We start from the raw sequence: 144,179 nt of genomic DNA on the forward strand, positions 1-144,179 counted from the left end.
ACTGACTGTTTCGCTCCCGTCACCGGCCATCCACCCCCCCCCACCCCTCGTACGCTCTTCTCCCCAACCACAGTAAATATTGGTGACTCCATCACCAGAGATTTAACGTTTCATAATGCTGTCACACACTGCTTTCCTGGAGCCAAAGTTGCAGACATCCTGGCTAAAGTTGTGGATCTGACACCCTCATTCCCGACCTCTATTAAACGCATCGTGGTCCACTGTGGACACAACGACATGTCCTATCAGGAATACGAGCGCATAAAGAAAGAGTTTACCACTCTCAATGAGGCTTTAAAAAGCACTGGGAAGTCAGTTTTTATTTCGGGTCCACTTCCATCTCTAGGTCGCGGATCATGCCTTTTTAGCAGGCTACTGTTGTGGTTTCTGAGTTTATGCCTTGCATTCTGTTATGGTTTCTGTATTTTGCCTTGTGTTTTTTGCCATTTCTTTTGCTTCCGATTAGTTTTCTGTATGTTTCCTGTTTTTGTTGGTTATTCTGAATTGTGTATGTTTTGGTTAATTCCTGTGTTCTCTGTTCTCCCTTGTGTTGTCTAGTGTTGTGACAAGTTTCTGTGTTTAGTTGATTTCATGTTTCCCTGTTTATGTTCTGCTTCCTGTTTTATTTTGAAAGCCTATTTTCCGTCTTGTCATGTCTAGTTTTGCTTTCTGTGTTTTCCCGCCTATGTTGATTGCCCTGCCCCGCCCTGATGTGTTTCACCTGCTGTATCACCTGTCGCTCATTTGTTAATTACCTCATGTATTTAGCCTCTGTGTTCCCTTTGCGTCTTGTCAGATCGTCTTGTGTTGCTTCCCTGTGCCCTGTGCCGTTTCCTGCATGTGTCAGCGTATTTCTGCCTGTGTTTTGCCCTTCAGTTTGTTGTTTTGTACTGCTGTTTTTTGTTACAGTAAATCAACCATCTCCTGCCTGCCTCTCTCTGCGTTTGGGTCCACATTCCCTGCTTCCACATCACAGCTACTCTCTCTTAACATCTGGCTCCAGCTTACATGCAGCATTCACAAGTTAGGTTTCATTGACAATTTTAATCTGTTTTGAAAACGTGGCTCCCTGTTCAGCAGAGATGGGATCCATCCCAATACACGTGGAAACCAGGTGCTCCGTGAGAATTTGCACCACGCTGTGCACACTCAGAGCTATGATTGACGCTGCCCAGACACACTCTCCCAAAAGCTAAAGCTCACTCCCCTATAAATAACTCTGCTAACACACAGACCAGCTATGTCATTCCAGTTATAATCAATAATACCAGTAATCAGAGATACAGCGCTACACGCTCCTCTGTGCTTGCTCCTTTGGAACAACCACCCATTTGTAATCCCATAACCACGGTGTCTGTTCCCCGACTGAGATTGATTAAATTAAACATAAATAAAAGAGGTGCTATACTCAACAACCTAATTGGAATTAAAACAACCACTGCACTGATAGAACAGAATAGGAAAATGAATGAATGAATGAAAATGTGGACTATTAAACATTAGGTCTCTGTCTTCTAAAGCAATATTGGTAAACAAATTGATATCAGATAACCAAATTGATTTATTTTGTCTCACCGAAACACGGCTGGGCCATGATGAATATGCTAGTCTAAATAAAGCCACTCCTCCCAGTCATAATACTCAAATCCCACGACGCTCAGGCCGAGGAGGGGGAGTTGCAGCCATCTTCGACTCAAGCCTGTTAGTTAATGCTAAACCTAAACTAAATTATAACTCGTTCGAAAGCCTTGTCCTTAATCTTCAACACCCAATGTGGAAAACGGTAAAGCCAATTATATTTGTTGTTGTTTACCGCGCACCAGGGGCCCATTCTTCGTATATCGCTAACTCACTTAGCTGGATTTGATTGTTGACGATTTGGCATGATCTTGGATTGTTTAGTTCTTCGACGCTCATCCTGGACTTGCTGTCACAGCAACAGGTGCGCAATCTTAAACCTGCTCGCAAGCAGGCTTATTTCATGTCAACAGGATTAGATCCTGGCTATATAAACGGAGGTGATATGGGAAGTCTGTCGCAGCCATGTCTTGTCCGTTTTTACGTCAGGAACCTGTTGCTGAAGGTGCAAGAATAATTCAAAGAGCTTTTCGAATCAATCGCGTTTTGCGAGATCGACAGGATCCTTTAGCGCAGCGCGACAATCTATTGATTGAGAGATATCGGTTTTTCTCGGGAGGGTCTCATCTACATTATCAACTTGTTGGAGCCACACGTTAAAAGTTTGACTCGTCGGAGTCGGGCTTTAACAACTGCACAAACAGTTTGTATTGCTCTGCGATTCTTTGCGAGTGGCACTTTCCTTTACACCATTGGAGATGCCGAAAACTTGTGTAAAAGTGCTGTATGTCGTGCCATTCGCAAAGTTTATCTGGCACTCAAACAGTTTTTAGGGGGTTTTGTCGTATTTCCAAGCCACTTAAGACCACAGGCTGTGAAGCAAAAATTTTTTGCCATTGCAGGTACATAATTGTTAATGAAGATCATGCAACCATGATCATGCCAAAAAGTAGCCTGAGATTTACAGTATTTGTTCCTCAGGCTTCCCTAACGTGATTGGTGCCATAGACTGCACACACGTCCCCATCAAAGCCCCACCTGGCCCCAATGAAGGGGATTTTGTGAACAGAAAGGGATTTCACAGTGTAAATGTGCAGGTAAATTACTATTACAATTGTTAATATGCCAGATTAGAAATATATATATATATATTATATATATATATATATATATATATATATATATATATATATATATATATATAATCTGGCATATTAACAATTGTAATAGTAATTTATACATGGAATCACACACCATCTAAAATATTGGTAATCAGTCAACTGCATACTTTGATTACATTTTTATATATATATATATATCTATATATATATATATAATATATATATATATATATATATATATATATATATATATATATATATATATATATATATATCACATCACAAATGTGGAACCCAAATGGCCTGGTTCTGTGCATGACTCCAGGATTTTCAGAGAGTCACATTTATGCACATTATTTGAACGTGGTAAGGAAAAGATTATATTTCAAGCTCACTGTATTACATAATTTTATTCTGAGCCTAACAAAACTGCATTTTTCAGGTGCTTACGACAGGATCCTGCTTGGTGACAGGGGCTATGCCTGCAGGCAGTACTTCATGACGCCATTCCCTGACCCAAACCCTGGACCACAAACCAGTTTCAATACAGCTCTAACCAGGACAAGGGCACGCATTGAAATGACCTTTGGGCAACTAAAGGGAAGATTTCAGTGTCTGAAGGGTCTGAGGATTGCACCTGACAGGGCCTGTGACATTATTGTTGCATGTGCCATCCTCCACAATATTGCCACCATCAGAAAGGAGAGTACCCCTGTGTTGGAGGTGCAGCCTGATGATGACCTCCAGCCAGTGCACTTGGACCAACCTAGTGGCAGAGCTGCACGGGACAGAATTGTGGAACACCATTTTTGAGTTTTTTTTTTTTTTTTTATTAAACACACAAAACCTTAATTAAGTGAATAATAGAAGACAAGACAACATGCTTAGTTCATTGAGTTTTATTTCAATTATTGTTTGTCTTGATCAGCCAATGATGTCATCTTTTGCCTGCAATAAGATATATTGTTATCCAAGGTTAGCAATAGTACTCTTTGTGAAAAATAGTGTTTTAGCACTTACTCTGAAGTTCCTTTTGAAGCAATTCAATCTCTAGTGCCAGTTTTGTCTTCTTTAAGGCGTTGAGCTCCATTTCTCCCCTTAATTTTTGTTTTTTAAGGTCATAATACTCCATTTTCTGTTGGAGATGCCGTTTATATAGGGTACGGACATCACCCTGTGCCATTCAGAAAAAAGAAAAATTAACACAAGCCTCATGCAACAGAAATAAAAAGGAAAAGTAGACTGCTCACCTCTGGATCACTTCATGCTGTAGGCCTGTCTGTAGGCGTTTCCTCCTGCAACTCATATTGCAGTCAGACATAATATGCACACAACTAGAAATAAAATAAAGTTATTTATGCACTTACAAGTACGTCCTCCAAAGGACAGTCATCTGAGAGGGTTTCTTCACTGTCCTGTGCAAAATAAAAATGGGTATTACAAAGTGTTGCACTCTTTCCTTTTGATGTAAAGTTAAAAAAGTCCACTTACTGCACATATTTCAGCCACCACTTCCTTGGGAACAGGTAAAAGTGTTGGTGTATTATGTAAAACTACACAAAAGAGGAGAACACAATTTCATTACAATGAACTACACTAGGGGAAAGCAAGATGATTTAAAACTCATTTACCTGTAATTAAGGTGTTGCTGTTACTGGTCCCTGGCTGTAGGTCTAAGGAAGAGCTGCCCCCAGGGATGCCCTCCAAAATGGGTCGGTTTGCATTTAGCCCAAGGGCCAGCTCTTCTGCCGGGGTATAATGTGGGGGTGCAGGACCACCACCTGTTTTGATATGCTCCGCCTTTTTCTTGGTTGCTGTTATAAACAGACAAACATCAGACTAAACAGTAGAAGTCGAAAAGCTTACCAGTTTGAAGAATATTCTTGTACTTCACTTTTACTTGTTCCCATGTTCTAGTGGGTCCCGAGCTGGCTCTGACATTAAGCAATTATGAAATTATTAAAATACAAGAATATAAACTGTAATAAGTGATATAACCATAACATGGAACACTTACGCATTTAATTTGTCTGCTACTTATTGCCAGCCATCTCTCCTGGCTTTTGCAGACTTTGAGGTGTTCCCTGGCGTTTTAATTATTGTTTCGAACTCAGCATACCCCTCCAGTAATAGTTCTTGCTCTGCTGCGGTGAAAAACTGAGCGCGCTCTTTGGCCATGGTGAGCAGATAGCAGCGTTGCTGATCAAAGTTTCAGCTATCGATACATATCCCCTTTTAAACAAGCGCATGAACGCGCAATTATCTCACTAACTCAATCCAGCTATACTAATCATCAACGGCAGGTGTGTTTGAAGAACCTAATTAGCCAGATCATGATTAGCACGATGATATCATCTAGGATGTGTCATTTGATCTCGGATGTTTTAAGCAACGTACGAAGAATGGGCCCCAGGTCCGTATTCTGAATTTTTATCTGAATTCTCTGAGTTCTTATCATGTGTAGTCCTTCAATCAGACAAAGTACTTATTGTAGGTGACTTTAATATCTATGTGGACATTGACAGCAATAGCCTTAGTACTGCTTTCAATTCACTACTAGATTCAATTGGTTTCAGTCAGAGTGTGCATGAGGCCACGCACTGTTTTAACCACACCCTCGACCTTGTGCTAGAATATGGCATCAAAATTGAAGATTTAATAGTATTTTCGCAGAATCCTTTATTATCAGACCATTTAATAACTTTCGAATTCCTATTATCAGACCATAAGAAATTAAATAAAAGTTTCAACACTAGATGCCTATCTGACAGTGCTATAGCTAAATTTAAGGAAGGTATTCCAACAGCATTTAACTCAATGTCATGCCTTAATATAACAGAGGACCTTTATGTTAACTTTAGTCTCTGCCAAATTGATAATTTCGTAGACGCTGCTGCGGACAACTTTGGACTCTGTCGCTCCTGTCAAAAAAAAAATGATGAAGCAAAGGAAATTAGCACCTTGGTATAACTCCCAAACTCGCAAATTAAAACAAATCTCACGAAAACTTGAAGTAAATGGCGTTTCACCAAACTGGAAGAATCTTGTGTAGATTGGCAAGATAGTCTGAAAAATTATAGGAAGGCACTCAGAATTGCCAGATCAGACTATTACTCAACACTAATAGAAGAAAATAAGAACAACCCAAGGTTTCTTTTCAGCACTGTAGCCAGGCTGACAGATAGTCACAGCTCTACTGAGCCTTCTATTCCTGTGGCTCTGAGCAGTGATGACTTCATGACCTTCTTTAATGATAAAATTATAACAATTAGAGATAAAATTCATCACCTTTTGGGCGCAGGAGGGCTGGAGAGAACGATAAGACCTGATACATACTTAAGCTGCTTTTATCCTATAGACCTTCAACAATTAATGTTAAAGGTCTCTTCAGCTAAGCCAACTACCTGACTCTTAGACCCCATTCCAACGAGGCTACTTAAAGAAGCACTACCCGTGGTTAACACAATACTAGACACGATCTATATGTCTTTATTAACAGGTCATGTACCGCAGTCATTTAAAGTAGCTGTGATAAAACCTATTCTGAAAAAACCCACCCTCGATCCTGAAGTCTTAGCCAACTATAGACCTATATCCAGGCCCGCCGATAGGGGGGGAAAAACGGGTCTGTTGTCCCGGGCCCACAGTAGGGGGGGGGGCCCAGAACTGGGCCCTCATTAAATTATGGAAGAATTAAAAATCTTTTTTTTAAATAGGCCTATTTGTGGAAAAAAATATGTAGCATAATATTTGAATTACATAAAAGCGTTTTATTTGTTTTCTTCCTAATTGTCCTGGAAATGGTGGTCAAGAACCCCCCCACCCCCAACATAAAAATGGTTTGGCCTCTGATCAAAATTTGATATTGTCACTTGATTTGAAGTTCATTACGCTCAAAATGTCCGGTTAGCACAAGTCCGGAGCTCGGAAAAGGAAAGAAAAGAGAAGAAGAAAATAGAGGCCTTAGAGATTTTCTAAACAAATATTTAAAAAAGTGGTGGCGGTGAAGCTGGAACTGTCAACGTAGAGCAAGGTAAGAAACAAGCGCGCCAACGTTTCCGAGCCATGTAACGTAACGTAACAGGCCAGCTCTCATGTTAACGTCCATTAGCTTGTATAAAAGCCTGACACAACACGTTAACTTTGACAGAAACAGTTGAGTTTGGTAGCTCCGTCAGTAAGGATGAGACAGAGAGAGATCCAGCTGCAGTCAGGTGACAGAGAGAGTGATGCGGGAGGGGCCCGCTGCCCGCCCGGGAGGGACAGAGTCAGGCTACCGGTGAGAGAGAGAAGAGAGAGAGAGTGATGCGGGGGGGCTCGCTGCCCTGTCGGAGAGTCTGAGCAGGATGGATCAGAGACTGATTACACACTTAATTTCAGTGAGAGATGTGAGGAGAGGAAGAGCAAGGGAAAAGGAGAGATCTGGCCGCGAGGGGGGGGCCCATCTAAGATCTCGTCCCGGGCCCAGGCAAGACTGTCAGCTGGCCTGCCTATATCTAACCTTCCCTTTCTCTCCAAAATCCTTGAGAAGGTAGTCGCTAACAAATTGTGTGACTTTCTACATAGGAATAGTCAATTTGGAGACTTCCAGTCAGGATTTAGAATGGATCATAGCACAGAGACAGCACTGGTGAAAATTACTAACGACCTATTAACTGCAGTTGACAAGGGACTTGTCTCCATACTGGTTTTATTAGATCTTAGTGCTGCATTTGACACTATTGACCATACAATGCTGTTACAGAGACAGGAACACTTAGTTGGCATTAAAGGAATCGCACTAAGTTGGTTTAAATCCTATTTCTCTGAGCGATCCCAATTTGTTAACATTAACGATAAACCCTCCAAGTACGCTCAAGTTAGTACTTAGTACTTACTTTTTTCGATACCATATGTTTTAAAATCCATTTCAACATCAACAAAAATACATTAAACGCAAAGCTTTTATTTTCCACCTTAATTGTGAATCAAAACAGTTATCAAAATTAAAAAAAAGTTTTTGTCGTTCACCAGCATGGCCCGTCGTTTGACTCTAGAAATGAAGCTGCATCAGATTATCGTCAGCGGCGCACGCAATATCCCAGAACAAGAGCAAGACGGTCACGACGGCGACGACAACGAAGGAGAAGACAACGAGAAAGTTGTTGTTGTTGTTGAAGAAGAAGAAGAAGAGCACGAGCAGGACGAGGAGGAGAGCGAAAGGTTTGTTGGGAAATGGCGAAATAGAGTTGTCCTCGACGACGTATCATCCCCGTCGCCCTCAACGTCATCGCCGTGTCACAGCACAAGAACGAGACGAAGAACGAGACAAAGAACAAGACGAGGAACAAGACCATGGACGCGCCACTCCTCCACAGAGCCCGGGGCCCACACGTGTCCGCGACATACTCTCCACGTTCGACGTGTTGGTCACGCGGCGCATACTAGAGATCGTGGTGACCGCTACGAACCTCGAGGGCCTCAGGAGGTGCGACATCGACTGGAAAACGATGGACGTCACGGAGCAACGCGGCTACCTCGGGCTGCTGCTCTTCACCGGCGTGTACAGGTCCCGAAACAAGGCCCTGGAGAGCCTGTGGCACGAGAAGAGCGGCAGCGGCATTTTCTGCGCCACGATGCCGTTCAAGTGGTTCCATGCGTTCTTGCGACTGCTGTGATTCGACGACCGCGAGACGAGAGGCGCCAGACGAACCTCGGACAAACTGGCGGCCATAAGAGACGTGTGGGATGCCTGGGTGCGGCGGCTGCCTCGCCTCTACAACCTGGACCCCGACGTGACCGTGGACGAGCAGCTGGTTCCGTGTGTGTGTGTGTGTGTGTGTGTGTGTGTGTGTGTGTGTGTGTGTGTGTGTGTGTGTGTGTGTGTGTGTGTGTGTTCTCCTCCTTGCCCGTCACGTCCACCGAGATTGATGCTCCTTCCGCCAGTACATGCCCAGCAAGCCTGCCAGGTACGGACTCAAGTCGTGGGTGGCCTGTGACGCCGGCTCCAGATACGCATGGAACATGCAGATGTACACGGGCAAGTCAGTGGCCGGCGAGCCCGAGAGGAATCAGGGCGCCCGCGTGGTGCCCACATGACAGAGGGCCTGCGGGGTCCGCGCAACGTGACGTGCGACAACTTTTTCACCTCCTACGAGCTGGCCCGGCGGCTGCTCATCGAGAGGTGCCTCACAGTGGTGGGCATGATGCGCAAAAACAAACCCGAGCTGCCGCGTGCCTTGCTCGACACCAAGGGCCGCGCGGTCTTTTCGTCCAGGTTTGCCTTCACGCTCACCGTCACTCTGGTGTCCTACGTGGCCAAGAGGAACAGGAACGTGGTGCTGCTGAGCACGTTGCACACACACAGGGGACGCGCGGGTCCGCGCCACCAGGGGCGCCAAGCCCGACATCATCCTGCACTACAACAGCACCAGGGGCGGCGTGGACAACCTGGACAAGCTCGTCGGCGTGTACAGCTGCCGCAGGAAGACGGCGCGCTGGCCCCTCGCCGTGTTCCACAACATCCTCGACATGTTCACCTATAACGCCTTTGTGCTCTGGAGAGAGCTCAGGCCCAAGTGGCTGCGCGGCAAGCTCAACAGGCGCAGGGCCTTCCTCGAGCAGCAAAGTTCAACACAGTTTATTGCTGAATCAGACCAGGTAGTAGAATGAAGGTGGGAAAATCCTCTCAGGCGACAGAGCAGGTTGTGGACACAGGCAGGGAGACAAAGCATGCAGAACTGGTGACAGCAGGTGGAGAGAGGCGTCAGCAGGCATGGTTCTCCTTCAAACACAAAGAACAGCATTCAGGTTTACAGGCACAAACAGCAGGTAACAAAAGTACTGCGACAGAATAAAACTGGAGGTTCACCTACGTGACTAGACTTAACTATCCAGCGCCGAACAGAGAGCAGCCACAGCTTAGGAAGCTGTGCTGATGAGCCACGGAAAACAGGTGGTTGATTGGAGATTGCCTGCAGCTGCAAGTAATCAGGGAGTGGCCAGTCACACACACTGCACTGTGAGAGAGAGAGAGAGAGAGAGAGAGAGAGAGAGAGAGAGAGAGAGGCCCAGCTTGTCACTTCCCCACTAGTGGATTTGTGACAGTACCCCCCCTCCGACGGCCGCCACCCGGCTTGTCTGGGTGCAGGCGATGGAAATCCTTGACCAGGGATGCATCCAGCAGCCGGTTAACCGTGTAAGCGGGAGCATCGTCTATCTTCCGAGGGGGAGGAGGCAGCAGAGGGCAGATGGCAACAGGCTTGATGCGAGAGACGTGGAATGAAGGGTGTATCTTCAATGGAAACAAGGGAGGCAGGTAACCATAAACACACTGGAAAGGTGACATACCAGTAGGAGAGGTGGGCAGAGTGTTGTGGGCGTATTCAACCCACGGCAACTGGGCGGCCCAGGACAAGGGATTGGTGGCAACCATACAGCGAAGAGTAGACTCCATCTTTTGGTTGGCCCTTTCGGCCTGCCCGTTGGATGGTATCCCGAAGAAAGGCTGACGGTGGCCCCCAAAGCCCGACAGAAATCCCTCCAAACAGCCAACACAAACTGAGGGTCACGGTCCGACACAACATCCATAAGAAGCCCATGGAGACGGAAAACCTCCTTTACCAGTAGGTCAGCGGTTTCCCTGGCAGATGGTAATTTGGGCAGAGGTAACAGGTGAACGAATTTACTGAAACGGTCAACAACAGTAAGGATGACCGTCTTACCCTCAGAAGGTGGGAGTCCCGTCACAAAATCCAGTGCTAGGTGAGACCATGGACGGCAGGGAATGGACAGAGGGTGGAGCAAGCCAGAACTAGGCCGTTTAGGACTCTTGTTCTGGGTGCACACAGGACAAGCAGCGATGTAGGCCTTGGTATCGTCCTCCAAGGCAGGCCACCAGAATCTCCTGCGGAGAAAGGCGACAGTACGGGACACTCCCGGATGGCCCGTAAACTTTGATGTGTGAGCCCACTGCAAAACCTCAGGTTTGATAGATGCAGGAACAAAAAGACGATCCGGGGGACAGTTACCTGGATCTGGGTCGTTCTCCTGTGCTTTACAGATCCTGTCCTCAATGCTCCAAGTAAGAGATCCCACCACGCAGGTGCTGGGCACCACAGTGTCAGGTGCAGATGGTGACTCATGCTTACAGAAAACCCGGGAAAGGGCGTCGGGTTTGATGTTACGGGAGCCAGGTCTGTAGGTGATGGTAAAGAAGAAGTGACCAAAAAACAGAGCCCACCTAGCCTGCCGGGGATTTAGGAGTTGGCAGAACGAATGTACTCCAGGTTCTTATGATCTGTCCATACCATAAATGGCTGAGCTGCACCCTCCAACCAGTGGCGCCACTCCATCAGAGCCGTCTTGATGGCTAAGAGCTCCCGGTCCCCCACAGCATAGTTCCTTTCTGCAGGAGAGAGACGGTGAGAGAGATAGGCACAGGGATGCATCTTTCCATCTACCACTGACCGTTGAGAGAGAACAGCCCTGACTCCCACATCCGAAGCCTCCACCTCCACAACAAATTGTCTGCTCAGATGAAGTTGGACAAGGATCGGTGCCTCAGTGAAGCATCTCTTGAGTTCTAAGAATGCTCTCTCTGCTTCTGGGGACCACAAAAAAGCTCTAGGAGGTGGAAGTGAGGTTAGAGGTGCAGCGATTTGGCTATGAACCGTCTATAGAAGTTGGTGAAACCCAGAAACCTCTGCAACTGTTTCCGATTCTCAGGCCTGGGTAATTCCTGTACAGCCTTCTCCTTAACAGGATCCATCTTCAGCTCACACTGAGAGATGATGTATCCAAGAAAGGAGGTGGTAGAGGTGTGAAACTCACATTTTTCAGCCTTGACAAAAAGACTGTTCTCCGGCATTGTAGGACTTGGCGAACGTGTTGCACATGTTCAGCAGGGTTTCTGGAAAAAATCTGAATGTCATCCAGATAAACAAAAACAAAGCGATCTAGCAGGTCTCTCAGTATGTCATTGACAAGACTGTGGAAAACAGCAGGGGCGTTGGTTAAACCAAATGGCATTACTAAATATTTTGGAAATGGCCAAGTGGGGTGTTAAATGCTGTTTTCCACTCATCTCCCTCTCTTATGCGAACAAGGTGATAGGCGTTACGCAGGTCGAGTTTGGTGAAGATGGTGGATCCCTGGAGAGAGTCAAAGGCAGAGTTCGTTAGAGGCAGTGGATATTTATTCTTAACAGTAATATTGTTAAGGCCCCTGTAATCAATACACTGTCTAAATGTCCCATCTTTTTTTCCCACAAAGAAGAACCCAGCCCCCACAGGAGATGAGGAGGGGCGGATTATGCCAGCATCCAGTGAAGTCTTTATGTAAGCCTCCATGGCCTCACGTTCTGGTTTTGCTAGGTTATAGAGGCGACTACTGGGGTGAGAGACATCAGACAAGAGCTCAATGGTACAATCATAAGGACGGTGAGGTGGCAGGGAGAATGCTTGATCCTTACTAAAAACCACCTGGAGATCTAGGTATTCAGAGGGGACTTTGGATAGGTCAGGACCAGAGCAACTGACCAGTTGAGAAGAACTGGACCGGGGTTGAGCTGAACGGAGACAACTGGAATGGCAGGTAGTGCTCCAACCGACTATCTTTGCAGAAGGCCAGTCAATATTGGGATTGTGTTTGATTAACCAGGGATGCCCCAAAATCAGTGGAACAAGCTGGGTGTTGATTATGAGAAAGCTGATCTCCTCAATATGATTACCGGAGAGTTGAAGGCGGATAGGACAGGTTTGAGAGGTAACACAAGCTAGGTTTGGGGAGCGCAACAGTAGGGATACAAAGCTGCTTAACCACCTCAAGATCTAAAATACTCATCAGCACCAGAGTCAACAAGGGCTAACAGTTCATGGGACTGACCTTGGGTGGAGATTGTGTCATGTAGCTTGGTGCGAGGGCGAGTAGACAGGGGAATAGAAGTTGGACTCGCTAGAACACTCCTCCCATCTAAGGAGTCCTCCTTAGCAATGTGGTACCGTCCTTGCAGACTCTATTGTTTATAGCTGTATTCGCATTGTCCTGTTTCCAAAACACCACACACAATCACAAGTGTTCAATGTGAAATGCTCATTCGTTGGCACAAGTGTCTAATGTCAACTAAGCATTTATTATTGAGTCGAAAACACTCCTAAACCAGAGGGTGGTTAAAACTATAGTCTGCTAATACTAAATGCTTTGGATCGCATGACCATGTTTTTAGAAGACTAAGAATCCATTGCCACAAGATTGTCCAAAGTGAAATGTCCCCACTAAGTATTGCGTTAATAGACTCCTTCAACATTCTTGGAGGTAATCAGGAAAATCACAAAAAAGATTGTTGCACGGTCTACCAAAAGCTTAACTTTGCAAATCATAAGCTGCTGGAACCTTGGTTGCCATAGGTTCCCAAAAATTCCCACAATGTTTGGTCGATGGATCGAAAACCATCTTCTGCTAAATGCAATGCTTTGGAGCAGCGTGAAGTTTATATCCTGTCTAATGCTATAGCCACTTGACAAACTATCTGTTGCCACAAGTGTCTAAAGTGAAATGTCTCCACCTGCTAAAGGCTCCACCCTTAATGACATGACTTCACTCATTCTGACAATCACTTGAAGTGATTTGTTATGTACCAATCACAAACACTTTCACCTGCTCCATTGTTTTTGGACTGTTCATTTGCAATCAAAAAATGTATGTCCTATTGTTTTGGGAACAATTGTTGGCAGTGGGAAGTGTAATGGCTCTTTACAGTGAATATGCAAAAGGAGATGTTCACAAGTTCAGCCCAGGTAAATGCTCAGCCCATATTCACTTCACATTTATTATTGAGTCGAAAACACTCCTGAACCAGAGGGTGGTTAAAACTATAGTCTGCTAATACTAAATGCTTTGGATCGCATGATCATGTTTTTAGAAGACTAAGAATCCATTGCCACAAGATTGTCCAAAGTGAAATGTCCCCGCTAAGTATTGCTTTAGAAGACTCAAGAAAATCACAAAAAGATTGTTGCGCGGTCTACCAAAAGCTTAACTTTGCAACCCATAAGCTGTTGGAACCTTGGTTGACGTAGTTTCCCAAACATTCCCACAATGTTTGAACCACAGATTTTTCCAACCCTTGCATCTAAAAAGAAGAGCAGAGTGGCACAGCGGAAGCATGCTGGGCCCATAACCCAGAGGGAGGGGTAATGCTCTTTACAGTGAATATGCAAAAGGAGATGTTCACAAATTCAGCCCAGGTAAATGCTCAGCCCATATTGACAGACCTAAACTTACTCACTTGCTGCTGGTTACAATCTTCTAAAATAAATGATGCTAGAGAAATAAGACATAGAGTGAAGGGTGTTGATTTTCCAGCCGTTGTGTATGAAAAGGAGAGCAGAGTGGAGCAGCGGAAGCGTGCTGGGCCCATAACCCAGAGGTCGATGGATCGAAACCATCCTCTGCTAAATGGGATTCATTCATGGACGCCAGATGTAGAGACGGACGTGCCGACGTGTAAGGTGAGCGTATTGTGTCACTTCCGGTGTTCCCGTGTTGCAAACGCTAGTTTGCTGCTCCGGCAAAAACTTACTGAACTCTGCTTCACTGTTTAAATTAGCGGCTATTTGCCTGGATTGCATTTGAATTACAATTGTTTTACTCAAGCACTTATACTTAGCCTCACTTACAGTGACTGACTCGCTGAATTTACAATTGTTAAAACACTGTTAGCTACTGTTAGAATATCACTAAATGACGTGTTCTTAGATTTCTGAGGACGAAGGAGAGGCTAGGTTCGAATTGGAAGTCAAGCAAAAGGGTTTAATAAAAACAACATGAAAACGACAGTCAGGACACAATTAAACATAAAACATGAAAACACAAATGTTACACTGCAGCTGACAGCGGACTGCTCTCATGCTTCTCTTGTGGAGTCACAGAAGAACAGTCCTGAGATCGTCTCAGGAGCCCCCAATTTATCTGTCGTCCCGGGGGATAAGGACACACCTGAATTTAGGTTTACTCCAGGTCACAGACTAAGGTTGATTATCATGGAAGTGTGGATTATATTCAAGTTTACAGAGTTTGCATTTCCTTTGTTCTAATCACGTCTGGGGATGGCTCCCCTAAGGGAGACAAAAGTTACCTTTCCTGTGGGGACAATGAGTCTCCTACATTATGCTAAATAACAGCCATGACCTAATCAATTCTTTAGAAGCTACAGACGGTGTGAGCCAGAATAATGCTAATTAGTGTAGTTATTTGATTAGATCTAGCAAGTACATTGTTTAAACTTTTTAACTTCAACAATCCCTCATTTTTCACACCTTTGGTGTGAAAACACTATGAATGTTAAATGAAAACAATGTCATTACATAAACATAAAAATCGAACAAAAATGTATACATTAGAAAAGTTGTAAGAACTAAATCATAATTTATAAAAGAAATTCATGTCCTTCTCTGACCTCATTATCTGACTCCTCATCTTGTATCAAGAAGGTTATTTTCTCTTAACAAAATATGTTTAGTTGGTTTTACTCACAGTGATTAGTGACTAGCATTCCATTTGAAACAAAAACAGATACACTCAATTAAATCAGAAGATATTAAAGCTGTTGACCAGGTAAAAACAATCTTAAAAATCTTAGAAATCAAAGAAAAAACGGATAAAACCAAATTCTACATTCCACACTGCACTTCAAATACTGCACAAGTTATAACTGGTGGTCTCAAATCTGTAATGCAATCAGGTGGGTATTAGGTTTGATCTTTGTGATCCTAATCACAAAAGAGCTAAAAACTAATACACACATACTTCAATATATATTGTCAGTTCAGATGGAGCGAGCACAGAAAAACATTCTTCATCATTGTCCATTCTGTAGTGAAAGATGCACATGGGGAAAAAAGTCTGAAATCAAGATTTTGAAAGTTCCTTGTTGTCCAATCTGAAAATTGGGAGAAAATCTCGGATCACTGGTTCATTCTCATGCAGCCAGCACCAGGTGGCAACGTCACCAAAAACCTTAGCAGGCTATGGCGCACTCTTGACGTCACATTTGTGCGCCTAGCTTGGCTGCAGCTGCTGTAAAGAATTTTCTTATCCTTTCTGTCCGAAGAATTGGCCCTTTAACATTTGACTGGAAGGTGACAGATCAGAGGGGAGCCCACGGTCTCCTTGTGGATTTACCGCTGGCCCAATTCTCATCACTCCCCTTGTTGGCGTTGGTGTCCTTTGCACGCCCTCTCAGAGACCTTTAGAGCAGCCACAGTTTCTCTCTCCCTCCTTTTCAGAAACATGAAGATGGACCGGCTGTGTGTGCTGCCTGCTCCAGCACCTGTAGGAAAAAGCCATCCTTAGCTTTTTGGTGTGTCAGCAGGCCCAGGGTCAGGGAGTGGGATCCAGTCTCCTTGCTCTGTCAGGAAACCACCGCAGGAAGTCAGCAGAAGTCAGCATTGCTGGTTCTCTCCGTTGGCGTCTGAACCCGGGCTCCCCTTGACACTCTGCTGGACTGTTGTTGAAGTGCGAACATGGATCCTTGTTATGCGTCTCTCCCACTCCACTGCAGCTGCGGTGTCCTGCAGCACCTTGCATGAATCTGACCTGGATTCCTTGATCTCCTCGAACAGATGACATCATCAGGCTGAATGACTTCATCAGCAGGAATCTGGAGGTTGCTTTCACCTGTAAATAAAATGGCTGTGATATGCCAACACACTGCCTTGCGAAAAGTCATATTATTGATAGTTTGTCCTTGATTTGTCCATTAAATTTCTCATAGAGGAGAAATTTCCTTTGTCATCTGTGTTTTCCAAAGTCCTTAAGACAATGGGCAAAAAGCTTCAGTCCATAACACAATAAATGATCCCAAAAAGTCATGAGTCCATTGTAAACATACAGTACAGATCATCAATTACAAAAACACAAAAAACAAAAAATAAAAACTTCACAATTTTCTTTCTCAATGGGGGAAATGGGCTGCTTGATTCATCTTTTACTATTACTTCAGACAATTTTGACAAACTTGATCAGCAAGTTGCTATTTTTGAGCAAATCAATTTCTATATAAGTCATGTGTCATTCTTTGTGCCCCATTCAACACTGAGAAGAAGAAGATATGTGTAGTATTCTATGTGGCCTGCACAGAAAACTATCCAAATCCTCAACTCTCCCCCCATTTTTTATTTTTAACAAAATATTTATAACTAGGGAATATAAAAAATAAAAAATAAATAAAATCAACAAACCATAATGAAATATCTATGGAAAAACTACTACCTTGACTCTGAAATTATTTTTTCCCTTTTCAGAGAACTCCCTGGAATGCTCTGACTTGCAATGGGCTTCATCAATCACTCCGACACAGTCCTACTCAAAAGCAACAAGCCAAAAAGTAAAAGAAAAGAAAGAGATAACAGAAGGATCAAAGTAAAATGTATTAAAAATGTAGTAGAAGAAAAACAAACTCAAAATCCAGTAACCTACTTAGAATATAATGATTAATCCCTTATTTCAATTACAAAATATTCTGGCATGGGGAACATATCTAATAGTTCAGACAATGATTCAATCCTTCACTCAGGAAATCTGCATCTATTGCATTGAATGAGGTGTGAAAACCCCCCTGTGTCTCCTACACAGTCCTTCATTAACACAGGAGACAATACTCTAAGAGTTTGCTTGTTGGAAGAATAACTGAAACTTAGTCAAGGAACAGAAAAATGGATTTAAAGTTAAACAAGACTAAAACTAAGGTATTCCCAAGATTGTCCCTATAAGACAACACTAATCATGAACAAAAAAAATTTTAATCAAATTAAACCAATCATTTCCAATATTCAACATTTTAGCAGGCATCTTTGCCCCCTTGCAACAGAGGGACTGAATGTTCAAAGCCGACACATATTCATACATTTTCTGCTCATTCATGCATTCATTGAGGAACTCCATTCAAACTTTAAAACATTCCACATTTTTCATACAGGGTCGGCGCCCAACTCTTCAAAAGACATTCATACCGATTAATCCATTTCCACTTTTTCCAGCCATTCTCACTGCTTGAGCTCGCACGCTTTTTCACAAAATTCTAACCAGTCATCCAGTCAGTTTTTCAATCATACAGCATTTACACCGCAATCTCTTCAGAAATTTCATTTCTCTAGTTTACCGTATTTTCCATAGTCTGACCCTTAGCTTTTTAACAGTAGACGCTCTGTTGTAATGATTTACCAACCAGATGGAGTCGCTGTTCGTTATACCACTCAGGAAATGGGATTTCCAATGCAAAACTCAACACAAATGAACATACACAACCAAACTGCGTCTGTAACCTCAACACGTCCACAAACCCCACCGCTGAGCTGCACGCTCTCAATTTAAACAAAACAATCTTATTTACAATTTTTCACAAAACACACACAGCGCGCGCGAGTCGCTGCCGCAGACTCAAATCCCAACACCACAATTCTATTTCTAAAAATATTTACAGTAGGCCTCTGTACAATTTCCTAAGTGTTTTCACACAATTCGACTATACCTATTTAATTGATTTTCCTATTTCCATGCTATGGTCACGAGAAAAAACTGGGGGGTCCTCCACTGACGCCTTTCTTCCGCCGCCGCGAAAGTAGCTTCTCCAGGGCCTACGTCCCCACAGCTGTTTAAGCTGGCTTTGAAAAAGTCTTAATCTTTCCTCAGTGCCTTACAGAGACTTACTCTGTTGCCGCCCTCGCGGTCTTTTATTTAAAAATTTTCAGAGTCTAACTCGGGCCGGCTGTTTACGGACTTGTACTTATTCTTTTCAAAGTCTAATACTCCGGCCGACTTCACGGGCATTTTAATATTTTTTTCAGGGGCTCCACCCCGGCCGACTGTACGGACCTCTATAGACTATGCACACGGTACCAACACTTTCAAAGGCTTCACCTTCGGCCGACTTCTACGGGCTTATTGTGTGTGCATTAGCCTAATAATACCATGGATTTCACAGGCCATTTAAGCTTCCCATCACCACATAAATCACACACAAATACAATTACTTTTGACTTAGCGCTTTCAACGTATGGGCATTAGGCTACTTTTATCAATTACGTTTACAGATTTTAATAGACTTACGAGTTTATGCTGCTGATCTCTCCCACCTAAATCTTTCTAAATTAACTATTGCAGATTTTCGATAAAAACAGGTTCTGGCTCACCTTTCAATTCCGGGCCCTGTGTGAGAGATCAGCAGACATTAGCTCCTTCTATCAGTTTGCCTTTTTCCTTTTGTCCTCCAAAAAATCCACGTCGAGGGTCACCAATTGTCAGAATATCACTAAATGACGTGTTCTTAGATTTCTGAGGACGAAGGAGAGGCTAGGTTCGAATTGGAAGTCAAGCAAAAGGGTTTAATAAAAACAACATGAAAACGACAGTCAGGACACAATTAAACATAAAACATGAAAACACAAATGTTACACTGCAGCTGACAGCGGACTGCTCTCATGCTTCTCTTGTGGAGTCACAGAAGAACAGTCCTGAGATCGTCTCAGGAGCCCCCATTTATCCTGTCCCTCGGGATAAGGACACACCTGAATTTAGGTTTACTCCAGGTCACAGACTAAGGTTGATTATCATGGAAGTGTGGATTATATTCAAGTTTACAGAGTTTGCATTTCCTTTGTTCTAATCACGTCTGGGGATGGCTCCCCTAAGGGAGACAAAAGTTACCTTTCCTGTGGGGACAATGAGTCTCCTACATTATGCTAAATAACAGCCATGACCTAATCAATTCTTTAGAAGCTACAGACGGTGTGAGCCAGAACAATGCTAATTAGTGTAGTTATTTGATTAGATCTAGCAAGTACATTGTGTTTAAACTTTTTAACTTCAACACTACTTTAGCTTAGCCATTAGCAATGGCTAATTCCTCTCCCTCTCCTGCTCTTTCTTGCTCTGTGTGTCAAATGTTTAGCTATTCCTCTGCCTCCTTTAGTGAAAACGATACATGTAATAAATGTAGTATATTCGCTGTTTTGGAGGCAAGGCTTAGTGAATTTGAGTCACGGCTCCGCACCATGGAATCAGAATCGTATGCTTCCGTAGCTAGCCAGCACCATGTAGTTAATGCGGGCCAACATACTGTAGCTTCTGTAGCTTCTGCTAGCTGTCCCCCGGCAGACCCCGAAGCAGCCGGGCGAGTGGCGTTGACGTCCGAAGCGTTAGCGTTAGATCTAGACCAGGGAGTGCACATGATGACGGTCGCTCTAAAACGGGCGTTCGCCTCTCTAACAGTTTCTCCCTACTCAGCGATACACCCGCTGAGAAGCCAGTTCTGGTTATTGGGAGCTCTATACTGCGATATGTGAAGCCAGCGGCCCGGCGGCTACAGTAGGCCTACCTACGGTCATATGTGTCCCCGGGGCTGGAGCGGGCGATATAGAAACCCATCTAAAGCTGCTGGCAAAAAAGAACCGTAAATACAGTAAGATCATACTACGTAGGTGGTAATGGTCGTAAACCGGAGATCACTGAAATGAATGTTGAGTCACTTTGTGCATACGCAAAGACAATGTCGGACTCAGTAGTTTTTCTCTGGACCCCTGCCAAACCCTGACCAATGATGAAATGTAAGCACGTAGCGTCATCCTTCCACCGCTGGTTTGTCGGGTGGTGCCCAGCTAATGATGTGGGCTATGTGAATAACTGGAGGGCGTTCTGGGGAAAGCCTGGTTTGATTGAGAGAGACGGCATTCATCCCACCTGGGACGGTGCCGCTCTCATATCAAAAAATCTGAACGAATTTATCAGACATAAACCATGACAACCCAAGTTTGATATTAGTAATCAGAGGTGCAGTGCTACGCGCCCCTCTGTTCTTCCGTTGGAGCAGTCGCCCACTCATAGTCTAATAAGCACGGTGTCTGTCCCCCGGCTCAGATCGGTTAAATCAAAGGTAAACAAAAGATGCGCTATACTTAACAACCTAATTGGAATTAAAACGACTGCAACAGAACAAAATAGGAAAATTAGATGTGGACTATTAAATATTAGATCTCTGTCTTCTAAAGCAGTATTGGTAAACGAGTTGATATCAGATAATAAAATTGATTTACTTACTGAAACCTGGCTGGGCCATGAAGACTATGTTAGTCTAAATGAAGCCACTCCTCCCAGCCATATTAATACTCAAATTCCTAGAGGCTCAGGCCGAGGAGGGGGAGTTGCAGCCATCTTTGATGCAAGCCTGTTAATTACTCCTAAACCTAAATTACATTATAACTCATTTGAAAGTCTTGTTCTTAATCTTCAACATCCAAAATGGAAAACATTACAGCCATATTATATTTCGTTATTTACAGGGCTCCAGGTCCGTATTCTGAATTTTTATCTGAATTCTCAGAGTTTTTATCATGTTTAGTCTTTAAATCAGACCAAGTACTTCTTGTAGGTGATTTTAATATCCATGTGGACGTTGACAATGACAGCCTTAGTACTGCTTTCAACTCATTACTGGATTCAATCGGTTTCAGTCAGAGTGTGCACAAGGCAACGCACTGTTTTAACCACACCCTCGACCTTGTGCTGGCATATGGTATTGAAATTGAGGATTTAATAATATTTTCGCAGAATTCGGTATTCTCAGATCATTCTTTAATTACTTTCGAATTCTTACTACCTGATTATATTAGATAAAAGCTCCTACACCAGATGCTTATCTGACAGTGCTATAGCTAAATTTAAAGAAGATATTCCAACAGCATTCGACTCTATGTCATGCCTTAACATAACAGAGGACCTGTATGTTAACCTCAGTCCCTCTCAAATTGATGCATTTGTAGACGGTGTTACGACATGCCTACGGACGACCTTAGACTCCGTCGCTCCCCTGAAAAAGAAGATGATGAAACAAAGGAAACTAGCACCTTGGTATAACTCCCAAACTCGCAAATTAAAACAAATCTCGCGAAACCTCGAATGTAAGTGGCGTTCCACCAAGGTGGAAGAATCTCGTTTGGATTGGCAAGAAAGTGATAAAATTGATAAAATTACAACAATTAGAGATAAAATTCATCACCTTTTACACTCAACTTCTAACGGTTCACCTTTAAACGCAGAGTCGTTAGAAATAAAGACTAGTCTCGACATATACTTAGACTGCTTTTATCCTATAGACCTTCAACAATTAATGTTAAAGATATCCTCAGCTAAGCCATCTACCTGTCTCTTGGACCCCATCCCAACGAGACTACTCAAAGAAGCATTACCTGTGGTTAACACCTCATTACTAGATATGATCAATATGTCTCTATTAACAGGTTATGTACCACAGTCATTTAAAGTAGCTGTGATAAAACCTCTTCTGAAAAAACCCACCCTGGATCCTGAGGTCTTAGCAAACTATAGACCTATATCTAACCTTCCCTTTCTATCCAAGATCCTTGAGAAGGTGGTTGCTAATCAGTTATGTGATTTTCTACATAGCAATAGTTTATTTGATGACTTTCGATCAGGATTTAGAAAGAATCATAGCACAGAGACGGCACTGGTGAAAATTACTAACGACCTTTTAACTGCTGCAGACAAAGGTCTTGTCTCCATTCTTGTTTTACTAGATCTTAGTGCTGCATTTGACACTATTGACCATTCAATCCTGTTACAGAGATTGGAACACTTGGTTGGCATTAAAGGAATTGCTCAGAGTTGGTTTAGGTCCTATTTCTCTGATCGATCTCAATTTGTGAATGTTAATGATAAATCCTCCAAGTACGCTAAAGTTAGCCATGGGGTTCCTCAAAGCTCAGTGCTTGGACCAATTCTATTCTCCTTATATATGCTTCCTCTAGGCAATATTATTAGAAAACACTCAATTAACTTTCACTGTTATGCGGATGACACCCAATTATACTTGTCAATCAAACCAGACGAAACCAGTCAGCTAGCTAAATTTCAAGCGTGCATTAAGGATATAAAATCCTGGATGACCTATAATTTTCTGATGTTAAACCCTAACAAAACTGAAGTTATTGTGCTGGGCCCTAAACACCTCCGAACTTCATTATCTAGAGATATAGCTACTCTGGATGGTGTTGCCCTGGCCTCCAGCACCACTGTTAGAAATTTAGGAGTTATCTTTGATCAGGATATATCCTTTAATGCCAATCTAAAACAAACCTCAAGAACAGCCTTTTTTCATCTTCGTAACATTGCCAAAATTAGGAATATCCTGTCTCAAAACGACGCTGAAAAACTAGTCCATGCATTTGTTACTTCCAGGCTGGACTATTGTAATTCCCTACTGTCAGGTTGCTCAAATAAGTCTCTTAAGACTCTCCAGCTGATCCAGAATGCTGCAGCGCGTGTTCTCACAAGAACTAAGAAAAGAGATCATATTTCTCCTGTATTAGCTTCTCTGCATTGGCTTCCTGTTCAATCCAGGATTGAGTTTAAAGTCCTTCTCTTGACCTACAAAGCTCTAAATGGTCTAGCACCATCATATCTAGAAGAGCTCCTAATACCCTATTGTCCCACTAGAGCACTGCGCTCCCAGAATGCAGAGTTACTGGTGGTACCTAGAGTCTCTAAAAGTAGAATGGGAGCGAGAGCCTTCAGTTATCAGGCTCCTCTCCTATGGAACCAGCTCCCGATCTGGGTTCGGGGGGCAGAAACTGTCACCTCATTCAAGAATGAACTTAAAACTCTCCTATTTGATAAAGCTTATAGTTAGGGAGTGAGGAGTTGCAGTGTTCACCTAACTGGCCCAACTGCTTCTCTTCATAATTGTTAGATTAATAATACATAACAAAGTAGAGGGAAGCAGGCCAGCCAAGCCAGATCCGGCAGGGGGAGAGTTCTAAGCCCGAAAAAGCTACCTCTCCTTATGACCTGTCTCTCTTAGTTACCTGTTATAGTTACGCTGTTATAGTTCTAGACTGCCGGGGGACTTCCTTCCTTTGACACACTGAGCTGCTCTCTCCTCTCCCTTTCTATTACTGTTACTATTACTATTACTATTTGTGTGCAGCCCGTCCCAGAAATGCTTGTTACTAATCCTTGCTTCTGGGGAGTTTACTCCCCGGAGTCCTTATGCTTTTTTCCCCCAGCGTATTTCCTTGTCGAACGTTGGCACCAAGATCCTGGTTGCAGCTGTCGCCGTTGTCCTGCTGCACTCCCTGCTGAGCTCAGCGATGCCCTGAAATGTCATGCTGCGTCCTGCTGAACCCTGCAGCTTCCCGCTACATCCAGTCACTGTTCCATTATTAATGTGACTACTATCGCCACTGTTCATCACACCCCCAACCGGCTCGTCAGACACCGCCTACCAAGAGCCTGGGTCTGTCCGAGGTTTCTTCCCAAGAGGGAGTTTTTCATCGCCACTGTCGCACTGCTTGCTCTTGAGGGAATTACTGGAATTGTTGGAATTGTTGGGGCTTTGTAAATTATAGAGTGTGGTCTAGACCTACTCTATCTGTAAAGTGTCTCGAGATAACTTATGTTATGATTTGATACTATAAATAAAATTGAATTGAATTGAATTAAATGCAATGCTTTGGATCAGTGTGAAGTCTATATCCTGAAGGCTATATCCACTTGACAAACTATGCGTTGCAATAAGTGTCTAAAGTTAAACGTCTCCACCCTTAATGACATGATTTCACTCATTCTGACAATCACTTGACGTGATTCATAATATACCAAACACGAGCACTTTCAACTCCTCCATTGTTTTTGGACTGTTCATTTGCAATCAAAAAATGTATGTCCTATTGTTTTGGGAACAATTGTTGGCAGTGGGAATTGTAATGGCTCTTTACAGTGAATATGCAAAAGGAGATGTTCACAAGTTCAGCACAGGTAAATGCTCAGCCCATATTCACTTCACATTTATTATTGAGTCGAAAACACTCCTAAACCAGAGGGTGGTTAAAACTATAGTCTGCTAATACTAAATGCTTTGGATCGCATGATCATGTTTTTAGAAGAGTAAGAATCCATTGCCACAAGATTGTCCAAAGTGAAATGTCCCCGCTAAGTATTGCTTTAGAAGACTCAAGAAAATCATAAAAAAGATTGTTGCGCGGTCTACCAAAAGCTTAACTTTGCAACCCATAAGCTGTTGGAACCTTGGTTGCCATAGGTTCCCAAACATTCCCACAATGTTTGAACCACAGATTTCCCAACCCTTGCATCTAAAAAAAGAAGAGCAGAGTGGCACAGCGGAAGCATGCTGGGCCCATAACCCAGAGGAGGGGTAATGCTCTTTACAGTGAATATGCAAAAGGAGATGTTCACAAGTTCAGCCCAGGTAAATGCTCAGCCCATATTGACAGACCTAAACCTACTCACTTGCTGCTGGTTACAATCTTCTAAAATAAATGATGCTAGAGAAATAAGACATAGAGTGAAGGGTGTTGATTTTCCAGCTGTTGTGTATGAAAAGAAGAGCAGAGTGGCGCAGCGGAAGCGTGCTGGGCCCATAACCCAGAGGTCGATGGATCGAAACCATCCTCTGCTAAATGCAATGCTTTGGATCTGTGTGAAGTCTATATCCTGTCTAGTGCTATATCCACTTGACAAACTATGCGTTGCAATAAGTGTCTAAAGTTAAACGTCTCCACCCTTAATGACATGATTTCACTCATTCTGACAATCACTTGAAGTGATTCGTAATATAATATACCAAACACAAGCACTTTCAACTCCTCCATTGTTTTTGGACTGTTCATTTGCAATCAAAAAATGTATGTCCTATTGTTTTAGGAACAATTGTTGGCAGTGGGAAGTGTAATGGCTCTTTACAGTGAATATGCAAAAGGAGATGTTCACAAGTTCAGCACAGGTAAATGCTCAGCCCATATTCACTTCACATTTATTATTGAGTCGAAAACACTCCTAAACCAGAGGGTGGTTAAAACTATAGTCTGCTAATACTAAATGCTTTGGATCGCATGATCATGTTTTTAGAAGAGTAAGAATCCATTGCCACAAGATTGTCCAAAGTGAAATGTCCCCGCTAAGTATTGCTTTAGAAGACTCAAGAAAATCACAAAAAAGATTGTTGCGCGGTCTACCAAAAGCTTAACTTTGCAACCCATAAGCTGTTGGAACCTTGGTTGCCATAGGTTCCCAAACATTCCCACAATGTTTGAACCACAGATTTTCCAACCCTTGCATCTAAACAAAGAAGAGCAGAGTGGCACAGCGGAAGCATGCTGGGCCCATAACCCAGAGGAGGGGTAATGCTCTTTACAGTGAATATGCAAAAGGAGATGTTCACAAGTTCAGCCCAGGTAAATGCTCAGCCCATATTGACAGACCTAAACCTACTCACTTGCTGCTGGTTACAATCTTCTAAAATAAATGATGCTAGAGAAATAAGACATAGAGTGAAGGGTGTTGATTTTCCAGCCGTTGTGTATGAAAAGAAGAGCAGAGTGGCGCAGCGGAAGCGTGCTGGGCCCATAACCCTGAGGTCGATGGATCGAAACAATCCTCTGCTATATACAATGCTTTGGATCAGTGTGAAGTCTATATCCTGTCTAGTGCTATATCCACTTGACAAACTATGTGTTGCAATAAGTGTCTAAAGTTAAACGTCTCCACCCTTAATGACACGATTTCGCTCATTCTGACAATATCTTGAAGTGATTCGTAATATACCAAACACGAGCACTTTCAACTCCTCAATTGTTTTTGGACTGTTCATTTGCAATCAAAAAATGTATGTCCTATTGTTTTGGGAACAATTGTTGGCAGTGGGAGGGGTAATGGCTCTTTACAGTGATTATGCAAAAGGAGATGTTCACAAGTTCAGCCCAGGTAAATGCTCAGCCCATATTCACAGACCTAAACCTACTCACTTGCTGCTGGTTACAATCTTCTAAAATAAATGATGCCGGAGAAATAAGACAAAGACTAAAGGGTGTTGATAACATGTATTAATAAAGTATTGGCTCTTTCCTTGCGAAGGTTTTGTCGCACTGAAATTAACAAGTGTACACACTTTCTACTGGTTACAATATTCTAAAATAAATGATGCCAGAGAAATAAGACAAAGAGTAAAGGGTTTTGATAACATGTATTAATAAAGTATTGGCTCTTTACTTGCGAAGGTTTTGTCGCGACTGAAATTAAATAACAATACCGTTACGGTCCCAGTGTGTGGAGATCTGGTGCACGCAGGTAGTGTGGCCAGTGGTCTAAGGCGCTGGATTTAGGCTCCAGTCTCTCTGGAGGCGTGGGTTCAAATCCCACCACTGCCATTTGCGAATGTCACATCTCTGGTAAAGCAATGCATCTGATGTCCTGACATATACTTATAATTTGCATAGAAGTCTTACAACATAGCTTGGTGAAGGAACTAAAATGATTAGTAGCAATGTGGTACCGTCCTTGCCAAAACACCACACACAATCACAAGTGTTCAATGTGAAATGCTCATTCGTTGGCACAAGTGTCTAATGTCAACTAAGCATTTATTATTGAGTCGAAAACACTCCTAAACCAGAGGGTGGTTAAAACTATAGTCTGCTAATACTAAATGCTTTGGATCGCATGACCATGTTTTTAGAAGACTAAGAATCCATTGCCACAAGATTGTCCAAAGTGAAATGTCCCCGCTAAGTATTGCGTTAATAGACTCCTTCAACATTCTTGGAGGTAATCAGGAAAATCACAAAAAAGATTGTTGCGCGGTCTACCAAAAGCTTAACTTTGCAACCCATAAGCTGTTGGAACCTTGGTTGCCATAGGTTCCCAAACATTCCCACAATGTTTGAACCACAGATTTTCCAACCCTTGCATCTAAAAAAAGAAGAGCAGAGTGGCACAGCGGAAGCATGCTGGGCCCATAACCCAGAGGAGGGGTAATGCTCTTTACAGTGAATATGCAAAAGGAGATGTTCACAAATTCAGCCCAGGTAAATGCTCAGCCCATATTGACAGACCTAAACCTACTCACTTGCTGCTGGTTACAATCTTCTAAAATAACTGATGCTAGAGAAATAAGACATAGAGTGAAGGGTGTTGATTTTCCAGCTGTTGTGTACAAAAATAAGAGTAGAGTGGCGCAGCGGAAGCGTGCTGGGCCCATAACCCAGAGGTCGATGGATCGAAACCATCCTCTGCTAAATGCAATGCTTTGGATCTGTGTGAAGTCTATATCCTGTCTAGTGCTATATCCACTTGACAAACTATGTGTTGCAATAAGTGTCTAAAGTTAAACGTCTCCACCCTTAATGACATGATTTCGCTCATTCTGACAATAACTTGAAGTGATTCGTAATATACCAAACACAAGCACTTTCAACTCCTCCATTGTTTTTGGACTGTTCATTTGCAATCAAAAAATGTATGTCCTATTGTTTTGGGAACAATTGTTGGCAGTGGGAGGGGTAATGGCTCTTTACAGTGATTATGCAAAAGGAGATGTTCACAAGTTCAGCCCAGGTAAATGCTCAGCCCATATTCACAGACCTAAACCTACTCACTTGCTGCTGGTTACAATCTTCTAAAATAAATGATGCCAGAGAAATAAGACAAAGACTAAAGGGTGTTGATAACATGTATTAATAAAGTATTGGCTCTTTACTTGCGAAGGTTTTGTCGCACTGAAATTAACAAGTGTACCGTTAGTTACGGTCCCAGTGTGTGGAGATCTGGTGCACGCAGCTAGTGTGGCCGAGTGGTCTAAGGCGCTGGATTTAGGCTCCAGTCTCTCTGGAGGCGTGGGTTCAAATCCCACCACTGCCATTTGCAAATGTCACATCTCTGGTAAAGCAATGCATCTGATGTCCTGACATATACTTATAATTTGCATAGAAGTCTTACAACATAGCTTGGTGAAGGAACTAAAATGATTAGTAGCTATGTGGTACCGTCCTTGCCAAAACACCACACACAATCACAAGTGTTCAATGTGAAATGCTCATTCGTTGGCACAAGTGTCTAATGTCAACTAAGCATTTATTATTGAGTCGAAAACACTCCTAAACCAGAGGGTGGTTAAAACTATAGTCTGCTAATACTAAATGCTTTGGATCGCATGACCATGTTTTTAGAAGACTAAGAATCCATTGCCACAAGATTGTCCAAAGTGAAATGTCCCCGCTAAGTATTGCGTTAATAGACTCCTTCAACATTCTTGGAGGTAATCAGGAAAATCACAAAAAAGATTGTTGCACGGTCTACCAAAAGCTTAACTTTGCAAATCATAAGCTGCTGGAACCTTGGTTGCCATAGGTTCCCAAAAATTCCCACAATGTTTGGTCGATGGATCGAAAACCATCCTCTGCTAAATGCAATGCTTTGGAGCAGCGTGAAGTTTATATCCTGTCTAATGCTATAGCCACTTGACAAACTATCTGATGCCACAAGTGTCTAAAGTGAAATGTCTCCACCTGCTAAAGGCTCCACCCTTAATGACATGACTTCACTCATTCTGACAATCACTTGAAGTGATTTGTTATGTACCAATCACAAACACTTTCACCTGCTCCATTGTTTTTGGACTGTTCATTTGCAATCAAAAAATGTATGTCCTATTGTTTTGGGAACAATTGTTGGCAGTGGGAAGTGTAATGGCTCTTTACAGTGAATATGCAAAAGGAGATGTTCACAAGTTCAGCCCAGGTAAATGCTCAGCCCATATTCACTTCACATTTATTATTGAGTCGAAAACACTCCTAAACAAGAGGGTGGTTAAAACTATAGTCTGCTAATACTAAATGCTTTGGATCGCATGATCATGTTTTTAGAAGAGTAAGAATCCATTGCCACAAGATTGTCCAAAGTGAAATGTCCCCGTTAAGTATTGCTTTAGAAGACTCAAGAAAATCACAAAAAAGATTGTTGCGCGGTCTACCAAAAGCTTAACTTTGCAACCCATAAGCTGTTGGAACCTTGGTTGCCATAGGTTCCCAAACATTCCCACAATGTTTGAACCACAGATTTTCCAACCCTTGCATCTAAAAAAAGAAGAGCAGAGTGGCACAGCGGAAGCATGCTGGGCCCATAACCCAGAGGAGGGGTAATGCTCTTTACAGTGAATATGCAAAAGGAGATGTTCACAAGTTCAGCCCAGGTAAATGCTCAGCCCATATTGACAGACCTAAACCTACTCACTTGCTGCTGGTTACAATCTTCTAAAATAAATGATGCTAGAGAAATAAGACATAGAGTGAAGGGTGTTGATTTTCCAGCTGTTGTGTACGAAAAGAAGAGCAGAGTGGCGCAGCGGAAGCGTGCTGGGCCCATAACCCAGAGGTCGATGGATCGAAACCATCCTCTGCTCAATGCAATGCTTTGGATCTGTGTGAAGTCTATATCCTGTCTAGTGCTATATCCCCTTGACAAACTATGCTTTGCAATAAGTGTCTAAAGTTAAACATCTCCACCCTTAATGACATGATTTCACTCATTCTGACAATCACTTGAAGTGATTCGTAATATACCAAACACGAGCACTTTCAACTCCTCCATTGTTTTTGGACTGTTCATTTGCAATCAAAAAATGTATGTCCTATTGTTTTGGGAACAATTGTTGGCAGTGGGAAGTGTAATGGCTCTTTACAGTGAATTTGCAAAAGGAGATGTTCACAAGTTCAGCCCAGGTAAATGCTCAGCCCATATTCACTTCACATATATTATTGAGTCGAAAACACTCCTAAACCAGAGGGTGGTTAAAACTATAGTCTGCTAATACTAAATGCTTTGGATCGCATGATCATGTTTTTAGAAGAGTAAGAATCCATTGCCACAAGATTGTCCAAAGTGAAATGTCCCCGCTAAAGTATTGCTTTAGAAGACTCAAGAAAATCACAAAAAGATTGTTGCGCGGTCTACCAAAAGCTTAACTTTGCAACCCATAAGCTGTTGGAACCTTGGTTGCCATAGGTTCCCAAACATTCCCACAATGTTTGAACCACAGATTTTCCAACCCTTGCATCTAAAAAAAGAAGAGCAGAGTGGCACAGCGGAAGCATGCTGGGCCCATAACCCAGAGGAGGGGTAATGCTCTTTACAGTGAATATGCAAAAGGAGATGTTCACAAATTCAGCCCAGGTAAATGCTCAGCCCATATTGACAGACCTAAACCTACTCACTTGCTGCTGGTTACAATCTTCTAAAATAAATGATGCTAGAGAAATAAGACATAGAGTGAAGGGTGTTGATTTTCCAGCTGTTGTGTACGAAAAGAAGAGCAGAGTGGCGCAGCGGAAGCGTGCTGGGCCCATAACCCAGAGGTCGATGGATCGAAACCATCCTCTGCTAAATGCAATGCTTTGGATCTGTGTGAAGGCTATATCCTGTCTAGTGCTATATCCACTTGACAAACTATGCGTTGCAATAAGTGTCTAAAGTTAAACGTCTCCACCCTTAATGACATGATTTCGCTCATTCTGACAATCACTTGAAGTGATTCGTAATATACCAAACACGAGCACTTTCAACTCCTCCATTGTTTTTGGACTGTTCATTTGCAATCAAAAAATGTATGTCCTATTGTTTTGGGAACAATTGTTGGCAGTGGGAAGTGTAATGGCTCTTTACAGTGAATATGCAAAAGGAGATGTTCACAAGTTTAGCACAGATAAATGCTCAGCCCATATTCACTTCACATTTATTATTGAGTCGAAAACACTCCTAAACCAGAGGGTGTTTAAAACTATAGTCTGCTAATACTAAATGCTTTGGATCGCATGATCATGTTTTTAGAAGAGTAAGAATCCATTGCCACAAGATTGTCCAAAGTGAAATGTCCCCGCTAAGTATTGCTTTAGAAGACTCAAGAAAATCACAAAAAAGATTGTCTACCAAAAGCTTAACTTTGCAACCCATAAGCTGTTGGAACCTTGGTTGCCATAGGTTCCCAAACATTCCCACAATGTTTGAACCACAGATTTTCCAACCCTTGCATCTAAAAAAAGAAGAGCAGAGTGGCACAGCGGAAGCATGCTGGGCCCATAACCTAGAGGTCGATGGATCGAAACCATCCTCTGCTGAATGCAATGCTTTGTATCAGTGTGAAGTCTATATCCTGTCTAGTGCTATATCCACTTGACAAACTATGTGTTGCAATAAGTGTCTAAAGTTAAACGTCTCCACCATTAACGACATGATTTCACTCATTCTTACAATCACTTGAAGTGATTCGTAATATACCAAGCACTTTCAACTCCTCCATTGCTTTTGGACTGTTCATTTGCAATCAAAAAATGTATGTCCTATTGTTTTGGGAACAATTGTTGGGAGGGGTAATGGCTCTTTACAGTGATTATGCAAAAGGAGATGTTCACAAGTTCAGCCCAGGTAAATGCTCAGCCCATATTCACAGACCTAAACCTACTCACTTGCTGCTGGTTACAATCTTCTAAAATAAATCATGCCAGAGAAATAAGACAAAGACTAAAGGGTGTTGATAACATGTATTAATAAAGTATTGGCTCTTTACTTGCGAAGGTTTTGTCGCACTGAAATTAACAAGTGTACTCACTTTCTACTGGTTACAATATTCTAAAATAAATGATGCCAGAGAAATAAGACAAAGAGTAAAGGGTTTTGATAACATGTATTAATAAAGTATTGGCTCTTTACTTGCGAAGGTTTTGTCGCACTGAAATTAACAAGTGTACCGTTAGTTACGGTCCCAGTGTGTGGAGATCTGGTGCACGCAGGTAGTGTGGCTTAGTGGTCTAAGGCGCTGCGTTCAAGCTGGGGAACAATCGGCCGTCAAAGATGTTGTGCTGTTTACACAAACTGTCAATAAAATACCGACTTTGGTCTACACCAGTTTTGTTTGTTCTGATTTAATTAAAACACACCATAAAAAGTACAAAAAATGAACACTTCAAATGTAAAAACTATTCACAGCAAGCAGAAATCAATTATCAAATAAACACTATTTTAAACTATTTACAGTATAATTATTACAACTATTATTACAACTACTATTTACAGTACATGTACATGATTATTTGGAGAACTTTTTTCTTATTTCCTCCAGCCACTGAGCTTTTGTAAGAGTCTCCGACTGAGGGCAATACACTCTGCCACGGTAATGACTGTGTCCAGTGTCTGCGGTGCGGAACTGGCCACACTTCTTACATGTATTGGCTTCTACAGTGCGTCTGTATGGCCTTTTTGTAGTGGCTCCAGCATCTGCCGTGGTGGTGGTTCCACTGGTTTGTGGCATGGTGCTCTGAACCACAGACATGGGCATGGCTACTGGTACTAGCCGTACAGTTTGTCCTGCTGGTGTGAGGGTCGGAGGTGTGAGTAAGGGTCCTGGTACTGAGGGCGCTAAAAACACAGGCAACTTTGGCATGATGGGACGTAGGGCTATCTGTCTCTGTTGGGCCTGACCTGCTGTACTCTGCGGCAGCTGGTACTGATGTTCTTGTCTTGCTGGCACAGGTACAGCAGGGAGCACTCTTGCCTCCTGAAGAGGCTCTTCAGACACAGGGAGGGCTGGAGGTAATGATATACCCTGGAGCACCACCGACAGCTCCTGCCTCTTCAGCCTTTTGTTGTGCCATGTAATTAGGGTGTTTTGGTTCATAAAAACCAGCTGAAGTTCTGTCTCCTGCATCACCAGATAGTTGCCAACCACAAGCTGCCTGATCTTGTTGTAGTCTCTTAGAATTATGGACCACCTTGATTTGGCCCTCTTTCCTTTCCCTACTGGGGACTGGTGAATGTTGCAGAGTCTTATAAAAATGTTCTCCACCAACCTACAGCAGCTAGGCCACTGAGCAGGTGCGCTGCTCGCACCTAGCATGCAACGGATGGCGCTCTCCACACCAGCCGTTTTTGAGGGATTCTTGGGTGTTCTGTAGCGACCACTCAAAAGTCTCTCCTGGTGTCGTGCAGAAAAAATCACCCGCTCTTTGTCTCCATCAGACAAGCTGTCCCACAGCATTCGAATTTGCCTTGCCTGCTGGTTGCTGAGACACAGAGAGGTCTGGTTTCGCAGCTCCACCAAGTACTCTCCAAGTTTGTCCACGTGCTGGTACCCCGGAATATTTCTGTCATCAACAGCCTGTGCAAATGATGAAACAGTTTAGAAAATAGCAATGTAAAACCTTTACTTACATAGAGCTGTTATGACATGTTATTGATGCTGCAGATTTAATAAAATATGTGTGCATATATACTAAAAAAAGAGCTAAGCTCATATACATATCTAAATTTATCACACTGACACTTACCATATCTTCATCTTGAGCATCGACTCCAGCCTCAAAGGATGAACTAGAGGGCAGAATTGATGCACCAGAGGCCATTGCAGATGTGCTGGGAGCCAGGGTGGATGTGGCAGAGGAAGGAGCCAGGCTGGATGTGGAAGAGGAAGGAGCCAGGGTGGATGTGGCAGAGGAAGGAGCCAGGCTGGATGTGGAAGAGGAAGGAGCCAGGGTGGATGTGGCAGAGGAAGGAGCCAGGCTGGATGTGGAAGAGGAAGGAGCCAGGCTGGATGTGGCAGAGGAAGGAGCCAGGCTGGATGTGGAAGAGGAAGGAGCCAGGCTGGATGTGGCAGAGGAAGGAGCCAGGCTGGATGTGGCAGAGGAAGGAGCCAGGCTGGATGTGGAAGAGGAAGGAGCCAGGCTTGATGTGGCAGAGGAAGGAGCCAGGCTGGATGTGGCAGAGGAAGGAGCCAGGCTGGATGTGGCAGAGGAAGGAGCCAGGGTGGATGTGGAAGAGGAGGAAGGAGCCAGGCTGGATGTGGCAGAGGAAGGAGCCAGGGTGGATGTGGAAGAGGAGGAAGGAGCCAGGGTGGATGTGGCGGAGGAAGAAGAGGCTGAAGCCTGAACCTCCAGGAGCAGCACTGTGGGGTCATCTGTGACATCAGAGAAGCCCTCATCCTCCTCCAGGTTGTCCTCCATGTTGTGCTCCTCGACTAACTGAGCAGTCTCCTCTGAATCCGGGTGCATATCCTGCAGGGCCTGACCAGTCTGCCGGAACAGATACTGTATCCCAATAAGCTCTCCTGAAACAATAGAGGTAAAGTGCATTATTGTCAGAAGTTCAAACTTAATTTCCGACACATAAGTCCAAATCAGTTAATAAAAAATGAAATAAATACAAACATTTCAGACATACATACCAGTGTAACGGGAAGGTGGGCAGAAATCTGGGACCATCTTCCTGCTGAACAGCTTCTCAAAATGTTGGTTGACGCAGTGAAGCAGGTCACCTGAGTAGCTGCGTAAAGCAGATGGTCCAGTAGACAGGGCAGCACTACCACGGTCCTGGTTCCACCTGTGCAGTCCTTCCAGCAGGTACACTTGGAAATTCAGGCTGTTGGCACTGGTCCCTAGAAATACATTATTAAATGTTAAATCATGAAATATTTTTGGACTATGCGACACATGAATGAACATGTCTGATAGACACAAACCTGGTATGTAAGCGGTAGCGGTGTAGATGGAAAGACTCTACGATGTAGAGCCTCTGGCACATCTGAACATGGGCAACCGCACACCTCCCTTTGTGAGCTCCCCTGTCCTGATGTACAGAGAAATACCTGGTGGATCCTGGATGCACTTGATGTGCTTTCTTTGGACACGCCAGATGTGCTCCGTCCTCTCTCTGTCCAGCAGGGGAACTCCAAGGGAGTCGTTGCCGTTGGTCCCTATGAGCTGCTGCAGCAGCTCCTCCAGCAGCCGAGTGGTGGTCTCCTCACCGCGGGTCCTCCTCCGACAATGGAGAGCCAGCTCCTCCCTGGACAGATGTCTACTGATGTCATCAGTAGGGCTAGTGAGGCCCTGGGAAAGAAGCTGTTGCTTTTTGGCACCGCAGCAGAGCTAAATCAGCTGCATCCCACTCAAAAATGCACGCAGAAATGCGGGACAAAAGATTGGGTACAACGAGCATGACGTCTGTTGTGCATCCCAGGGCAAGCCGGGCATGAAGTGCCATATATCCAGTCTTATGGTGAGGTCTGGCCACCCGCTGAATCTCGCCTGCAGCTTGGTCTCCCCTACCTCAGTACAGCAGCCACAGTCCACATATAAGGCAACAGGGGGATCCACACCAGCCTGCTGGTATCTCTTCACTAGCCCTGCTGTCATCATGTCCAGGCCAGCTCCCTCCTGACGGGTTCAGCACACTGATGAGAATCTGACCGTACTCATTTCCCACAGAGGTGAGCCAGAGTGCTGTCCCCTTGGCTGTTCCAGCAAGCTTCTTAATGATCTGTAGCACACAAAATGTACAGTATAGGGCGTCTGTTAGCATTATTCCGAAATACAGGCAGTAGTTCATAATATCACTAGCCTATTTTAAAAGATAAAAAGATTGTTTAACCTTTTTGGTTGAATCCATTTTTAGAATGGTGCCATAGGTCGATGTTATTCTGGCCTTGATGTCATCCACTCTTGTCAAAATGTCCTGGCTGTAAACAGAGAGGAGCCACTTACAGCTGGGCACCACAGCTGGCTCTGGAGGTTCAGGAAATACCATGGGCAACAGTCCAGGGCGTTGGAGGAAGTCCACACACTGTGTGGTGTACCTCGCTACGCGATGCAGCCACTCCTCTGTGTGGTTCTCTCGCAGCTGCTTTAAAACCCGCGGTGGGCTGTTACCGAGGCCTCTTTCCCGCAGAAGACGGATCACCCGGATGTCACACGCAAACCTTCAACAGCCATAGACAGATATATCAATTACAATGTTTTACACAATTCTGTTTGACAAGGCACAAGAGAAAAGTTACTCACTTTTGTGTCAGGATGACCCGAAATTCAGATCTGTGAGCCAAGTCCAGTTGTTTCAGGACAGTCTGGCTCCACGACACATGGGTGGATCTACATTTGGTGCAGGTTAGAGTCTCTGTCACCATATCTGTAGATCCTGTCCACATCCAGACGTCCTCGTGCCCCTGCCCTCTTGTGCAGCCCGCCTCCTGTGAGCTGATGCTGTCCACAGACAGGGTTGGGACAGACCACCTTCACTTTCCACAACTTGTAGGGCATCCAGACAAGAAGTGGATGCGCAAAAAAGCGGTCGGGAGCAGGAGCCTGGTGGTAGAGAGGGCTTGGTTGTGGGGGAAAGAACCAGAGCTTCAGGTGGTCTTGAAGCTGCAGTTTTCCCTTGGGCCCCACCTTCATTACTGTCTTTAAAATCCATTTGTGGTCTTCAGGGGGCAAGCCCTCTGACCACAAACGGGGCAGCGATGTTACAGCTTCAGGTGTCTCTGTCCTGGAGTCAGCAGTCTTTGCAATAACAAAACAATACACAAACATACTTAACACTAGTAAAATACTAGGCTGATGCTGTACAAAGTATTAAATATAATGTTAGATTACTTACGGACACAGTGGCCACACTTCGATAAGCGAGCTAGTTAAGAATTACATAGTTGAAGCTTAATTTTGCAAAGGAGTGGCTACGGGCGGAAGCGTGGCGTGCGGGCCCATAACCAGAGGTCGATGGATCGAAACCATCCTCTGCTAAATGCAATGCTTTGGATCTGTGTGAAGTCTATATCCTGTCTAGTGCTATATCCACTGACAAACTATGCGTTACAATAAGTGTCTAAAGTTAAACGTCTCCACCCAGACATAATGACTGATTCACTCATTCTGACAATCACTTGAAGTGATTCGTAATATTCCAAACACGAAGCACTTTCAACTCCTCCATTGTTTTTGGACTGTTCATTTGCAATCAAAAATGTATGTCCTATTGTTTTGGGGAACAATTGTTGGCAGTGGGAAGTGTAATGGCTCTTTACAGTGAATATGCAAAGGAGATGTTCACAAGTTCAGCACAGGTAAATGCTCCGCCCATATTCACTTCACATTTATTATTGAGTCGAAAACACTCCTAAACCAGAGGGTGGTTAAAACTATAGTCTGCTAATACTAAATGCTTTGGATCGCATGATCATGTTTTTAGAAGAGTAAGAATCCATTGCCACAAGATTGTCCAAAGTGAAATGTCCCCGCTAAGTATTGCTTTAGAAGACTCAAGAAAATCACAAAAAAGATTGTTGCGCGGTCTACCAAAAGCTTAACTTTGCAACCCATAAGCTGTTGGAACCTTGGTTGCCATAGGTTCCCAAACATTCCCACAATGTTTGAACCACAGATTTTCCAACCCTTGCATCTAAAAAAAGAAGAGCAGAGTGGCACAGCGGAAGCATGCTGGGCCCATAACCCAGAGGAGGGGTAATGCTCTTTACAGTGAATATGCAAAAGGAGATGTTCACAAATTCAGCCCAGGTAAATGCTCAGCCCATATTGACAGACCTAAACCTACTCACTTGCTGCTGGTTACAATCTTCTAAAATAAATGATGCTAGAGAAATAAGACATAGAGTGAAGGGTGTTGATTTTCCAGCTGTTGTGTACGAAAAGAAGAGCAGAGTGGCGCAGCGGAAGCGTGCTGGGCCCATAACCCAGAGGTCGATGGATCGAAACCATCCTCTGCTAAATGCAATGCTTTGGATCTGTGTGAAGTCTATATCCTGTCTAGTGCTATATCCACTTGACAAACTATGCGTTGCAATAAGTGTCTAAAGTTAAACGTCTCCACCCTTAATGACATGATTTCACTCATTCTGACAATCACTTGAAGTGATTCGTAATATACCAAACACGAGCACTTTCAACTCCTCCATTGTTTTTGGACTGTTCATTTGCAATCAAAAAATGTATGTCCTATTGTTTTGGGAACAATTGTTGGCAGTGGGAAGTGTAATGGCTCTTTACAGTGAATATGCAAAAGGAGATGTTCACAAGTTCAGCACAGGTAAATGCTCCGCCCATATTCACTTCACATTTAATATTGAGTCGAAAACACTCCTAAACCAGAGGGTGGTTAAAACTATAGTCTGCTAATACTAAATGCTTTGGATCGCATGATCATGTTTTTAGAAGAGTAAGAATCCATTGCCACAAGATTGTCCAAAGTGAAATGTCCCCGCTAAGTATTGCTTTAGAAGACTCAAGAAAATCACAAAAAAGATTGTTGCGCGGTCTACCAAAAGCTTAACTTTGCAACCCATAAGCTGTTGGCTAGGAACCTTTGGACCATAGGTTCCCAAACATTCCCACAATGTTTGAACCACAGATTTTCCAACCCTTGCATCTAAAAAAAGAAGAGCAGAGTGGCACAGCGGAAGCATGCTGGGCCCATAACCCAGAGGAGGGGTAATGCTCTTTACAGTGAATATGCAAAAGGAGATGTTCACAAGTTCAGCCCAGGTAAATGCTCAGCCCATATTCACAGACCTAAACCTACTCACTTGCTGCTGGTTACAATCTTCTAAAATAAATGATGCCAGAGAAATAAGACAAAGACTAAAGGGTGTTGATAACATGTATTAAAAAAGAGTGGCTTTACTGGCGGTGCTGGCCCTTTACCACATGCGATGGTTCCGGAACAATCCTGTACTATATACAAGTGCTTTTGGATCCAGTGTTGCGGGAAGTGTATATCCGTGTAGTGCTAACCGTGCACTAGTGTGGCCAAGTGTCTAATGTTAAGCGCTCCAGTCTTCCGGAGGCGTGGTTCAAATCCCACCACTGCCATTTGCGGAATGTCACATCTCTGGTAAAGCAATGCATCTGATGTCCTGACATATACTTATAATTTGCATAGAAGTCTTACAACATAGCTTGGTGAAGGAACTAAAATGATTAGTAGCAATGTGGTACCGTCCTTGCCAAAACACCACACACAATCACAAGTGTTCAATGTGAAATGCTCATTCGTTGGCACAAGTGTCTAATGTCAACTAAGCATTTATTATTGAGTCGAAAACACTCCTAAACCAGAGGGTGGTTAAAACTATAGTCTGCTAATACTAAATGCTTTGGATCGCATGACCATGTTTTTAGAAGACTAAGAATCCATTGCCACAAGATTGTCCAAAGTGAAATGTCCCCCGCTAAGTATTGCGTTAATAGACTCCTTCAACATTCTTGGAGGTAATCAGGAAAATCACAAAAAGATTGTTGCACGGTCTACCAAAAAGCTTAACTTTGCAAATCATAAGCTGCTGGAACCTTCGGTTGCCATAGGTTCCCAAAAATTCCCACAATGTTTGGTCGATGGATCGAAAACCATCCTCTGCTAAATGCAATGCTTTGGAGCAGCGTGAAGTTTATATCCTGTCTAATGCTATAGCCACTTGACAAACTATCTGTTGCCACAAGTGTCTAAAGTGAAATGTCTCCACCTGCTAAAGGCTCCACCCTTAATGACATGACTTCACTCATTCTGACAATCACTTGAAGTGATTTGTTATGTACCAATCACAAACACTTTCACCTGCTCCATTGTTTTTGGACTGTTCATTTGCAATCAAAAATGTATGTCCTATAGTTTTGGGAAACAATTGTTGGCAGTGGGAAGTGTAATGGCTCTTTACAGTGAATATGCAAAAGGAGATGTTCACAAGTTCAGCCCAGGTAAATGCTCAGCCCATATTCACTTCACATTTATTATTGAGTCGAAAACACTCCTAAACCAGAGGGTGGTTAAAACTATAGTCTGCTAATACTAAATGCTTTGGATCACATGATCATGTTTTTAGAAGAGTAAGAATCCATTGCCACAAGATTGTCCAAAGTGAAATGTCCCCGCTAAGTATTGCTTTAGAAGACTCAAGAAAATCACAAAAAAGATTGTTGCGCGGTCTACCAAAAAGCTTAACTTTGCAACCCATAAGCTGTTGGAACCTTGGTTTGCCATAGGTTCCCAAACATTCCCACAATGTTTGAACCACAGATTTTCCAACCCTTGCATCTAAAAAGAAGAGCAGAGTGGCACAGTGAGCATGCTGGGCCCATAACCCAGAGGAGGGGTAATGCTCTTTACAGTGAATATGCGCAAAGGAGATGTTCACAAGTTCAGCCCCGGTAAATGCTCAGCCCATATTGACAGACCTAAACCTACTCACTTGCTGCTGGTTTACAATCTTCTAAAAATAAATGATGCTAGAGAAATAAGACATAGAGTGAAGGGTGTTGATTTTTCCAGCTGTTGTGTTACGAAGAAGAGCAGAGTGCGCGCGGAAGCGTGCTGGGCCCATATACCAGAGGTCGATGGATCGAAACCATCCTCTGCTAAATGCAATGCTTTGGATCTGTGTGAAGTCTATATCCTGTCTAGTGCTATATCGGCTTGACAAACTATGCGTTGCAATAAGTGTCTAAAGTTAAACGTCTCCACCCTTAATGACATGATTTCACTCATTCTGACAATCACTTGAAGTGATTCGTAATATACCAAAGCAAAAACGAAGAATTTTTAATCTTCCTTGTTTTTGGACTGTTCATTTGCAATCAAAAAATGTATGTCCTATTGTTTTGGGAACAATTGTTGGCAGTGGGAAGTGTAATGGCTCTTTACAGTGAATTTGCGCAAAGGAGATGTTCACAAGTTCAGCACAGGTAAATGCTCAGCCCATATTCACTTCACATATATTATTGAGTCGAAAACACTCCTAAACCAGAGGGTGGTTAAAACTATAGTCTGCTAATACTAAATGCTTTGGATCGCATGATCATGTTTTTAGAAGAGTAAGAATCCATTGCCACAAGATTGTCCAAAGTGAAATGTCCCCGCTAAGTATTGCTTTAGAAGACTCAAGAAAATCACAAAAAGATTGTTGCGCGCGGTCTACCAAAAAGCTTAACTTTGCAACCCATAAGCTGTTGGAACCTTGGTTGCCATAGGTTCCCAAACATTCCTACAATGTTTGAACCACAGATTTTCCAACCCTTGCATCTAAAAAAGAAGAGCAGAGTGGCACAGCGGAGCATGCTGGGCCCATAACCCAGAGGAGGGGTAATGCTCTTTACAGTGAATATGCAAAAGGAGATGTTCAATTCAGCCCAGGTAGTAAATGCTCAGCCCATATTGACAGACCTAAACCTACTCACTTGCTGCTGGTTACAATCTTCTAAAATAAATGATGCTAGAGAAATAAGACATAGAGTGAAGGGTGTTGATTTTCCAGCTGTTGTGTAACCGAAAAAAAAGAGTGGGCGCTGTGAAGCGTGCTGGGCCCATAATCCAGAGGTCGATGGATCGAAACCATCCTCTGCTAAATACAATGCTTTGGATCTGTGTGAAGGCTATATCCTGTCTAGTGCTATATCCACTTGACAAACTATGCGTTGCAATAAGTGTCTAAAGTTAAACGTCTCCACCCTTAATGACACGATTTTGCTCATTCTGACAATAACTTGAAGTGATTCGTTAATACCAAACACAAGCACTTTCAACTCCTCCATTGTTTTTGGACTGTTCATTTGCAATCAAAAATGTATGTCCTATTGTTTTGGGAACAATTGTTGGCAGTGGGAGGGGATAATGGTTCTTTACAGTGAATATGCAAAGGAGATGTTCACAAGTTCAGCCCAGGTAAATGCTCAGCCCATATTCACAGACCTAAACCTACTCACTTGCTGCTGGTTACAATCTTCTAAAATAAATGATGCGGAGAAATAAGACAAAGACTAAGGGTTGATAACATGTATTAATAAAGTATGTGCTTTCCTTGCGAAGGTTTGTGCCACTGAAATTAACAAGTGTACTCACTTTCTACTGGTTACAATATTCTAAAATAAATGATGCCAGAGAAATAAGACAAAGAGTAAAGGGTGTTGATAACATGTATTAATAAAGTATTGGCTCTTTACTTGCGAAGGTTTTGTCGCACTGAAATTAACAAGTGTACCGTTAGTTACGGTCCCAGTGTGTGGAGTCTGGTGCACGAGGTAGTGTGGCCGAGTGGTCTAAAGACGCTGGATTTAGGCTCCCAGTCTCTCTCTGGAGGCGTGGGTTCAAATCCCACCACTGCCATTTGCAAATTCACATCTCTGGTAAAGCAATGCATCTGATGTCCCGACATATACTTATAATTTGCATAGAAGTCTTACAACATAGCTTGGTGAAGGAACTAAAATGATTAGTAGCAATGTGGTACCGTCCTTGCCAAAACACCACACACAATCACAAGTGTTCAATGTGAAATGCTCATTCGTTGGCACAAGTGTCTAATGTCAACTAAGCATTTATTATTGAGTCGAAAACACTCCTAAACCAGAGGGTGGTTAAAACTATAGTCTGCTAATACTAAATGCTTTGGATCGCATGACCATGTTTTTAGAAGACTAAGAATCCATTGCCACAAGATTGTCCAAAGTGAAATGTCCCCCGCTAAGTATGCGTTAATAGACTCCTTCAACATTCTTGGAGGTAATCAGGAAAATCACAAAAAGATTGTTGCACGGTCTACCAAAAGCTTAACTTTGCAAATCATAAGCTGCTGGAACCTTGGTTGCCATAGGTTCCCAAAATATATTTCGATGGATAGAAAACCATCCTCTGCTAAATGCAATGCTTTGGAGCAGCGTGAAGTTTATATCCTGTCTAATGCTATAGCCACTTGACAAACTATCTGTTGCCACAAAGTGTCCAAAGTGAAATGTCTCCACCTGCTAAAGGCTCCACCCTTAATGACATGACTTCACTCATTCTGACAATCACTTGAAGTGATTTGTTATGTACCAATCACAAACACTTTCACCTGCTCCATTGTTTTTGGACTGTTCATTTGCAATCAAAAAATGTATGTCCTATTGTTTTGGGAACAATTGTTGGCAGTGGGAGGGGTAATGGCTCTTTACAGTGATTATGCAAAAGGAGATGTTCACAAGTTCAGCCCAGGTAAATGCTCAGCCCATATTCACAGACCTAAACCTACTCACTTGCTGCTGGTTACAATCTTCTAAAATAAATGAGAATAAGAGAAATAAGACAAAGACTAAAGGGTGTTGATAACATGTATTAATAAAGTATTGGCTCTTTACTTGCGAAGGTTTTGTCGACTGAAATTAACAAGTGTACCGTTAGTTACGGTCCCAGTGTGTGGAGATCTGGTGCAGCAGGTAGTGTGGCCGAGTGGTCTAAGGCGCTGGATTTAGGCTCCAGTCTCTCTGGAGGCGTGGGTTCAAATCCCACCACTGCCATTTTGCGAATGTCACATCTCTGGTAAAGCAATGCATCTGATGTCCTGACATATACTTATAATTTGCATAGAAGTCTTACAACATAGCTTGGTGAAGGAACTAAAATGATTAGTAGCAATGTGGTACCGTCCTTGCCAAAAACACACACACACAATCACAAGTGTTCAATGTGAAATGCTCATTCGTTGGCACAAGTGTCTATGTAACTAAGCATTTATTATTGAGTCGAAAACACTCCTAAACCAGAGGGTGGTTAAAACTATAGTCTGCTAATACTAAATGCTTTGGATCGCATGACCATGTTTTTAGAAGACTAAGAATCCATTGCCACAAGATTGTCCAAAGTGAAATGTCCCCGCTAAGTATTGCGTTAATAGACTCCTTCAACATTCTTGGAGGTAATCAGGAAAATCACAAAAAGATTGTTGCACGGTCTACCAAAAGCTTAACTTTGCAAATCATAAGCTGCTGGAACCTTGGTTGCCATAGGTTCCCCCAAAAATTCCCACAATGTTTGGTCGATGGATCGAAACCATCCTCTGCTAAATGCAATGCTTTGGAGCAGCGTGAAGTTTATATCCTGTCTAATGCTATAGCCACTTGACAAACTATCTGTTGCCACAAGTGTCTAAAGTGAAATGTCTCCACCTACTAAAGGCTCCACCCTTAATGACATGACTTCACTCATTCTGACAATCACTTGAAGTGATTTGTTATGTACCAATCACAAACACTTTCACCTGCTCCATTGTTTTTGGACTGTTCATTTTGCAATCAAAAATGTATGTCCTATTGTTTTGGGAACAATTGTTGGCAGTGGGAGTGTAATGGCTCTTTACAGTGAATATGCTAAAGGAGATGTTCACAAGTTCAGCCCAGGTAAATGCTCAGCCCATATTCACTTCACATTTATTATTGAGTCGAAAACACTCCTAAAACAGAGGGTGGTTAAAACTATAGTCTGCTAATACTAAATGCTTTGGATCGCATGATCATGTTTTTAGAAGAGTAAGAATCCATTGCCACAAGATTGTCCAAAGTGAAATGTCCCCGCTAAGTATTGCTTTAGAAGACTCAAGAAAATCACAAAAAGATATTGTTGGCGGTCTACCAAAGCTTAACTTTGCAACCCATAAGCTGTTGGAACCTTGGTTGCCATAGGTTCCCAAACATTCCCACAATGTTTGAACCACAGATTTTCCAACCCTTGCATCTAAAAAAAGAAGAGCAGAGTGGCACAGCGAGCATGCTGGGCCCATAACCCAGAGGAGGGGTAATGCTCTTTACAGTGAATATGCAAAAGGAGATGTTCACAAATTCAGCCCAGGTAAATGCTCAGCCCATATTGACAGACCTAAACCTACTCACTTGCTGCTGGTTACAATCTTCTAAAATAAATGATGCTAGAGAAATAAGACATAGAGTGAAGGGTGTTGATTTTCCAGCTGTTGTGTATGTAAAAGAAGAGCAGAGTGGAGCGAAGTGTGCGGGGCCCGTACCGAGGTCGATGGATCGAAACCATCCTCTGCTAAATGCAATGCTTTGGATCTGTGTGAAGTCTATATCCTGTCTAGTGCTATATCCACTTGACAAACTATGCGTTGCAATAAGTGTCTAAAGTTAAACGTCTCCACCCTTAATGACATGATTTCACTCATTCTGACAATCACTTGAAGTGATTCGTAATATACCAAACACAAGCACTTTCAACTCCTCCATTGTTTTTGGACTGTTCATTTGCAATCAAAAATGTATGTCCTATTGTTTTTGGGGAACAATTGTTGGCAGTGGGAAGTGTAATGGCTCTTTACAGTGAATATGCAAAGGAGATGTTCACAAGTTCAGCAGGTAAATGCTCAGCCCATATTCACTTCACATTTATTATTGAGTCGAAAACACTCCTAAACCAGAGGGTGGTTAAAACTATAGTCTGCTAATACTAAATGCTTTGGATCGCATGATCATGTTTTTTAGAAGAGTAAGAATCCATTGCCACAAGATTGTCCAAAGTGAAATGTCCCCGCTAAGTATTGCTTTAGAAGACTCAAGAAAATCACAAAAAAGATTGTTGCGGCGGTTACCAAAAGCTTAACTTTGCAACCCATAAGCTGTTGGAACCTTGGTTGCCATAGGTTCCCAAACATTCCCACAATGTTTGAACCACAGATTTTCCAACCCTTGCATCTAAAAAGAAGAGCAGAGTGCACGCCAAGGAGCATGCTGGGCCCATAACCCAGAGGGAGGGGTAATGCTCTTTACAGTGAATATGCAAAAGGAGATGTTCACAAGTTCAGCCCAGGTAAATGCTCAGCCCATATTGACAGACCTAAACCTACTCACTTGCTGCTGGTTACAATCTTCTAAAATAAATGATGCTAGAGAAATAAGACATAGAGTGAAGGGTGTTGATTTTCCAGCTGATGTGTACGAAAGAAGAGCAGAGTGGCGGGCGAAGCGTGCTGGGCCCATAACCCAGAGGTCGATGGATTAGCGCCATCCTCTGCTAAATGCAATGCTTTGGATCTGTGTGAAGTCTATATCCTGTCTAGTGCTATATCCACTTGACAAACTATGTGTTGCAATAAGTGTCTAAAGTTAAACGTCTCCACCCTTAATGACACGATTTTGCTCATTCTGACAATCACTTGAAGTGATTCGTAATATACCAAACACAAGCACTTTCAACTCCTCAATTGTTTTTGGACTGTTCATTTGCAATCAAAAAATGTATGTCCTATTGTTTTGGGAACAATTGTTGGCAGTGGGAGGGGTAATGGCTCTTTACAGTGATTATGCAAAAGGAGATGTTCACAAGTTCAGCCCAGGTAAATGCTCAGCCCATATTCACAGACCTAAACCTACTCACTTGCTGCTGGTTACAATCTTCTAAAATAAATGATGCCGGAGAAATAAGACAAAGACTAAAGGGTGTTGATAACATGTATTAATAAAGTATTGGCTCTTTACTTGCGAAGGTTTTGTCGCACTGAAATTAACAAGTGTACCGTTAGTTACGATCCCAGTGTGTGGAGATCTGGTGCACGCAGGTAGTGTGGCTGAGTGGTCTAAGGCGCTGGATTTAGGCTCCAGTCTCTCTGGAGGCGTGGGTTCAAATCCCACCACTGCCATTTGCGAATGTCACATCTCTGGTAAAGCAATGCATCTGATGTCCTGACATATACTTATAATTTGCATAGAAGTCTTACAACATAGCTTGGTGAAGGAACTAAAATGATTAGTAGCAATGTGGTACAGTCCTTGCCAAAACACCACACAAAATCACAAGTGTTCAATGTGAAATGCTCATTCGTTGGCACAAGTGTCTAATGTCAACTAAGCATTTATTATTGAGTCGAAAACACTCCTAAACCAGAGGGTGGTTAAAACTATAGTCTGCTAATACTAAATGCTTTGGATCGCATGACCATGTTCTTAGAAGACTAAGAATCCATTGCCACAAGATTGTCCAAAGTGAAATGTCCCCGCTAAGTATTGCGTTAATAGACTCCTTCAACATTCTTGGAGGTAATCAGGAAAATCACAAAAAGATTGTTGCACGGTCTACCAAAAGCTTAACTTTGCAAATCATAAGCTGCTGGAACCTTGGTTGCCATAGGTTCCCAAAAATTCCCACAATGTTTGGTCGATGGATCGAAAACCATCCTCTGCTAAATGCAATGCTTTGGAGCAGCGTGAAGTTTATATCCTGTCTAATGCTATAGCCACTTGACAAACTATCTGTTGCCACAAGTGTCTAAAGTGAAATGTCTCCACCTGCTAAAGGCTCCACCCTTAATGACATGACTTCACTCATTCTGACAATCACTTGAAGTGATTTGTTATGTACCAACAAACACATTTTACCTGCTCCATTGTTTTTGGACTGTTCATTTGCAATCAAAAATGTATGTCCTATTGTTTTGGGAACAATTGTTGGCAGTGGGAAGTGTAATGGCTCTTTACAGTGAATATGCAAAAGGAGATGTTCACAAGTTCAGCACAGGTAAATGCTCAGCCCATATTCACTTCACATTTATTATTGAGTCGAAAACACTCCTAAACCAGAGGGTGGTTAAAACTATAGTCTGCTAATACTAAATGCTTTGGATCGCATGATCATGTTTTTAGAAGAGTAAGAATCCATTGCCACAAGATTGTCCAAAGTGAAATGTCCCCGCTAAGTATGCTTTAGAAGACTCAAGAAAATCACAAAAAAGATTGTTCGCGGTCTACCAAAAGCTTAACTTTGCAACCCATAAGCTGTTGGAACCTTGGTTGCCATAGGTTCCCAAACATTCCCACAATGTTTGAACCACAGATTTTCCAACCCTTGCATCTAAAAAAGAAGAGCAGAGTGGCACAGCGGAAGCATGCTGGGCCCATAACCCAGAGGAGGGGTAATGCTCTTTACAGTGAATATGCAAAAGGAGATGTTCACAAGTTCAGCCCAGGTAAATGCTCAGCCCATATTGACAGACCTAAACCTACTCACTTGCTGCTGGTTACAATCTTCTAAAATAAATGATGCTAGAGAAATAAGACATAGAGTGAAGGGTGTTGATTTTCCAGCTCTTGTGTATGAAAAGAAGAGCAGAGTGGCGCAGCGGAAGCGTGCTGGGCCCCTAAACCAGAGGTCGATGGATCGAAACCATCCTCTGCTAAATGCGATGCTTTGGATCTGTGTGAAGTCTATATCCTGTCTAGTGCTATATCCACTTGACAAACTATGTGTTGCAATAAGTGTCTAAAGTTAAACATCTCCACCCTTAACGACATGATTTCGCTCATTCTGACAATAACTTGAAGTGATTCGTAATATACCAAACACGAGCACTTTCAACTCCTCCATTGTCTTTGGACTGTTCATTTGCAATCAAAAAATGTATGTCCTATTGTTTTGGGAACAATTGTTGGCAGTGGGAGGGGTAATGGCTCTTTACAGTGATTATGCAAAAGGAGATGTTCACAAGTTCAGCCCAGGTAAATGCTCAGCCCATATTCACAGACCTAAACCTACTCACTTGCTGCTGGTTACAATCTTCTAAAATAAATGATGCCGGAGAAATATATGAAGGTAAATATGGTGCAAAACGTGAGAGCTTGTAGAATACAATGTGAGAACTTGCAGAACAAAAAAATTGAACTTGTATGTTAAAATTTGCACTTGTAAAATAAAAATTTTGCACTTGTAAAATAAAAATTTGCACTTGTAAAATAAAAATTTGCACTTGTAAAAATTATTCACATTTGAAGTCACAAAAAGAAAAAAAACATGAGAGCTTGTAAAAAAAATCTGAACTTGTAAATTGAAATTTGCACTTGTAGAAAAAATATTCACAAATGTGTAGATTGATATTTGCATGAACACAATGACAGCTGCAAACTTGTAATGCAACATTTACTCATGTACTTTTTTTTTTTTACTCAGGTTGATTTTCCATCACAACCACAACTCAGTGATTACAACCTCTCGAATCTGTCACTGTATGCTTTTTCGCGCATCACAAAGAGGCGAATCTCGCGCTCGACTTTTGCAACACTTGTTGCGATACATTTGGTGCAAAAATCTAATTTGTACCTGTGGACTTAGGGCTGTGGAGCTCTGATCCAACAGAACGGGGAAAGCAGGGTTTCTATCGCCAGATGAGGGACAACTCTGTCCGGCTTATTTAGCTGTCACATGGAAGCCTGGTTGAATAGCAAGCTAGCGTTAGCTAACTAACCAACCAGCCTGATTCTAAATAAATACCTTTTAATTATCTTAACACTTTTTAACAGTCAAACTGAAACACTGGCGGTGAGCTCCAGGTCCTGCAGCCGCAGACGGACCGTCACCAGCGGGTATCGGCCAGCGGAGCAACATCGCTATTATTGCCAGAAAGCTTCGCTGCCGACCTCGACCTGCAGTCGGAGCTCCAGCGGGACACAGAGAGCCCCGCACCCGGTAGCATCGGCACATCCCCCGGCCATGACCACAGCTTGCTTTGCTGATGTTGTGCCTCACTGCCAATCATTGCACCCGCGCCCAGCAACAATAGCTTCTGCAGAATTACATCCACCTCGCGGGCGCGCAGCAATCATTTTGCCGAATAATGCGTCATCTCTTAACCCTCGTTGCTGCCGAGATTTGCACCCAGGTAGCAAGGAAATGATAGTCTGATAAAACATTGATGTCTCTAAACGTTGTAAAATTATAATCATCATTGATGAACATGACAAAGGAATGTATATAGCCTACATTTTAATTAAACAGTAGCTACTTTGCCTTATAAAATCATTATTTCCCCTTATGGATGGAAGTCTTGGCAGGGATGCAGAACTTGGCATCGTTTTGGCCGCTGATGAGCGGTCCGTCTGGCGGCTGCAGGACCTGGAGCTCACCGCCAGTGTTTCAGTTTGACTGTTAAAGTGTTTAGATAACTAAAAGGTATTTATTTAGAAGCTGGTTAGTTAGCTAACGCTAGCTTGCTATTCCACCAACACTAGCGGTGAGCTGCTACCGGTGCGCGGGCTCTCCGTGTCCGGCTGGAGCTCCGACTGCGGTCGAGGTCGGCAGCGGGCTTTCTGGCAATAAATAGCGTTGTTGCTCCGCTGGCCGAAACCGCTGGTGACCCTTAATGACATGATTTCACTCATTCTGACAATCACTCTGAAGTGATTTGTAATATACCAAACATGAGCACTTTCAACTCCTCCATTGTTTTTGGACTGTTCATTTGCAATCAAAAAATGTATGTCCTATTGTTTTGGGAACAATTGTTGGCAGTGGGAGGGGTAATGGCTCTTTACAGTGATTATGCAAAAGGAGATGTTCACAAGTTCAGCCCAGGTAAATGCTCAGCCCATATTCACAGACCTAAACCTACTCACTTGCTGCTGGTTACAATCTTCTAAAATAAATGATGCTAGAGAAATAAGACATAGAGTGAAGGGTGTTGATTTTCCAGCTGTTGTGTACGAAAAGAAGAGCAGAGTGGCGCAGCGGAAGCGTGCTGGGCCCATAACCCAGAGGTCGATGGATCGAAACCATCCTCTGCTAAATGCAATGCTTTGGATCTGTGTGAAGTCTATATCCTGTCTAGTGCTATATCCACTTGACAAACTATGCGTTGCAATAAGTGTCTAAAGTTAAACGTCTCCACCCTTAATGACATGATTTCACTCATTCTGACAATCACTTGAAGTGATTTGTAATATACCAAACATGAGCACTTTCAACTCCTCCATTGTTTTTGGACTGTTCATTTGCAATCAAAAAATGTATGTCCTATTGTTTTGGGAACAATTGTTGGCAGTGGGAGGGGTAATGGCTCTTTACAGTGATTATGCAAAAGGAGATGTTCACAAGTTCAGCCCAGGTAAATGCTCAGCCCATATTCACAGACCTAAACCTACTCACTTGCTGCTGGTTACAATCTTCTAAAATAAATGATGCCAGAGAAATAAGACAAAGACTAAAGGGTGTTGATAACATGTATTAATAAAGTATTGGCTCTTTACTTGCGAAGGTTTTGTCGCACTGAAATTAACAAGTGTACCGTTAGTTACGGTCCCAGTGTGTGGAGATCTGGTGCACGCAGGTAGTGTGGCCGAGTGGTCTAAGGCGCTGGATTTAGGCTCCAGTCTCTCTGGAGGCGTGGGTTCAAATCCCACCACTGCCATTTGCGAATGTCACATCTCTGGTAAAGCAATGCATCTGATGTCCTGACATATACTTATAATTTGCATAGAAGTCTTACAACATAGCTTGGTGAAGGAACTAAAATGATTAGTAGCAATGTGGTACCGTCCTTGCCAAAACACCACACACAATCACAAGTGTTCAATGTGAAATGCTCATTCGTTGGCACAAGTGTCTAATGTCAACTAAGCATTTATTATTGAGTCGAAAACACTCCTAAACCAGAGGGTGGTTAAAACTATAGTCTGCTAATACTAAATGCTTTGGATCGCATGACCATGTTTTTAGAAGAGTAAGAATCCATTGCCACAAGATTGTCCAAAGTGAAATGTCCCCGCTAAGTATTGCTTTAGAAGACTCAAGAAAATCACAAAAAAGATTGTTGCGCGGTCTACCAAAAGCTTAACTTTGCAACCCATAAGCTGTTGGAACCTTGGTTGCCATAGGTTCCCAAACATTCCCACAATGTTTGAACCACAGATTTTCCAACCCTTGCATCTAAAAAAAGAAGAGCAGAGTGGCACAGCGGAAGCATGCTGGGCCCATAACCCAGAGGAGGGGTAATGCTCTTTACAGTGAATATGCAAAAGGAGATGTTCACAAGTTCAGCCCAGGTAAATGCTCAGCCCATATTGACAGACCTAAACCTACTCACTTGCTGCTGGTTACAATCTTCTAAAATAAATGATGCTAGAGAAATAAGACATAGAGTGAAGGGTGTTGATTTTCCAGCCGTGTTGTATGAAAAGAAGAGCAGAGTGGCGGCGTGGAAGCGGCGGGGCCCATAACCCTGAGGTCGATGGATCGAAACAATCCTCTGCTAAATGCAATGCTTTGGATCTGTGTGAAGTCTATATCCTGTCTAGTGCTATATCCACTTGACAAACTATGCGTTGCAATAAGGGTCTAAAGTTAAACGTCTCCCCCCTTAATGACATGATTTCACTCATTCTGACAATCACTTGAAGTGATTTGTAATATACCAAACATGAGCACTTTCAACTCCTCCATTGTTTTGGGACTGTTCATTTGCAATCAAAAAATGTATGTCCTATTGTTTTGGGGAACAATTGTTGGCAGTGGGAGGTGTAATGGCTCTTAACAGTGATTATGCAAAGGAGATGTTCACAAGTTCAGCCCAGGTAAATGCTCAGCCCATATTCACAACATTCTACACCAAAATAATCGAATAAAAAGAAAGGGTGTTGATGTATAATAAATGTAGTTTGTCCAGTTAAAGTGTAGTATTAGGTTGGAATTGTACATAGTTCGAGTGGTTGCTGGATTAGCTAGTCTCTTGAGGCGTGGTTAACACTGCAAACACACTCTGTAAACAATCATGATCATTATTTTATTTCTAAAATTTATAGCAATTGGTACTGCCAAAACCACACATCACTATGAAATCTATTCGTTGGCAGTCAATGTCAACGCATTTATTATTGAGTCGAAAACACTCCTAAACCAGAGGGTGGTTAAAACTATAGTCTGCTAATACTAAATGCTTTGGATCGCATGATCATGTTTTTAGAAGAGTAAGAATCCATTGCCACAAGATTGTCCAAAGTGAAATGTCCCCGCTAAGTATTGCTTTAGAAGACTCAAGAAAATCACAAAAAGATTGTTGCGCGGGTCTACCAAAAGCTTAACTTTGCAACCCATAAGCTGTTGGAACCTTGGTTGCCATAGGTTCCCAAACATTCCCACAATGTTTGAACCACAGATTTTCCAACCCTTGCATCTAAAAAAGAAGAGCAGAGTGGCACAGCGGAAGCATGCGGCCCTAACCCAGAGGAGGGGGGTAATGCTCTTTACAGTGAATATGCAAAAGGAGATGTTCACAAGTTCAGCCCAGGTAAATGCTCAGCCCATATTGACAGACCTAAACCTACTCACTTGCTGCTGGTTACAATCTTCTAAAATAAATGATGCTAGAGAAATAAGACATGAGTGAAGGTTTGATTTTCCAGCCGTTGTGTATGAAAAGAAGAGCAGAGTGGCGCAGCGGAAGCGTGCTGGGCCCATAACCCTGAGGTCGATGGATCGAAACAATCCTCTGCTATATACAATGCTTTGGATCAGTGTGAAGTCTATATCCTGTCTAGTGCTATATCCACTTGACAAACTATGTGTTGCAATAAGTGTCTAAAGTTAAACGTCTCCACCCTTAATGACACGATTTCGCTCATTCTGACAATATCTTGAAGTGATTCGTAATATACCAAACACAAGCACTTTCAACTCCTCAATTGTTTTTGGACTGTTCATTTGCAATCAAAAATGTATGTCCTATTGTTTTGGGAACAATTGTTGGCGTGGGAGGGGTAATGGCTCTTTACAGTGATTATGCAAAAGGAGATGTTCACAAGTTCAGCCCAGGTAAATGCTCAGCCCATATTCACAGACCTAAACCTACTCACTTGCTGCTGGTTACAATCTTCATAAAAAGAAATAAGAGAAATAAGACAAAGACTAAAGGGTGTTGATAACATGTATTAATAAAGTATTGGCTCTTTACTTGCGGCGGTTTGTCGCACTGAAATTAACAAGTGTACCGTTAGTTACGGTCCCAGTGTGTGGAGATCTGGTGCACGCAGGTAGTGTGGCCGAAGTGGTCTAGGCGCTGGATTTAGGCTCCTAGTCTCTCTGGAGGCGTGGGTTCAATCCCACCACTGCCATTTGCGAATGTCACATCTCTGGTAAAGCAATGCATCTGATGTCCTGACATATACTTATAATTTGCATAGAAGTCTTACAACATAGCTTGGTGAAGGAACTAAAATGATTAGTAGCAATGTGGTACCGTCCTTGCCAAAACACCACACACAATCACAAGTGTTCAATGTGAAATGCTCATTCGTTGGCACAAGTGTCTAATGTCAACTAAGCATTTATTATTGAGTCGAAAAACACTCTAAACCAGAGGGTGGTTAAAACTATAGTCTGCTAATACTAAATGCTTTGGATCGCATGACCATGTTTTTAGAAGACTAAGAATCCATTGCCACAAGATTGTCCAAAGTGAAATGTCCCGCCGCAAGTATTGCGTTAATAGACTCCTTCAACATTCTTGGAGGTAATCAGGAAAATCACAAAAAAGATTGTTGCACGGTCTACCAAAAGCTTAACTTTGCAAATCATAAGCTGCTGGAACCTTGGTTGCCATAGGTTCCCAAAAAATCCCACAATGTTTGTTCGATGGATCGAAAACCATCCTCTGCTAAATGCAATGCTTTGGAGCAGCGTGAAGTTTATATCCTGTCTAATGCTATAGCCACTTGACAAACTATCTGTTGCCACAAGGTGTCTAAAGTGAAATGTCTCCACCTGCTAAAGGCTCCACCCCCCTAATGACATGACTTCACTCATTCTGACAATCACTTGAAGTGATTTGTTATGTACCAATCACAAACACTTTCACCTGCTCCATTGTTTTTGGACTGTTCATTTGCAATCAAAAATGTATGTCCTATTGTTTTGGGAACAATTGTTGGCAGTGGGAAGTGATAATGGCTCTTTACAGTGAATATGCAAAAGGAGATGTTCACAAGTTCAGCACAGGTAAATGCTCAGCCCATATTCACTTCACATTTATTATTGAGTCGAAAACACTCCTAAACCAGAGGGTGGTTAAAACTATAGTCTGCTAATACTAAATGCTTTGGATCGCATGATCATGTTTTTAGAAGAGTAAGAATCCATTGCCACAAGATTGTCCAAAGTGAAATGTCCCCGCTAAGTATTGCTTTAGAAGACTCAAGAAAATCACAAAAAGATTGTTGCGCGCGGTCTACCAAAAGCTTAACTTTGCAACCCATAAGCTGTTGGAACCTTGGTTGCCATAGGTTCCCAAACATTCCCACAATGTTTGAACCACAGATTTTCCAACCCTTGCATCTAAAATAAGAAGAGCAGAGTGGCACAGCGGAAGCATGCTGGGCCCATAACCCAGAGGAGGGGTAATGCTCTTTACAGTGAATATGCAAAAGGAGATGTTCACAAATTCAGCCCAGGTAAATGCTCAGCCCATATTGACAGACCTAAACCTACTCACTTGCTGCTGGTTACAATCTTCTAAAATAAATGATGCTAGAGAAATAAGACATAGAGTGAAGGGTGTTGATTTTCCAGCTGTTGTGTACGAAAAGAAGAGCAGAGTGGCGCAGCGGAAGCGTGCTGGGCCCATAACCCAGAGGTCGATGGATCGAAACCATCCTCTGCTAAATGCAATGCTTTGGATCTGTGTGAAGTCTATATCCTGTCTAGTGCTATATCCACTTGACAAACTATGCGTTGCAATAAGTGTCTAAAGTTAAACGTCTCCACCCTTAATGACATGATTTCACTCATTCTGACAATCACTTGAAGTGATTCGTAATATACCAAGCACTTTCAACTCCTCCATTGTTTTTGGACTGTTCATTTGCAATCAAAAAATGTATGTCCTATTGTTTTGGGAACAATTGTTGGCAGTGGGAAGTGTAATGGCTCTTTACAGTGAATATGCAAAAGGAGATGTTCACAAGTTCAGCACAGGTAAATGCTCAGCCCATATTCACTTCACATTTATTATTGAGTCGAAAACACTCCTAAACCAGAGGGTGGTTAAAACTATAGTCTGCTAATACTAAATGCTTTGGATCGCATGATCATGTTTTTAGAAGAGTAAGAATCCATTGCCACAAGATTGTCCAAAGTGAAATGTCCCCGCTAAGTATTGCTTTAGAAGACTCAAGAAAATCACAAAAAAGATTGTTGCGCGGTCTACCAAAAGCTTAACTTTGCAACCCATAAGCTGTTGGAACCTTGGTTGCCATAGGTTCCCAAACATTCCCACAATGTTTGAACCACAGATTTTCCAACCCTTGCATCTAAAAAAAGAAGAGCAGAGTGGCACAGCCGAAGCATGCTGGGCCCATAACCCAGAGGAGGGGTAATGCTCTTTACAGTGAATATGCAAAAGGAGATGTTCACAAGTTCAGCCCAGGTAAATGCTCAGCCCATATTGACAGACCTAAACCTACTCACTTGCTGCTGGTTACAATCTTCTAAAATAAATGATGCTAGAGAAATAAGACATAGAGTGAAGGGTGTTGATTTTCCAGCCGTTGTGTATGAAAAGAAGAGCAGAGTGGCGCAGCGGAAGCGTGCTGGGCCCATAACCCTGAGGTCGATGGATCGAAACAATCCTCTGCTATATACAATGCTTTGGATCAGTGTGAAGTCTATATCCTGTCTAGTGCTATATCCACTTGACAAACTATGTGTTGCAATAAGTGTCTAATGTTAAACGTCTCCACCCTTAATGACACGATTTCGTTCAAATCCCACCACTGCCATTTGCGAATGTCACATCTCTGGTAAAGCAATGCATCTGATGTCCTGACATATACTTATAATTTGCATAGAAGTCTTACAACATAGCTTGGTGAAGGAAAAAAAAACCACAAGTGTTCAATGTGAAATGCTCATTCGTTGGCACAAGTGTCTAATGTCAACTAAGCATTTATTATTGAGTCGAAAACACTCCTAAACCAGAGGGTGGTTAAAACTATAGTCTGCTAATACTAAATGCTTTGGATCGCATGACCATGTTTTTAGAAGACTAAGAATCCATTGCCACAAGATTGTCCAAAGTGAAATGTCCCCGCTAAGTATTGCGTTAATAGACTCCTTCAACATTCTTGGAGGTAATCAGGAAAATCACAAAAAAGATTGTTGCACGGTCTACCAAAAGCTTAACTTTGCAAATCATAAGCTGCTGGAACCTTGGTTGCCATAGGTTCCCAAAAATTCCCACAATGTTTGGTCGATGGATCGAAAACCATCCTCTGCTAAATGCAATGCTTTGGAGCAGCGTGAAGTTTATATCCTGTCTAATGCTATAGCCACTTGACAAACTATCTGTTGCCACAAGTGTCTAAAGTGAAATGTCTCCACCTGCTAAAGGCTCCACCCTTAATGACATGACTTCACTCATTCTGACAATCACTTGAAGTGATTTGTTATGTACCAATCACAAACACTTTCACCTGCTCCATTGTTTTTGGACTGTTCATTTGCAATCAAAAAATGTATGTCCTATTGTTTTGGGAACAATTGTTGGCAGTGGGAAGTGTAATGGCTCTTTACAGTGAATTGGCAAAGGAGATGTTCACAAGTTCAGCACAGGGAAATGCTCAGCCCATATTCACTTCACATTTATTATTGAGTCGAAAACACTCCTAAACCAGAGGGTGGTTAAAACTATAGTCTGCTAATACTAAATGCTTTGGATCGCATGATCATGTTTTTAGAAGAGTAAGAATCCATTGCCACAAGATTGTCCAAAGTGAAATGTCCCCGCTAAGTATTGCTTTAGAAGACTCAAGAAAATCACAAAAAAGATTGTTGCGCGGTCTACCAAAAGCTTAACTTTGCAACCCATAAGCTGTTGGAACCTTGGTTGCCATAGGTTCCCAAACATTCCCACAATGTTTGAACCACAGATTTTCCAACCCTTGCATCTAAAAAAAGAAGAGCAGAGTGGCACAGCGGAAGCATGCTGGGCCCATAACCCAGAGGAGGGGTAATGCTCTTTACAGTGAATATGCAAAAGGAGATGTTCACAAATTCAGCCCAGGTAAATGCTCAGCCCATATTGACAGACCTAAACCTACTCACTTGCTGCTGGTTACAATCTTCTAAAATAAATGATGCTAGAGAAATAAGACATAGAGTGAAGGGTGTTGATTTTCCAGCTGTTGTGTAAGCGAAAGAAGAGCAGAGTGGCAGCGGAAGCGTGCTGGGCCCATAACCCAGAGGTCGATGGATCGAAACCATCCTCTGCTAAATGCAATGCTTTGGATCTGTGTGAAGTCTATATCCTGTCTAGTGCTATATCCACTTGACTAACTATGTGTTGCAATAAGTGTCTAAAGTTAAACGTCTCCACCCTTAATGACATGATTTCACTCATTCTGACAATCACTTGAAGTGATTCGTAATATACCAAGCACTTTCAACTCCTCCATTGTTTTTGGACTGTTCATTTGCAATCAAAAAATGTATGTCCTATTGTTTTGGGAACAATTGTTGGCAGTGGGAAGTGTAATGGCTCTTTACAGTGAATATGCAAAAGGAGATGTTCACAAGTTCAGCACAGGGAAATGCTCAGCCCATATTCACTTCACATTTATTATTGAGTCGAAAACACTCCTAAACCAGAGGGTGGTTAAAACTATAGTCTGCTAATACTAAATGCTTTGGATCGCATGATCATGTTTTTAGAAGAGTAAGAATCCATTGCCACAAGATTGTCCAAAGTGAAATGTCCCCGCTAAGTATTGCTTTAGAAGACTCAAGAAAATCACAAAAAAGATTGTTGCGCGGTCTACCAAAAGCTTAACTTTGCAACCCATAAGCTGTTGGAACCTTGGTTGCCATAGGTTCCCAAACATTCCCACAATGTTTGAACCACAGATTTTCCAACCCTTGCATCTAAAAAAAGAAGAGCAGAGTGGCACAGCGGAAGCATGCTGGGCCCATAACCCAGAGGAGGGGTAATGCTCTTTACAGTGAATATGCAAAAGGAGATGTTCACAAGTTCAGCCCAGGTAAATGCTCAGCCCATATTGACAGACCTAAACCTACTCACTTGCTGCTGGTTACAATCTTCTAAAATAAATGATGCTAGAGAAATAAGACATAGAGTGAAGGGTGTTGATTTTCCAGCCGTTGTGTATGAAAAGAAGAGCAGAGTGGCGCAGCGGAAGCGTGCTGGGCCCATAACCCTGAGGTCGATGGATCGAAACAATCCTCTGCTATATACAATGCTTTGGATCAGTGTGAAGTCTATATCCTGTCTAGTGCTATATCCACTTGACAAACTATGTGTTGCAATAAGTGTCTAATGTTAAACGTCTCCACCCTTAATGACACGATTTCGCTCATTCTGACAATATCTTGAAGTGATTCGTAATATACCAAACACAAGCACTTTCAACTCCTCAATTGTTTTGGACTGTTCATTTGCAATCAAAAAATGTATGTCCTATTGTTTTGGGAACAATTGTTGGCGTGGGAGGGGTAATGGCTCTTTACAGTGATTATGCAAAAGGAGATGTTCACAAGTTCAGCCCAGGTAAATGCTCAGCCCATATTCACAGACCTAAACCTACTCACTTGCTGCTGGTTACAATCTTCTAAAATAAATGATGCCGAGAAATAAGACAAAGACTAAAGGGTGTTGATAACATGTATTAATAAAGTATTGGCTCTTTCCTTGCGAAGGTTTTGTCGCACTGAAATTAACAAGTGTACTCACTTTCTACTGGTTACAATATTCTAAAATAAATGATGCCAGAGAAATAAGACAAAGAGTAAAGGGTTTTGATAACATGTATTAATAAAGTATTGGCTCTTTACTTGCGAAGGTTTTGTCGCACTGAAATTAACAAGTGTACCGTTAGTTACGGTCCCAGTGTGTGGAGATCTGGTGCGCACGGTAGTGTGGCCGAAGTGGTCTAAGGCGCTGGATTTAGGCTCCAGTCTCTCTGGGGCGTGGGTTCAAATCCCACGACTGCCATTTGCAAATCTCACATCTCTGGTAAAGCAATGCATCTGATGTCCTGACATATACTTATAATTTGCATAGAAGTCTTACAACATAGCTTGGTGAAGGAACTAAAATGATTAGTAGCAATGTGGTACCGTCCTTGCCAAAACACCACACACAATCACAAGTGTTCAATGTGAAATGCTCATTCGTTGGCACAAGTGTCTAATGTCAACTAAGCATTTATTATTGAGTCGAAAACACTCCTAAACCAGAGGGTGGTTAAAACTATAGTCTGCTAATACTAAATGCTTTGGATCGCATGACCATGTTTTTAGAAGACTAAGAATCCATTGCCACAAGATTGTCCAAAGTGAAATGTCCCCGCTAAGTATTGCGTTAATAGACTCCTTCAACATTCTTGGAGGTAATCAGGAAAATCACAAAAAAGATTGTTGCACGGTCTACCAAAAGCTTAACTTTGCAAATCATAAGCTGCTGGAACCTTGGTTGCCATAGGTTCCCAAAAATTCCCACAATGTTTGGTCGATGGATCGAAAACCATCCTCTGCTAAATGCAATGCTTTGGAGCAGCGTGAAGTTTATATCCTGTCTAATGCTATAGCCACTTGACAAACTATCTGTTGCCACAAGTGTCTAAAGTGAAATGTCTCCACCTGCTAAAGGCTCCACCCTTAATGACATGACTTCACTCATTCTGACAATCACTTGAAGTGATTTGTTATGTACCAATCACAAACACTTTCACCTGCTCCATTGTTTTTGGACTGTTCATTTGCAATCAAAAAATGTATGTCCTATTGTTTTGGGAACAATTGTTGGCAGTGGGAGGGGTAATGGCTCTTTACAGTGATTATGCAAAAGGAGATGTTCACAAGTTCAGCCCAGGTAAATGCTCAGCCCATATTCACAGACCTAAACCTACTCACTTGCTGCTGGTTACAATCTTCTAAAATAAATGAGAATAAGAGAAATAAGACAAAGACTAAAGGGTGTTGATAACATGTATTAATAAAGTATTGGCTCTTTACTTGCGAAGGTTTTGTCGCACTGAAATTAACAAGTGTACCGTTATTTCGGTCCCAGTGTGTGGAGATCTGGTGCAGGTAGTGTGGCCGAGTGGTCTAAGGCGCTGGATTTAGGCTCCAGTCTCTCTGGGCGTGGGTTCAAATCCCACCACTGCCATTTGGCGAATGTCACATCTCTGGTAAAGCAATGCATCTGATGTCCTGACATATACTTATAATTTGCATAGAAGTCTTACAACATAGCTTGGTGAAGGAACTAAAATGATTAGTAGCAATGTGGTACCGTCCTTGCCAAAACACCACACACAATCACAAGTGTTCAATGTGAAATGCTCATTCGTTGGCACAAGTGTCTAATGTCAACTAAGCATTTATTATTGAGTCGAAAACACTCCTAAACCAGAGGGTGGTTAAAACTATAGTCTGCTAATACTAAATGCTTTGGATCGCATGACCATGTTTTTAGAAGACTAAGAATCCATTGCCACAAGATTGTCCAAAGTGAAATGTCCCCGCTAAGTATTGCGTTAATAGACTCCTTCAACATTCTTGGAGGTAATCAGGAAAATCACAAAAAAATTGTTGCACGGTCTACCAAAAGCTTAACTTTGCAAATCATAAGCTGCTGGAACCTTGGTTGCCATAGGTTCCCAAAAATTCCCACAATGTTTGGTCGATGGATCGAAAACCATCCTCTGCTAAATGCAATGCTTTGGAGCAGCGTGAAGTTTATATCCTGTCTAATGCTATAGCCACTTGACAAACTATCTGTTGCCACAAGTGTCTAAAGTGAAATGTCTCCACCTGCTAAAGGCTCCACCCTTAATGACATGACTTCACTCATTCTGACAATCACTTGAAGTGATTTGTTATGTACCAATCACAAACACTTTCACCTGCTCCATTGTTTTTGGACTGTTCATTTGCAATCAAAAATGTATGTCCTATTGTTTTGGGAACAATTGTTGGCAGTGGGAAGTGTAATGGCTCTTTACAGTGAATATGCAAAAGGAGATGTTCACAAGTTCAGCCCAGGTAAATGCTCAGCCCATATTCACTTCACATTTATTATTGAGTCGAAAACACTCCTAAACCAGAGGGTGGTTAAAACTATAGTCTGCTAATACTAAATGCTTTGGATCGCATGATCATGTTTTTAGAAGAGTAAGAATCCATTGCCACAAGATTGTCCAAAGTGAAATGTCCCCGCTAAGTATTGCTTTAGAAGACTCAAGAAAATCACAAAAAAATTGTTGGGCGCGGTCTACCAAAAGCTTAACTTTGCAACCCATAAGCTGTTGGAACCTTGGTTGCCATAGGTTCCCAAACATTCCCACAATGTTTGAACCACAGATTTTCCAACCCTTGCATCTAAAAAAGAAGAGCAGAGTGGCACAGCGGAACATGCTGGGCCCATAACCCAGAGGAGGGGTAATGCTCTTTACAGTGAATATGCAAAAGGAGATGTTCACAAATTCAGCCCAGGTAAATGCTCAGCCCATATTGACAGACCTAAACCTACTCACTTGCTGCTGGTTACAATCTTCTAAAATAAATGATGCTAGAGAAATAAGACATAGAGTGAAGGGTGTTGATTTTCCAGCTGTTGTGTACGAAAAGAAGAGCAGAGTGGCGCAGCGGAAGCGTGCTGGGCCCATAACCCAGAGGTCGATGGATCGAAACCATCCTCTGCTAAATGCAATGCTTTGGATCTGTGTGAAGTCTATATCCTGTCTAGTGCTATATCCACTTGACAAACTATGCGTTGCAATAAGTGTCTAAAGTTAAACGTCTCCACCCTTAATGACATGATTTCACTCATTCTGACAATCACTTGAAGTGATTCGTAATATACCCAAGCACTTTCAACTCCTCCATTGTTTTTGGACTGTTCATTTGCAATCAAAAAATGTATGTCCTATTGTTTTGGGAACAATTGTTGGCAGTGGGAAGTGTAATGGCTCTTTACAGTGAATATGCAAAAGGAGATGTTCACAAGTTCAGCACAGGTAAATGCTCAGCCCATATTCACTTCACATTTATTATTGAGTCGAAAACACTCCTAAACCAGAGGGTGGTTAAAACTATAGTCTGCTAATACTAAATGCTTTGGATCGCATGATCATGTTTTTAGAAGAGTAAGAATCCATTGCCACAAGATTGTCCAAAGTGAAATGTCCCCGCTAAGTATTGCTTTAGAAGACTCAAGAAAATCACAAAAAGATTGTTGCGCCGGTCTACCAAAAGCTTAACTTTGCAACCCATAAGCTGTTGGAACCTTGGTTGCCATAGGTTCCCAAACATTCCCACAATGTTTGAACCACAGATTTTCCAACCCTTGCATCTAAAAAGAAGAGCAGAGTGGCACAGCGAGCATGCTGGGCCCATAACCCAGAGGAGGGGTAATGCTCTTTACAGTGAATATGCAAAAGGAGATGTTCACAAGTTCAGCCCATGGTAAATGCTCAGCCCATATTGACAGACCTAAACCTACTCACTTGCTGCTGGTTACAATCTTCTAAAATAAATGATGCTAGAGAAATAAGACATAGAGTGAAGGGTGTTGATTTTCCAGCTGTTGTGTAGCAAAGAAGAGCAGAGTGGCGCGGCCGAAGCGTGCTGGGCCCATAACCCAGAGGTCGATGGATCGAAACCATCCTCTGCTAAATACAATGCTTTGGATCTGTGTGAAGTCTATATCCTGTCTAGTGCTATATCCACTTGACAAACTATGTGTTGCAATAAGTGTCTAAAGTTAAACGTCTCCACCCTTAATGACACGATTTTGCTCATTCTGACAATCACTTGAAGTGATTCGTAATATACCAAACACAAGCACTTTCAACTCCTCAATTGTTTTTGGACTGTTCATTTTGCAATCAAAAATGTATGTCCTATTGTTTTGGGAACAATTGTTGGCAGTGGGAGGGGTAATGGCTCTTTACAGTGATTATGCAAAAGGAGATGTTCACAAGTTCAGCCCAGGTAAATGCTCAGCCCATATTCACAGACCTAAACCTACTCACTTGCTGCTGGTTACAATCTTCTAAAATAAATGATGCCCGGAGAAATAAGACAAAGACTAAAGGGTGTTGATAACATGTATTAATAAAGTATTGGCTCTTTACTTGCGAAGGTTTTGTCGCACTGAAATTAACAAGTGTACCGTTAGTTACGATCCCAGTGTGTGGAGATCTGGTCGCACGCGGTAGTGTGGCCGAGTGGTCTAAGGCGCTGGATTTAGGCTCCAGTCTCTCTGGAGGCGTGGGTTCAAATCCCACCACTGCCATTTGCGAATGTCACATCTCTGGTAAAGCAATGCATCTGATGTCCTGACATATACTTATAATTTGCATAGAAGTCTTACAACATAGCTTGGTGAAGGAACTAAAATGATTAGTAGCAATGTGGTACAGTCCTTGCCAAAACACCACACACAATCACAAGTGTTCAATGTGAAATGCTCATTCGTTGGCACAAGTGTCTAATGTCAACTAAGCATTTATTATTGAGTCGAAAACACTCCTAAACCAGAGGGTGGTTAAAACTATAGTCTGCTAATACTAAATGCTTTGGATCGCATGACCATGTTTTTAGAAGACTAAGAATCCATTGCCACAAGATTGTCCAAAGTGAAATGTCCCCGCTAAGTATTGCGTTAATAGACTCCTTCAACATTCTTGGAGGTAATCAGGAAAATCACAAAAAAGATTGTTGCACGGTCTACCAAAAGCTTAACTTTGCAAATCATAAGCTGCTGGAACCTTGGTTGCCATAGGTTCCCAAAAATTCCCACAATGTTTGGTCGATGGATCGAAAACCATCCTCTGCTAAATGCAATGCTTTGGAGCAGCGTGAAGTTTATATCCTGTCTAATGCTATAGCCACTTGACAAACTATCTGTTGCCACAAGTGTCTAAAGTGAAATGTCTCCACCTGCTAAAGGCTCCACCCTTAATGACATGACTTCACTCATTCTGACAATCACTTGAAGTGATTTGTTATGTACCAATCACAAACACTTTCACCTGCTCCATTGTTTTTGGACTGTTCATTTGCAATCAAAAAATGTATGTCCTATTGTTTTGGGAACAATTGTTGGCAGTGGGAAGTGTAATGGCTCTTTACAGTGAATATGCAAAAGGAGATGTTCACAAGTTCAGCACAGGGAAATGCTCAGCCCATATTCACTTCACATTTATTATTGAGTCGAAAACACTCCTAAACCAGAGGGTGGTTAAAACTATAGTCTGCTAATACTAAATGCTTTGGATCGCATGATCATGTTTTTAGAAGAGTAAGAATCCATTGCCACAAGATTGTCCAAAGTGAAATGTCCCCGCTAAGTATTGCTTTAGAAGACTCAAGAAAATCACAAAAAAGATTGTTGCGCGGTCTACCAAAAGCTTAACTTTGCAACCCATAAGCTGTTGGAACCTTGGTTGCCATAGGTTCCCAAACATTCCCACAATGTTTGAACCACAGATTTTCCAACCCTTGCATCTAAAAAAAGAAGAGCAGAGTGGCACAGCGGAAGCATGCTGGGCCCATAACCCAGAGGAGGGGTAATGCTCTTTACAGTGAATATGCAAAAGGAGATGTTCACAAATTCAGCCCAGGTAAATGCTCAGCCCATATTGACAGACCTAAACCTACTCACTTGCTGCTGGTTACAATCTTCTAAAATAAATGATGCTAGAGAAATAAGACATAGAGTGAAGGGTGTTGATTTTCCAGCTCTTGTGTACGAAAGGAAGAGCAAGAGTTAAGCAGCGCAGGCGTGCTGGGCCCATAACCCAGAGGTCGATGGATCGAAACCATCCTCTGCTAAATGCAATGCTTTGGATCTGTGTGAAGTCTATATCCTGTCTAGTGCTATATCCACTTGACAAACTATGTGTTGCAATAAGTGTCTAAAGTTAAACGTCTCCACCCTTAATGACATGATTTCGCTCATTCTGACAATCACTTGAAGTGATTCGTAATATACCAACGAGCACTTTCAACTCCTCCATTGTCTTTGGACTGTTCATTTGCAATCAAAAATGTATGTCCTATTGTTTTTGGGAACAATTGTTGGCAGTGGGAGGGTAATGGCTCTTTACAGTGATTATGCAAAAGGAGATGTTCACAAGTTCAGCCCAGGTAAATGCTCAGCCCATATTCACAGACCTAAACCTACTCACTTGCTGCTGGTTACAATCTTCTAAAATAAATGATGCCGGAAATATATGAAGGTAAATATGGTGCAAAACGTGAGAGCTTGTAGAATACATTGTGAGAACTTGCAGAACAAAAAATCTGAACTTGTATGTTAAAATTTGCACTTGTAAAATTAAAATTTGCACTTGTAAAATTAAAATTTGCACTTGTAAAACTAAAATTTGCACTTGTAAAAAATATTCACACATGTGATCTGAATTTGAAGTCACAAAAAGAAAAAAAACACGAGAGCTTGTAAAAAAAATCTGAACTTGTAAATTGAAATTTGCACTTGTAGAAAAAATATTCACAAATGTGTAGATTGATATTTGCATGAACACAATGACAGCTGCAAACTTGTAATGCAACATTTACTCGTGTACTTTTTTTACTCATTTTCCATCACAACCACAACTCAGTGATTACAACCTCTCGAACCTGTCACTGTATGGCGCTCTCGCATCACAAAGGAAGCTAAGCGCCTCGACTTTTGCAACACTTGTTGCGATACATTTGGTGCAAAACTAATTTGTACCTGTGGACTTAGGCTGTGGAGCTCTGATCCAACAGAACGGGAAAGCAGGGTTTCTATCGCCAGATGAGGGACAACTCTGTCCGGCTTATTTAGCTGTCACATGGAAGCCTGGTTGAATAGCAAGCTAAGCGTTAGCTAACTAACCAACCAGCCTGATTCTAAATAAATACCTTTTAATTATCTTAACACTTTTTTAACAGTCAAACTGAAACACTGGCGGTGAGCTCCAGGTCCTGCAGCCGCAGGCGGACCGTCACCAGGGTATTTATCGGCCAGCGGGCAACATCATTATTGCCAAGCTGCCGACCTCGACCTGCAGTCGAATCAGCCGAGGACTTTACAGAAGGCCCGCACCGGTAGCATCGGCACATCCCGGCCATGACCACAGCTTGCTGCTGATGTTGTGCCTCACTGCCAATCATTGCACCGGCAGGCAGCAACAATAGCTTCTGCAGAATTACATCCACCTGGCGGGCAGCATAATCATTTTGCGAATAATCGTCATCTCTTAACCCTCGTTGCTGCCGAGATTTGCGCAGGTAGCGAAATGATAGTCTGATAAAACATTGATGTCTCTAAGCGTTGTAAAAATTATAATCATATTGATGAACTGACAAAGGAATGTATATAGCCTACATTTAATTAAACGAGTAGCTACTTTGCCTTATAAAATCATTATTTCCCCTTATGGATGGAAGTCTTGGCAGGGATGCAGAACTTGGCACGTGTTACCCGCTGATGGCGGTCGTCTGCGATACAGGACCTGGAGCTCCACCACCAGTGTTTCATTTGACTGTTAAAGTGTTTAGATAACTAAAAGGTATTTATTTAGAAGCTGGTTAGTTAGCTAGCGGCCCCAACGCTATTCACCAACACTAGCGGTGAAGGCTGCTACCCGGAATGTGGAGCTCTCCGTGTCCCGCTGGAGCTCCGACTGCAGGTGAATTCGGCAGCCGAAGCTTTCTGGCAATATGGCGATGTTGCTCCGGCTGGCGATACCGCTGGTGACCCTTAATGGCATGATTTCACTCATTCTGACAATCACTTGAAGTGATTTGTAATATACCAAAAAAATGTATGTCCTATTGTTTTGGGAAACAATTGTTGGCAGTGGGAGGGGTAATGGCTCTTTACAGTGATTATGCAAAAGGAGATGTTCACAAGTTCAGCCCAGGTAAATGCTCAGCCCATATTCACAGACCTAAACCTACTCACTTGCTGCTGGTTACAATCTTCTAAAATAAATGATGCCAGAGAAATAAGACAAAGACTAAAGGGGTGTTGATAACATGTATTAATAAAGTATTGGCTCTTTACTTGCGAAGGTTTTGTCGCGACTGAAATTAACAAGTGTACCGTTAGTTACGGTCCCAGTGTGTGGAGATCTGGTGCAACAGGGTAGTGTGGCCAGTGGTCTAAGGGCTGGATTTAGGCTCCAGTCTCTCTGGGACGTGGGTTCAAATCCACCACTGCCATTTGCGAATGTCACATCTCTGGTAAAGCAATGCATCTGATGTCCTGACATATACTTATAATTTGCATAGAAGTCTTACAACATAGCTTGGTGAAGGAACTAAAATGATTAGTAGCAATGTGGTACCGTCCTTGCCAAAACACCACACACAATCACAAGTGTTCAATGTGAAATGCTCATTCGTTGGCACAAGTGTCTAATGTCAACTAAGCATTTATTATTGAGTCGAAAACACTCCTAAACCAGAGGGTGGTTAAAACTATAGTCTGCTAATACTAAATGCTTTGGATCGCATGACCATGTTTTTAGAAGAGTAAGAATCCATTGCCACAAGATTGTCCAAAGTGAAATGTCCCCGCTAAGTATTGCTTTAGAAGACTCAAGAAAATCACAAAAAAGATTGTTGCGCGGTCTACCAAAAGCTTAACTTTGCAACCCATAAGCTGTTGGAACCTTGGTTGCCATAGGTTCCCAAACATTCCCACAATGTTTGAACCACAGATTTTCCAACCCTTGCATCCTAAAAAAGAAGAGCAGAGTGGCCGCGAGCATGCTGGGCCCATAACCCAGAGGAGGGGTAATGCTCTTTACAGTGAATATGCAAAAGGAGATGTTCACAAGTTCAGCCCAGGTAAATGCTCAGCCCATATTGACAGACCTAAACCTACTCACTTGCTGCTGGTTACAATCTTCTAAAATAAATGATGCTAGAGAAATAAGACATAGAGTGAAGGGTGTTGATTTTCCAGCCGTTGTGTATGAAAAGAAGAGCAGAGTGGCGCAGCGGAAGCGTGCTGGGCCCATAACCCTGAGGTCGATGGATCGAAACAATCCTCTGCTAAATGCAATGCTTTGGATCTGTGTGAAGTCTATATCCTGTCTAGTGCTATATCCACTTGACAAACTATGCGTTGCAATAAGTGTCTAAAGTTAAACGTCTCCACCCTTAATGACATGATTTCACTCATTCTGACAATCACTTGAAGTGATTTGTAATATACCAAACATGAGCACTTTCAACTCCTCCATTGTTTTTGGACTGTTCATTTGCAATCAAAAAATGTATGTCCTATTGTTTTGGGAACAATTGTTGGCAGTGGGAGGGGTAATGGCTCTTTACAGTGATTATGCAAAAGGAGATGTTCACAAGTTCAGCCCAGGTAAATGCTCAGCCCATATTCACAGACCTAAACCTACTCACTTGCTGCTGGTTACAATCTTCTAAAATAAATGATGCCAGAGAAATAAGACAAAGACTAAAGGGTGTTGATAACATGTATTAATAAAGTATTGGCTCTTTACTTGCGAAGGTTTTGTCGCACTGAAATTAACAAGTGTACCGTTAGTTACGGTCCCAGTGTGTGGAGATCTGGTGCACGCAGGTAGTGTGGCCGAAGTGGTCTAAAGGCGCTGGATTTAGGCTCCAGTCTCTCTGGGCGTGGGTTCAAATCCCACCACTGCCATTTGCGAATGTCACATCTCTGGTAAAGCAATGCATCTGATGTCCTGACATATACTTATAATTTGCATAGAAGTCTTACAACATAGCTTGGTGAAGGAACTAAAATGATTAGTAGCAATGTGGTACCGTCCTTGCCAAAACACCACACACAATCACAAGTGTTCAATGTGAAATGCTCATTCGTTGGCACAAGTGTCTAATGTCAACTAAGCATTTATTATTGAATAAACACCCCTAAACCAGAGGGTGGTTAAAACTATAGTCTGCTAATACTAAATGCTTTGGATCGCATGACCATGTTTTTAGAAGAGTAAGAATCCATTGCCACAAGATTGTCCAAAGTGAAATGTCCCCGCTAAGTATTGCTTTAGAAGACTCAAGAAAATCACAAAAAGATTGTTGCGCGTGGTCTACCAAAAGCTTAACTTTGCAACCCATAAGCTGTTGGAACCTTGGTTGCCATAGGTTCCCAAACATTCCCACAATGTTTGAACCACAGATTTTCCAACCCTTGCATCTAAAAAAGAAGAGCAGAGTGGCACAGCGAGCATGCTGGGCCCATAACCCAGAGGAGGGGTACACTCTTTACAGTGAATATGCAAAGGAGATGTTCACAAGTTCCGCCCAGGTAAATGCTCAGCCCATATTGACAGACCTAAACCTACTCACTTGCTGCTGGTTACAATCTTCTAAAATAAATGATGCTAGAGAAATAAGACATAGAGTGAAGGGTGTTGATTTTCCAGCCGTTGTGTATGAAAAGAAGAGCAGAGTGGCGCGGAGCGCGTGCTGGGCCCATAACCCTGAGGTCGATGGATCGAAACAATCCTCTGCTATATACAATGCTTTGGATCAGTGTGAAGTCTATATCCTGTCTAGTGCTATATCCACTTGACAAACTATGTGTTGCAATAAGTGTCTAAGTTAAAACGCGTTCACCCCCTTATGACACGATTTTCGCTCATTCTGACAATATCTTGAAGTGATTCGTAATATACCAAACACAAGCACTTTCAACTCCTCAATTGTTTTTGGACTGTTCATTTGCAATCAAAAATGTATGTCCTATTGTTTTTGGGAACAATTGTTGGCAGTGGGAGGGGTAATGGCTCTTTACAGTGATTATGCAAAAGGAGATGTTCACAAGTTCAGCCCAGGTAAATGCTCAGCCCATATTCACAGACCTAAACCTACTCACTTGCTGCTGGTTACAATCTTCTAAAATAAATGAGAATAAGAGAAATAAGACAAAGACTAAAGGGTGTTGATAACATGTATTAATAAAGTATTGGCTCTTTACTTGCGAAGGTTTTGTCGCACTGAAATTAACAAGTGTACCGTTAGTTACGGTCCCAGTGTGTGGAGATCTGGTGCGCAGAGTAGTGTGGCCAAGTGTTCTAAAGCGCTGGATTTAGGCTCCAGTCTCTCTGGAGGCGTGGGTTCAAATCCCACCACTGCCATTTGCGCGAATGTCACATCTCTGGTAAAGCAATGCATCTGATGTCCTGACATATACTTATAATTTGCATAGAAGTCTTACAACATAGCTTGGTGAAGGAACTAAAATGATTAGTAGCAATGTGGTACCGTCCTTGCCAAAACACCACACACAATCACAAGTGTTCAATGAGAAATGCTCATTCGTTGGCACAAGTGTCTAATGTCAACTAAGCATTTATTATTGAGTCGGAAAACACACTCCTAAACCAGAGGGTGGTTAAAACTATAGTCTGCTAATACTAAATGCTTTGGATCGCATGACCATGTTTTTAGAAGACTAAGAATCCATTGCCACAAGATTGTCCAAAGTGAAATGTCCCCGCTAAGTATTGCGTTAATAGACTCCTTCAACATTCTTGGAGGTAATCAGGAAAATCACAAAAAAGATTGTTGCCGCGTCTACCAAAAGCTTAACTTTGCAAATCATAAGCTGCTGGAACCTTGGTTGCCATAGTTTCCCAAAAATTCCCACAATGTTTGGTCGATGGATCGAAAACCATCCTCTGCTAAATGCAATGCTTTGGAGCAGCGTGAAGTTTATATCCTGTCTAATGCTATAGCCACTTGACAAACTATCTGTTGCCACAAGTGTCTAAAGTGAAATGTCTCCACCTGCTAAAGGCTCCACCCTTAATGACATGACTTCACTCATTCTGACAATCACTTGAAGTGATTTGTTATGTACCAATCACAAACACTTTCACCTGCTCCATTGTTTTTGGACTGTTCATTTGCAATCAAAAATGTATGTCCTATTGTTTTGGGAACAAGTTGTTGGCAGTGGATAGTGTAATGGCTCTTTACAGGTGGCTGATTGAAGTATACAGCAGGATGATATTAAAAATTATATAAAAAACATATTAAATTTAAATTTTTTTGGAGTCGAAAACACTCCTAAACCAGAGGGTGGTTAAAACTATAGTCTGCTAATACTAAATGCTTTGGATCGCATGATCATGTTTTTAGAAGAGTAAGAATCCATTGCCACAAGATTGTCCAAAGTGAAATGTCCCCGCTAAGTATTGCTTTAGAAGACTCAAGAAAATCACAAAAAGATTGTTCGGGCGGTCTACCAAAAGCTTAACTTTGCAACCCATAAGCTGTTGGAACCTTGGTTTGCCATAGGTTCCCAAACATTCCCACAATGTTTGAACCACAGATTTTCCAACCCTTGCATCTAAAAAAAGAAGAGCAGAGTGGCACAGCGGAAGCATGCTGGGCCCATAACCCAGAGGAGGGGTAATGCTCTTTACAGTGAATATGCAAAAGGAGATGTTCACAAATTCAGCCCAGGTAAATGCTCAGCCCATATTGACAGACCTAAACCTACTCACTTGCTGCTGGTTACAATCTTCTAAAATAAATGATGCTAGAGAAATAAGACATAGAGTGAAGGGTGTTGATTTTCCAGCTGTTGTGTATGAAAAGAAGAGCAGAGTGGCGGCGCGAAGCGTGCTGGGCCCATAACCCAGAGGTCGATGGATCGAAACCATCCTCTGCTAAATGCAATGCTTTGGATCTGTGTGAAGTCTATATCCTGTCTAGTGCTATATCCACTTGACAAACTATGCGTTGCAATAAGTGTCTAAAGTTAAACGTCTCCACCCTTAATGACATGATTTCACTCATTCTGACAATCACTTGAAGTGATTCGTAATATACCAAACACAAGCACTTTCAACTCCTCCATTGTTTTTGGACTGTTCATTTGCAATCAAAAAATGTATGTCCTATTGTTTTGGGAACAATTGTTGGCAGTGGGAAGTGTAATGGCTCTTTACAGTGAATATGCAAAAGGAGATGTTCACAAGTTCAGCACAGGTAAATGCTCAGCCCATATTCACTTCACATTTATTATTGAGTCGAAAACACTCCTAAACCAGAGGGTGGTTAAAACTATAGTCTGCTAATACTAAATGCTTTGGATCGCATGATCATGTTTTTAGAAGAGTAAGAATCCATTGCCACAAGATTGTCCAAAGTGAAATGTCCCGCTAAGTATTGCTTTAGAGAAAGACAAGAAAATCACAAAAAAGATTGTTGCGCGGTCTACCAAAAGCTTAACTTTGCAACCCATAAGCTGTTGGAACCTTGGTTGCCATAGGTTCCCAAACATTCCCACAATGTTTGAACCACAGATTTTCCAACCCTTGCATCTAAAAAAAGAAGAGCAGAGTGGCACAGCGGAAGCATGCTGGGCCCATAACCCAGAGGAGGGGTAATGCTCTTTACAGTGAATATGCAAAAGGAGATGTTCACAAGTTCAGCCCAGGTAAATGCTCAGCCCATATTGACAGACCTAAACCTACTCACTTGCTGCTGGTTACAATCTTCTAAAATAAATGATGCTAGAGAAATAAGACATAGAGTGAAGGGTGTTAATTTTCCAGCTCTTGTGTATGAAAAGAAGAGCAGAGTGGCGCAGCGGAAGCGTGCTGGGCCCCTAAACCAGAGGTCGATGGATCGAAACCATCCTCTGCTAAATGCGATGCTTTGGAACTGTGTGAAGTCTATATCCTGTCTAGTGCTATATCCACTTGACAAACTATGTGTTGCAATAAGTGTCTAAAGTTAAACATCTCCACCCTTAACGACATGATTTCGCTCATTCTGACAATAACTTGAAGTGATTCGTAATATACCAAACACGAGCACTTTCAACTCCTCCATTGTCTTTGGACTGTTCATTTGCAATCAAAAAATGTATGTCCTATTGTTTTGGGAACAATTGTTGGCAGTGGGAGGGGTAATGGCTCTTTACAGTGATTATGCAAAAGGAGATGTTCACAAGTTCAGCCCAGGTAAATGCTCAGCCCATATTCACAGACCTAAACCTACTCACTTGCTGCTGGTTACAATCTTCTAAAATAAATGATGCCAGAGAAATATATGAAGGTAAATATGGTGCAAAACGTGAGAGCTTGTAGAATACAATGTGAGAACTTGCAGAACAAAAAAATTGAACTTGTATGTTAAAATTTGCACTTGTAAAATAAAAATTTGCACTTGTAAAATAAAAATTTGCACTTGTAAAATAAAAATTTGCACTTGTAAAAATTATTCACATTTGAAGTCACAAAAAGAAAAAAAACATGAGAGCTTGTAAAAAAAATCTGAACTTGTAAATTGAAATTTGCACTTGTAGAAAAAATATTCACAAATGTGTAGATTGATATTTGCATGAACACAATGACAGCTGCAAACTTGTAATGCAACATTTACTCATGTACTTTTTTTTTTACTCAGGTTGATTTTCCATCACAACCACAACTCAGTGATTACAACCTCTCGAATCTGTCACTGTATGCGCTCTCTCGCATCACAAAGAGGCGAATCTGCGCCTCGACTTTTGCAACACTTGTTGCGATACATTTGGTGCAAAACTAATTTGTACCTGTGGACTTAGGCTGTGGAGCTCTGATCCAACAGAACGGGGAAAGCAGGGTTTCTTATCGCCAGATGAGGGACAACTCTGTCCGGCTTATATTTAGCTGTACATGGAAGCGCTGGTTGAATAGCTACCAGCCTGATTCTAAATAAATACTTTAACCTTTTAATTATTAAATAAAATAATAAAAACTTAACATTTTTTAACAGTCAAAACTGAAAAACTGTGCGGTGAGCTCCAGGTCCTGCAGCCGCAGACGGACCGTCACCAGCGGGTATCGGCCAGGCGAACCATCGCTATTATTGCCAGAAAGCTTCGCTGCCGACCTCGACCTGCAGTCGGAGCTCCAGCGGGACACAGAGAGCCCCGCACCCGGTAGCATCGGCACATCCCCCGGCCATGACCACAGCTTGCTTTGCTGATGTTGTGCCTCACTGCCAATCATTGCACCCGCTTGGGCAGCAACAATAGCTTCTGCAGAATTACATCCACCTCGCGGGCAGCAGCAATCATTTTTGCCGAATAATGCGTCATCTCTTAACCCTCGTTGCTGCCGAGATTTGCACCCAGGTAGCAAGGAAATGATAGTCTGATAAAACATTGATGTCTCTAAACGTTGTAAAATTATAATCATCATTGATGAACATGACAAAGGAATGTATATAGCCTACATTTTAATTAAACAGTAGCTACTTTGCCTTATAAAATCATTATTTCCCCTTATGGATGGAAGTCTTGGCAGGGATGCAGAACTTGGCACGTGTTACCCGCTGATGACGGTCCGTCTGCGGCTGCAGGACCTGGAGCTCACCGCCAGTGTTTCAGTTTGACTGTTAAAGTGTTTAGATAACTAAAAGGTATTTATTTAGAAGCTGGTTAGTTAGCTAACGCTAGCTTGCTATTCCACCAACACTAGCGGTGAGCTGCTACCGGGTGCGGGGCTCTCCGTGTCCCGCTGGAGCTCCGACTGCAGGTCGAGGTCGGCAGCGAAGCTTTCTGGCAATAATAGCGATGTTGCTCCGCTGGCCGATACCCGCTGGTGACCCTTAATGACATGATTTCACTCATTCTGACAATCACTTGAAGTGATTTGTAATATACCAAACATGAGCACTTTCAACTCCTCCATTGTTTTTGGACTGTTCATTTGCAATCAAAAAATGTATGTCCTATTGTTTTGGGAACAATTGTTGGCAGTGGGAGGGGTAATGGCTCTTTACAGTGATTATGCAAAAGGAGATGTTCACAAGTTCAGCCCAGGTAAATGCTCAGCCCATATTCACAGACCTAAACCTACTCACTTGATGCTGGTTACAATCTTCTAAAATAAATGATGCTAGAGAAATAAGACATAGAGTGAAGGGTGTTGATTTTCCAGCTGTTGTGTACGAAAAGAAGAGCAGAGTGGCGCAGCGTAAGCGTGCTGGGCCCATAACCCAGAGGTCGATGGATCGAAACCATCCTCTGCTAAATGCAATGCTTTGGGTCTGTGTGAAGTCTATATCCTGTCTAGTGCTATATCCACTTGACAAACTATGCGTTGCAATAAGTGTCTAAAGTTAAACGTCTCCACCCTTAATGACATGATTTCACTCATTCTGACAATCACTTGAAGTGATTTGTAATATACCAAACATGAGCACTTTCAACTCCTCCATTGTTTTTGGACTGTTCATTTGCAATCAAAAAATGTATGTCCTATTGTTTTGGGAACAATTGTTGGCAGTGGGAGGGGTAATGGCTCTTTACAGTGATTATGCAAAAGGAGATGTTCACAAGTTCAGCCCAGGTAAATGCTCAGCCCATATTCACAGACCTAAACCTACTCACATGCTGCTGGTTACAATCTTCTAAAATAAATGATGCCAGAGAAATAAGACAAAGACTAAAGGGTGTTGATAACATGTATTAATAAAGTATTGGCTCTTTACTTGCGAAGGTTTTGTCGCACTGAAATTAACAAGTGTACCGTTAGTTACGGTCCCAGTGTGTGGAGATCTGGTGCACGCAGGTAGTGTGGCCGAGTGGTCTAAGGCGCTGGATTTAGGCTCCAGTCTCCCTGGAGGCGGTTGCGTTCAAATCCCACCACTGCCATTTGCGGAGATGTCACATCTCTGGTAAAGCAATGCATCTGATGTCCTGACATATACTTATAATTTGCATAGAAGTCTTACAACATAGCTTGGTGAAGGAACTAAAATGATTAGTAGCAATGTGGTACCGTCCTTGCCAAAACACCACACACAATCACAAGTGTTCAATGTGAAATGCTTATTCGCGTACAAGTGTCTAATGTCAACTAAGCATTTATTATTGAGTCGAAAACACTCCTAAACCAGAGGGTGGTGAAAACTATAGTCTGCTAATACTAAATGCTTTGGATCGCATGACCATGTTTTTAGAAGAGTAAGAATCCATTGCCACAAGATTGTCCAAAGTGAAATGTCCCCCGCTAAGTATTGCTTTAGAAGACTCAAGAAAATCACAAAAAGATTGTTGGGCGGTCTACCAAAAGCTTAACTTTGCAACCCATAAGCTGTTGGAACCTTGGTTGCCATAGGTTCCCAAACATTCCCACAATGTTTGAACCACAGATTTTCCAACCCTTGCATCTAAAAAAAGAAGAGCAGAGTGGCACAGCGGAAGCATGCTGGGCCCATAACCCAGAGGAGGGGTAATGCTCTTTACAGTGAATATGCAAAAGGAGATGTTCACAAGTTCAGCCCAGGTAAATGCTCAGCCCATATTGACAGACCTAAACCTACTCACTTGCTGCTGGTTACAATCTTCTAAAATAAATGATGCTAGAGAAATAAGACATAGAGTGAAGGGTGTTGATTTTCCAGCCGTTGTGTATGAAAAGAAGAGCAGAGTGGCGCAGCGGAAGCGTGCTGGGCCCATAACCCTGAGGTCGATGGATCGAAACAATCCTCTGCTATATACAATGCTTTGGATCAGTGTGAAGTCTATGTCCTGTCTAGTGCTATATCCACTTGACAAACTATGTGTTGCAATAAGTGTCTAAAGTTAAACGTCTCCACCCTTAATGACACGATTTCGCTCATTCTGACAATATCTTGAAGTGATTCGTAATATACCAAACACAAGCACTTTCAACTCCTCAATTGTTTTTGGACTGTTCATTTGCAATCAAAAAATGTATGTCCTATTGTTTTGGGAACAATTGTTGGCAGTGGGAGGGGTAATGGCTCTTTACAGTGATTATGCAAAAGGAGATGTTCACAAGTTCAGCCCAGGTAAATGCTCAGCCCATATTCACAGACCTAAACCTACTCACTTGCTGCTGGTTACAATCTTCTAAAATAAATGATGCCGGAGAAATAAGACAAAGACTAAAGGGTGTTGATAACATGTATTAATAAAGTATTGGCTCTTTCCTTGCGAAGGTTTTGTCGCACTGAAATTAACAAGTGTACTCACTTTCTACTGGTTACAATATTCTAAAATAAATGATGCCAGAGAAATAAGACAAAGAGTAAAGGGTTTTGATAACATGTATTAATAAAGTATTGGCTCTTTACTTGCGAAGGTTTTGTCGCACTGAAATTAACAAGTGTACCGTTAGTTACGGTCCCAGTGTGTGGAGATCTGGTGCACGCAGGTAGTGTGGCCGAGTGGTCTAAGGCGCTGGATTTAGGCTCCAGTCTCTCTGGAGGCGTGGGTTCAAATCCCACCACTGCCATTTGCGAATGTCACATCTCTGGTAAAGCAATGCATCTGATGTCCTGACATATACTTATAATTTGCATAGAAGTCTTACAACATAGCTTGGTGAAGGAACTAAAATGATTAGTAGCAATGTGGTACCGTCCTTGCCAAAACACCACACACAATCACAAGTGTTCAATGTGAAATGCTCATTCGTTGGCACAAGTGTCTAATGTCAACTAAGCATTTATTATTGAGTCGAAAACACTCCTAAACCAGAGGGTGGTTAAAACTATAGTCTGCTAATACTAAATGCTTTGGATCGCATGACCATGTTTTTAGAAGACTAAGAATCCATTGCCACAAGATTGTCCAAAGTGAAATGTCCCCGCTAAGTATTGCGTTAATAGACTCCTTCAACATTCTTGGAGGTAATCAGGAAAATCACAAAAAAGATTGTTGCACGGTCTACCAAAAGCTTAACTTTGCAAATCATAAGCTGCTGGAACCTTGGTTGCCATAGGTTCCCAAAAATTCCCACAATGTTTGGTCGATGGATCGAAAACCATCCTCTGCTAAATGCAATGCTTTGGAGCAGCGTGAAGTTTATATCCTGTCTAATGCTATAGCCACTTGACAAACTATCTGTTGCCACAAGTGTCTAAAGTGAAATGTCTCCACCTGCTAAAGGCTCCACCCTTAATGACATGACTTCACTCATTCTGACAATCACTTGAAGTGATTTGTTATGTACCAATCACAAACACTTTCACCTGCTCCATTGTTATTGGACTGTTCATTTGCAATCAAAAAATGTATGTCCTATTGTTTTGGGAACAATTGTTGGCAGTGGGAAGTGTAATGGCTCTTTACAGTGAATATGCAAAAGGAGATGTTCACAAGTTCAGCCCAGGTAAATGCTCAGCCCATATTCACTTACACATTATTATTGAGTTGAAAACACTCCTAAACCAGAGGGTGGTTAAAACTATAGTCTAGCGGAAGCGTGCTGGGCCCATAACCCAGAGGTCGATGGATCGAAACCATCCTCTGCTAAATGCAATGCTTTGGATCTGTGTGAAGTCTATATCCTGTCTAGTGCTATATCCACTTGACAAACTATGCGTTGCAATAAGTGTCTAAAGTTAAACGTCTCCACCCTTAACGACATGATTTCACTCATTCTGACAATCACTTGAAGTGATTTGTAATATACCAAACACGAGCACTTTCAACTCCTCCATTGTTTTTGGACTGTTCATTTGCAATCAAAAAATGTATGTCCTATTGTTTTGGGAACAATTGTTGGCAGTGGGAGGGGTAATGGCTCTTTACAGTGATTATGCAAAAGGAGATGTTCACAAGTTCAGCCCAGGTAAATGCTCAGCCCATATTCACAGACCTAAACCTACTCACTTGCTGCTGGTTACAATCTTCTAAAATAAATGAGAATAAGAGAAATAAGACAAAGACTAAAGGGTGTTGATAACATGTATTAATAAAGTATTGGCTCTTTACTTGCGAAGGTTTTGTCGCACTGAAATTAACAAGTGTACCGTTAGTTACGGTCCCAGTGTGTGGAGATCTGGTGCACGCAGGTAGTGTGGCCGAGTGTTCTAAGGCGCTGGATTTAGGCTCCAGTCTCTCTGGAGGCGTGGGTTCAAATCCCACCACTGCCATTTGCGAATGTCACATCTCTGGTAAAGCAATGCATCTGATGTCCTGACATATACTTATAATTTGCATAGAAGTCTTACAACATAGCTTGGTGAAGGAACTAAAATGATTAGTAGCAATGTGGTACCGTCCTTGCCAAAACACCACACACAATCACAAGTGTTCAATGAGAAATGCTCATTCGTTGGCACAAGTGTCTAATGTCAACTAAGCATTTATTATTGAGTCGAAAACACTCCTAAACCAGAGGGTGGTTAAAACTATAGTCTGCTAATACTAAATGCTTTGGATCGCATGACCATGTTTTTAGAAGAGTAAGAATCCATTGCCACAAGATTGTCCAAAGTGAAATGTCCCGCCGCAAGTATTGCTTTAGAAGACTCAAGAAAATCACAAAAAAGATTGTTGCGCGGTCTACCAAAAGCTTAACTTTGCAACCCATAAGCTGTTGGAACCTTGGTTGCCATAGGTTCCCAAACATTCCCACAATGTTTGAACCACAGATTTTCCAACCCTTGCATCTAAAAAAAAAGAGCAGAGTGGCACAGCGGAGCATGCTGGGGCCCATAACCCAGAGGAGGGGTAATGCTCTTTACAGTGAATATGCAAAAGGAGATGTTCACAAGTTCAGCCCAGGTAAATGCTCAGCCCATATTGACAGACCTAAACCTACTCACTTGCTGCTGGTTACAATCTTCTAAAATAAATGATGCTAGAGAAATAAGACATAGAGTGAAGGGTGTTGATTTTCCAGCCGTTGTGTATGAAAAGAAGAGCAGAGTGGCGCAGCGGAAGCGTGCTGGGCCCATAACCCTGAGGTCGATGGATCGAAACAATCCTCTGCTATATACAATGCTTTGGATCAGTGTGAAGTCTATATCCTGTCTAGTGCTATATCCACTTGACAAACTATGTGTTGCAATAAGTGTCTAAAGTTAAACGTCTCCACCCTTAATGACACGATTTCGCTCATTCTGACAATATCTTGAAGTGATTCGTAATATACCAAACACAAGCACTTTCAACTCCTCAATTGTTTTTGGACTGTTCATTTGCAATCAAAAAATGTATGTCCTATTGTTTTGGGAACAATTGTTGGCAGTGGGAGGGGTAATGGCTCTTTACAGTGATTATGCAAAAGGAGATGTTCACAAGTTCAGCCCAGGTAAATGCTCAGCCCATATTCACAGACCTAAACCTACTCACTTGCTGCTGGTTACAATCTTCTAAAATAAATGATGCCGGAGAAATAAGACAAAGACTAAAGGGTGTTGATAACATGTATTAATAAAGTATTGGCTCTTTCCTTGCGAAGGTTTTGTCGCACTGAAATTAACAAGTGTACTCACTTTCTACTGGTTACAATATTCTAAAATAAATGATGCCAGAGAAATAAGACAAAGAGTAAAGGGTTTTGATAACATGTATTAATAAAGTATTGGCTCTTTACTTGCGAAGGTTTTGTCGCACTGAAATTAACAAGTGTACCGTTAGTTACGGTCCCAGTGTGTGGAGATCTGGTGCACGCAGGTAGTGTGGCCGAGTGGTCTAAGGCGCTGGATTTAGGCTCCAGTCTCTCTGGAGGCGTGGGTTCAAATCCCACCACTGCCATTTGCGAATGTCACATCTCTGGTAAAGCAATGCATCTGATGTCCTGACATATACTTATAATTTGCATAGAAGTCTTACAACATAGCTTGGTGAAGGAACTAAAATGATTAGTAGCAATGTGGTACAGTCCTTGCCAAAACACCACACACAATCACAAGTGTTCAATGTGAAATGCTCATTCGTTGGCACAAGTGTCTAATGTCAACTAAGCATTTATTATTGAGTCGAAAACACTCCTAAACCAGAGGGTGGTTAAAACTATAGTCTGCTAATACTAAATGCTTTGGATCGCATGACCATGTTTTTGAAGACTAAGAATCCATTGCCACAAGATTGTCCAAAGTGAAATGTCCCCCGCTAAGTATTGCGTTAATAGACTCCTTCAACATTCTTGGAGGTAATCAGGAAAATCACAAAAAAGATTGTTGCACGGTCTACCAAAAGCTTAACTTTGCAAATCATAAGCTGCTGGAACCTTGGTTGCCATAGGTTCCCAAAAATTCCCACAATGTTTGGTCGATGGATCGAAAACCATCCTCTGCTAAATGCAATGCTTTGGAGCAGCGTGAAGTTTATATCCTGTCTAATGCTATAGCCACTTGACAAACTATCTGTTGCCACAAGTGTCTAAAGTGAAATGTCTCCACCTGCTAAAGGCTCCACCCTTAATGACATGACTTCACTCATTCTGACAATCACTTGAAGTGATTTGTTATGTACCAATCACAAACACTTTCACCTGCTCCATTGTTATTGGACTGTTCATTTGCAATCAAAAAATGTATGTCCTATTGTTTTGGGAACAATTGTTGGCAGTGGGAAGTGTAATGGCTCTTTACAGTGAATATGCAAAAGGAGATGTTCACAAGTTCAGCCCAGGTAAATGCTCAGCCCATATTCACTTCACATTTATTATTGAGTTGAAAACACTCCTAAACCAGAGGGTGGTTAAAACTATAGTCTAGCGGAAGCGTGCTGGGCCCATAACCCAGAGGTCGATGGATCGAAACCATCCTCTGCTAAATGCAATGCTTTGGATCTGTGTGAAGTCTATATCCTGTCTAGTGCTATATCCACTTGACAAACTATGCGTTGCAATAAGTGTCTAAAGTTAAACGTCTCCACCCTTAACGACATGATTTCACTCATTCTGACAATCACTTGAAGTGATTTGTAATATACCAAACACGAGCACTTTCAACTCCTCCATTGTTTTTGGACTGTTCATTTGCAATCAAAAAATGTATGTCCTATTGTTTTGGGAACAATTGTTGGCAGTGGGAGGGGTAATGGCTCTTTACAGTGATTATGCAAAAGGAGATGTTCACAAGTTCAGCCCAGGTAAATGCTCAGCCCATATTCACAGACCTAAACCTACTCACTTGCTGCTGGTTACAATCTTCTAAAATAAATGATGCCGGAGAAATAAGACAAAGACTAAAGGGTGTTGATAACATGTATTAATAAAGTATTGGCTCTTTCCTTGCGAAGGTTTTGTCGCACTGAAATTAACAAGTGTACTCACTTTCTACTGGTTACAATATTCTAAAATAAATGATGCCAGAGAAATAAGACAAAGAGTAAAGGGTTTTGATAACATGTATTAATAAAGTATTGGCTCTTTACTTGCGAAGGTTTTGTCGCACTGAAATTAACAAGTGTACCGTTAGTTACGGTCCCAGTGTGTGGAGATCTGGTGCACGCAGGTAGTGTGGCCGAGTGGTCTAAGGCGCTGGATTTAGGCTCCAGTCTCTCTGGAGGCGTGGGTTCAAATCCCACCACTGCCATTTGCGAATGTCACATCTCTGGTAAAGCAATGCATCTGATGTCCTGACATATACTTATAATTTGCATAGAAGTCTTACAACATAGCTTGGTGAAGGAACTAAAATGATTAGTAGCAATGTGGTACAGTCCTTGCCAAAACACCACACACAATCACAAGTGTTCAATGTGAAATGCTCATTCGTTGGCACAAGTGTCTAATGTCAACTAAGCATTTATTATTGAGTCGAAAACACTCCTAAACCAGAGGGTGGTTAAAACTATAGTCTGCTAATACTAAATGCTTTGGATCGCATGACCATGTTTTAGAAGACTAAGAATCCATTGCCACAAGATTGTCCAAAGTGAAATGTCCCCGCTAAGTATTGCGTTAATAGACTCCTTCAACATTCTTGGAGGTAATCAGGAAAATCACAAAAAGATTGTTGCACGGTCTACCAAAAGCTTAACTTTGCAAATCATAAGCTGCTGGAACCTTGGTTGCCATAGGTTCCCAAAAATTCCCACAATGTTTGGTCGATGGATCGAAAACCATCCTCTGCTAAATGCAATGCTTTGGAGCAGCGTGAAGTTTATATCCTGTCTAATGCTATAGCCACTTGACAAACTATCTGTTGCCACAAGTGTCTAAAGTGAAATGTCTCCACCTGCTAAAGGCTCCACCCTTAATGACATGACTTCACTCATTCTGACAATCACTTGAAGTGATTTGTTATGTACCAATCACAAACACTTTCACCTGCTCCATTGTTTTTGGACTGTTCATTTGCAATCAAAAAATGTATGTCCTATTGTTTTGGGAACAATTGTTGGCAGTGGGAAGTGTAATGGCTCTTTACAGTGAATATGCAAAAGGAGATGTTCACAAGTTCAGCCCAGGTAAATGCTCAGCCCATATTCACTTCACATTTATTATTGAGTCGAAAACACTCCTAAACCAGAGGGTGGTTAAAACTATAGTCTGCTAATACTAAATGCTTTGGATCGCATGATCATGTTTTTAGAAGAGTAAGAATCCATTGCCACAAGATTGTCCAAAGTGAAATGTCCCCGCTAAGTATTGCTTTAGAAGACTCAAGAAAATCACAAAAAAGATTGTTGCGCGGTCTACCAAAAGCTTAACTTTGCAACCCATAAGCTGTTGGAACCTTGGTTGCCATAGGTTCCCAAACATTCCCACAATGTTTGAACCACAGATTTTCCAACCCTTGCATCTAAAAAAAGAAGAGCAGAGTGGCACAGCGGAAGCATGCTGGGCCCATAACCCAGAGGAGGGGTAATGCTCTTTACAGTGAATATGCAAAAGGAGATGTTCACAAATTCAGCCCAGGTAAATGCTCAGCCCATATTGACAGACCTAAACCTACTCACTTGCTGCTGGTTACAATCTTCTAAAATAAATGATGCTAGAGAAATAAGACATAGAGTGAAGGGTGTTGATTTTCCAGCTGTTGTGTACGAAAAGAAGAGCAGAGTGGCGCAGCGGAAGCGTGCTGGGCCCATAACCCAGAGGTCGATGGATCGAAACCATCCTCTGCTAAATGCAATGCTTTGGATCTGTGTGAAGTCTATATCCTGTCTAGTGCTATATCCACTTGACAAACTATGTGTTGCAATAAGTGTCTAAAGTTAAACGTCTCCACCCTTAATGACACGATTTCGCTCATTCTGACAATATCTTGAAGTGATTCGTAATATACCAAACACAAGCACTTTCAACTCCTCAATTGTTTTTGGACTGTTCATTTGCAATCAAAAAATGTATGTCCTATTGTTTTGGGAACAATTGTTGGCAGTGGGAGGGGTAATGGCTCTTTACAGTGATTATGCAAAAGGAGATGTTCACAAGTTCAGCCCAGGTAAATGCTCAGCCCATATTCACAGACCTAAACCTACTCACTTGCTGCTGGTTACAATCTTCTAAAATAAATGATGCCGGAGAAATAAGACAAAGACTAAAGGGTGTTGATAACATGTATTAATAAAGTATTGGCTCTTTTCCCTTGCGCGGGGTTTGTCGCACTGAAATTAACAAGTGTACTCACTTTCTACTGGTTACAATATTCTAAAATAAATGATGCCAGAGAAATAAGACAAAGAGTAGAAGGTTTTGATAACATGTATTAATAAAGTATTGGCTCTTTACTTCGATGGTTTGTCGCACTGAAATTAACAAGTGTACCGTTAGTTACGGTCCCAGTGTGTGGAGATCTGGTGCGCGCAGGTAGTGTGGGCCGAGTGGTCTAAGGCGCTGGATTTAGGCTCTAGTCTCTCTGGAGGCGTGGGTTCAAATTCCACCACTGCCATTTGCGAATGTCACATCTCTGGTAAAGCAATGCATCTGATGTCCTGACATATACTTATAATTTGCATAGAAGTCTTACAACATAGCTTGGTGAAGGAACTAAAATGATTAGTAGCAATGTGGTACCGTCCTTGCCAAAACACCACACACAATCACAAGTGTTCAATGTGAAATGCTCATTCGTTGGCACAAGTGTCTAATGTCAACTAAGCATTTATTATTGAGTCGAAAACACTCCTAAACCAGAGGGTGGTTAAAACTATAGTCTGCTAATACTAAATGCTTTGGATCGCATGACCATGTTTTTAGAAGACTAAGAATCCATTGCCACAAGATTGTCCAAAGTGAAATGTCCCCGCTTAAGTATTGCGTTAATAGACTCCTTCAACATTCTTGGAGGTAATCAGGAAAATCACAAAAAAGATTGTTGCACGGTCTACCAAAAGCTTAACTTTGCAAATCATAAGCTGCTGGAACCTTGGTTGCCATAGGTTCCCAAAAATTCCCACAATGTTTGGTCGATGGATCGAAAACCATCCTCTGCTAAATGCAATGCTTTGGAGCAGCGTGAAGTTTATATCCTGTCTAATGCTATAGCCACTTGACAAACTATCTGTTGCCACAAGTGTCTAAAGTGAAATGTCTCCACCTGCTAAAGGCTCCACCCTTAATGACATGACTTCACTCATTCTGACAATCACTTGAAGTGATTTGTTATGTACCAATCACAAACACTTTCACCTGCTCCATTGTTTTGGACTGTTCATTTGCAATCAAAAAATGTATGTCCTATTGTTTTGGGAACAATTGTTGGCAGTGGGAAGTGTAATGGCTCTTTACAGTGAATATGCAAAAGGAGATGTTCACAAGTTCAGCCCAGGTAAATGCTCAGCCCATATTCACTTCACATTTATTATTGAGTCGAAAACACTCCTAAACCAGAGGGTGGTTAAAACTATAGTCTGCTAATACTAAATGCTTTGGATCGCATGATCATGTTTTTAGAAGAGTAAGAATCCATTGCCACAAGATTGTCCAAAGTGAAATGTCCCCCGCTAAGTATTGCTTTAGAAGACTCAAGAAAATCACAAAAAGATTGGGTGAGCGGCTTACCCAAAGCTTAACTTTGCAACCCATAAGCTGTTGGAACCTTGGTTGCCATAGGTTCCCAAACATTCCCACAATGTTTGAACCACAGATTTTCCAACCCTTGCATCTAAAAAAAGAAGAGCAGAGTGGCACAGCGGAAGCATGCTGGGCCCATAACCCAGAGGAGGGGTAATGCTCTTTACAGTGAATATGCAAAAGGAGATGTTCACAAGTTCAGCCCAGGTAAATGCTCAGCCCATATTGACAGACCTAAACCTACTCACTTGCTGCTGGTTACAATCTTCTAAAATAAATGATCCTAGAGAAATAAGACATAGAGTGAAGGGTGTTGATTTTCCAGCTTTTGTGTATGAAAAGAAGAGCAGAGTGGCGCAGCGGAAGCGTGCTGGGCCCATAACCCAGAGGTTGATGGATCGAAACCATCCTCTGCTAAATGCAATGCTTTGGATCAGTGTGAAGTCTATATCCTGTCTAGTGCAAACTATGTGTTGCAATAAGTGTCTAAAGTTAAACATCTCCACCCTTAATGACATGATTTCACTCATTCTGACAATCACTTGAAGTGGTTCGTAATATACCAAGCACTTTCAACTCCTCCATTGCTTTTGGACTTTTCATTTGCAACCAAAAAATGTATGTCCTATTGTTTTGGGAACAATTGCTTTGGGCCCATAACCCAGAGGAGGGGTAATGTTCTTTACAGTGAATATGCAAAAGGAGATGTTCACAAATTCAGCCCAGGTAAATGCTCAGCCCATATTCACAGACCTAAACCTACTCACTTTCTGCTGGTTACAATATTCTAAAATAAATGATGCCAGAGAAATAAGACAAAGAGTTAAGGGTGTTGATAACATGTATTAATAAAGTATTGTCTCTTTACTTGCGAAGGTTTTGTCGCACTGAAATTAACAAGTGTACCGTTAGTTACGGTCCCAGTGTGTGGCTGAGTGGTCTAAGACGCTGGATTTAGACTCCAGTCTCTCTGGAGATGTAGGTTCAAATCCCACCACTGTCATTTGCAGTCGAATCTGATGGCCTGACATACTTATAAGTTAAGAAATGAAAATCCTTGGCCAAGAAACGAGGAGATCGAAAGAAATTAAGGTAATTATTAGTACCACTGCATTTATGACTGTGTACTAACTTTACTAAAATCAAATAATTGCAATTGTATAAATTAATATTAAAGTTTAATTAAAAAAATATCTAGCTACAATATGATAGTCACATACAGTATACAGTAGCATAAAAACAGAATAGCTTACCTATTGTTATTATTATTATTATTTGAGGCACTTTCTTGCAGGATTTCACTGAACAGAGACAACGAGGGTGCATGCCCCTCATCTGGTGCATAGAGACAAGTCTTTTTTTCTGCGCTCTGATCTCCTCCTGCGCTGGGCGCTGCTCCGTGCGCGCTCCGTCTCCACGCGGGTTCTCCGCATCCATGGCGGCCTGGATCCTTTCTCGTGCGCCCTGCTTTATTTCCGCATCCAAGTAATGGTCTTTATAACGCAGATCAAGTACAGTCGCGATGAAGTGCAGAGGATCCGAATAGATCTCACTGAAACATGTGCTGACAGACTCGAAGAGCGTACTTTTCATTGTTTTCACTCCGTGTTCCGTCTCAACCTCTTTGTTTAGGAGACGCTTTGCCGGTGGATCGGGTAGTGACACACGTGCAGGTCGCGGTTTCTGTTTGCGTCATCACAACATTTTCGGCCGTATTGTTTTGGTGATAAAAGTATTTTGGCTGGCCGAATATTCGGTGCATCCCTACTATAAGTTGCACAGATGTCTTATAACATAGCTTGGTGAAGCAACTAAAATGATTATTAGCAATGTGGTACCCCACTTGCAGACTCTATTGTTTATAGCTGTATTCGCATTGCCCTGTTTTAAAAACACCACACACAATTGTTCAATGTGAAATACTGTTAAAAAAATCTCTAAAAGATATGTTCGTTTCATTTCTGAGGAGGATGGAGAGGCTGGGTCGAATTGAAAGATTAAGCAAAAGTTTAAATGAACAACACGATGAAAACGACATGACAAAAATAATCAAACATAAAACATGAAACACTGCCAGCAGTGGACTGAAATGACATGCCTCCTCTTCAGGAATTACATCAATCAGTCCTGAATCATTCTCAGGTTCCGAATTATATTCCTGTCTCTCAGGTTAAGGACACACCTCTGAATTTCAGGTTTACTCCAGGTCACAGACAAAGGTCGTTTATCATGGTAGTGCCGATTCTGTTCAAGTTTACAGAGTTTGCATTTCCTTTGTTCTAATCAAGTCTGGCCCCGCAGGGAGTGGCTCCCCAAAAGTTGTTTAAACAATAAGTCTTCTAGAGCATCTACATTCATGCTAAATAACAGACATGACCTAATTAATTCTTTAGAAACTAGGTTTGGGGTGAGGCAGTCAAATGCTGATTAGGCTTAATCAGTATTGAAACATTCCTTCACTCAGTCACACAACAGTTTACATTTTTAAGTTAAATTTTTTACCTAAAAGTATATTGTACTAAAACATAAGCATGGTTTTACCTTTTTCCATCTTCAACAGTCCACCCATTCACACCTTAAAAAGGTGTGAATATCACTATAACAATGTATAACTATAACAAAGTAATTTACATAAACATAAAAGTATAACAAAAATGTAGACATCAGCAAAATGAAGTTGATTTATACAAGAAATTATTTTCCTTCTCTGACCTCATCTTATCTGACTCCTCATCTTGTATCAAATAGGTTATTTCTCTAACAATACAATGTTTAGCTGGTTTTACTCACAGTGATCCGTGTCTAGGATTATATTGAAGCAAAAGCAAACTCACTTAAAGTGATGGTTCGGAGTAATTTCACCCTAGGGTCCTTTGCACCATGACCTCGAGCCAAACATGCCCCCAGAAGCTTTTTTCAACTCGGTCTAACATTGGGAGAGTTAGCGTAGTGTAGTGTTATCAGCTGAATAGCTTAGCGCAGGGGCTAATGGACCCACGTTTGTATCTCGTAAATGACCCCACTAATAATGCCCGAAATGATACCAAACGTCTACACTAGTACAAATAGGTTATGTACTCATAAATCGATGGATTAGAAAGTTTGTAAGTACACTAGAAGTTTATGAACACTTGCCTGCTGGCTTCTGCTCTCTGTGCTGCTGCTACCTGCAGTTAGACAAGTGCTTAGGGCCTTTTACAAATTACTACACCGAAAAGAGATACAACAAAAATATTTATTAATTTAATGATTAAATAAGGTAATGTCTTCAAACTTACCTCAATTATTACTGGTCTCCTGCTAGTTATACTACAGCACTTACTTTAAAAAAATATATTTTTGTTGCATCTCTTTTCGGTGTTGTAATTTGTAGACGACCCTAAGTACTCGTCTTACAGCAGCAACAACAACAACAACAACAGCAGAGAGCAGAAGCCAGCAGGCAAGTGTTATTTACATAAACTTCTGGTGTACTTACAAACTTTCCAATCCATCGTTTTATGCGTACATAACCTATATGTACTAGTGTAGATGTTTGGTATCATTTCAAAATATTTACAAACTAGGCAATAAAACCAAAAATAAAATAAAAAATAACAGATGATTCAAAATAAAATGCACTTATCTTCAAAAATAAATGCACTTTTCTCAACTACCTGAAACATTGAGCAACAAACATTAATTCACAAAGACTGAGTACATTGACATGCAATCTGTCTGCTTGTGTTAAAATGAGGTGTGAAAACCCCCATTTTCTCCTAGACAGTCCTTCATTAACACAGGAGACAGTAAAAGTTTGTTGGAAGAATAATTGAAACGTAATGTATTTGGACAGAAAAAATGGATTTAAAGTTAAACAAGACTAAAACTGTAAGGTATTCTCCATTTCTGTCCCTATAGAACAACACTAAACATGAACAAAAAATGTAATCAAACAAAACCAATAATTTTAAATATTCAGCATTTTAGCAGCCTTCTTTTCCCCCTCAAAACATAGGGACTGAGTGTTCAAAGCCGACACATTTTCATACATTTTCTGCATTCATTGAGGAACTCCATTCAAACTTTAAAACATGCCACATCTTTCACACAGGGTCGGCGCCCAAACTCTTCCAAAGACATATACCGATTTATCCATTTCCACTTTTTGAGCCAGTCTCACTGCTCCACCCTTTTCCACAAAATCAAACCAGCCATCCGTAGTTTTTAAACATATCGTACAGAAAGTGTACTATCCAGTTCTACCTAATGGAACCGCTGTTCGTTCTGCCACCCAGAGGATGGTATCCCAAATGCTATCCATAATTAATTCACAACACTGGGCTTGCATTAAGTTATAACCACACTGCGCTTTCCATTTCAACACATCTTATTTACAGTTTCACAAAACACACAGCGCGAGTCGCTGCCGCGGACTCAAATTCAAACACAATTCTATTTAAAAAATATTTACATTAGGCCTCTGTACAATTTCCTAAGTGTTTTTACACAATTTGACTATACCTATTTAATTGATTTTTCCTATTTCCATGCTATGGTCACGAGAAAAAACTGGGGGGTCTTCTTTTCCGCCGTCGCCGCAAAATCAGCGTTACCAAATCCTACATCCCCACAGCTGTTTAAACTGGCTTTGAATAAGTCTTAATCTTTCCTCCGTGCCCCACAGAGACTAATTCTCTGCCGCCGTCCCCCGGTCTTTCTATTTAAAATTTATCAGAGTCTAACTCGGGCGGCTGTTACGGACTTTTTAAAATTTAAATGGCGTAACAAGGTCTGCTTTTTCAAGAACTCATAAATTTAAAATGTATAGCCTACAGGCTTTACTAGGTCGACTTTTTCACGAACTCATAAATTCAACATTTATACAAGTAAAACCAGGTTGACTCATACATTATAAAATCTACACATGTACCCATTTATCAGCGTATAACTCGGCCGGCTGTTTATAGACTTTTTTTTTTTTAATTTAACAAGCGTAACAAGGTCGACTTTTTCACGAACTCATAAATTCAACATTTATACAAGTAAAACCAGGTTGACTTTTTTCACGAACTCATACATTTTAAAATGTACACATGTACCCTGGTCGACTTTTTCATGAACTTTCTAATATGCACACGGCTCAAACTCTTATTCTACGGGTCTCCCGTCCTGGTCGGCTACTGTGCACTTAATACCATATGGACCCTCTTTCAGGCTTTTTAAGCTTAACACATACAAATCACACAAAATCACATACATTGCCTTTGACTTATCGGTTTCGACGTAGTTCTCAATTGGGCATTACTTTATCATTACTTTTACAGATTTTAATAGACTTACCAGTTGATACTGCTGAATTTTCACATCTAAAACGTTTCCTATATAAGCTCTGCAACGTTTTGATAAAAACAGGTTTTCTGCTCACCTCTCAGTTTTTGTTTGTTTATTTAGGATCCTCATTAGCTCCTACATTGCAGGTGCTATTCTTCCTGAGGTCCTTACAACTCACTTGTAACTGTGACAATGCAATAATACATACACATAACATCATAAACAAACTAAAAACAAAAAGGTTGTCTGGGCCGATGTGAAAATTCAGCAAGTCACCATGATCCGTCTTTCAATTTGCCTTTTTCCTTTCGTCCTCCAAAAATCCACGTCGAAGGTCACCAATTTGTTAAGAAATCCTAAAGAGACGTGCTCGTTTGATTTCTGAGGAGGAAGGAGAGGCTGGGGTCGAATTGAAAGTTAAGCAAAAGGTTTAATGAACAACACGATGAAAACGACATGACAAAAACAATCAAACATAAAACATGAAACACTGCCAGCAGTGGACTGAAATGACATGCCTCATCTTCAGGAATTACATCAATCAGTCCTGAGACATGACAAAACAAAAACACTGTAAAACAGCGGTCTGACAAACTGCTTCCCCTTGCGGGGTCACCGTTGCAGCCATGCCACATGACAAAACAATACACTGTAAACAGCGGACTACAGAACCTTGTTCCCTTGTCGGGTCCCAGGCTTGCAGTGCTGAATCATTCTCAGGATCACACATTTATTCCCTACACCTGGGTGGTTCCTCAAATGAAATCTTCCCCTATTGGTCAGATGTCGCTCAAAAGAAAAGGTGTAAATTCCCAATCTATGTGTCTTGAGGCCATACTCTGTCACAGGATCTTACCAATTGTTAATTGTTTCTAAACTACAGGAATACTCATTCTTTGTCTTAATCAAGTCTGGCCTAGCAGGGAGTGGCTCCCCAAAAAGCAGGAACAACAGTTACCTTTTCTGTGAGGACAATGAGTCTTCTACAGCATCTACTTTCATGTTAAATAACAGACATGACCTAATTAACCCTCAGGAACCTAAGGCCATTTTTACAATTCCTTTTCCGTCTGGTTTTATTTTCTAAAAAAGCTTGTAAAACATCAACCCTGTTGTCCACAGTCAATCAATGTACATCATTTTTTTCAGGAAAAACTGGGCTTTTAGAATATTTGTGCTGTAGTGAGGTCAATTGAATGTAAAAAAAGGTTGTGTGACCTTAAAAACAAATAAATAACTAAAACGGAAAATGAATCTCACAGATATTTATTGATATCACACACAGAACAATAAAAGCCAATCTCCTGTCTAAATCAGTTCCCATATGTCTTGGGTGTCAAACTGTGAAGAAATAAACATTATAACTTATAAAGTTGACAAAATATATACATTTTTTCAAAAAAAGTCCAGACGCTTTTGCCAATAATCAAAATAATAATGTTCAAATGTATTGATATCACACACAGAGAAATGGTACACAAGAATTAGTGTTGTCTAAAACAGTTCTCCTATATATTTGGAGTCATCCAGTGCAAAAATAAACAGTATGAACATTATAACTCATATAAATGACAAACTATTTACATTTCTTCAAAAAAAGGCCCAAATGTATCCCAAATATCTAAACAGTGACGCGTAGTATTCTCTTTTTCACTTTACTGTTTGTTCTCGCTTGGTTTTCGCATTTCCTACGGTCTTTGAACACACCTTTCCACTTTGTGTGACGGACGGACATGGATTCCCATTGATGAAAAACGTAAACACACTTGCAAAGCATCATGGGAGATTTATACTAGACGGCAAAACAGACCTAGCTGATGAAATGACCGAAAACGTGATAAATTATGGACATCGAGTGGATAAATCTTGGATGTAAGCGTTTGGATTTATTGCTGAACAACTCCGAAAAGACGCACGAGCTCCAGGCTGGATATAAAACCTTCTGTAAAGGCTACGAAGACAGAAAAGACTTGACTGTGATCATTAGCTTATTAGCTATTAGCTGTTGAAATCGGCCAACAGCTAGCGGAAAAACTGACCGAAAACGAGATAAATTATGGACATCAAGTGGATAAATCTTGGATGTAAGAGTGTGGATTTATTGCTGAAAAACTCCGTAAAGAGGCACAACTTCCAGGCTGGATATAAAACCTTCTGTAAAGGCTACAAAGACACCAAAGACACGGCCGTGATGGCTAACTTGTTAGCTTTCGGCTGGAAAAAACGGTAAGAAAAACGATTAAACTTTCATTAAATAATATAAATATTTATCGGAGGTGCCGTGTCGGATCGTGTAAGATCTGGTCGGTTTCTGAGGGTTAATTCTTTAGAAGCTTGAGTTTGGGGTGAGGCAGACAAATGCTGATTAGGCTTAATCAGTATTGAAACATTCGTTCACTCAGACACACAACAGTTTACATTTTTAAGTTACAAGTATATTGTACTAAAACATAAGCATGGTTTTAACTTTTTTATCTTCAACAGAGACCACAGTGCTAACCATTGGGCCACCATACTGCGGCACTATGAGAGGCACTAGGAGGAACATCTAGAGTGTTGTTCTCCATTTCCCTCCCCAAAGCTGAACCTTCATACACCCCACCATCAGAGGTTCTTCTAAGTCCCTAGGGTTGGACATCGTTTGGATTTTTACGATTCTCGATTCCAATTCATTGAGGGGTGTAGTTGAAACGGGTCACATGCTTATTTCACAAATAAGAGGAAAGTTTTATTTTGATTCAATGGTGGTTTGCAATTTTACCGGGCTTTTTCAATGCAAAATAAAGCCACACTAGAGCACCGCTTACTGTGCTCCATGGCTGCAACACAACAAGCGCCTGGCCGCTACGGAAACCAAAACTTGTGCATATTAAATTTGGAACCCATGATCAGATTTGAAACCAAATCCTCCAAATGATTCCAAACGATTCTAATAAAGAAACGATTCTGATGGAATCGTAATTTTTTAAACGATTACGATTAGGAATCGGTTCTCGATGCCCAACCCTATAAGTCCCCCACCTGAATGCACCTGAACCGGTAGTCTGCATCCACGAGTGCCAAAAGAACAATGGAGAAAGTCTTTTTTTAGTTAAAGTACTGACTGTCAGACAGGTGTGGTGCTTGAATTACAATGTGTTTCCCATCAAGTGCTCCCAGGCAATTTGGGAAGTCCCATTTATCCCAGAAGCGTTGAGCTACCTCCTTCCACGAGTCTGCAGTCCATTGGGGCAAAAATGTCTACATCATGACCTTTTCAATGGCAGCACACACCATATGCACAGAGTTCATAACTGTTGTGTGGCCAAGGCGGTGGTTAAAGGCAAGACTGATCAATGAGTCACCAGAAGCCAAGTATCTGTGAAGTGAATAAACAAAAAAAAGCTTAGTTAAATGTGTGAATATTACTTTAATCTCTTTTTTTCAGTTGATGTTTGCAAGGCAAAATGGCGGTCCCTGAGGGACAGTTTTGTAAAAAACAGAAAAAAAGTTTATGCCAGCGGTTCAGCAAGAGGATCACAAAACGAATGGAAATACAAAGACATCATGTCCTTTATTTCACCCCACCTACAACAGAGAAGGTCTGTATGAAATTATATAACAGTATGGATCATCCACAATTTCCTGATGTTAAACTCAAACAAAACTGAAGTTATTGTGATGGGACCAACGCACCTCCGAACTTCATTATCTAAAGATATAGCTATTCTGGATGGTATTGCCCTGGCCTCCAGCACTACTGTCAGAAATTTAGGAGTTATTTTCGATCAGGATATATCCTTCAATGCCCACTTAAAACATACCTCAAGAACAGCCTTTTTCCATCTTCGTAACATTGCCAAAATTAGGAATATCCTGTCTCAAAACGATGCTGAAAAACTAGTCCATGCATTCGTTACTTACAGGCTAGACTACTGTAATTCCTTACTATCAGGTTGCTCAAATAAGTCCCTTAAGACTCTCCAGCTGATCAGAATGCTGCAGCACGTGTTCTGACGAGAACTAAGAGAAGAGATCATATTTCTCCTGTATTAGCTTCTCTGCACTGGCTTGCTGTAAAATCCAGGATTGAATTTAAAATCCTCCTCCTGACCTACAAAGCTCTAAATGGTCAAGCACCATCATACCTAGAAGAGCTCTTAGTACCTTATTGTCCTAGTAGAGCACTACGCTCCCAGAATGCAGAGCTACTTGTGGTTCCTAGAGTCTCTAAAAGTAGACTGGGGGCCAGAGCCTTCAGCTATCAGGCTCCGCTCCTGTGGAACCAGCTCCCAATTTGGGTTTGAGGGGCAGACACCGTCACTACATTTAAGAGTAAACTGAAAACCCTCGTCTTTGATAAAGCTTATAGTTAGGGAGTGAGGAGAAGCAGGAAATCCGAGAAATAAAACGTTTTCGCCGATTTATCACTCGAAATTCAACTGTAGCAAACATCTCACTATCGCTAATGTTATTCAAACGTTATTCAATAACGTTATTCATTCATTGTCTTTTTCTTTTGTCTGAACTTGTTACTGCACACACACAGTGAGTGATAGGCTACAGAGTGAAATTGTAAATTGTTGTTAATGACTTTTACTTGCTTAACTTTAGCTACGTTTACTTGAGGTAAAGATAAAGGGATGTTTTAGCTGACTATGGTAAACAATAGTCTAGCTAGAGTGAATGAGTGAAATACAAGAAATAACTGACCTAATTAGCTGTCCGAAGTTCTCTATTCTTTGCCATTAATATAGCATGCTATCTCTATAGTATTAACAGTCCCCACAGAATGTTGTCACTGAAAACTAAATGTCATAGTGTCACTGTTAATGCTATTGTACTGTTATAGCCTTCAATTTATTGAGCAGATGGATACTGGACGATATTTTGAGAGAGGGAGAAAGAGAGAGAGAGAGAAAGAGAAAAAGGGAGAGAGAGAGAGAGACAGAGACAGACAGACAGAGAGAGGGAGAGAGAGACAGAGAGAGGGAGAGAGACAGAGAGAGGGAGAAAGAGAGAGACAGAGAGAGAGAAACAGGAGTTTGGCAGGGCAGCTGATTCTGAGGGAAGTGGCTTGATTGAGGTAAGTTATGTTAGTGGTCTGCAGCAATGGTTCTCAAAGTGGGGTCCAGGGGTCCTTGAGGGGGGTCCCCAGCAAAAAGTGAAATAACTTATTTTCACTATAATTCCATCCATAATTAACACAATGTTTCATAGATTCATTCATAGACTTTCTGCAAAAAAACGTCTAAAAGCAAAAATCCTATCAAATGGGGACCCTTGGCCAAAATCTAATCAAATGGGGGTTCGTGGTCTAATTGGCATTTCAGTTTAGGGGTCCTTGATGTCAAACAGTTTGAGAACCACTGGTCTACAGGGCTAAGAAAATGTGAGGTGTTTTGTTTTCTTCCAACAACAGGCATTTGTTGGCAGGTCTAGGCACTAAGGCATAGCCTAAACTAAATTATTTTTTGATATTTATTATATATGCTATATTCAGACCAACTTAACTTTCTACATTAATTTGCTGTAATAAATTAAATATTTATGTAGATTTTACATACATACATATCAGTCCCTCCAGGAATTTGTGATGTTGCGATTGCAACAATTCATGCGAATTCAACCAGTCACCCTGGTTTTTATTTTTAAAGAAGTATACACAAAAAAAATCTATTTTTTTTGCAATTTTCAGTCTCTCGCAACTTCATTGCAACAAAAATATCAGACTCAGCAGGAGCACAGTCTGCCTAAGTATGTTCCCCCCATGCAGCTTTGAAGTATCTAAAAGCTAACATTAGAATGTAAGTAAGATTTTACAAGGTAAAGTTTTGCATAGCATGGGGGCTAAGCTGTCTTTCAATCCTAGTGACGTCCCTGCCGCCTATCCCGGCCCATCTGCTCCTCTTCATAGTCATCAGTTTTATTTATTATATTATCAATAATATAGCGAGAGTAGAGGGAGGCAGGCCAGTACAGCCCGATCCGGTTGGGGAGAGTACTAGCCCGACCAGGCACCTCTCTTTAACCTGCCTCACTTAGTCATGCTATTATAATTCTAAACTGCCGGGGAAGTTCCTTCCTTCCTATGACACACTGAGCTGCTCTCTCATCTCTATTTCCACTTGTTTCCTTTTGTATGCATCCTGTCCCAGAAATGCTTGTTACTAACCTAGCTCTGGGGAGTTTACTCCCCGGAGTCCTTATGTTTGTTATGTTATGTTTACGTTTCTTCTTCTTCTCTGCAATTCCCGGCTGAGTCCTGCTGCGTCCTGCTGCGTCCGCCGCATCCACCCATGCTCTGCAGCGCCACGTTACATCCCGCAACGCCCTGCTGTGATGTTCATATGCACAGAGTAGTCAGGATCCGGTATAGGAGACTGCACTACTCAGTAGCTAAGTTTCCATCCACTTGTCAATCAAATTATCTGAAGTTCGGTAAAAAAAACTCATGCGAATAAAGCTGGTGAAAGTGTGTTTCCATCAAACAGCTCTAAAGGGAATAAAAACCTGTGCGTAATGACGTCCCATGCTGTTATGCGATTAAATTGGTATATCGAATTGATTTGAGACATTTTAAGGTGTTTCCATTCATTTTTGCACTGAATCGCACAACATTCAAGCAAACTTTTGCAAACAAAGTTTTGCTACACAAAAGTAGTTGTTGTTAATATTAGAAGCCAAGCTTAGCTCCGATGGACCTTGGCTGGGGATCTTTCACAGATCTGATCCGGGCTCACCAAAAGGTGGTACTTTACCTTTTATTTTCCCCCGCGCAGAGACAACTTTTTTTTGAGACATGTATCGCTGTTTGAGCTCCTTCCATTTACTCCGCAGGACGTCCCTTACGGCTTGTCGTAAGGGACATTCTAAAGCGTACGGAAAAGCTTAACGGGTTTATATTTAAACAACGATCAGTCATCACCAGATGTATCATGGTCATATCTTGTCATGAACACTTAAGCCTGTCAAAAACTAAATCGAAACCAACGATTTTAAAAGTTATCTCTACGTTCAATGTTTTCTTGTGTCAGATAACGTCCATAATATTTGGACATTGGGTTAGATTTGACCGTTTTAAGTGGTTATGATGAGCAATATAGGAGAGGATTTTTTGGTGATGATTGATCGTTGTTTAGGTACATTAAACCACGTTAAGCTTTTCACATTAGGACTTATAGCAGAACGGTGGAGAGTCAACCCCCGCGCTCCCCGCCCGCCTGCTGCGGTGTCAGATAACGTGCATAATAATAAGACTTTGGGTTTCGAGTTTTGACAGTTTTATAATGAGGGCAATAGTTTTGTGTAGATAAAAATATGAGAGAGGGTAATCATTTATCATTATTTAGGTACATTAAACCAAAAAGCTTTTTCCTGGCCATAGGGCGCAATGATGAAGAAAACATTAACGTGAGATAACTTATATAATCGTTGGATTTCGATTTAGTTTTTTTGACAGGCTTAAGTGTTTATGACAAGATATGACAATGATAAATCTGGTGATGATTGATCGTTGTTTAGATACATTAAACCACGTTAAGCTGTTTAACGTTAAGCGTTTTAGAATGTCCCTGTTGTAACCTTTGTTGGTCATTTCCTTTGCGAGCCCCTGATAAATGATGTCGTTTCTTAGATTTTTGCTATCGAAAATAGCCGTTATATTTTTCTGGTAAATTAAATTAAAAAAGTATCTTGTCTCCTCGTTTGTCCGCTTACATCTGTTTTTGTTGACAGCTGTCATGTGTGCAAACAGAGCGGAAATACGGGGCGGAAATGAACTGAAAGTTCTTCTTCTTCGTTTTATTGCGGGTTGCAACCATAAAATGACCTAAAACTTAAATCGCAATTCATTATTTATTCGGCAAATAACGTTTCCATCAGCGTTTATCGCATAAGCCGTATATCGATCAAGAGAAAATCCGATGAGACCGAACGTATCTTTTTTGAGTCGATATTCATGAAATTCAGTCGGATTTTACTGTTTCCATAAGGCATTTTTAATTTGATATCACTTAATTCGGATAAAAACGGGTCGATGGAAACATAGCTAGTATGACACGATGTGCCCTGCTATGACATGAACTTCCATGATGACCTTCAAAGTCACTGTTCCATTATCTATAATGTGACTATTATTTGCCACTGTTCATCACACCCCCAAACCGGCCCCGTCAGACACCGCCTACCAAGAGTCTGGGTCTGCCGAGGTTTCTTCCTAAAAGGGAGTTTTTCCTCGATACTGTCGCAATAGCCACTGCTAATGCTTGCTCTTGAGGGAATTACTGTAATTGTTGGGGTTTTGGAATTTATAGAGTGTGGTCTAGACCTACTCTATCTGTAAAGTGTCTCGAGATAACTCTGTTATGATTTGATACTATAAATAAAATTGAATTGAAATTGAATTATTTATGACAATATCATCTTTAAATTCAATATCCTCATTTCAAATAAAGTGATATTTAATTATTGTCTCTATGACATAAATGTTTTTTTGTAATTCAAAAAGCAATTTCAGCAGTGTATTGGCAGAAGAAGAAAGATCTTCTACGCCACTATCGGCGTGTGGATCCGATGAGCCGGGTCCTTCGACAGCATCAGTACCACAGGACAGCCAGGGACCACAGACTGTATCTCCATCACCATCACTATCAGTATAGGGGCCCACTACATCTGCCGTGAGAGACAGGTCCCGGAGCCCAAGGGAGAGGGTGCCTCAAGGCCGCACTGTGACTGACACAAGGGGAAGCCACAGAGCAGGGACATCTAATGTGGAAGAACGGCTTCTGTCCATATTACTGGAGCCGCTTCCCAGACCGGAATCAGAGCTTGATGGAAGCTACCACTTTGCAATGAGCCTGGTTCCACTCCTCCGTAGACTGGACCACAACAGAAGGCAGCAGAATTTGAAAAAAAAATTGGTATTTTGAACTTGCTGCAAAATATCGACAGCAGCACAGCCTCAAGGCCAGAACCGGCAGCCCATTATACACACCCTCCCCCTACATTCCACACCCCCACTTCAACTTTGCCTAGGCCAGGTGCTTTCAGGCCATTAACACAAACCCCACCAATAGGGTCATTAACAGAGATGCTGGCCTCTGATCACGATACACAGTGGGGGTAGGGCAGCACCCCATACACAAACTTTGAATCTTAAATTCTGTAAATAGTTGTTTTGCTGTGGTTTTTATATTTATATTAATATATTTGTTTTAAAGATTATTTGTAACTTTTTTACATTCTGTTTGGAAATGTTTCTATTGGTTTTAACTGTAATTTTGAAAATAAAAAGGTAAAACCTATTGTGATCAGTGTTCATTGTGTATGCAATGTTAAGCTCACCTCAGTCCAACAGCCAGTCTCTGCTTTGGTTCTATGGCAGACCTGTAGTTGGTGTTTTGTCTGGTGAGTTCAGGGCTAATGATTGAGAGAAGCTCATCCATTTTCTCTGCACTCATCCTAAAGTACTCGTGATGGCGTTGACTGTCCAAACGCAGTTCAGCCACAAGATGGTAAAAATCTCCTTGTTGAAGCCTGTTCTGGTTCAGTGGATTGACCCAGTACTGGCTCCTTCTCCTTCTACCCTTCCTCCACAGTCTTGCAAGCAGAAGTACAAAAGCAACTGTTTTCCTAGAAATGGGCACTGAAAATAGCATTACTGGGTTATAAAAAAACAAAACCAAAACATTATTGTAACTCATAAGTAAAATGTAAACAGCAATTTTGTTTTATATAATTATTCCATTTCCAACAACAAGAACTTAGCTTTATTTACACAGTCTCCTACTTTCCCAATACATTCAAAAAGGAACACAAAATAAATCATTTTTTTAAGTTGAATATATACTTATAAATATTGTACTTACCCATGGTAGAATCACAATAATGTCCACAAAAAAAGGGAGCTAAGCAGGGGCCTGTTGCACAAAAGTAGAATGAAGATATCCAGGATAAATGAAAAAGCGCAGCTTGACTTAGTGTGATCCGCTCATCGCGGCTTAATCAGTTGCACGTCTGCCGAGCCAGGATGAGAAGGTGAAGCTATATCAAGCCAGGTGTAGATAGCTGGGATAAGTGCACGTTCACGGCTTTCTTAGGGCGTTTTCACACATACCTCGTTTGGTCCGGACTTTCAGACTTTTTAGTTTGATCCGAACCAAAATTACAGGTGTGAAACCTCCCCCGGACCACGGTCCGGATCAAAAGACCAAATTTTGGTCCGATAAAAAGAGGTGGTCTCGGTCCGGACCAAACTGAACCATGGTCCGGTTCGTTTGTAGTGTGAAAGCATTTTTTGGATGGTTCGGACTTTCGGACCAAATACAAGAAGCTCTGGCAGGCTCTCCTTGTGTTACAAGACCGGGGAAGCTCTCTTAAGGAACAGCTCGGTGCTTAGTGAGAGAGAGAGAGTGACGGTGAATGCGCTCAAAGAAGACAGCTGTCGGCTATCAGAGCAGAGAATACATCAGCAGTTTATTTGTTAAGTGGTAGTAAATGTACAGTGTAGGTTTCAGTTTGTCTCTGAATAAATGCTCCAGAAAGAAAGTTCCCGTATCTTACATCTCAACATCACAACAAAGGGGGAGAGCAGCAGTCAGTTGAAAAAACTCCGACACAGAGAGAGGGACGGGGATGCCCGCCTACAAACCAATCAATTATAATTATCTGGAGACGCAGCTCAAGTATGTGATGACGGCAGGACGTAGTTTTGTCACGTATAGATCTTTAGTGCGCTTGCAAAACTGCAGTGTGAAACCAAAACTTACCGGATCAAATGTATACAATGTAACAAAAACATGAACCTTGGTCCGGACCTTGGTTCGGACTTTCATGTGTGAAAACGCCCTTAAATAGACCACAGTATCGATCACAGATTTACTGATGCAGAAATGGAGAATACGCATGCGGCACATGTTTCACCCGCTGAGCAGCAACTAATTATGGAAAGTTATAAAGTTAGAGGAGGTGAAGCATATAATATGCAGAAAAGGGAAATACGGATGTTGTTATCAAACAGAGAGAAAAAGCCCGACTGACAATAGCGGACCGAGTCCGCTATAGTCACTCCACATTTTTACAAAGTTGTACATTCTGTTTTAATTGCTTTAATATGCTTGTTATATGTTTTGGTTTTATTGCTGTATCTGTTTTTATGTGCTACATGTGCTGGTTTTATGTAAAGCCCATTTCCTCCACGTCATTCCACTTTTTTTCCGGGTGCCAGTGCAACCATTTCTTACCATCTAAACAACTGCAATAGTAGGATTTAAATCAAACTCATGACAGGAATAGTGACAAGTAATGCATGTTAATTAAAATAAAGTGGAACACATTCAGAAGACAACGGAATAACTTAAACGTTAAACACGTTTATTTTGGATCAGAGCGGCAGCTGATTTAACACATAAGACTCCAGGATTAAATTTAGCCTGCCTGTTAGCCTGCTCTGGAGCAGGCTAGCTGCAAAGAATAAATCGCCATGGTTACTTGGCTGGGTTTAATTCAACTTGCTTTTGTGCAACCAAATCAAAGCTAAATTCATCCAGGATAATTTGAATATCCCGGCTTAATCCCTTATCCTGGTTTTGTGTAACAGGCCCCAGGTCAGCACAGGGTTGTTTCCTCCTACTCCTATGGATGGAAACTGTTGTTGGTTTTGTGGGTTTGTTTATAGAAATTAGATCCTGTTATATCGTGCGATCATACATGAATTTGCGAGATCTTGTGTGTCCTCGTGAGTTCAGCTGTCCGCAGCTGTTCTGCAACAAATCCGGACCTGGTTGGTATTGACGGACGGCGAAGCACGCAGCTGATACGCAGCGGAGCTGTTCCGCATCTGGTGGAAATGAGGAGTAAGAGGTGGTGTTTCACACTGAATAACTACACAGATGCAGAGCTACAAAAGATAACAGATGCATTTACTGCCAACACCGTCGAGTTTGCCATTTCAGGCAAAGAGACTGGCGGGACTGTCATGCCCCGGTGACTCTCTGGTCTGGTGTGACTGTGTTTTTGTTTTCTCTTTTCCCTAACGGAATTTTCCACAGTGTGTGGACACGCCTCCTCCTGCTGCCTTCTCCCCGCACCTGGTTCCTATTCCCTAATCAACTCACCTGCTACTCATCAGCTCATCAACCTCCTTTTAAAGATCAATGTGACCTTCTGCTCGATGCCGGATTGTAATACACAGAAAAAAAAAAAAGAGTATAGGAATTCTTTGCTGCTCTCGCTGGTGTTTCCTTGTTTTGAATTTTTGCCTCGATCTAACTTGTCTGTTTTCCGTGTCCTAGAAGAAAGAACTCACCTTCAGCAGCCACCAGATCTCGGACCCAGTCAGCTCCACTCCAGTCTCCAGCTTCTACCAACCTCGACCTCCTCACCACACTCTGCTACAAGTTTCCAACCTCCACGGACCAGTTCATCACCAACCACCAGCTTTTGTTGACAATAAATATTTTTTCTTTTCACCACTCGAGTTTCCGCGTTTGAGTTCTGTCCCACAATCCTGACAGGGACCCCAGGTGTCCGCCATTTGCCATGATTCGTTAACATGACAAAGAAACTTCGACTCTCGAACATGAAGGAGCACACTTCGAACCAGCAAGAGGAACAGCCCGCCAAAACGACGACTACTGTAGCAAAGGTGGAGATGTTTACCTGCGCATTGGTGAACCGAACAAGCAGGGAAAAAGAACCGATCTGCTGAAGGCCGTTGAAGTACTGCAACAAAATGGAAGATCCCTGCACGCCGTCGCCCAAGAATGCCCCGAGACCTGTATCAAGTACGGGAGGGGCCTACGAGACTACGTCACCGTGATGGGATTGGTTAAGCCACGTGACTGGAAAACCTAATTTGTCGTCTACGTTGGACGACCTGGCTGTGGCAAGTCCAGACTTGCCCTGGAATCGTGTAATGGAGAGAGCGTCTACTACAAACCATGAGGGGAATGGTGGGACGGCTACAACGGCCAAGACCACGTCGTAATAGATGATTATTATGGATGGCTTAAGCATTGATGAAATGCTGAGAATAACAGACAGATATCCTCTTAAAGTCTCCATTAAGGGAGCATTTGTAGAGTTTGTTTCTAAACGTGTTGTGTATATACCTCTTATATCAATGTGTGGGAATGGTATAAATATGAGGGATTTGATGCTACTGCATTCATGAGACGTGTAAACGTGTATAAAATATGGAACGAAGTGATTGACACATTCTCTGATCTATGTGATGTACCCATGTTGACTACACTTGAATATAACTACTAATAAGGACATGAAACAAAGTAAAGTTGACCTTTTATTGAAAGACATGCAAGAGCGGGGTTAAGGTCAGGATAAAAATAGTCATGGTAAGGCAATAGAAACAAACATCACACACTAATCAAGTCCTGGGTCATGAAACTCTCGAAGACTGACATATATCCTGGTACACATACGGAAAGTGTACGATGCCGTCTGGTCTGGCTGAGTAATCCAGAGTTTGAATCCATAGTGAGGAAAGTCTGCTGATGAAATGTCCATCCATATCTTATTCCGTCCAGGAATAAATCCGAATCCAGACGTAGTTGTCTTGTACATATCATAGTTCGGTTTTGGGTAAATATCCTGGAGTGTACCCTGTTGGACTGCTGTAAGTACTGAGTATACGACTGGATAATTGAGACTTAGACTGCACAAGGTTTAAACTGCACAACTTTTGAGATCTCGTCCCGCACAAATGCAGTTAGTACTATTGAGGACCAATTTGCGTTAAATCAATCCGTGCCAAATTTCGGTACCTGAGCTTCTCTGTCCTTCCTGCCTGTGTCAGAGAGCAGGGCTTAGCCCACGCTCACACTCACAGGCTACAGTTTCAAAACTTTACACAGACAGCGTTTGCTGCAATATAAGTTAATGGCTAGATGGTGATGCAGTCAATGTCACTTCCTAGACAGACATGCACCACAGTGTTCTCTATGACCAGGCACAAGACAAACGCGTTCCTTGCCTCTGGTGACAGGCTGGAGGTTGAAGGGCAAGGCAGCTTTATTTCTATAGCACCTTTCAGGAACAAGGCAATATAAGTGCTTCAGACAAAACATTATAGAGCAGTTAATAGGTCGTAGGGACAGGTTTGGGAGGAGAGGGACGCAGCAGTTATTAGGATCTTTAGAAGTTAGTTATACAGAAGAGAAGACATTTGAGTTTGTGGTAAAACCTTTCACAGTGCTCATTTTTCATTTGGTGACTTTCAATTGAATAAAAGAATAAAAAAAGAAAAAAGAAAAAGAAATAGTGTTGGTCTCGTTCTCAAGAACCCCAATGTTGTGTCTTATCTCGTCACACTCCTAATATCCTTTTGAAAGGTTAGGGCATCACCTATGGTATGTTAAGCAGAACAAACCACTCTCTGCATGACTTTTTGGGCCTTTTTTGGGAGCTGTTTCGTTGCAGAAAGTGATGTTCAGGACACTCCATGATGCAGGAGTAGAAATGCCTAAGAGTTTGAGAGGTAGAGGGTGCTAAACAATGCCTACCAGCAATGATGCAGTCAACTCTGGCATTTTTTCATTTTGCATTTACACTAGCTTACTTTCCAGGGGCCATCAAACACAAAGCACACCTGATCCTTCTCTTTGTCATATGTAACCCAAGCTATAGCACCTCATGATGTTTTGATTGCTTTAGTAAGTCTCTGCATGTCACCCAAATGTTTGTCTGTTTTGATTTAGGTGTAGGATAGTTGTTCATGGCAGCATAGATGGCTACAGCCGCCTTATTGTGTTCCTCCGTGCATCCAACAATAATATCCGCAGCAGCACTGTGTTGGAGTGCTTCATGAGTGCAGTGGCCAAGTATGGAGTCCCCTCGAAGGTACGGACAGACCATGGTGGCGAGAACAATGACATTTGCCTGCTGATGAATGTCTTTCAAGGTTCTGGTAGAGGCAGTGCCATAAGAGGAACAAGTACACACAATCAGCGGATTGAAAGACTTGAGAGAGGGTATAATGGACCCTGATAATGAAATGCATCTTTGGGCATTGCACTATGTATATTTACCAAGGATCAACAGGGACTTGAATGCTTTTATGAACCAATGGAACCACCATGGTCTAAGGACAGAGAGGCACCTATTGCAAATCTTTGTTAGGGGTTGCCTAGCACAGCCGAGGGGATCTGTTTGTATCTGAGCCCTCGGAAGTTGCTGGTGAGACAGACAGCACTGCAGGAGCAATGGGTGGTGGCCGTGCTGCTCCAACAAGAGAGGCTGAAGCTGCAGGGACTGGGGACACGGGTGCTGCAGGAGAGCCCCCTGATACTAACTGGCCTGAACGAGTGCAAGTGCCTCAGACACGCTTTACTCTTATTTATTTATTTATTTAAATTTTTTTCTCTTTCTTAAATTTAGTTTGGTGTATTTTTTGTTTTTGTTTTCTGCAACCAGTCTTATTTGTCAATGTGATTTTTGGCCCCCTTTTTATTGCCTAATCTATTTACAACCCTAACAAATTTGTCATCGCCTGTTCCAGTTCCTGTTTATAAATGTATGTTTCAATGTTTGTTAAATGTTTTTGAATAAATATTTTCATATTTTGAGTAACATTTTTATTTCAATTTCTTTTTGGTATGTACTTAGGAAATTCAGTTGCTAAAACAAAATACTACACATTAAGTCAGCATTGCGATGTGTGTTATTCAGACATATTTACACCTGTGCTAGTAATTTTACCACTCTGTTAACCTTCGAACTAGTGATAGCCAAATTAAGCTTCGTGAAGCATTTTCTTTATTTTCTTAGCCCACTAGATGGCGCTCTCTGTTCAACAAAGGGTTGAGAATACACTGAATTGCAATACCTTAGGGCTTTCTCTTAAAACCAAGAGCGCCATCTAGTGGGCTCAGAAAATAAAGATAATGCTTCACGAAGCTTAATTTGGCCATCACTACTTTGAACTTGTAATCTTACAATAAAATAGAATTTCACTTGATATAAAATAGATTAAAATGAATGTACCTTTTACAATAATGCCACAACAACGTCTAACAGTTAAACAAAAACTAGAACGGATTCTTTAGAATAGAAAAAAAATCATCATCATCATAGTTTATTAGAGGGTATAATTTATATATTGTCCTCTGCTGCCACCCTCTGGAATGTTAGAGCAACAGTAGGCAAACTGCTTTAGCTCAGTCAACAAGAACAAATAAATGCTTTTAAAATGATATAACTATATTCTAGTTCACATATTTGAACATATACTTTTATTATTCAGCCATATGTATAAATAATAAATAAATAGTAAAATAACACCCAAGTGCATACTGGGGATTTGCTTTCGGCTTCTCAAACAAACAGCAAAAGAGATCAGTGCCTCAGGAATGTTAGAGAAACAGTAGGCAAACTGGTTTAGCCCAATCAACAACAACAAATGAATGCTTTAGAAATGCTATAACTATATTCTAGTTCACATATTTGAACATATAATGATATGTGGAAATAATAAATAAAAACTAAAATAACACCCAATGTGAATACTATTTTCTTTAGGCTACTCAAACAGCAAAGGAGATCCCTGTTTGATTAGTGTTGCCTGACCTTCTTCTTTACGGCTTGGGTGATTAGAGTTCAAATCTATTGGCTGTGAAAACCACAGGGCGGAGTTGATTATCAAAACGACACCAGGGGGCTATTGCACAAAAGTAGAATGAAGAAATCCAGAATAACTGAAAAAGTGCGGGTTGACTTAGTGTGATCCGCTTATCGTGGCTTAATCAGTTGCACGTTTGCCGAGCCAGGATGAGAAGGTGAAGCTATGTCAAGCCAGGTGTAGATAGCTGGGATAAGTGCAAGTTCACGGCTTTCTTAAATAGACCACGGTATCGATCACAGATTTACTGATGCAGAAATGGAGAAGACGCATGCGGCATATTTTTCACCCGCTGAGCAGCAGCTTCTAATGGAAAATTACGAGGAGGTGAAACATATAATATGCAAGAAAGCTGTTGTTATCAAACAGAGAGAAAAAGCCTGGCAGACAATAGCGGACCGACTGAATGCATAAGGATTTAAAAATATCTACTTACTAGCCACTCCACATTTTTACAAAATTGTAAACTTTAATTGCTTTTAATATGCTTATTGTATGTGTTGGTTTTATTGCTGTATCTGTTTTTATGTGCTAAATGTGCTGGTTTTACTGTAAAGTACCATGTAAAGCGCTATATAAATGTATGTATTATTATTTAGCCTACTTTGCAGAGTGAATTAATGTTTCTCAGTAAATTTACCCTAAAGACTAGGCCTAATTTCAAACTCTTATTCACAATGCAAGAATATGTTTTACAACTATATGCACAAATCTCTATAAGCTATGTCTAATTCTAAATATCTTTCTACAATTAATCTTCATACAGAGCAAACATGACTGGGCAACAAGTCAAGATAAAATATAAAAACATTTTGCAGGCTGGTAAGTGACTTAATTCTTAACTGTGTACAAATGGTATGTAGAAATTACTTCCAATATGCCTGCTCACATATTTGATCTAAACTGATTTTAGCAGTTAAGAAGAAGGCTCATTTGTCTGGCACCCCAGCTGAGGAAATGGCCCTTGTCTTAAACCAATGAAGGCCTGTGATGGAAGGGATTCAGGGTGGGACAGCTACTGACTCTGTTCCACCTGCAGAAACAGCCCTCTTCATACAAGGTACATTTTCCAGTACTGCACATCAAACACAATCAACCATTTATATGGGGCATATGTGGACTGTCTGACCTTGTTTTGCCTTGCAGTGTCCGGCGCCACAGTCACTCTCCTGCCACCAGACGATGATACTGTGAGTATTATTTATTAAAAGCATATGGCTTGGCACATCCTGTCAATACAAATACTTTTCAATATGGCAGGGGGAAGGGACTTCTGCTGCATGGGAAGGGGCTTCTGCAGCCGATGATGAAGAGACAGTGTCACTGGACTCCAGAAGGCCTGAGGTATCATGTCAATCTTATGGAAATGCGTATTTAGCCCATAATGGATGAGAATTCAGTGATATAGCACTCATAGAAAATATATTTGTAACAGGATCCTGACGCAGTACAGCCTGACAGCCAGCCTGGCAACTTAGTGAGTATTGGCTTAAGGAAATCTAAATTATGCACAATTCCGGCTGTGCTAATCAGTGGGTGGTTTACATAATTCACAAACTGTCAGCTATCTGTACATGCAACATCTGAAGAACAAATAGAGCTGGCAGATGTAAAGATTGCTGTCAGCAAAAGAAGTCTCCAGGATCTGGACCTTGGTATGGAAATTAAAAAAAATAAATAAAACACTGAGGAAACTTGATCTGGAGATACAGAAACTAGAAAAAGAAGTAAGTGACTTCAATACACACTGTAAGCATCATCTGTAAAATAATGTATTAAAGCAACACTATGTAACTTTTAACCCTACAGGTTGTCTCATTGGAACAACAACTTGCGCTGTTGCTTTAATCATGTTTTTTTTTCCAAAGCTGACAAGTGACGGCACCAAAATAAAAAGATTAAGAAGCATTGAGGCGTTCCCTGTGTGATGAATGTACACTACACTATACAGTATAGGCCAAATTATTAGTCCAGTGAACTGAATTGAGGTTATGAACTCAAAGTAAGCTACTAATACCTAATAAAAAAACATTAGGCCTACATATTAAGGAGTAACATAAACTGTCTTTTGTTAGAGAAGGACAAGCAACAATAAAATTAAATCACTCATCTGAAATAATTAATGTATTGGTCTCTGACCAGTCTGCAATTAATGTCATCTGGGAATATACCTGCATTGTCCCACTCAATCTCCGGTGCCAGTGCAACCATTTCTAACCATCTAAACAACTGCAATTGTAGGATTTAAATCAAACTTGTGACAGCAATAGTGACAAGCTATGCATGTTAATGAAAATAAAGCAGAACACATTCAGAAGACGACGGAATAACTGTTAAACATGTTTATTTCGGATCAGAGCGATAACTGATTTAACACATAAGACTCCGGAATTAATCTTAGCCTGGCTGTTAAAGAATACATCTCCAATGGTTACTTGGCTGGGTTTAATTCAACCTGCTTTTGTGCAACCAAGTCAAGGCTAAATTCATCCAGGATAACTTTAATATCCCGGCTTAATTCCTTATCTTCGTTTTGTGCTATAGCCCCCAGGTGTCTAATAAGCATCTGGTGGTGTTTATTAAATGCCTGGCGACGTCACACGTTTGGTGGCGTTTATTAGACACATGGTGGTGTTTATTAGACATGTGGTGGTGTTTATTAAACCCCAGGTGGCGCCAAGAACGGTGTTCAAAACGCTGTGAGAATTGTGACGAATTATGACCCATATGGCTTTCCATACTCCAAAAGTTGCGTCGGTCTCAACTTTTTGCTGCACTTTTTTGAGTGTCCCCCCTGCGGCAATCCCTGTCGCAGCCTAACTGCACTACCCCCATTCAAAATGAATGGAAAAACCTGTGTTTTTGCCGGACTGTCAGACGCAGGCTGTCTGTACGCAGCCTTAGCCCGGACCCATTTAAATAAACTGAACGCAATGTGCGCAGAGTAGATGACAAAATGGTGACTGGCTTTTCCAGCCTGTTAATAGGCAGTATATGATGTATTTCAGCTGCCCAGTTTGTAGATGTTAGTGAGATGGCACAAACATTTGGCCTTATCACCGCTAGCCTGGCAACTCAAAGGCATAGATTTTATTTTCAGATTTGTGGGTAACACAAATTCTTGAGCACACTTAATTTCCTGCATTCTGGTGAATTTTTATGCACCTATTTCTACCTTTTTCTGCATCAATTAATTGTGGAAATATCTTTATTAATGTAAAGGGAAACATAATTACAATCCAAAATAAAAAACTTGGAAAACCTTAAATGAAATAATGGGCAGAACAAAGAATAACACTCCAATAGAAAATTTAAGACAGGAAAAAGCCATTGCACTCGTCTTTTACGAAATATATATATATAAAATTCCTTTAATGCATCTGGCACATTCTAGATAGAATAAGATAAAAACAACTTCAACGTGTTTCGGCATCCAGCCTTCTTCAGGAAGTTACAGGCACAGGAGTGGGGTGAAACTATTTAAAACACCAGGTGTGAGCACATCAACAGGTGTAGCCATTCAGCAATCAAGGTCAACCCCTCCACATCAGTGTTCACTCAGTCTATCACAAACAAATGCATGTTGTCAGCAGGGGGATGAAATTTAAATCTTGATTCAGTCCAGGGAAATGTGTAGCTCTTAGCTTAAAAATCCAGAAGCTTTCACGTTGGTTAAGCCGTTTGATCCTATCACCACCGCGTATTGTTGCTGGGATATGGTCTTTACCAATAGCTTTCAGGATACATGGGTTGCTGTTATGTTTTTCTTTAAAATGTCTAGCCATCGGATAGTCCTGATTTTCTGTCTTAATAGCATACTTATGTTCTGACAGTCTGACTTGTAATCTGCGTTTTGTTCTGCCGATATAAAACACATTACACTAAGGGCATTCTAGTTTGTAGATGACAAATGTTTTCTTACAATTTATAAAGTGTCTAATTTCATTTTGATCTCCATGGCTATCCTGAAAACATTTGCATTTAGAAACAGAGCAGTGATTACAATGACTACACTGAAAACTACCACAAGGTGTTTGGGGGTCTGCAGGTAGGTAGCTATGTACAAGCTTATCACTCAGGGTAGGTGTACGTTTAAAGCTAAAAACAGGCCGCTCTGAGAAGATTTGTTGTGTTGAGGGATCACATTGTAGTATGTTCCTATTTTTTTCTTATGTTATTATTTTATGTGATTAGCCTCTGTACTGAATTTTGTAGAGAGAAACATTTCCTTCTTTGGTATTGATATACGCTTTTCTAGAAGGGTATGTTGTAAGTCTCTCGCTTTATCTTTAGCCTTTTTAACCACTGGCTTCTCCTATCCTCTTTGGATGAATCGACTTTCCATTTCTTCAGCTTTAGAATCAAAAACACCAATCTCATCACAAATTCTCCTCAGTCTTTGAAATTGACCGTAAGGTACATTCTCTTTAAGATGCTTTGGATGAACGCTCTTTGCAGCAATTATAGTGTTACGGGAGGTAGGTTACCTATAGATGGTGGATTGTAAAAATCCATCTTCATCTTTATATATTCCCAAATCCAGGAAGTGAATCAAGTGTTTATCAAAGTCCAAAGACAGACTGATGAAAAGACAATAAATCCTCTTTGAGCCATTCCATAGCAAAATGACATTGTCAATATATATACCCCTCTATATAACCTTCCTACAAAAAGGATGCTTGGAGGCATCAAAAACATAGTATACCTCTCCATTTTCCAAAATATAAGCCTGCATACGATGGGCTATAGCATGCCCCCATCGCACAAACTTTAGCTTGTCTGAATATGCGATCCTGAAAGACAAAAGGGTTATTAATTAAGGTCCATTTAATTAAAGATAAGATAAAATGCGCAGGAGGATATTCTGTTTGTTATTTTTCATTCAAAAAGTATTCCAATGCCTTCTTGATGCTCTATATTAGTGCTTCAACATCCATAGTAGCTAGTATTGTATTCTGTCCTATGTTGATTAATTGTTCCATCTTTTTCAGGACAGCTGTAGGGTCTTGAATATACAGACCCTTTCCAAAAAATTAGAATATCATGGAAAAGTTTCTTTGTTTCCATAATTCCATTCAAAACGTTAAACTTCCATAGATTATAGATTCAGGGCCCACAACTTAAACGATTTCAAGTATTTAGTTGTTTATTTGTACATAATTTGGGCTTCCAGCTCATAAAACCCACGAAAACAGGATTTCAAAACATTTGAATACTGTGAAGAAATCACCATTTACTTCTCAGATTTTGCAAAAAAAAAAAAAAAAGAAATTAGGAGCACATCAAATCATTTCATTTATTTGTATAGCACAAGTAAACACAACAGAAGTTGACCACTGTGCTTCACATAAGAGTCAAGAAAAATAATAGAATAAAACATCCTTCAGACAGCAAAAAAACAAATAGACTAAGAATTTAGAGAAATGCACGCTCTTGAGATAAAACTTTAGTTTGAGTTTAAACTCATATAAAGAGGACTGCGATCTCAAGGAGACGGGGAGGCTATTCCACAGCCTAGGACCAACAGCGAAGGCACGGTCCCCTCTTGACTTTAGACGCGAGCGTGGCTGGGACAGATTATAGTTGCTCATGGACCGTAGACACCTACCAAGTACAAGTCAATCAAAATATGGTACTTTCAAAACGATACGTCAATCTTCAATACTTGGTAGGGAATCCCTTTGCCTTAATCACTGCCTCGATGCGCCGTGGCATTGAGGCAATCAGCCTGTGGCACTGCCTGGGAGTTATGGAAGCCCAGATTTCCTTGATGCTTGCGGTCAGCTCTTGTTTTTGGGTCTGGTGCCCCTCATTTTCCTCTTGATAATACCCCATAGATTCTCAATGGGGTTTAGGTCCGGCGAGTTGGCTGGCCAGTCAAGCACGGTGATGGCATGGGCATCAAACCAGGTTTTGGTGCTTCTGGCGGTATGGGCAGGGGCCAGGTCCTGCTGGAAGATGAAATCTGCATCTCCATACAGATCATCAGCAGAAGGAATCATGAAGTCCTCTAAAACATTCTGGTAGACTGAGGCGGCGACCTTGGATTTAAGAAAGCAGAGTTTACCAACACCTGCACTGGACATTGCACCCCAAATCATGACTGACTGTGGATATTTCACACTGGAACTCAAGCAGCTTGGGTTCTGTTACTCACCAGTCTTCCTCCAAACCCTTGGACCTTGATTCCCAAATGAAAGGCACACTTTACTTTCATTGGAAAAGAGGACCTTGGACCACTGGCCAACAGTCCAGTCCTTCTTCTCCTTGGCCCAGTTGAGACGTTTCCTACGTTGGCTCAGGCTCAGAAGCGGTTTAACCCGAGGAACATGACAGTTGTAGCCCATCTCCCGGATGCGTCTGAATGTGGTGGTTTTTGAAGCTGTGACTCCCGCCTCATTCCACTCTTTCTTGATCTCTGCCAGATTCATGAATCTTCTCTGTTTGATAATCCGCTGAAGCCCACGGTCAGCTCTTCTGCTGGTGCATCTTCTCCTGTCACATTTTGCCCTTGCACTAGACATTCCATTGATATGCTTGGACACAGCGCTCTGTGAACAGCAAGCCTCATTAGCTATGAACTTTTGTAGCTTACCCATCCTATGGAGGGTATCAATGATGGTCTTCTGGCCAGTTGTCAAGTCTGCAGTCTTCCCCATAATGATCCTAACTGAGAAAATTGAACCAAAGTGAAGCAATTTAATGACACCTGGGAAAACCTGTGCAGGTGCTTTTGAGTTTAGTAGATGAGTAGTGTGTGACACTCAGTTTAAAACATTCATGCCCTGTAAAATGTGGGCTGATTTCTTCACAGTATTCTAATTTTTTGAAATCCTTTTTTCGTGGGTTTCATGAGCTGGAAGCCCGAATTATGTACAAATAAACAACTAAATACTTGAAATCGTTTAAGTTGTGGGCCCTGAATCTATAATCTATGGAAGTTTAATGTTTTGAATGGAATTATGGAAATAAATAAACCTTTCCATGATATTCTAATTTTTTGGAAAGGGTCTGTATGCTGGAAGAGATGGTAAAATAGGTTTAAGGAAGTAATCAATGCATTTTGAAACAGGTTCTGTGAGACTATCAGTGCCTGAGATCACTGGTCTTATGTACCTTCTGTTTTGTATGGTAATACTGTTGATTTGGTTTCGACATGTCTCTCCTCTTCTGGCTTGTTTTCCTTTTTATGTTTTTCATTGTCTTGATAGGTCACCCTGTTGACCTTTGGGGACGATGCCCCCTGCTGACAACATGCATTTTTTTGCGATACACTGAGTGAACACTGATGTGGAGGGGTTGACCTTGATTGCTGAATGGCTACACCTGTTGATGTGCTCACACCTGGTGTTTTAAATTGTTTCAGCCCACTCTTCTGCCTGTAACTTCCTGAAGAAGGCTGCAAGCCGAAACGTGTTGAAGTTGTTTTTATCTTATTCTATCTAGAATGTGCCAGATGCATTAAAGGCAGGGCATGAAGTTAACCTTTTTGACCACCAGCCACTTTGTGGCCACTTTGTCACAGCCACAGTGACCTTTTACCAGCCAGTTGTTGTTTTTTTGCCTCATAAAGGTGAAAAACAGGACTTGCTGTGTCTCTATGATCCTATCCTGTCCTATTCATGGTAGCCTACTCATGGACATTGCGCCGTCATCACGTGCTGTAGTAGGGGGGCCAGCCTTGATAATACTGCATAGGGGTCCGGTGTTGGCTCGTTACACCACTGCATATAAGAGATAAGATGACTGACAAAATCAGGAGTGGCCTACGTGCACCACAACAAAACAACACTGGTGAATGTGGAACATAACACATGAGTTGTTGCAAAAAAATTGCAACTTTTTTTGTATAGTTCTTAAAAATAAATAAAAAGGAAACTTGTTTTGGGGAGAATAATAATTAGTACTATTAATTAATTACTCTGGGCTGAGATTTCCTAGGAACCTTACCAAAAAGGCTCAGGATGATGATGTTGGTATAATATGAGAACAGCTGGTGGATTTAAGACACAAAATAATAATTTATTGAATTAATCAAATATGAAGATATCTGTCAGTGGCTTGTTGATCTTTACATTGTTAGTTAATTCCCTATCCTGGGCTAGGACACACATTCATACGGTTTAATATAGGACTTATTGGACTTTAACTTTACATTGCACTTACAATAAAGTAGCTGTCCTCAATTTAGGTCATCCTGTAGGTCTCATCTGCGTTTATTCCTGCGTCCACCTTGTGTGATTGTCCGTGTGTTCGTGGACATCGGAAAAACGTTTTTCCGAGTGAAAACGTCACCATTCACGTAACTTCCTGTGGGAAACTCGGGCTGGATTTTGCTAACAGAGTTTCGCAGTTGGTGACGCGTTGTTGACAACTGACGTCTGATGGAGGCGACTTTGGTTCACTGAACATATTTTAATGACAATAAACTGTTTATTGTGGACAAATGCCTCTGCCAATAAACATACACAGACATAATATGTTTTTTTTGTTATTGTGGCCTCCATGTTTTCACACACCTGATGTTTTAGGCTCTAGGTCATGCAAAAAGTTGTTATGCCAAACGCCAATGTAACAGAAGAAGAAGAACACGCATCCCGACCATGTGAACGCTACCAGTCGGAAAAACAACGTAACCACGGGGGCGGTCCCTGTTATTCCGAGGTGGCATGAACGCTCCATGTGTGTTTGTGCGCGTCAGTCGCGGGGGAAACGGAGCAACAGCCCTGCCCACTGCAGACAGCTGACAAGATTGAAACCGCAGCCGCTTCAGACTTCAGAGTGAAAAATCGTTACAGCGTACATTGATGTTAGAATGTATACATGTTGGCAGGACGGTCTGAAATGTTTTGCACGGTCTTTCACTGTACGTTTTGTTGGTAAATGTGAGATGTTCGAGTGACACACGTCTTGTCTTCATAATAGAAACAAGGAAATTAATTTTACCCGTTCTCACTCGCGGTTGGTCAGTGGCTGCACGTGGGACTGCCGGGATTGTGTTAGTAATGAAAATGCGATAGAGAGCCCTGGCTGTCAATCAATGTCTTCCAGTGATGCGGGCCCCTGATTGGACCAGGCCCGTAAGCAACCGCATACCCTGCTTACCGATAGTTACGCATCTGAATCACTCAATTCTCATTGGCTACCTGCCAAAGTGGCAGGCAGATTGACAGTGTTACCCGCCAATTGCAAAATTCAACCGCATTTGGCGGGTGGGCGGTTGTTAATTTCATGCCCTGCCCTAGTGTGTATGGCTTTTGGGAAGACAACTGACACCAGCATATTTATGACTGGAATGTCAGATTGGAGACATATGCACCAGCGCACAGAGGAGCATGAAAAAAGTGTAGCACATCAAAATTGTGCTGAAGCTTTTTTCTTGAGGTGCTCCAAAGCAGACATCAGCAGCATGTTAGCTGGAAGTCAGATGTCTGCTCATAGAGAGCAGGTGAGAAAGAGACGGCAGGTGTTGGAGCGTGTAGATCATGGATCGTCAACTGTGACAAGATGGTGGGCCAAACATGAGGCACTCAAAAAAGTGTCTGGACATTTTGGAAAGCTAGAGAATGGCCTTTTCACTGATGTATTGTTCACATTGGAAGCCATCGAAAAGAAGGTGCATGAAAAGCCAACTGTACGTACCAAAGCACAAGGCTTTAAAGAGGGTCTTCTTAAATATGAAACTGTGTTAACTGCAAAGATATTCCTGAGAATATTTGACCAAACTACTCCAGTCTCCAAGTGCCTCCAGACAGAAGGGATGGACATCCTCTCTGCCCATTGAATGGTGATTGCCACACAAGAGAGCCTCAAACGCATAGCAAGGGATTTAGCAAGTGTGAAGGCAGCGGCGGACATGTTTTGTGAAATGGACAAATAAAAACATTGAAGAAAGGGAGGAAGGAACAGACATTGAGGTAGAGACTGCATTGCCAGAGAAAAGAGCAAAGAAAACAAAAAGCAGGGCTGGAGAGATGGCTCAAGACGAGCCTCTAAGTGATGCAGAGAGAGCTTACGAGGTCAATGTACACCACTCAATTATTGATACAGCTGTTGAGGCCATTCACAGAAGATTTATGACACATGGCACTCTTTTTTTGCAGATTTGGCCTGACTGGACCCCAGGAACTTTCAGCAGATCAGGGTCACTTCTCTTCTCAGTCAGGCACTTCAAGACCTAAGTAAATGCCTCATCAAATCTGACAGCACAGCTACAGTGGACAATCTACAGTCAGAACTTAAAAGTTTAGCAGGACAATGGGACAGGCTCAAAGCATCACATCTGGATGAGTACAAGACCAGAACAGTGGAGGATGTATCGACAGGACAGGAAGAAGAGACTGACATTGTGCATAAAAGCTGTGCCTCCTGCAAAAATTGCCCACTGTGCTGCTATGAAATACTCAGGCGGTTCAACATGTTGTCACGTGCTTATCATCTTCTTGAGCTTGCATATAAGTTCCTGCTTACTAGAGGTCGACCGATGCTGGATTTTACCGATACCGATAGCTAGTTTGGGCCGTATTTGCCGATAACCGATTAATCGGCCGATAGTATTTAGAATTCATACTGGATAAAAACAAACATGACACTCCAAGTAAAACAGTGCTGAACTTTATTATAAAAATAAAAAAACTGTATTGAACCATGAAAACATGCTAAATGAAATAAATATAAATATTGAAGTCAATAAAAGACATTCATTCAAACTGAAACAAAAAGTAATAAATAACAAATAAAAACAGTTAAACTGTTGGTTTAGAACGGTAACAGACGATCTCTGACCTGGAGGGATCTGTCTTTCCCACTATACTTGTTTTTCTCGCTTGGATGCCCATATAAGGCGTAATGTGTGACGGACCTGCCTTCCCATTGGTTGAAAACATAAACAAAGGCATCATGGGAGATTCCCTTGTCGGTAGCACCTACTGTCTATGGGTAGCACGGAGTTAGAGGCAGAAATGACTGAAAACGTGATGAACTATGGACATCAAGTGGATAAATCTTGGATGTAACAGTTTGGATTTAATGCTCAACAACCCCGAAAAAAGGCACAAGTTCCAGGCTGGATAGAAAATCACCTGTAAAGGCTAGAAAGACACTCTAGAGGCCGCTATTGTAATGCATGATGCCCGCAGACCCTTCTCAGCTCTCGCGTACTGTGTAATGAATTACAGCGCGCACTTCTCAGCCGCTCCAGCAATGGACGCAACCAGGAAAAACTATCGGTATGGATTTTTGCCGATAACGATAGTTCGGCAAAACCGATTGATCGGTCTACCTCTACTGCTTACCCTTTCCTTGACTCAGGTGGCCTGTGAAAGAACGTTTTCAAAACTCAAATTCATCAAAAGAAGACTTAGTATGCACTTTGTCAGCAAACAAACTGGAAGCATTTATGATGATGGCCACTGAAAGACATTCTCATGTCATTGGACTCAGATGTAGTCATCGATATGGTCGTTGAGAAGAGTGAATTATTGAGAAAGCTGCTCTTGTAGCTTAATAAGGTAAGATGTTTTTGAAATGATTATGAAAATATTCATTGCAATGTAGCAGCTGTCTTGTTTCCTTTAAGCCTGAACCTCTCCCTCCCTCTCTGACAGGATTCACTTGTTCTTTAAAATGACTTATTAAAGGAGTTCACCTGCATCATTTTTTACTCTGTGAGTTTACAGTAATTCAATGTTACTTTTATCTAGGAGACACTGATCATCTGAGCATTCATTTATCATAACTCAGAGTAGAGTAGACAAGAGGTTGGCATGCAACCTTATGAATTCTTTTAGGAATATTTGTTTTAGTAAACAGCCACAACACCTCAAATGTGGAATAGCTTGCCAACTATTAGAGTGGAGGCACCGAGTAAGGCCGGTTTTAAAAGACTACTTACAAAACACTTAAACGATAACTAAACGTTAGTTAATCTAACTATGATGGGCTATTGTTGTCGGAATGTGATGTTATTGTCGGAGTGTGATGTAATTCTATTTGACGCTAATTTACAAAACATGTACACAATTATATTCTTTTCATAAGTCTTGTTTTAAATGTATGTAAAATTGTATGTATGGTGTTTTATGTATATGTTGTGATTGTTTTATGTAGACCCCAGGAAAGAGTAGCCGCTACGTTGTTAACAGCTAATGGGGATCCGAATAAAAGATAAAACACAATGCAATATAATGCAGTTAGGTTCTCAGGCATTCTGTATTGCTTTCAACTATTAATTCTCCTTTATATCAAGTTTTCTAATGATCTCTGCTGACGGAGTCAACACACATGTAGGCATGATTTACTCTTCCCTCCTCTTTTGCATCTTTTGTTGGGGATATAACCTCATTAAATGTGCATGTGGTGTTTATTCACATCATGGATACATTAAACTCCTGGACTGTAATTAGTCAGATGTGTTTCAGCAAGTTCTCTGCTCATGTTCAATCCCATCTGTGTTCTGAGATTTGGAGGAGTCGTGATATTTTGAGAAAAATAAAGTTTTATAACATTATTAGGCTACAGGTAATCATCCAATACAATAGGGAATATCCATGGCTGTTCCAACCTAAGAAAAGTCCTGCCGAGATAATACATTAGCTGTCCTACGCATTGGTGGAAAAATGCTCAACCATGTTTTGTTACAGTGTAGCAGGGAGGAGTAGGGAATGGTGGACCCAAAATGCAGAGGCAAGGCAGGCAGCAGGTTAGAGGTTGAGGATTTATTCAAACAAGGAGTCTAAACAACAGAAGGAATCCAAAAATCCAGCAGGCAAAAACAAAAGTCCGAAGTGAGCAACAAAAGAACAGAATAACGAAAACAAAGGAAATCCTGAAACAACTGACAAAACTCACGGATGAGATGACAGGAGAGAACACGGTTGGGAAACACACAAAATGATCTGACAAAGGACAAGGGGAAACACAAAGACTAAATACACAGACTAACGAGGAAGCACAACACAGGTGACAAGGCTGGGAAACAGGTGAAACACATTAGGGCGGGGCAGAGTAGTCAAACAAGGCGGGAAAACACAGGGAGTAAAACTAGACAAAACAAGACAGAGAACAGACTATCAAACTAAAACAGGAAACTGAGCAAAATACAAAACAGAAAACAGACTACCAAAATAAGACAAAACACCAAAACCATAACATGTTTACTTCTTTCCGGGAACTGAAAGGTGGATGCAGCTGATTGGGAGAGAGAGAGAGAACATGTGAAGCAAAGAAATCTTCCTGAATGACTTTCTTACTCAGGCCCCTGTGAGGAAAGGTGTGATTTAATATATATATAGGAAGGGTAACACTTTATTTGAAGGGGTGTTCATAAGACTGACATGACACTGTCATTATTATGACATGACATCTGTCATGACCATGAAGCAGTCATTTTGAGTATTCATGATTGTATTCACATTGTATTCATGATACTGTTGTTATTAAGTGTCATTCGGTAAATTATGACACTTTTAATGCAAAGTTACCGTTGTCTGAGATCATGACATCATGATGACAAGTGAAAAGTGAAGTCCTGCACAGATCAACAGCTGGCGGCTGCTCGCTCTGCCTGCATTCTGCTGCGGTTCAGCGGCTAACGAGCGAGTTAACTGCTAACAGACACCGCTGCGACCAACAACCAATACAAATTCTGTCATTATATATGTAATTTATTAAAGGTTTCTAGTGTCAATGTATTGGCCGTGCAGTGGGTGCTTGTGTTTTTTCTTCAATCGTGTGTTGAACATGATCGAAGAACGCTGCTACGTTAGAGCGGCCAAAGCGTCAAAAAGCTTCCCCGTACTTTCTGACAAACGTCCTCAAGTTGGCGGCGGTGTGTACGTACAGTTAAGTGATTGGTTTTTACATTGGCTGTCATGAGGACATTATAATTGTGTCATGAATATTTTTCCTTGACCTCAAGTGAACTAAAACAATTTGAACCTGTTATGAAGTTTGATTTTATCATCAAATGTTCATATGAAGGTGTCATGAATAATATCCATAACCTCAAGTAAAGTGGAACCATTTCGACTTGTCATCAAGATGTCCTAAAAGTTACAAGACCAGTTTGATGACAGTGAATGCAGTACTGAGGTGATTTAATGAATTTTGAATAGATAACGTAACGTTTCTTGTTGCTAAAACTAGCTTACAGCAGCTTACTAAAGTAACCGCTAACTGTAGTTAGCTAGTGAATTCAGTCAGCTGTACAGCTGTTAAATTAGCTGACTTAGCCCAGGGTTGCTAAGAGCCAAACCCGGAAAGAAAACCCTCTCTGTAGTGTATTCTCAGTTGTAAAACTGGTCTCCCCTGTGCTTGGTCCCATCCATCTAGCCGTGGTCACCAACACCAAAAGCTCTGTTATCAGCTAATGCATACTGCAGAGTGAATTTGATGGTGAAGACACATCCTGCCCTACATTGCCTCTGATTGGCCAACCCTGGTATTCTTACCCTAACCAATCTCACTCCTAATGCCTAAACCTAACCAAACAAACCAACGAAGGCAACGAGTAGGGAGGGACTTGTCGCGTCACAGATATTGATTAACATTTACAGTAGCCAATGCAAGCTGGGTTTCCACCAGGCAGCTTCGTTCGCTTTAGCGGAGCGTGTGTCACCAGACCGGGACTAAAAACAGCTAGTTTACAACAGGGAAGGCACTAATGTTATCGAGATGGTTTTCTTTCCGGGTTTAGCTCTTTGCAGCCCAGGGCTGAGTCAGCTAGCTAATTGGACAGCTGTAACATTACAGCTAACCAAGCTTACAGCACCTAACTATAGTTAGCAACAAGTCCAAAACTCAATAAATCACCTTGGTACTGGATTCACTGTCATCAAACTGGTCTCATAACTTTTAAGACATCTTAATGACAAGTCCAAATGGTTCCACTTTACTTGAGGTCAAGGATATTATTCATGACACCGTCACATAAGCATTTGATGATGAAATCAAACTTCATGACAGGTCCAAATTGTTTCACTTTACTTGAGGTCAAGGAAACATATTCATGACAATTATAATACTCTACAGTTTAATGTAATGTTAACACATAAAGCTAAATAGTTTATTAAAGTTTGATTATTAAAGTCTAATAATTAGGCCTGTCATGACATATTTATGACAGGTTATATTGTCTAGTTTAATGTCAAGTTGTCATAACACTGAGAATGTTGTCTTCGTTAATGTCAAGTTGTCATGACAAAGACATCTTGGACAATGCTAACTTTGCATTAAAAGTGTCATAATTTACCAAATGACACTTAATGACAACAGTCATGAATACTCAAAATGACTCCTTCATGTTCATGACAGGTGTCATGTCATAATAATGACGGTGTCATGTCAGTCTTATGCACAGTCATTCAATAAAGTGTTACCGTCGTATTCTAGGCTTATCTTCAACTTCTCTTAACACTGTAAAAGCTCTCTGGAGGAGGATTTAAGGGAGGCCATCTCGAAGAAACTTTGGCGGTATATTCTTAAACCGGTGCATAATTCATCTGTTTGCGCCAAGCATGGGACACAAAGTTAGACTTTCTAAAATGTATGATAATATTGACAACTCTTGTGAAAAATGTCTAAAGACAACAGCAAACCACATTCATATATTTTGGTCGTGGTCATCTTTTCACACTTACTGGACTGCAATCATTAACACTTTGACAGAGGTAAATGGGACACTTATCACGCCAGATGCCATTGCTGCTCTTTTTTGCCTCTCTCGGTTACCTTGATCTTAGTCTCGCTTTGCCAGACCCTCCTCCAAGGCACGCTGGAGAGTCTGGCTACTCCACATAGCATTCAGGGATGGGAGGAAAATGTGCTCTGGTTTATTGGCATTTTTTTTAAACCAGTCACAATCGTCTTGGGCATTTCTAAGCACCGGAGAAAAGCTGCAGAATAGGCTCGGAAGGAACTTGTTTTGGTGGAACATGTACGTTTAAAAGTTGTTTTAGTCGTGCAACAGAAAACTCAGATTGGACAGATAGAGATCTGAGAAAAGGTTAATCATAGTCCTCATAAATCGACCAGAGTTTAAAATGCCAACACAAAGGAAGACCAAGGCAACGGATATCCGGCCTAAATAAGTGAAATCCGGTGGATTTTCCGGCGGCAACGGAGCAATCCCAGAAGTGGAGCGTCAAGGATATAGACTACCTTGATCTAAGCTACAAGCGGAGCTGATAGCGTTTGTAACATCGCTGGCTAGACGTTTAACATTATTGAGATGGAAATCATCATATATGTATATATGATATATATATTCTATATTCTATATTCTGACCTTAAGGGTGAGGCAATGTTTACTGTGGTACACAAGATAAGACCAGGCTGACTGTTGACTGTTTTGCTTGTCTGTCTTACAATTATTTGTTATACATCCAATTTAGTTATTTTATCATATATCATTTCACTGTCACTCACAAGCATGGTAACTGTATTGTCAATTTGTGTAAAAAACCCAATAAACAAAGTTCATAAAAAAAATATTCCTGAATGAACTTACGCTAAACTTCATATAATGTTTACTGCTTATTAAGAGTATACATGAACTGAAATGTTGTGGAAGTAGTAGAAATATAGAAGTAGAAATATGAACAAATCTACTGAAATTGACTTACATGGCATCATTAAACCCACCAGGAACTTCAGATAGAGTACTGACCAATCTGCCGTGTGTGTGTGTGTGTGTGTGTGTGTGTGTGTGTGTGTGTGTGTGTGTGTGTGTGTGTGTGTGTGTGTGTGTGTGTGTGTGTGTGAGTGTGTGGCCAGTGACCTGTGCTGTTATTCCTCTTGCTTAGCTAATAGGCCTGTTAAACCCTAAGACATGTTCAGTCTGTTTAAAACTATGTTTTACTACATGAACAATAGCGTTCCCATGCATTCAACTGCATTGCATTATTTCCACCACAAGGTGGTGCTGTGCACTCATCAAGAACATGGGAGACCCAGGTGTTTAAATGGAAAGTTACACAATACAGAAGAACAGTTCACTATCAAACGTTTTAGTTTTATTTTAGGAATGGTGCTTTAATTATTGTTAATAATAATAATAACATTTCAAAGCAAAGGAGCATGAGAAGGCATCAGAAGAAATTACACAAACGTGGAGCTTTGAAAAAACTTTTTTTTTAATCATAAGAGCGTTCTAAAATATAATAGAGAATAATAATGCAAAAATAACACCACTGTAGGGATTAGCTGTCATAAGAAAGAAAGAAAAGCTGCATAAGAACTATAATAATAATGACTTTATTTGATATAGCACCTTTTTCAGACAAAGTCACAAAGTACTTTACATTAAAATTGTTAAACTGAGACCCATAACAGTAAATTGAGCAAGCGAAAAATACATAACATACCAATGGAAATAAAAATTTAAAAGACCTAAAAACACAAAAATACAAAAAAGAAAAAAAGGCAGTTCAAATAAGAACTACAAACAGGCATGGTAGGATAGTATAAGGCATTTAAATCATGTAATAATTACATTGGGTAGTTTAATCTGTCACAGTGCATTATATTGAATAAGCTAAGAATAAGTGTTAAATATGCACAGTAACTCTAGGTGTCAGAAGTAACGTAAAAGTACTTAAAAACTGCAGTAGTTGAGTAAATGTAGCTACTTAGTTACAGTCGTCCACTGATCACAATACACGTGAAAGTGTGTGAAGTACGACAGTCCTGACAATATAGATCTGAAGCTGCCATACATGGTCAATTCTGTTTTCTCCTTACAGAGGATCTGTTCTGAAGGAAACAATAAAGCAAACTGTCTCTGCACAGCTAGTCTTTGCTCTCTCTCTCTCTCTCTCTCTCTCTCTCTCTCTCTCTCTCTCTCTCTCTCTCGCTCTCTCTCTCTCTCTCTCTCTCAATTCAATTCAAGGGGATTTATGGCATGACAGTTTCAATAACAATGTTGCCAAAGCATCAGACAAATCACAATAAACAGTTATATGTACATTAACACCATATCAGGATGGCTTTATATCATTGAATAAATATATTTGTATGGCAAATCTATCTATATCTAATCACATCTATCTATCTCTCTCTCTCTCTCTCTCTCTCTCTCTCTCTCTCTTAAATTAAATTTGCTTTATTGGAGTAAATACATCTGATAGTAAACAGCATGATTGCAGATATTAAAAAAACAATGTGCATGCCCCTCAAAAGGTATGTTGAAACAATAATAATAAAGAATAAAACAAAAATAATTATAATAATATATACAATTATCTACTTATTTTTGCCTTTTATTGTAGCAGAAGAAGACATATTTAGCTGCTAGCCATGTCGTACTTCTATCGTACGGAAAAGGAAGCTCGTTGTCCTCGGTGTAGGCACTGAATAAGTTTTTTTCAAATTCTCTCTCTCTCTCTCTCTCTCTCTCTCTCTCTCTCTCTCTCTCTCTCTCTCTGTGTGTGTTTATCTCTATCTCTCTCCCTCCCTGTCTCTCTCTCTGTGTGCCTTTCTCTCTCTCTCTCTCTCTCTCTCTCTCTCTCTCTCTCTCTCTCTCTCTCTCTCTCTCTCTCTCTCCTCCCAGCAGACAGCGGCTTTGGTCTTAAGAGATCAGGTGACTTTAACTTCACCGTTAAAAGGAAAGTTTGATAAGTTCCACTCAGTTCCCCTCCAGGTCCCAAACTTGGATTTCAACTCTCTACAAGTGGCGGAGAAAGTCCCTCTGGGTCCTCTTCGTTCTCTCCGGAACTTTTAGGTAAGTTAGAGCAACTTTTCTTTTAGATTTGTAAAATAACGTGTCTGAAGAAACTTTCTGGCCCGTTAGAAATAGTCGGAAAAGCTCCGGTGCGCTCTAAACTATACGCAGCGCAATGTATAAAGTTTGACAGTTTTCCTCCACTGTTTGTTAAAGCGCTCATTTTGTCTGGCTCCTATTTTCGTCTCTTAAACTTTTAGAAAGACCTTTTCGAGACTCACAACTACAGGGAGCAACATGTGTTAAAACTATAGAGTCAAAGTTGTTTGATTTATTGGATACATTTTTAGCTTCATCCATAAGGCGCACTGAGCGCGATGCGGGTTTTTTTTTCTTCTTTTTCCAATCCAAAACGTCCTGTTGCTTTTGTGAACGGCTTTAACGTATGCTGCATTGTGGGCCACAGATCTGTCCCCTGGACTTTTAACTTAAGTACATGCTCGGTTTTATATTTAAAGATTCTCCCATGAGCCAGGAAAAACACCGAGCAGTTGCCCCCGAGACACCAGGAAACTTTAAGACTGTAATGCTCAATCATTGTTTTAATTTATATCCTGTGACTTGTCATGGAAGACCACCCTACACAGTTTTCAGTAAGATCTCAGAGGTCTGCTGGGAAATTCATTGTTTTGGAGTCCATTGTTCTCTCCTGTCCTTGTCATTTTCACCAGACAAACTCAGTCATGTAGAAAGTGGCGGGATATTCTCTGTCTAATAACAACAACAAATAGTTTTTCTGATTTTCCTCCCATTTTTGGACTCTTCATGTTTGACTCTCCACATACTATAGGTGATATATACAGTATGACAATGCATTCTGTGTGTTTTCCAGGTCCTAGGGATATAGTGGAAGGGCACATGCGGTTAGTTTGGCCCCATGTGGATTGAACTGAAGGTTCCTACTTTTCCACGTTGAGACTCTCCCTGCTCTCTGTAGTAAAATGGCTTTATCTGTTGGAGGCTTTTCTTCTTCACGTCATACGATCTGCTCTAACCTTTACAGCTCTCCTTAGTTATTTCCATGTCAGAGTGCGGGAAGAGATCCACTTTGGAGTCTACAAATCTCCGTCAGATTGCTGATAAGACCAGTGATTTCATATGGAAAGTTTCAGCTGCGAAGGTGAAAGTGATTTTACAATCTGTGGTTTGTCATTAGACCATAGTAAAAAAAAATTTCGCTGAGGACCCACTGGTAACCCCTTCAAGACACCCCCCCCCCCAAAAAAAAATAAAAAATCATATAGAACCACTTTAAGGGCCTCTTCTTTGAGATTCGCGCTGAATAACCAATTTATTTCATTTGTGTTTTTTTTTGGAGTGTGTTAATTCACATTAAGGACAACCCGGGCCAGAGTAGCTCGGCAGTCATTTTCTATTGTTCTGAAGCTTTGAGACTTGCATCAACGCCGCGTCGGCAGCAGACGGCCGTGGCTTACTGGGACCTACGAGGGCGGTAGTTTTACAGAGGATGAGAAAAGTAGTCTGTGTGACTCTATTTTAGTCGCAGTGAAATAAAAGTGTAAGTCAGTTGAAGTTGGGACATCCTCGAAAGCTCTGAAATGAGTTGTGCCGCAGTGGTCGAGGAGTGAACTGTCAAAGGGAGCTAATGTCATACTGATGTTCTTCTGTATCTGCAGGGCTTCACAGGGCGCTTTTTTTTCCCGTCTTCCAGCAACTTCAGTCTGAACATCTCTGCTAACACAACAGCATTCAGGAGATGTCCTGCTGTTCTCTCCGAAACGGACAAGCTCGGTCAGCTGATGATCCAGCTTTGTGTGCCTCTTTTTTTCTCTCTCTCTCTCTCTCTCTCTCTCTCTCTCTCTCTCTCTCTCTCTCTCTCTCTCTCTCTCCTCCTCGTCTAGTGAGAAATTGGAGGACTGAGATTCGAGTTTTTAACCTTGTGCAGTTGAAGCAGATACTTTTGTTACTGCATAATAGTTAAGTAGAGGGATGAAGACTAATGCGAGTTGTTAACATGCATAAACTTTGACACAATTCAGATTTTGAGAGAAAGAGGCTGGAAGTGCCTACTGTTGGTAGCACCCCCCCACGTGACTGAAATATGTTGGGTTTTTTTTCTTTAGCACTGACCAGGTTGATGACTGTAGGTATTTTTTCCCCTTAGAGAGCAGTTAGTGTTAGAACTGTTTTCAAGATGTTTTATGCATAATGCATTTTAATATTAGGTTATGTTTTTTTCCCTACACGTCCCTATTTCACCCATCGTTCTTTACTGGAGGGGTTACCACAGAATCGCTGCGGGCCCATGATTTGATCGTCTGTCTGACTGATCGGGCTTCAGGGTTCCCTAAACTGGCTCTTTCAATTCAGTCTGAAGCACTTTTTTTTTTCTTTTTGATTAATACTAGATTGTTGTTAAAGATTTTCTTTATGTAACGCAGAGATCTTCAACAGGGGGTCCGGGACCCCTAGGGGGTCGTCAGAGTAGCTGCAGGGAGGGCTGCCAAATTAATGTTTAATGCTTTAAAAAAAAAAGTAAAAATATAAATACACATGAATCTGACATATTATTAGTAAAGACATATATTTTTTTATGTGGCTTATAGATAAGGTAGCCATCCACAGATACAGTTAAGCTGATTTACTGGATTTACTGTGCCACATTTTAACAATAAAACATGATGTATAAATATATGAATATGCCAACATTTATTTTATTATTATAAATTATTATTATTATTATTTATTTATTTTAAAAGCTTATATTAGTATTGTATGCACTGTGAAAAGTTATGTGTAAAGGCTTTAGGCCAACCTACACGTTATTGTAGGTCCAGTTTAATATGCAACAAAATTGTATACGATATATGTAGTAGGGGTCCCTGCTCCGTCTCTCTTTCAGTTAAGGGGTTTTTGGCTTAAAAAATGTTGAAGACCCCTGATGGCAGCACGGTGGCCCCATGGTTAGCACTGTGGCCTCACAGCAAGAAGGTTCTGGGTTTGAATCCAGGTCGTTCCGGGCCTTTCTGTGTGGAGTTTGCATGTTCTCCCCATGTTTGCGTGGGTTTCCCCCAGGTGCTCCGGTTTCCCCCCACCATCAAAAACATGTACTAGGTTCTCCGGTCAGTGCCCTTGATCAAGGCACTGGCTCAGATCTGGAGTTGGTCCCTGGGCACTGTGATTGGCTGCCCACTGCTCCCTTGAGGGATGGGTTAAATGCAGAGAATGAATTTCGCTATGTGTATGTGACAGTAAAGTACCTTTCCCTTTATGTAATGATTCAAATTGAATTTCTTATTTCATATCCTTGCCTGGATTTAAAGGGCAGTGTTGCATAAAGTGACCTGAATGTGTTTTCTGCCGCTGCTCTCAGTAATTGGATTAGCTTGTTTTTTTGCGTCATGAAACATCTAGTTTTGTCTCCTTCAATAACGATACTGTTTAATCACATAATGCTGCCAAAACGACAAGAATCCTGAGGATGTCGACCTTCCCTAAACATTCAAACTACTGTTTTAAGCATACATGTGTTTTACTGTATCTGTGTAAGCCTGAACTCAAAACCTTTAAAAGTTGGTGCTGTCTGTAAAATTATTATATGTTAAATTGCCAATTTAACATTATTCATTTTTGATTTTTTTCTTTTTCACCAGCTAAAACTCCCTGAGAATGGGGGACTGGAGTGCTCTGGGCCGTCTGCTCGACAAGGTCCAGGCCTACTCTACCGCCGGGGGGAAGGTCTGGCTGTCGGTCCTCTTCATCTTCAGGATCCTGGTCCTGGGCACCGCGGTGGAATCAGCCTGGGGAGACGAGCAGTCCGCGTTCAAGTGTAACACGCAGCAGCCTGGTTGTGAGAACGTCTGCTACGACAAATCTTTCCCCATCTCCCATGTCCGCTTCTGGGTCCTCCAGATCATCTTTGTGTCGACGCCCACACTTCTCTACCTGGCTCATGTCTTCTACCTGAACAGGAAGGAACAGAAGTTCAACAGGAAGGAGGAGGAGCTTAAAGCCGTGCAAAATGACGGCGGCGACGTCGACATCCCGCTGAAGAAAATCGAGATGAAAAAGCTAAAGTATGGCATCGAGGAGCACGGCAAAGTCAAGATGAAAGGGGCTCTGCTCAGAACCTATATAGTCAGCATTTTCTTCAAGTCTATGTTCGAGGTGGGCTTCCTGGTCATCCAGTGGTACATTTACGGCTTCAGCCTCTCTGCAGTCTACACCTGTGAGAGGTCCCCGTGCCCCCACAGGGTGGACTGTTTCCTGTCCCGTCCCACGGAGAAGACGGTCTTCATCATCTTCATGCTGGTGGTCTCGCTGGTGTCCCTGCTGCTCAACGTCATCGAGCTTTTCTACGTGTTTTTTAAGAGGATCAAGGATCGCGTGAAGGGCAAACAGCCGCCCATCCTCTACCCTAGTGCGGGCACGTTGAGCCCCACCCCTAAAGAGCTGTCCACCACCAAGTACGCCTACTATAACGGTTGTTCCTCCCCGACTGCCCCGCTCTCACCCATGTCCCCCCCAGGCTACAAACTGGCCACAGGGGAGCGTGGAACCGGCTCGTGCCGCAATTATAATAAGCAGGCCAACGAGCAGAACTGGGCCAACTACTCCACGGAGCAAAACCGGCTCGGCCAGAACGGTGCAGGAAGCACTATTTCAAACTCCCATGCACAAGCCTTTGACTTCCCAGATGACACCCAAGAGCATAAGAAACTTTCCTCGACGGCGGGACACGAGATGCAGCCGCTGGCGCTGATGGACGCCAGGCCGTGTAGCCGGGCCAGCAGCCGGATGAGCAGCCGAGCCAGGCCAGACGACCTGGACGTGTAAGCCCTGGTTCCTCCTCCTCCTCCTCCTCCTCCTCCTCCTCGTCCCCCCACCTCTGTGTGGCTGCAGCCAGAGAATCAGGAAACACTCCATCACAAAGGTTCATGTAAGAGGTGGGGCTGACCTCAATCACTGTCTTCAGAATAGAGACTCTTAGTCACTCAAAGAGACATTAAAAAACGTGTTATGTAACACTGTCAAAGGTACAAGTTGCAAATGTTATTTTTTTTTTCTCCAGTGACTTTTACCATAATCTTTTAGTGGCACTAACCCAGCTTTAAGAGAACAGAACAGCCACAGGAGTGTAACAGGACAGAGGACCACACTGGTCAACGTGCTTGGTCTGGTTTTGATTTGCCAAGGTTACATTAAAGGAACACTCTGTTTTTTTTTTCTTTCTTCTTTTCATAGTTTCTGCTATTCTTCCTATTGGTGACAGCATATTACTTACCATTGTCATAGCTGACTTTTTGAAGGTATGGTGACAGCTATTCAACAGGTTGCCTTCTTAGTTGTGTCTTTTAACATGTAACCAGATTAGCCAACTCTGGTTTAACTTTAATTTGTTTCTTCTGTTGATCAATGAGCATTGTCCCTGTTAAATAATCTAAAAGAAAAGTAGAGTCCAAGTAGGGCATGACACAAGTATCGATACCCACATTTCCCAAATCCCTAATTTAGCCAAATTATCTATGTCATACAAATCTATGAAAGAGTAAGTTGAAGGTGAACCAATCTGCCACCCCTGAGTTGAAGGTAACTGCAACTATTTAGTTGGTCTCCTTTATGGTTAACCAAGACAGAGTTTTGGTAGGAGACAGGATGTAAAGTCTCCAGTGTTGAAGTCACTCCCTTTCTTCGTCCCCCAAGAGGTATTACTGCAGAATGATGTCACAATACTTCCACCTTAGCTCCTGAGAGAGGAAAGTGATAACCATAAGTCATATTAGCTGTTTGAACACATGATCCATGGTGTTGTTTTCAGCTGAGTACAATCCTGTGGGATCACTCGGTGCACTGTTAAAAAAAAAGCTGTGTGTGAGCTCATCAATGAAGCATTAACCAACAGGAAAAGTGGCCGAAAGTATGACATATGAACATAAAATCCATGATGTAATAAAGCAGAATATTTGTTACTGAGACACACACACACACACGTACCTTTGCATTGAAAGATAGTTTGATGGACTCGGCCACACTTACATTGAGTTGCTTTGACAGCCTGCTTGCATTATAGAGCTGCATTTATTTGTGAATCAACATTATTAATACATTTTCTTCTGTTTTCACTTACATCAATACGATCTTATCCCAGTTTCAGTCATAACAAAAGTTATTGTTATCGTCCAGACAAAGAACAACTACATGTAAAGTGTTTACCACTTGGCTCATCCTTTGCATGGGACTTGGGTTTTAGGGAGAATGCTTAATATCAGTTGTAGTGAATATTTATTGCTTAGCAGGACACCCACCACTAAGAGGAAAAAAAATGACTACTATACAGTGTCTCTTACCCACAGAAAACATCTTACATTAACTCCCCACAAACTGTATATTTATTGATAGTAAAAACATTTTTTTTTTCTCTTTAGTAACTTTGTCAGTCAGCATAGACTGTTGTTTCCTGATAAACTTTGAATTTATGTGTTGTTATGTTTTCATTTTGTGGTTTCATTTGTCTTTTTTTGGGGTGTTTGTGAGAGTGGCGGGGCTGCTGTGACACAGCAAACTCTGATCTGCTTTTATGTGGCTTCCATTAAGAAAGGCTTTATTACTGTGTTATCTTTTTTTTTCATCTTTTGTGGGCTGTAGAGAAAGACAGTAGAATGATTATCTGTGTTTTACATATTTGAGTGAATGACTTTTTCTTTTTCGTTCTGTAGGTATCGTTTTGTTTTTCAGACTCAATGTAACCGTTGCTGCTTGAGAAATAGATATTTAGTACTGTAAATCCAGCTAACTGTGTCACAATAAAAATGTGAGTTTTTTTTTAGAAAACTGCTTATAGATCTGGACTAATATTTAGTCAGTTATATTAAAATGTATGCCAATGTAGCTCCACAACTACCAAACACTAGGATAAATCTCAATTTGGACTTCTTTTGTTGCCCTTTTTTTTCTGTCATTTGTTCATCATTTTGTCGGTACTTACATGTGTCATGGATCTTTCAGCTACAATGGCATTTGCACTGAGATCTTGGTGATAGAGATGTAATATGATGCTCACAGTTAGTGGTAAGAGTTTTCTGATCACATGTTACTAATTTATTTTATAACACAGAAATCACTACAGTGCATAATACCAGACATCTGACCACTGGTGTCATTGGCTGGTTCTGTGAGAGATGTCTTCCATTGACAGAACAGAAGCAATAGTCCATTTGTTGCCATAATTCAGACAATGCTAATCTATGGGGATCCACTGTTGTACAGTGTAAGTGCATGATAGCAAAGCAAAAACTCATTAATTGTATCTGTGAAAAGCTATTTTAACCAATAAATATTTTTCTGTCCTAATCACTGATTGATTGGTTTCATTCACTACAGTCAGTAATAGGGTTGGGCATCGAGAACCGATTCCTACTCAGAATCGTTTCAAAAATTACGATTCCAAGTGGAATCGATTCTTTATTGGAATCATTTGGAGGATTTGGTTTCAAATCCGATCATCGGTTCCAAATTTAACATGCGTTAAAGTTTTGGTTTCCGTAGCGGCCAGGCGCTTGCTGTGTTGCAGCCACGGAGCACAGTAAGCGGCGCTCTAGTGTGGCTTTATTTTACGTTGCAAAAGCTCTGTCAAACTGCAAACCACCATTGAATCAATATAAAACTTTGCTTTTATTTGTGAAATAAGCATGTGACCCGTTTCAACTCCACCCCTCAAAGAATCGGAATTGAGAATCGCTAAAGAACCGCAATCAAAAGGAAGAATCACAATTGGAACGATGCCCTACCCTTTTACAAAAACTGAAATCTAAGTCACATTTCCGTTAGCATGTCTATTAATCATTCAGGTTACAGCTATTGCAGGTTTTGTCACCTAATATTTGCTAATGCTCACTTTCAACCATCCGTTAATCCAACGGGGTTTTCAAATGGAATCGCCCACTTAGCCTTAGCAAAAAGCAGTGACGTGGGTTACTATAGTAAGCTTATCAATAATGTTATCATTAATGTGAAAGCTAGCTGAATCAACGCTAACTGCGCTAAGTTTGGAAATACACAATACATAATAACACAAACTTTGGTTCACCAGAGCACGTTTTTCTCCCATCCCAGAATGCTGTGTGGACTCGCCAGACCCTCGTCCGCAGTGCTGTGGAGGAAGGTCTGCCAAAGCGAGACTAGGTTTTTGGTGACATCAGGATTACATTGCTTACTCTAACTGTCACGTTGCTGGTTTCTCCTACCACAATGTTAGCCTTCTCTTGCTTTGTTTTTATATATATATTTATTTATAATGAATCAAATCTAGTGCAATGTATTTTCCATTCAAATATGGAAAATGCATACTTCAGTGAGATGTGACATATATGTTCCTCTGTGCTAAACCTTTATTGTATCCTTAGATACATACGTTGAGCTATACCTGTTCTGCCAAATATAACCACATCTTATAACTTTGTGGTGAGAGTTAACTTTTGTAACATTTCTAAAGGAATGTGTCATGTGCTTAAAACAGAGGAAACTGTCCAGCTAATACTGGCAAGGCCTTCTGAACACCACACAAACCAAGTCATGGTCCTGCTAAAGGAGAGTGATAGGGCTCAGTAGGTATTCAGTCCTAAAGCATACTGTAGCTTTGTTAAAAGCTAATGTCAAGCATCTTTGTTAAAAGGTTAAAGGCTTCCAAGAGATGCAATTCAATTTCATAATATAAAAGGTCACTGCTCTTTTTCGCTTTTCCAATTTTCCTATTTAATCTTTCCACAGTAATAAATCAAACTACATGTGTGCAGAGAGCTGAGCTGCAGCTTGAAGACCACATGTGGCTCAAAGTTAGAGAGGGAGAGGAGAACCTTTTTGAGTAAGAATCTCCCTTTAACTCCATTGTTATGTGGGAAGTGCAGACAGGGGAGAGTGGTGGATGTTTTTGGTTTGATTTTTATTTATTGACAATATTCAATTCATTAAGTACAACATATCAGACTTTGGCAGGAATAGAATGTTAAAGTCCTGGAATTATTTCCATCATTGTCCCTGGTGTTTTCCCAGTCCACCAGACTTTATCAAAATGAAGAAAGATAATGTTCCAAAGTAATGTTCTAAACACAAAATACTAAAAACTAGGATGTGGAATCATAAATTCAGACAATCGACATTTTTAAGAAGCAAACTAGAAGTTGTCTTAGATACCCAATGAATCAGATAATGAAAGACAAGAGTTACATGACATTGTTCAAGGTACAAACATAATGAATTATAGATTAAGGCAGCGGTATTCAATTAAAATTCAAAGAGTTCCAGTTTCTCCCAGCAATGATCCAAACCTCATAATGTCTAAATTGCGTCCTATAGCATCCCCCTATTAGCCTGGCTCCGCCCTCCTATACGTACTTCCACCCAATTTTCATTTCCCTTCAGTACTCCGTCTGGGTTTGTGGTATGTTCTTGCGTTTTCTCCGGCCAAATCTTTACCGGTCCAATCAGCGAACACAGGGAGTGGCTGAGAACGATGACGTTGAGAGGACATGCGCTAGAAAGTTGCGAGCAAAGCCATTCGGTCCGTTGTGGCAACGCTGCTAAATATCCAGAAGTTAAAGCCCGAGCGAGAACAATCTTTGCTGAGTTGTGTTGGTGGCCATGATGTTGTGGCCCTCCTCCCCGCGGGGTTTGGGAAAAGTTTGATTTTCCCGCTCGCTCCGTTAGTGGTGAAGGAGTTGGCTAAGGCTAACACTAGCGATGCTAAAAATAAGCCGATAGTTGTCCGCCTCCCCTCTTGTTGCACATGCCCATGACATACGTCAAGACCAAATGTTAGCGATTGGTTATGGCAGATCCAGAGTGGCTCTGGGCAGATCCAATAGTTTTAAACTTCAACATAGTCCCCGCCTTCAAGGAAGTTAACACTTGTCAATGGAGAGTGGCCAGACTCTCTGTACAAATGAAATGGACCAGAGTTAAACCAGGCTATACCCCTATGTCAATCACAGAAATTCCGCAAATAAATCATTTCCATATTTTCATATAATTCCATATCATTTTAACATGTATTGTCAATTTTCAAAGTAGGATACTTTTAAAGGTCCCATGACATGGTGCTCTTTGGATGCTTTTATATAGGCCTTAGTGGTCCCTTAATACTGTATCTGAAGTCTCTTTCATATAGACCTTAGTGGTCCCCTAATACTGTATCTGAAGTCTCTTTTATATAGGCCTTAGTGGTCCCTTAATACTGTATCTGAAGTCTCTTTTATATAGACCTTAGTGGTCCCCTAATACTGTATCTGAAGTCTCTTTTATATAGGCCTTAGTGGTCCCTTAATACTGTATCTGAAGTCTCTTTCCAGAAATTCAGCCTTGGTGCAGAATTACAGCCACTAGAGCCAGTCCCACAATGAGCTTTCCTTAGGATGTGCCATTTCTGTGTCTGTAGCTATTGAGGAGGAGAGGGGGGGGGGGGTGGAGGGCAAGGTGGAGGGTGGGCGGTGTGGCCTTGACCAACTGCCTGGGTGGGCAAAGCAGAGAAAGGGGAGGTAACCTTGCTCCTTATGACATCATAAGGAGAAGATTCCAGACCGGCCCATCTGAGCTTTCATTTTCTCAAAGGCAGAGCAGGATACCCAGGGCTCGGTAAACACCTATCGCCATTTCTAGCCACTGGGGGACCATAGGCAGGCTGGGGAGAACGCATATTAATGTTAAAACACCTCATAAAGTGAAATGTTCATGCCATGGGACCTTTAACCCTTGTGTTACCCTTGTGTAACTCATTCGACCATGCATGCGGGTCCTCCCTGGTCAACACTTTATCTGACATTTTTGTCTATTTTTTTCAACACTTTATCTGACATTTTTGTCAATGTTTTGGTGCTTTTTTTGACGTTTAACGCTTCTTTTCACTACGACGTATAAACACCACTAACAAACTTATTTCCACTAGTCTTACATTTATTTTTGGAATTCATGGTCAATAAACCTCATTTATGGGAAAAAAAGCAGAAATTATGAATTATTTAGACTAATATAATATATAAAAGAAGGATAATCACAGACTTGTATATGTCAACTGTCAGATTTACATGGACTTTCAGTTGGTTTTCATGGATTTTCAGTTGGTTGTCATGGACTTTCAGTTTGTTTTCCCATTCACTGTCATCAGCACTCATTGTTCACACCTGCAGTCCATCGGCACTGATCACTCACACCTGCACGTTGTTAAGCGACGTCATCAGTTCACCACCTGCACCTCATCAGTCCACCATCTTTATAAGCAGCAGAGGCACATTCATTCGTTGTCTGGTCTTGTACGTCTATATGTTGAGGTACGTCTATGTGTACGCTTGTGTCACGACTTTTAGACTCACTCTCATTTCCTACCTGTTGGAGTGCTGCCTGTGGACCTGCTCTCTGTTCCTCCTGTTGGATTTTGTATAATAAAGTTCAACTTCACTTACCTCCATCCTGACTCCTGCTCCTTCCATGACCTCAACGTTCAGTGAGGATGCTATTTCGAAACATTGAATAAAACACCCAAAATTCAATGAAAGTAGAGATCCAATCTTTTGTTGTACTTGCAAAGCCCGTTGTATGGAATCATCCATGTTATTTTGGGGGTAATTAAAATTAGGTAGTTCAAGAGAAACCCATATTTCTGATATAGATATTTTAACATACAGACACATTTATCTTGTGTATAGATTAGTCGGAAATTAATGCTCAGACCACTCAGATGTACAGTACATTGGCTAAGTCGTTGGGCACTTATGAAGTGGTTCTATTCTCTGAGATCTGACAGAAACATTGTATAGCCTTGTTAGTCTCACATAGCCAGACCATAACAATATGGCTCCATTGCTTATCATTCTGCAATAGGGGAAAAAAAGCTCTGGGTCCAATCACAATCGTCTTAGGCGGTGCTAAGCCCTGAAAGCAGATTTCTCTGCCATCGAGGAGGACATGAACCCGTTCTCAAAGCCTTTCCCTGCTGATGTGGAAGGAGTACAGGAGTACAGTGCAGTTGGAGCTTATTGAAATGTAATGTGATGATACTCTCTGAAATCACCAGCAGTTCTACGAGTGTTTGGAAGAGTCCAGATTTCCCTAAATGAGAGATGATTTATTGGGAAAAATTACATGTAAAATCAGACATTCAGCACCCCCAAATAGCCCGAATGGAATAATCCTTTGTTTCAGACACTGCGGCGCTTCAACTGTCAGATGGGTAGTTGAATCTTCTCTAGAACCAAATTGTTGAATAGGGTCATCCCTTCAAGATATATGTATTAATATAAATATTTCCAAGACACACTTGATTATCATGTCATGCAACTGCTGAATTTGGGTAGTGGCACCTTTATTGGTCCAATTCAGGCACTGTGCCTGATGTACTTCCAATCTCCACTAAAAGACCCAGACCTGACCTCACAGTACAAGGCCTAGCATCACTGTTCTCATTAGGGAGTTATATTTTTTGGTGAGTGAAATTTTTAATTATCAGATCCCTTCATATTTCCTCTTTTTGCTACTCTTTTTGGTTTTATTTGAAATGTACTGTCATTAGGTATTGAATTATGTTGAATTTGTATTATCATTTTAGTATTTTTTAGAAGCATTTCCATAAATGTTTCTTTTATTGACATCCTATCTTGCACTTTCACTGTTTTATGTATGGGCTCATTGCTGCTTGAAATTTGTACTCTCATGTTGTAATTTTTTTTTTTTGATTCCTAATTAATATTTTGTAAATCTTTTAATCTGGAAAGCACTTGAAAAATGCTATATCAATTAAAAATAATATTATTATTCAACACTAAGTTATTTAAACTATCTCATTAAAGGGATACTTCACCGATTTAGCATTCAGATTTGTATCATTAGAAACCCGATAGTATTTCTGAATGACCGTGCCTCCCTCCCTCGTGTCCCCCTGAGACGAGAGATTTCTGCATTTGGGGCCTGGAAAAAAATCTTCCGATGACGTAAAATGACGATTTTTGCGTCATTGGAAGATTTTTGGGCCAGAGGCAAAGGACTACAGCCAGTAGTAGGATCTACTTCCGTATGTTTTCAACACGCCCACAGGGGGTTGGACTACAGAGTCTGGCCGAGGTATTCCGAATGAAAACGACTGTCAGCCATCTTGAAGCTTCGCTAAACAGGCTTTCGGTTTTCAGTAGAAAACATTTACAACAATTATGTGCATTCAAACTACCGGACGTGTGTACCACCGGGATACATCGGCACAGATCGGAGAATATGGAGAAAACGTTATTACAGACGGAATACTCGGCACACTACGTGAGCTTCGCCTGCACGGAGACCAGCGGTGTCGCTCAATGCCGCTAGCCGGCTAGGGGACATCCTCATCGGCTAGGTGGAAAGCTAACGCTAGCTGTCCACCTGTCCCAGCCATCCTGCTTGCAAGTGTCTGCTCATTAAACAACAAGCTGGACTACATCCTCCTTCAACGAAACTCCCAACGTGAGTTCAGTGACTGCTGTGTTTTTGTTGTTGTGGAAACATGCCTGAACAACAGTGTACCGGAACCGGGACTATCCAGCTACCAGGCTGCTCTCGCCGGCCCGTGGAGGTAGACTGGTGTAGAAATAAAATCCAACTAGCTACTGCTAACTGCTGGTGGAGCTTGTGACTGTTAAATGCCCGACAATTCGACATTCCACGCTAATTCGCACGGTGTGTTTATACTCTGTGTTTAACTACACCAATATACTATACGTTAGCTGAACTTCCGGATCCTGCTTGCAAGTGTCTGCTCATTTAGACCACAAACTGGACTACATCCAACTTCACACGAACTCCCAAACGTGAGTTCAGAGACTGTTGTGTTTTTGTTGTGGAAACATGCCTGAATAGTGTACCGGACTGTCCAGCTACCAGGCCTGCTAGCCCTCCGAGCTAGAGATGCTCTGTCGCCAGGTAAAAGAGATGGGCTGTGTTAACACCGAGTGCGCACAAATGTGGTGATTTGTATCCATTTAACTGCTAACTGCTGGTGGAGTTTGTTACTGTTAAATGCCGACCATTCTACTTATTAACACACAATCCCGGTGTGTTTATGCTCTGTGTTTACAGCCCACCAAGCGCTAATGCTAGTATGCGTTAGCTGAACTTTACGGAGCCTATAAAGTGTGTGTACTAAATGTAACCTGTTTCGTATGTCGTTTTTATATAAAGTCGTTTTTATATATGTTAAATGTGTAACACCACTTGAGTCACGATGAAACGTTGTTTCGTGTATATGGTTGAAATGACAATAAAACACGCTTGAGTTGAGTTGAATGCCTCTGTCGGTCTGTCCGGGTCTGTCAAGCGGTAGGCGTGGCTTGGGAGTGGACTCAAAGCAACGAAGCAGGTGCATTCTGGGATTTGGTGTTTTTCATCCATATAAGACCAAAACACATTTTCTGGCTTTTCTCGGCCTAGAAGGCACCAATTTCAATTTTGTTTTCACATTTCTACTACATAAGTGACCCAATTTAAAGATATATTCAGCTTTCCAGCGGTGAAATATTCCTTTAAGATAGTCTCTTATGTCAAAATGCTCCTGGCTCCTGGCATGACAGGTTTGTACGCCTTTGCTGTACAATATAATATAACAAAGTAAAATATGTCTTTCTCAGGCTGTCCACTAACTGATGGTTGATGACATAGACCCCCTCCCAATTGATGCTGTGAGCAGTAGTGGTCCTGAGTTCACAGACCTACCCTGTCTTCTAGGAACTTCATTTATATTCTGCTGGACTTTTTTCCCTGTTATGTTGTGATGGAAAACGTAATCGTTATGGATTATGTTCGCAGACGTGTTTTTAAATGGTGAAATTGCTCAGAATATAACAGTATACTCGAAGACCAAATAGTAGAACCGTTAGTGTGTGAAAGGAGTGAAACTGTAAATGTTTCCAAGGGCAATGTTATTTTACTGGGCTAGACACTGTGCATGCATGTTATGGTGGCTGGGCTTATTTTTAGTGTGTAAATGAACATTGAGGTTGGCAGCTGTTGTACTGCAGCTGGTTTGCTGCTCTCAGACATCCAAAGACGTCACTGACTGACTTATAACCACACACACCACAGAGCAAGGGTGGAACTATGGCTTAGTTGGCAAAAATGCATAGATAGTGTGTATTTGTGAGTGTGCATTCTAAAAAAATGGCCCTTCAACCAGCTCTTTGAATTGTGACGTCACGTTCCAACCAAAACCAGCTGGCAGCTAAGAAAGGCATGTAAACAAAATAAGGTGAGCAAAGGCTGTAATCCTGTAATGTAAGGGTGTTTTGGTGGAGTATTCCTTTAAATGAAAAAATAGTCAAAATTAAGTTTTATGAAGAACGGAACTTCATCAGGACAGACTGGAAGGGCAAGTATTTTCAGTGCAGTACAGGCATGTTGTCACAGAGCGTCAATACAATTTTAACAATTGCAAGCTCTTGCATAATTCTGAAACTGTCATCCCCCGGAAAAAAAACTTCACATGTTGCACATGTACAATCAACAATCACAACCTGTCGTATGTTTTGGAGGACTTAATAATTCTACAGTTTACCAGTGATGTATATGTGCAACTGTATATCTACAGTTGCACAAATTAACCAGTGTCTGAAGGAAAGAAGTCTTGTATGAATGGGTCAAACACAGTGTACTCCTATGTCAAACATAGGGTCTGTGTGTGAATGTTGTTTCGGACTCTTTCTTATACATATCAGTGCGTATCACCATCCCTCATTGCTCGGAGAATGAATGGGGACTGTTTACTTGCCTGCCAGCCTGAGCTCTTTATCACGTCCACCTACTGAAAGGTTGCATTTCTGCATGTCTGACAAACACACAACCACAATAGTCACTGCATGTACCATTTTAATACACAAAGACCATACAATGGCCACATTGTGTATGCAGTTGTGAAAGCACAAAAATTATATTAGCATTGCCCATTGACAACCACCATCAGCCTACTACAGTTAGTTACTATTAGCCACACTGAAAATGTGTCTCCATCTGAATGTAATGCAAATTTCCAAATAAAAAAGCAGAAGGAAAATGGAAGGTAGTCCAGACCTCCCTCTCCCCAGCAACGTTTTCCAGCTCTTCCTGGGGAAGCCAGAGGTCAGGTGAGACATATAATCTCTCCCGTGTGTTCTGGGTTGACGCCGGAGCCTTTCACCAGTTGTTAAATCTCCTCCAGTAGACTTCCTGATCAGAGGTCCAAACCACCTCAACTGGCCCATTTCGATGCAAAGCAGTATCGGCTTTACTCACCCTATCTTTGAGGCTGGGCCCAGCCACCCTGCAGAGGAAACTCATTTTGGCCACTTGTATCAGCGATCTCATTCTTTCAGTCACAACCCAAAGCTCATGACCATAGCTAAGGGTCTGAATGTAGATGGACTCGAAAATCGAGAGCTTTGCCATTCGGCGGTCCGGTACTGCTGACGCCACATCAATCCGCCAGTCAACCCACGCTCCATATTATTATATTTTCTTAAATGGGCCTCCATACATGTTTAGCAACCTAAAAAAACCACTCAAAATGCATAATGCAGGCATCAATGCCTACGACAGCGGAAACTGTAAAAATAACTAAAAGAAGCATAAACCTGGGCATCTGAGCAATACCTTTTATATTGGGACTTAAACTGGAATGTCCCACCAACAAGTGTGTTTGTAGTGGAAATGGTGAAACATCTGGAAAGTGTGACTCATGATCAATAAACTTGTCGAAATGCCCTCAAACAAACAACCTTGTGTTCCAGAGTAGCCTAAGCTCACGCTGTATGATCTCCGTCTCTCTCTTGCTCTCTCCATGACTATGGTTATCTTACAGCCTCCAGATTCTCTCACCATATCTCTCTCTGTATCTTCATATCTGTCCCTGCTTCCAGTCTGCCTCTCCTTATGCAGCCCCAATAAGTCACCCTCAGACCCTT

The 144,179-nt window shown here is 41.5% G+C and overlaps 1 protein-coding gene, 1 long non-coding RNA gene, 26 other non-coding genes and 1 pseudogene across 28 annotated transcripts; 28 read left to right on the forward strand and 1 right to left on the reverse strand.

Annotated features, from left to right (window-relative positions):
- The first annotated feature begins 2,017 nt into the window (after positions 1-2,017).
- LOC120547156 lies at positions 2,018-3,433 on the forward strand (annotated as a pseudogene).
- Positions 3,434-3,725: 292 nt separating this feature from the next.
- Positions 3,726-4,489, reverse strand: LOC120546305. The gene is made up of 4 exons (XR_005636860.1): positions 4,331-4,489; positions 4,191-4,252; positions 3,950-4,114; positions 3,726-3,873 (listed from the first exon to the last, which is right to left on the reverse strand). It is a non-coding gene; the product is annotated as an uncharacterized LOC120546305 (long non-coding RNA).
- A 20,606-nt stretch (positions 4,490-25,095) lies between these two features.
- Positions 25,096-25,167, forward strand: trnam-cau. The gene has a single exon. It is a non-coding gene; the product is annotated as a tRNA-Met (tRNA).
- A 1,666-nt stretch (positions 25,168-26,833) lies between these two features.
- Positions 26,834-26,914, forward strand: trnal-uag. Its single transcript has one exon. It is a non-coding gene; the product is annotated as a tRNA-Leu (tRNA).
- A 795-nt stretch (positions 26,915-27,709) lies between these two features.
- trnam-cau lies at positions 27,710-27,781 on the forward strand. The gene has a single exon. It is a non-coding gene; the product is annotated as a tRNA-Met (tRNA).
- A 540-nt stretch (positions 27,782-28,321) lies between these two features.
- trnal-uag lies at positions 28,322-28,403 on the forward strand. The gene has a single exon. It is a non-coding gene; the product is annotated as a tRNA-Leu (tRNA).
- A 1,468-nt stretch (positions 28,404-29,871) lies between these two features.
- Positions 29,872-29,943, forward strand: trnam-cau. Its single transcript has one exon. It is a non-coding gene; the product is annotated as a tRNA-Met (tRNA).
- A 908-nt stretch (positions 29,944-30,851) lies between these two features.
- trnam-cau lies at positions 30,852-30,923 on the forward strand. The gene has a single exon. It is a non-coding gene; the product is annotated as a tRNA-Met (tRNA).
- A 7,085-nt stretch (positions 30,924-38,008) lies between these two features.
- Positions 38,009-38,080, forward strand: trnam-cau. Its single transcript has one exon. It is a non-coding gene; the product is annotated as a tRNA-Met (tRNA).
- A 4,298-nt stretch (positions 38,081-42,378) lies between these two features.
- trnal-uag lies at positions 42,379-42,464 on the forward strand. The gene has a single exon. It is a non-coding gene; the product is annotated as a tRNA-Leu (tRNA).
- A 1,087-nt stretch (positions 42,465-43,551) lies between these two features.
- trnal-uag lies at positions 43,552-43,633 on the forward strand. Its single transcript has one exon. It is a non-coding gene; the product is annotated as a tRNA-Leu (tRNA).
- Positions 43,634-46,679: 3,046 nt separating this feature from the next.
- On the forward strand, positions 46,680-46,761 carry trnal-uag. The gene has a single exon. It is a non-coding gene; the product is annotated as a tRNA-Leu (tRNA).
- Positions 46,762-50,600: 3,839 nt separating this feature from the next.
- Positions 50,601-50,672, forward strand: trnam-cau. The gene has a single exon. It is a non-coding gene; the product is annotated as a tRNA-Met (tRNA).
- Positions 50,673-51,212: 540 nt separating this feature from the next.
- Positions 51,213-51,294, forward strand: trnal-uag. Its single transcript has one exon. It is a non-coding gene; the product is annotated as a tRNA-Leu (tRNA).
- Positions 51,295-55,465: 4,171 nt separating this feature from the next.
- trnam-cau lies at positions 55,466-55,537 on the forward strand. The gene has a single exon. It is a non-coding gene; the product is annotated as a tRNA-Met (tRNA).
- Positions 55,538-59,798: 4,261 nt separating this feature from the next.
- Positions 59,799-59,880, forward strand: trnal-uag. Its single transcript has one exon. It is a non-coding gene; the product is annotated as a tRNA-Leu (tRNA).
- A 1,096-nt stretch (positions 59,881-60,976) lies between these two features.
- On the forward strand, positions 60,977-61,056 carry trnal-uag. The gene has a single exon. It is a non-coding gene; the product is annotated as a tRNA-Leu (tRNA).
- A 1,466-nt stretch (positions 61,057-62,522) lies between these two features.
- Positions 62,523-62,594, forward strand: trnam-cau. The gene has a single exon. It is a non-coding gene; the product is annotated as a tRNA-Met (tRNA).
- A 1,512-nt stretch (positions 62,595-64,106) lies between these two features.
- trnal-uag lies at positions 64,107-64,188 on the forward strand. The gene has a single exon. It is a non-coding gene; the product is annotated as a tRNA-Leu (tRNA).
- Positions 64,189-69,491: 5,303 nt separating this feature from the next.
- On the forward strand, positions 69,492-69,573 carry trnal-uag. The gene has a single exon. It is a non-coding gene; the product is annotated as a tRNA-Leu (tRNA).
- A 6,897-nt stretch (positions 69,574-76,470) lies between these two features.
- On the forward strand, positions 76,471-76,554 carry trnal-uag. The gene has a single exon. It is a non-coding gene; the product is annotated as a tRNA-Leu (tRNA).
- Positions 76,555-78,081: 1,527 nt separating this feature from the next.
- Positions 78,082-78,163, forward strand: trnal-uag. Its single transcript has one exon. It is a non-coding gene; the product is annotated as a tRNA-Leu (tRNA).
- Positions 78,164-79,726: 1,563 nt separating this feature from the next.
- Positions 79,727-79,808, forward strand: trnal-uag. The gene has a single exon. It is a non-coding gene; the product is annotated as a tRNA-Leu (tRNA).
- A 1,527-nt stretch (positions 79,809-81,335) lies between these two features.
- On the forward strand, positions 81,336-81,417 carry trnal-uag. The gene has a single exon. It is a non-coding gene; the product is annotated as a tRNA-Leu (tRNA).
- Positions 81,418-83,122: 1,705 nt separating this feature from the next.
- On the forward strand, positions 83,123-83,204 carry trnal-uag. The gene has a single exon. It is a non-coding gene; the product is annotated as a tRNA-Leu (tRNA).
- A 1,466-nt stretch (positions 83,205-84,670) lies between these two features.
- Positions 84,671-84,742, forward strand: trnam-cau. Its single transcript has one exon. It is a non-coding gene; the product is annotated as a tRNA-Met (tRNA).
- Positions 84,743-85,425: 683 nt separating this feature from the next.
- Positions 85,426-85,508, forward strand: trnal-uag. Its single transcript has one exon. It is a non-coding gene; the product is annotated as a tRNA-Leu (tRNA).
- A 1,469-nt stretch (positions 85,509-86,977) lies between these two features.
- Positions 86,978-87,049, forward strand: trnam-cau. The gene has a single exon. It is a non-coding gene; the product is annotated as a tRNA-Met (tRNA).
- A 40,075-nt stretch (positions 87,050-127,124) lies between these two features.
- Positions 127,125-134,589, forward strand: gja1b (gap junction protein alpha 1b). Its single transcript, XM_039781149.1, has 2 exons — positions 127,125-127,278; positions 130,893-134,589. Exon 2 carries the CDS (start codon positions 130,909-130,911, stop codon positions 132,073-132,075), a length of 1,167 nt encoding a protein of 388 aa, XP_039637083.1. The 5' UTR covers positions 127,125-127,278; positions 130,893-130,908; the 3' UTR covers positions 132,076-134,589.
- The last annotated feature ends 9,590 nt before the right edge of the window (positions 134,590-144,179 follow it).

Source organism: Perca fluviatilis, chromosome 18, assembly GCF_010015445.1.
Source record: "Perca fluviatilis chromosome 18, GENO_Pfluv_1.0, whole genome shotgun sequence".
Classification (NCBI taxonomy): Eukaryota; Metazoa; Chordata; class Actinopteri; order Perciformes; family Percidae; genus Perca; species Perca fluviatilis.

Coding starts and splice junctions, on each gene's coding strand:
- gja1b (XM_039781149.1), top strand. CDS start 130,909: ATGGGGGACTGGAGTGCTCTGGGCCGTCTGCTCGACAAGGTCCAGGCC.